The 124,124-nt window shown below is 54.4% G+C and overlaps 8 protein-coding genes and 2 long non-coding RNA genes across 26 annotated transcripts; 5 read left to right on the top strand and 5 right to left on the bottom strand.

Annotated features, from left to right (window-relative positions):
* Positions 1-32,086: 32,086 nt before the first annotated feature.
* SUOX (sulfite oxidase) lies at positions 32,087-39,602 on the bottom strand. 7 transcript variants are annotated; one of them, XR_011678022.1, is made up of 7 exons: positions 38,676-38,951; positions 38,343-38,453; positions 37,940-38,264; positions 35,401-36,576; positions 33,573-34,386; positions 32,811-33,409; positions 32,087-32,755 (listed from the first exon to the last, which is right to left on the bottom strand). XR_011678022.1 is itself a non-coding variant. In XM_071420475.1 (5 exons), exons 1-5 carry the CDS (start codon positions 38,711-38,713, stop codon positions 34,132-34,134), a joined length of 1,905 nt encoding a protein of 634 aa, XP_071276576.1. In that variant the 5' UTR covers positions 38,714-38,951; the 3' UTR covers positions 32,087-34,131. The 7 variants fall into 7 exon arrangements, 1 of the variants encoding a protein (XP_071276576.1); XR_011678023.1 differs by having other exon boundaries at positions 33,935-34,386; XR_011678025.1 differs by lacking the exon at positions 38,676-38,951 and adding an exon at positions 39,249-39,602 and having other exon boundaries at positions 32,811-34,386; positions 38,343-38,485.
* A 229-nt stretch (positions 39,603-39,831) lies between these two features.
* Positions 39,832-60,401, bottom strand: RAB5B (RAB5B, member RAS oncogene family). The gene is made up of 6 exons (XM_071420476.1): positions 60,321-60,401; positions 48,568-48,760; positions 47,444-47,595; positions 46,058-46,180; positions 44,945-45,038; positions 39,832-43,902 (listed from the first exon to the last, which is right to left on the bottom strand). The coding sequence occupies exons 2-6, from the start codon at positions 48,728-48,730 to the stop codon at positions 43,787-43,789; spliced, it is 648 nt and encodes a 215-aa protein (XP_071276577.1). The 5' UTR covers positions 48,731-48,760; positions 60,321-60,401; the 3' UTR covers positions 39,832-43,786.
* Positions 60,402-61,147: 746 nt separating this feature from the next.
* On the bottom strand, positions 61,148-70,355 carry CDK2 (cyclin dependent kinase 2). Of its 2 annotated transcripts, none has more exons than XM_071420473.1 (7): positions 68,565-70,355; positions 68,411-68,488; positions 67,208-67,328; positions 66,089-66,235; positions 64,766-64,867; positions 62,697-62,900; positions 61,148-61,911 (listed from the first exon to the last, which is right to left on the bottom strand). In XM_071420473.1, exons 1-7 carry the CDS (start codon positions 68,678-68,680, stop codon positions 61,807-61,809), a joined length of 873 nt encoding a protein of 290 aa, XP_071276574.1. In that variant the 5' UTR covers positions 68,681-70,355; the 3' UTR covers positions 61,148-61,806. The 2 variants fall into 2 exon arrangements, with proteins under 2 accessions (XP_071276574.1, XP_071276573.1); XM_071420472.1 differs by having other exon boundaries at positions 66,089-66,259; positions 68,565-70,350.
* On the top strand, positions 70,299-72,099 carry LOC139586826 (formin-2-like). Its single transcript, XM_071420479.1, has 3 exons — positions 70,299-70,488; positions 70,569-71,431; positions 72,079-72,099. Exons 1-3 carry the CDS (start codon positions 70,299-70,301, stop codon positions 72,097-72,099), a joined length of 1,074 nt encoding a protein of 357 aa, XP_071276580.1.
* Positions 72,100-72,114: 15 nt separating this feature from the next.
* PMEL (premelanosome protein) lies at positions 72,115-86,643 on the top strand. Of its 3 annotated transcripts, XM_071420467.1 has the most exons (12): positions 72,115-72,248; positions 75,599-75,727; positions 76,625-76,771; positions 78,670-78,795; positions 79,879-80,040; positions 81,091-81,483; positions 82,265-82,603; positions 82,706-83,056; positions 83,168-83,255; positions 83,903-84,108; positions 84,978-85,065; positions 86,385-86,643. In XM_071420467.1, the coding sequence occupies exons 1-12, from the start codon at positions 72,185-72,187 to the stop codon at positions 86,542-86,544; spliced, it is 2,253 nt and encodes a 750-aa protein (XP_071276568.1). In that variant the 5' UTR covers positions 72,115-72,184; the 3' UTR covers positions 86,545-86,643. The 3 variants fall into 3 exon arrangements, with proteins under 3 accessions (XP_071276568.1, XP_071276569.1, XP_071276570.1); XM_071420468.1 differs by lacking the exons at positions 72,115-72,248; positions 75,599-75,727; positions 76,625-76,771; positions 78,670-78,795 and adding exons at positions 79,290-79,410; positions 79,546-79,693 and having other exon boundaries at positions 79,795-80,040; XM_071420469.1 differs by lacking the exons at positions 72,115-72,248; positions 75,599-75,727; positions 76,625-76,771; positions 78,670-78,795 and adding an exon at positions 79,567-79,693 and having other exon boundaries at positions 79,795-80,040.
* Positions 72,617-77,909, bottom strand: LOC139586816 (uncharacterized). 4 transcript variants are annotated; one of them, XR_011678018.1, is made up of 4 exons: positions 77,817-77,909; positions 77,632-77,750; positions 75,821-77,463; positions 72,617-75,756 (listed from the first exon to the last, which is right to left on the bottom strand). It is a non-coding gene; the product is annotated as an uncharacterized lncRNA (long non-coding RNA). The 4 variants fall into 4 exon arrangements; XR_011678017.1 differs by having other exon boundaries at positions 72,617-76,823; positions 76,877-77,463; XR_011678019.1 differs by having other exon boundaries at positions 72,617-77,122; positions 77,154-77,463.
* LOC139586817 (uncharacterized) lies at positions 78,042-79,511 on the bottom strand. The gene is made up of 4 exons (XR_011678020.1): positions 79,433-79,511; positions 78,633-79,220; positions 78,259-78,506; positions 78,042-78,125 (listed from the first exon to the last, which is right to left on the bottom strand). It is a non-coding gene; the product is annotated as an uncharacterized lncRNA (long non-coding RNA).
* A 1,807-nt stretch (positions 86,644-88,450) lies between the features above and the next one.
* PYM1 (PYM homolog 1, exon junction complex associated factor) lies at positions 88,451-93,818 on the top strand. Of its 2 annotated transcripts, XM_071420484.1 has the most exons (3): positions 88,451-88,535; positions 90,013-90,106; positions 91,149-93,818. In XM_071420484.1, exons 1-3 carry the CDS (start codon positions 88,505-88,507, stop codon positions 92,140-92,142), a joined length of 1,119 nt encoding a protein of 372 aa, XP_071276585.1. In that variant the 5' UTR covers positions 88,451-88,504; the 3' UTR covers positions 92,143-93,818. The 2 variants fall into 2 exon arrangements, with proteins under 2 accessions (XP_071276585.1, XP_071276584.1); XM_071420483.1 differs by lacking the exon at positions 88,451-88,535 and having other exon boundaries at positions 89,100-90,106.
* A 496-nt stretch (positions 93,819-94,314) lies between these two features.
* Positions 94,315-101,653, top strand: DNAJC14 (DnaJ heat shock protein family (Hsp40) member C14). 3 transcript variants are annotated; one of them, XM_071420482.1, is made up of 7 exons: positions 94,315-94,471; positions 94,914-96,374; positions 96,456-96,562; positions 97,861-97,980; positions 99,316-99,476; positions 100,833-100,935; positions 101,366-101,653. In XM_071420482.1, the coding sequence occupies exons 2-7, from the start codon at positions 94,941-94,943 to the stop codon at positions 101,571-101,573; spliced, it is 2,133 nt and encodes a 710-aa protein (XP_071276583.1). In that variant the 5' UTR covers positions 94,315-94,471; positions 94,914-94,940; the 3' UTR covers positions 101,574-101,653. The 3 variants fall into 3 exon arrangements, with proteins under 3 accessions (XP_071276583.1, XP_071276582.1, XP_071276581.1); XM_071420481.1 differs by having other exon boundaries at positions 94,315-94,599; XM_071420480.1 differs by having other exon boundaries at positions 94,316-94,558.
* Positions 101,654-102,600: 947 nt separating this feature from the next.
* Positions 102,601-121,135, top strand: SARNP (SAP domain containing ribonucleoprotein). 2 transcript variants are annotated; one of them, XM_071420486.1, is made up of 12 exons: positions 102,601-102,720; positions 104,532-104,631; positions 104,775-104,821; positions 107,440-107,507; positions 107,637-107,688; positions 107,859-107,932; positions 108,785-108,813; positions 109,075-109,100; positions 111,297-111,365; positions 112,122-112,202; positions 115,972-116,034; positions 120,771-121,135. In XM_071420486.1, the coding sequence occupies exons 1-11, from the start codon at positions 102,685-102,687 to the stop codon at positions 116,011-116,013; spliced, it is 624 nt and encodes a 207-aa protein (XP_071276587.1). In that variant the 5' UTR covers positions 102,601-102,684; the 3' UTR covers positions 116,014-116,034; positions 120,771-121,135. The 2 variants fall into 2 exon arrangements, with proteins under 2 accessions (XP_071276587.1, XP_071276588.1); XM_071420487.1 differs by lacking the exon at positions 111,297-111,365.
* Positions 121,136-124,124: the final 2,989 nt, after the last annotated feature.

The raw sequence follows: 124,124 nt of genomic DNA, 5'->3' as shown, positions 1-124,124 counted from the left end.
GCCATTTTGGGGCCATTCTGGGGATATTTTGGGGCCATCCTGGGGCTGTTTTGGGGCATTCTGGGGCTGTTTTGGGGCCATTCTGGGGCTGTTTTGGGGCTGTTTTGGGGCCATTCTGGGGCTGTTTTGGGCCATTCTGGGGCCATTCTGGGGCTGTTTTGGGGCCATTTCGGGGCCATTCTGGGACCATTTTGGGGCTGTTTTGGGGCCATTCTGGGGGATATTTTGGGGCCATTCTGGGGCCATCCTGGGACCATTCTGGGACCATTTTGGGGCCATTTTGGGACCATCCTGGGACCATTTTGGGACCATTCTGGGGCCGTTTCGGGGCCGTTCTGGGACCATTTTGGGGCCGTTTCGGGCCATTCTGGGGCAGTTTCGGGGCCTTTCTGGGACCATTCTGGGGCCATTCTGGGGCCATTTTGGGGATATTTTGTGACCATTTTGGGGCCGTTCTGGGGATATTTTGGGGCCATTCTGGGCCTGTTTTGGGGCTGTTTTGGGCCCTTTTGGGGCCATCCTGGGTCCATTTTGGGGCATTCTGGGACCATTTTGGGGCCATTTTGGGGCCATTTTGTGACCATATTGGGGCCATTCTGGGGCCGTTTAGGGGGATATTTTGGGGCCATTTTGTGTCCGTTTTGGGGCATTCTGGGGCTGTTTTGGGGCCATTCTGGCGGATATTTTGGGGCCGTTTTGGGGCCATTCTGGGCCTGTTTTGGGGGCCATTTTGGGGCCGTCCTGGGCCATTTTGGGGCCATTCTGGGGATATTTTGGGTCCGTTTTGGGCCCATTCTGGGGGATATTTTGGGGCCATTCTGGGGGATATTTTGGGGCTGTTTGGGCCCTTTTGGGTCCGTTTTGGGGCCGTTCTCGGGTACTCACCGGGCGAGCGCGGGACGAGCGGGGGCTGGGGGGGCTCCGTGCCGCCCCTCCCCCCACGGCTGAGTGGAATTCCTGCTCCAGGGGGGAATCCCCACGGCCTTGGGAACAACGGGAAAATCTGGGATGGAGCCCGGGAATTCCCACCCTGAACCCTGCAGGGGCCGGGAATCCGCCCAGTCCTGATCCCAAAATCCCCTGGAACTGGGAATTCCTGATCCCAAAATCCCCTGGAACTGGGAATTCCTGATCCCAAAATCCCCCTGGAACTGGGAATTCCCCATCCCAAAATCCCCCCTGGAATTGGGAATTCCCCATCCCAAAATCCCCCTGGAACTGGGAATTCCCCATCCCAAAATCCCCCTGGAACTGGGAATTCCCCATCCCAAAATCCCCCTGGAATTGGGAATTCCTCCCATTCCCACCCCTGGAACTGGCAATTCCTCCCAATCCCCATCCCAAAATCCCCCTGGAACTGGGAATTCCGGATCCCAAAATCCCCCTGGAACTGGGAATTCCTGATCCAAAATCCCCTGGAATTGGGAATTCCCATCCCAAAATCCCCCTGGAACTGGGAATTCCCATCCCAAAATCCCCCTGGAATTGGGAATTCCTGATCCCAAAATCCCCCTGGAACTGGAATTCCCCATCCCAAAATCCCCCTGGAACTGGGAATTCCTCCCCAATCCCAATCCCAATCTCACTCCTGGATTTGGGAATTTTGCCCCATTCCTGATCCCAAAATGCCTCTGGAATTTGGGAATATCCTCCCCCCATTCCCAATCCCAAATTCCCCTGATCCCAAATTCTCCCCCCCCACCTTGATCCCAAATTCCCTCCCCTCAATCCAAAATTCCCCAATCCCAAATTTCCCCCGATCCTAAATTCCCCTGATCCCAAATTCCCGATCCCAAATTCCTCCCCCTCCATCCCGAATTCCCCCATCCCAAATTTCTGAGCCCAAATCCCCATCCCAAATTTCCCCTCCCCAATCCCAAATTCTGATCCCAAAATTCCCCCCCCCCTTGATCCCAAATTTCTTCCCCCCAATCCCAAATCCCCTCCCCAATCCCAAATTTCCCCGATCCCAAATTTCCCCTCCAAATTTCCTCCCCCCAATCCCAAATTCCCCCATCCTAAATTTCCCCCCCCTTGATCCCAAATTTCCTCCCCTCATCCCAAATCCCCTCCCCAATCCCAAATTTCCCCCGATCCCCAATTCCCCTGATCCCAAATTTCCCCGCCTCCCTCCCAAATTCCCCAATCCCAAATTCCCTCCTCCCAAATCCCCTCCCCAATCCCAAACTCTGATCCCAAATTTCCCCCCCCATCCCAAATTCCCCCAATCCCAAATTTCTGAGCACAAATCTCCAGCCCAAATCCCAAATTTCCTCCCCTCATCCCAAATTCCCCCTGTCTCAAATTCCCCTGATCCCAAAATTTCCTCCCCCCCATCCCAAATTCCCTCCTTCCAAATCTCCTCCCCAATCCCAAACTCCCCTGATCCCAAATTCCCTCCCCCTCCATCCCAAATTCCCCCAATCCCAAATTCCCCCATCCCAAATTTCTGATCCCAAATTCCCCCCAATCCCAAATTCCAGCATCCCAAATTTCCCTCCCCAATCCTAAACTCTGATCCCAAATCCCCTGAATCCCAAATCCCCTCCCCAATCCCAAACTCTGATTCCAAATTCCCCCATCCCAAATCCCCTCCCCAATCCCAAACTCCGATCCCAAATCCCCTCCCCAATCCCAAATTCCCCCCATCCCAAATTTCTGATCCCAAATCCCCCCTGAATCCCAATTTCCCTCCCCGATCCCAAATCCCCTCCTCCCCTTCCCCGGATCCCAAATCCCCTCCTCCCTCCTCCCTCCTCCCTTCCTGCCGTGGGAACACTCGGAATTTTGGGATGGAAAATTCCCCCTGGAGCAGCTGGGAATGAGATTTCCAAACTTTTCCGGCCCAGCTGGAATTTTTGGCCGGGAGGGGGAAAATCTCCCTGGGAGTTTCCCAAACATTCCAAACCCTCCTGAGGGGGAGCTTTGGAAAATTCCCAAATTCCTGGGAAAAGCCTGGGAAAGGTCGGGAGGAGCTGTTCCCACTCCTGGGGAATGTTGGGAATGTTGGGCCGGGCTGGGGGGGGAGGCCAGGCCTGGAAATTCCGGATATTCCAGGGAGAATCCCGGGGAAAAATTTGGGATTTTTTTAAAGGGTTGGGGTTTTTTTTTTTCCTGGCTTGGGAATTCCAGAATTGCCAAATTTGCCCTCCAGGAGCTTCAAATCCTCCTTCAGAATGATCCCTGAATATCCCTGAATTCCCCTTCAGAATGATCCTAAATATCCAAAAACCCCCTCCAAAATGATCCCTGAATATCCCTAAAACCCCCTCCAAAATGATCCCTGAATATCCCCAAATTCCCTCCAAAATTATCCCTAAACTCCCTTCAGAATTATCCTAAATATCCCAAATTCCCCTCCAAAATGATCCCTGAATATCCCTGAATTCCCCTTCAAAATGATCCCTAAATATCCCTAAAACCCCCTTCAGAATGATCCCTAAATATCCCAAATTCCCTCCAAAATGATCCCTGATATCCCCGAATTCCCCTCCAAAATGATCCTAAATATCCCTGAATTCCCCTCCAAAATGATCCCTAAATATCCCAAACTCCCCTTCAGAATGATCCCTAAATATCCCTGAATTCCCCTCCAAAATGATCCCTAAATATCCCTAAAACCCCCTTCAGAATGATCCCTGAATATCCCTGAATTCCCTCCAAAATTATCCCTGAATTCCCCTTCAAAATGATCCCTAAATATCCCAAATTCCCCTTCAGAATGATCCCTGAATATCCCTAAAACCCCCTTCAGAATGATCCCTGAATATCCCTGAATTCCCCTTCAGAATGATCCCTGAATATCCCTAAAATCCCCTTCAGAATGATCCTGAATATCCCTGAATTCCCCTTCAGAATGATCCTAAATATCCCAAAAACCCCCTCCAAAATGATCCCTGAATATCCCCAAATTCCCTCCAAAATTATCCCTAAACTCCCCTTCAGAATTATCCTAAATATCCCAAATTCCCCTCCAAAATGATCCCTGAATATACCCCAAATTTCCTTAAATTATCCCTAAATATCCCCAAATCCTCCTTCAAAATGATCCCTAAATATCCCTAAAACCCCCCTTCAGAATGATCCCTGAATATCCCTGAATTCCCCTCCAAAATGATCCCTGAATATCCTAAATTTCCTCCAAAATTATCCCTAAATTCCCCTTCAGCATTATCCCTAAATATCCCTAAAACCCCTTTCAAAATGATCCCTAAATATCCCCAAATTCCCCTTCAGAATTAATCCAAAATATCCCCAAATTCCCCTCTAAAAATTATCCCTAAATTCCCCTTCAGAATGATCCCTGAATATCCCCGAATTCCCTCCAAAATTATCCCTAAATATCCTAAAACCCCCTCCAAAATTATCCCTAAACATCCCAAATTCCCCTCAAAATTATCCCTAAATATACCTGAATTCTCCTCAAAATGATTCCTAAATATCCCTAAAACCCCTTCAGAATTAATCTAATATCCCCAAATTCCCTCTAAAATTATCCCTAAATTCCCCTTCAGAATTATTCGAAATATCCCTGAATTCTCCTCAAAATGATCCCTAAATATCCCTAAAACCCCCTTTAGAATTAATCCTAAATATCCCAAATTCCCCTCTAAAATTATCCCTAAATTCCCCTTCAGAATTATCCTAAATATCCCAAATTTCCCCTCCAAAATGATCCCTAAATATCCCCAAATTCCCCTTCGGGATTATCCCTAAATATCCCCAAATCCCCCTTTAGGATTATCCTAAATATCCCAAATTTCCTCCAAAATTATCCCTAAATTCCCCTTCAGGATTATCCTAAATATCCCTGAATTCCCCTCCAGAATTATCCCTAAATTCCCACCCAAAATTATCCCTAAATATCCTGAATTCCCCTCCAGAATTCCCAAATTTCTCCTCTCCAGGATCCCTAAATTCCCCTTTAGGATTCCAAATCCTCCTCCAAAATTCCCCAAATTTCCCCTCTGGAGCCACATCTGACTCCTCCATCCCAGGACAGGGAATTCCAGAATCCCAAAATTCCCAAATTTCCCCCTCAGGGGCAAATCCCAAATCCCAAAAATCCCAAAAAATCCCAAAAATCCCAAAAATCCCTGGGCCCAATGTTTGGGGTGATCCCAGAGCCTCATCCCGACCCCACCTGGATGGGATCTGATCCCAAGGGGTTTTTCCCATAAAAAAAAGGGAATTCCAGGATCCTAAATCCCATTCCAGGATCCCCAAATTCCATCTCTGCCTGTTCCAGAGGCAAATCCCAAATCCTAAAATCCCAAAAATCCCAAAAACCCCAAAACCCGCCTGGCACTGACCTTTAGGAATCTCCTGCAGCCTCATCCCGATCCCACCTGGCTCTGACCCAACTCCCACGGAAAAAGGGAATTCCAGGATCCCCTAAATCCCATTCCAGGAGCCCCTAAATTCCATCTCTGCCTGTTCCAGAGGCAAATCCCAAATATCCCAAAAAACCCCAAAAATCCCAAAAATCCCTGGGACCAATGTTTGGGATGGTCCCGGGTCTGTGTTTCGATCCCACCTGGCTCTGACCCAACCCCAAGGGCTTTTTCCATGGAAAAGGGAAATTCCAGGATCACTAAATCCATCTCTGCCTGTTCCAGAGGCGAATCCCAAATCCCAAAAACCCCAAAAATCCCTGGGAGCGACCCTTGGGATGATCCCAGAGCCTCATCCCGACCCCACCTGGCTCTGACCCAACTCCCACGGAAAAAGGGAATTCCAGGATCCCTAAATTCCATCTCTGCCTGTTCCAGAGGCAAATCCCAAATCCCAAAAATCCCAAAAAACCCCAAAACCACCTGGGACCAACCCATAGGAATCTCCTGCAGCCTCATCCGATCCCACCCAGATCTTATCTGACCCCAAGGGCTTTTTCCATGGAAAAGGGAAATTCCAGGGTCCCTAAATTCCATCTCTGGTTATCCAGAGGCAAATCCAAATCCCAAAAATCCCAAAAATCCCAAAAATCCCTGGGTCCAATGTTTGGGATGGTCCCGGGTCTGTGTCCTGACCCCACCTGGCTCTGACCCAACTCCCATGGAAAAAGGGAATTCCAGGAGCCCTAAATCCAATTCCAGGAGCCCTAAATTCCATCTCTGCCTGTTCCAGAGGCAAATCCCAAATCCCAAAAATCCCAAAAAAACCCCAAACCCCGCCTGGCACCGACCTTTAGGAATCTCCTGCAGCCTCATCCCGATCCCACCCAGATCTTATCTGACCCCAAGGGCTTTTTCCCATGGAAAAAGGGAAATTCCAGGAGCCCTAAATCCCATTCCAGGAGCCCTAAATTCCATCTCTGCCTATTCCTGAGGCAAATCCCAAATCCCAAAAACCCCAAAAACCCCAAAAATCCCTGGGACCAATGTTTGGGATGATCCCGGGTCTGTGTCCTGACCCCACCTGGCTCTGACCCAACTCCATGGAAAAAGGGAATTCCAGGAGCCCTAAATCCAATTCCAGGGTCCCTAAATTCCATCTCTGCCTGTTCCAGAGGCAAATCCCAAATCCCAAAAACCCCAAAAATCCCAAAAATCCCTGGGACCAATGTTTGGGATGGTCCCGGGTCTGTGTTTCGATCCCACCTGGCTCTGACCCAACTCCCACGGAAAAAGGGAATTCCAGGATCCCCTAAATTCCATCTCTGCCTGTTCCAGAGGCAAATCCGAATCCCAAAAACCCCAAAAATCCCTGGGAGCGACCTTGGGATGATCCCAGAGCCTCATCCCGACCCCACCTGGCTCTGACCCAACTCCCACGGAAAAAGGGAATTCCAAGATCCCCTAAATTCCACCTCTGCCTGTTCCAGAGGCAAATCCCAAATCCCAAAAATCCCAAAAACCCCAAAAAAACCCCAAACCCCGCCTGGCACGGACCTTTAGGAATCTCCTGCAGCCTCATCCCGCTCTCCGCTCGCTCCGCTCCCGAGCCCGACAATTCCAGCAGCCCCAAATCCCCAAATCCCGGAGGCGCTCCGGGAATCTCCGGCTCCTCCCAAATCCCTAAATCCCTAAATCCCACCCCGAGGGAGGAGTGGCCAAAAACCTCTCCCCGCTTTTCCCTCCTCCCTCATTCCAGCCGGGAATTCCTGAAATCTTTTTTTTTTTTGTGTTTTTTTTTTTGTTTCTCCGAGTTGCTTTTCGTGGGGGATTTTTTAGGGTCGGTTTTAGGGGGATTTTTGGGGGTGGTTTTAGGGGATTTTTGGGGCCGTACCTTGCGGCAGGAATCCCGCGGATCCCTGGATCGGGATTCCCGGGAAGCAGCGCGGGATCCCCGCGGGGCGCAGGGCGGCGCTGGGCCGGGCGCACGCAGCGCTGAGCTTCCAGGAAGAGCAGATTCTGGAATCCAGGGAAATCCAGCTCAGGAACGGCACCGGGAGGAGCGGGAGGAGGAGAGGGAATGTGGGAAGGGAGGAGGGAATGAGGAGGGAGAGAGGATTTGTGTGGGATCCCAGGTTTTAGTGGGATTGGAATGGGGAATGGGGAATTCCCGAAAGGCAGGAACTGGGAATGGGAACAGGGAATGGGCTGGGAATGGGAACAGGGAATGGGAACAGGGGAGGAGAGGAGAGGAATTGGAATGTGGGAATGTGGGAACGGCTCGGGGCAGGCGTGGGATCCGGATTTCAGTGAAATCCCAGAGTTTGAGCGGGGTGGGAATGGAAATGGGGAATTCCCGAAAGGCAGGAACTGGGAACGGAGCCGGGAAATGCTCCGGGAATGGGGCTGGGAATGGGAGAGGAAGGGAGGAGGAGGAAGGACGGAAGGGAGAGGAGAGGAATTGGAATGTGGGAATGTGGGAATGGGAATGTGGGGGAGGGAGGAGGGAACGAGGAGGGAGAGAGGATTTGTGTGGGATCCCAGGTTTTAGTGGGATTGGAATGGGGAATGAGGAATTCCCGAAAGGCAGGAACTGGAATGGGAACAGGGAATGGGAGAGGAGGGAGGAGGAGGAGGGAAGGATTGAATGTGGGAATGTGGAATGTGGGAATGTGGGAACGGCTCGGGGCAGGCGTGGGATCCCGGATTTCAGTGAAATCCCAGAGTTTGAGCGGGGTGGGAATGGAACTGGGGAATTCCCGAAAGGCAGGAACTGGGAATGGAGCCGGGAATGGGGCTGGGAATGGGAGAGGAAGGGAGGAGGAGGAGGGAGAGGAATTGGAATGTGGGAATGGGAATGGAATGTGGGGAGGGAGGAGGGAACGAGGGAGGGAGCCCAGATTTGTGTGGGATCCCAGATTTCAGTGAAATCCCAGAGTTTGAGCAGGGTGGAATGGGAAATGGGAACTGGGGAATTCCCAAAAGCCGGGAACTGGGAATGGAGCCGGGAATGGGGCTGGGAATGGGGCTGGGAATGGCACAGGAGGAGGAGGAGGAGGAGAGGGAATGTGGGAAGGGAGGAGGGAACGAGGGAGGGGAGAGAGGATTTGTGTGGGATCCCAGGTTTTAGTGGGATTGGAATGGGAATGAGGATTCCCGAAAGGCAGGAATGGGAACGGAGCCGGAATGGGCTGGGAATGGGAACAGGGAGGAGGGAGGAGGAGAGGAATGTGGGAATGTGGGAACGGCTCGGGCAGGCGTGGGATCCCGGATTTCAGTGAAATCCCAGAGTTTGAGCGGGGTGGGAATGGGAAATGAGGAATTCCCGAAAGGCAGGAACTGGGAATGGAGCCGGGAATGGGAGAGGAAGGGAGGAGGAGGAAGGACGGGAAGGGAGAGGAGAGGAATTGGAATGTGGGAATGTGGAATGGGAATGTGGGGAGGGAGGAGGGAGGAGGAAGGGAGCCCAGATTTGTGTGGGATCCCAGATTTCAGTGAAATCCCAGAGTTTGAGCGGGGTGGGAAATGGGAACTGGGAACTGGGGCATTCCCAAAAGCCGGGAACTGGGAATGGGGCTGGGAATGGGGCTGGGAATGGGGCTGGGAATGGGGCTGGGAATGGGGCTGGGAATGGCACCGGGAGGAGCGGGAGGAGGAGAGGGAATGTGGGAAGGGAGGAGGGAACGAGGGAGGGAGAGAGGATTTGTGTGGGATCCCGGGTTTTAGTGGGATTGGAATGGGGAATGAGGAATTCCCGAAAGGCAGGGAACGGGAACGGAGCCGGGAATGGGAACAGGGAGGAGGAGGAGGGAAGGAGAGGAATTGGAATGTGGAATGTGGGAATGTGGGAACGGCTCGGGGCAGGCGTGGGATCCCGGATTTCAGTGAAATCCCAGAGTTTGAGCGGGGTGGGAATGGGGAATGGGGAATTCCGAAAGGCAGGAACTGGAATGGAGCCGGGAATGCTCCAGGAATGGGGCTGGGAATGGGAGAGGAAGGGAGGAGGAGGGAGAGGGAGAGGAATTGGAATGTGGGAATGGGAATGTGGGGAGGAGGGACAGAGGAAGGGAGCCCAGATTTGTGTGGATCCCAGATTTCAGTGAAATCCCAGAGTTTGAGCGGGGGTGGGAATGGGAAATGGGAACTGGGGAATTCCCAAAGCCGGGAACTGGGAATGGAGCCGGGAATGGGCTGGGAATGGCACCGGAGGAGCGGGGAGGAGGAGAGGGAATGTGGGCAGGGAGGAGGGAATGAGGGAGGAGAGAGGATTTGTGTGGATCCCAGGTTTTAGTGGGATTGGAATGGGGAATGAGAATTCCGAAAGCAGGAACTGGGAATGGGAACAGGGAATGGGAACAGGGAGGAGGAGGAGGAGAGGAATGTGGAATGTGGGAACGGCTCAGGGCAGGCGTGGGATCCCAGATTTGTGTGGGATCCCAGATTTCAGTGAAATCCCAGAGTTTGAGCGGGGTGGGAATGGAAATGGGAACTGGGGAATTCCCAAAAGCCGGAACTGGGAATGGAGCCGGGAATGGGGCTGGGAATGGAGCCGGGAATGGGGCTGGGAATGGGGCTGGGAATGGGGCTGGAATGGCACCGGGAGGAGCGGGAGGAGGAGAGGGAATGTGGGAAGGGAGGAGGGAATGAGGGAGGGAGAGAGGATTTGTGTGGGATCCCAGGTTTTAGTGGGATTGGAATGGGGAATGAGGAATTCCCGAAAGGCAGGAACGGGAACGGAGCCGGGAATGGGCTGGGAATGGGAGAGGAAGGGAGAGGAATTGGAATGTGGGAATGTGGGAATGTGGGGAACGGCTCGGGGCAGGCGTGGGATCCCAGATTTCAGTGAGATCCCAGAGTTTGAGCGGGGTGGGAATGGGAAATGGGGAATTCCCGAAAGGCAGGAACTGGGAATGGAGCCGGAAATGCTCCGGGAATGGGCTGGGAATGGGAACAGGGAATGGGAACAGGGAGGAGGAGGGAGAGGAATTGGAATGTGGGAATGTGGAACGGCTCAGGGCAGGCGTGGGATCCCAGATTTCTGTGAAATCCCAGAGTTTGAGCAGGGTGGGAATGGGAAATGGGGAATTCCCGAAAGGCAGGAACTGGGAATGGAGCCGGAATGGGGCTGGGAATGGGGCTGGAATGGGAGAGGAAAGAAGGAGGAGGAGGGACGGGAAGGGAGAGGAATTGGAATGTGGGAATGGGAATGGAATGTGGGAAGGGAGGAGGGAACGAGGGAGGAGAGAGGATTTGTGTGGATCCCAGTTTTAGTGGGATTGGAATGGGGAATGAGGAATTCCCGAAAGCAGGAACGGGAACGGAGCCGGAATGGAACAGGGAGGAGGAGGAGGGAAGGAGAGTTGGATGTGGAATGTGGGAATGTGGAACGGCTCGGGGCAGGCGTGGATCCCGGATTTCAGTGAAATCCCAGAGTTTGAGCGGGGTGGGAATGGGAAATGGGGAATTCCCGAAAGGCAGGAACTGGGAACGGAGCTGGGAATGGGAGAGGAAGGGAGGAGAGGAAGGACGGGAAGGGAGAGGAGAGGAATTGGAATGTGGGAATGTGGGAATGGGAATGTGGGGAGGGAGGAGGGGGAACGAGGGAGGGAGAGAGGATTTGTGTGGGATCCCAGGTTTTAGTGGGATTGGAATGGGGAATGAGGAATTCCCGAAAGGCAGGAACTGGGAATGGGAACAGGGAATGGGAGAGGAAGGGAGGAGGAGGAGGGAAGGGATTGGAATGTGGGAATGTGAATGTGGGAACGGCTCGGGCGGGCGTGGGATCCCGGATTTCAGTGAAATCCCAGAGTTTGAGCGGGGTGGGAATGGGAACTGGGAACTGGGGAATTCCGAAAGCCGGGAACTGGGAATGGGAACAGGAATGGGAGAGGAAGGGAGGAGGGAGAGGAGGGAAGGGAGAGGGATTGGAATGTGGGAATGTGGGAATGTGGGAATGTGGGAACGGCTCGGGGCAGGCTGGGATCCCAGATTTCAGTGAAATCCCAGAGTTTGAGCGGGGTGGGAATGGGAATGAGGAATTCCCGAAAGGCAGGAACTGGGAACGGAGCCGGGAATGGGGCTGGGAATGGGAGAGGAAGGGAGGAGGAGGGAGAGGGAGAGGAGTTGGAATGTGGGAATGGGAATGTGGGGAGGGAGGAGGGACAGAGGAAGGGAGCCCAGATTTGTGTGGGATCCCAGATTTCAGTGAAATCCCAGAGTTTGAGCAGGGTGGGAAGGGAAATGGGAACTGGGGAATTCCCAAAAGCCGGGAACTGAGAATGGGGCTGGAATGGGGCTGGAATGGAGCCGGAGGGGAGGAGGAGGAGGAGGAGAGGGAATGTGGGAAGGGAGGAGGAACAGAGGGAGGGAGAGAGGATTTGTGTGGGATCCCAGGTTTTAGTGGGATTGGAATGGGGAATGGGAATTCCCGAAAAGGCAGGAACTGGGAATGGGAACAGGAATGGGGCTGGGAATGGAACAGGAATGGAACAGGAGGAGGAGGAGAGGAATGTGGAATGTGGGAATGTGGGAATGTGAGGAATGTGGGAACGGCTCGGGGTAGGCGTGGGATCCCAGATTTGTGTGAGATCCCAGAGTTTGAGCAGGGTGGGAATGGGAAATGGGGAATTCCCGAAAGGCAGGAACTGGGAATGGAGCTGGGAATGGGGCTGGGAATGGGGCTGGGAATGGGAGAGGAAAGAAGGAGGAGGAGGGACGGGAAGGGAGAGGAATTGGAATGTGGGAATGTGGAATGGGAATGTGGGGAGGAGGAGGGACAGAGGGAGGGAGAGAGGATTTGTGTGGGATCCCAGGTTTTAGTGGGATTGGAATGGGGAATGGGGAATTCCCGAAAGGCAGGAATGGAACGGAGCCGGGAATGGGGCTGGGAATGGGAACAGGGAGGAGGAGGAGGAGAGGAATGTGGGGAATGTGGGAATGGCTCGGGGCAGGCGTGGGATCCCGGATTTGTGTGGGATCCCGGATTTCAGTGAAATCCCAGAGTTTGAGCGGGGTGGGAATGGGAAATGGGAACTGGGGAATTCCAAAAGCCGGGAACTGGGAACGGAGCCAGGAATGGGGCTGGGAATGGGGCTGGGAATGGAAAGGAAGAGGAGGGAAGGGAGAGGAATTGGAATGTGGGAATGGGAATGTGGGGAGGGAGGAGGGACAGAGGGAGCCCAATTTTGTGTGGGATCCCAGGTTTTAGTGGGATTTTAGTGGCGTTCCCGAAAGGCAGGAACTGGGAACGGAGCCGGGAAATGCTCCGGGAATGGGCTGGGAATGGGAGAGGAAGGAGGAGGAGGAGAGGAATTGGAATGTGGGAATGTGGGAACAGCTCAGGGCAGGCGTGGGATCCCAGATTTCAGTGAAATCCCAGAGTTTGAGGAGGGTGGGAATGGGAAATGGGAACTGGGGAATTCCAAAAGCCGGGAACTGGAATGGAGCCGGGAATGGGCTGGGAATGGGGCTGGGAATGGAGAGGAAGGAGGAGGAGGAGGGAAGGGATTGGAATGTGGGAATGTGGGAATGCGGGAATGCGGGAATGCGGGAATGTGGGAATGCGGGAATGCGGGAATGTTGGGAATGTGGGAATGTGGGAATGTGGGAATGGGAATGTGGGAATGTGGGAATGTGGAATGCGGAATGTGGGAATGTGGGAATGTGGGAATGCGGGGAATGCGGGAATGTGGGAATGCGGGAATGGGAATGTGGGAATGTGGGAATGCGGAATGTGGAATGTGGGAATTGGGAATGAGGGAATGCGGGAATGTGGGAATGTGGAATGTGCGGAATGAATGCGGAATGTGGAATGTGGGAATGGGGAATGTGGGAATGGGAATGCGGAATGTGGGAATGTGGAATGCAGGCAGGGAGGAGGGAGCCAGGGCAGGATCCCAGATTTCTGTGGATTGGTCCTGGCCAGAAGCTGGAACTGGGAATGGGGCTGGGAATGGGGAGAGGGGTGGGAATGGACAGCAGGGATGGAGCCAGGGAATCACAGGGGTCGGGATGGAGCCAGGATCTGGGATGGATCCAGGGATTTGGGATGGATCCAGGGATCTGGGATGGATCCAGAATTTAGGATGGACCCACAATTTAGGATGGACCCAGGATTTAGGATGGACCCAGGGATTTGGGATGAATCCAGGATTTGGGATGGACCCAGGGATTTGGGGATGGTCCCAGGATTTGGGATGGTCCCAGGAATTTGGGATGGACCCAGGATTTAGGATGGACCCAAGATTTGGGATGGACCCAGGAATGAATCCAGGATTTGGGATGGACCCAGGGGTTTGGGATGGACCCAGGAATCTGGGATGAATCCAAGGATCTGGGATGGACCCAGGAATTTGGGATGGATTTGGGATGGACCCAGGGATTTAGGATGGACCCAGGGGTTTGGGATGGACCCAGAGGCTCAGGGAGGATTTGGGATGGACCCAGGAATGAATCCAGGATTTGGGATGGATCCAGGATTTGGGATGGATCCAGGATTTGGGATGAATCCAGGATTTGGGATGGACCCAGGACAGACCCAGGAGTTTCCCCATTTAGGCCCCGGCTCCATCCCCATTTTCCCCCCATTTTCCCCCCATTTCCCCCCCCATTCCCCCATTCCCCCCATTTCCCCCATTTCCCCCCCATTTTCCCCATTTCCCCCCTTCCCCCCCATTTTCCCCCCATTTTCCCTCCCATTTCCCCCATATTTTCCCCCATTTTTCCCCATTTTTCCCCATTTTCCCCCCATTTCCCCCATTTTCCCACATTTTCCCCATTTCCCCTCATTTCCCCCATATTTTCCCCCCATTTTCCCCATTTCCCCCCCATTTTTCCCACCCCCATTTTTCCCCCCATTCTCCCCCATTTTCCCCCCATTTTTCCCCCATTTTCCCATTTCCCCCCCATTTCCCCCCATTTTTCCCCCATTTCCCCCATTTTCCCCCCCATTTTCCTCAATTTCCCCCCCATTTCCCCCCATTTTACCCACCCCATTTCCCCCCCATTTTCCCCCATTTTCCCCCCATTTTCCCCCCATTTCCCATTTCCCCCCCTATTTTCCCCCATTTCCCCCATTTTCCCCATTTCCCCCCATTTCCCCCCATTTCCCCTCATTTCCCCCCATTTTCCCCCCATTTCCCCCCCATTTTCCCCATTTTCCCCCATTTTTCCCCCATTTTTTCGGGATGAGCAGCCCAGGGATGATTCCAAAGGTGGAAAATTCCCTTCCCCTCCTCCTCCTCCTCCTCCTCCTGCTCCTCCCCGATCCCTTCGGGGCAATTCCAGCCCTGGGCACATTCCAAACTTCCCTGGGCACATTCCAAGCTTCTCCCTCATGGAATTTTCCTGGATCTCCCTCCCTCCCCTCCTGCCAGGCTGGAATTTGAACCATTCCCGCCCCTCCTGGAAATTCCAGCCCCGATCCAAGCGGGAATTTCCCACCCTCCGCCCCCAGTTCCTGCTTTTCCCCCTCCAAAATTCCATTTTTTCCCCTCCAAATTCCAATTTTTCCCCCCCAAAATTCCCATTTTTTCCCTCCCAAATTCCTCTTTTTTCACCCCCCCAATTCCCATTTTTTCCCCTCCAAAATTCCATTTTTTCCCCTCCAAATTCCAATTTTCCCCCCAAAATTCCAATTTTTCCCCCCCAAAATTCCCCATTTTTTTCCCCCCAAAATTCCCATTTTTTCCCCCCCAAAATTCCATTTTTTCCCCCCAAATTCCTCTTTTTTCACCCCCCCAATTCCAATTTTTCCCCCCTCCAAATTCAATTTTTCCCCCCCAAAATTCCCTTTTTTTTCCCCCCAAATTCCTCTTTTTTCACCCCCCCAATTCCCGGAATTTTTCCCCCCAAATTCTCAATTTTTCCCCCCAAATTTTCAGTTTTTCACCCCAAATTCCAGGATTGTTTCTCCCCAAATTCTCAATTTTTCCCCCCAAAAATCCCATTTTTCCCCCCCAAATTCTCAATTTTTCTCCCCAAATTCCCGGGATTTTTTCCCCCCAAATTCTCTTTTTTTCTCCCCAAATTCTCTTTTTTTCTCCCCAAATTCTCTTTTTTTTCCCCCAAATTCCCGGGATTTTTTCCCCCCAAATTCTCAATTTTTCCCCCCAAATTCCCAGGATTTTTCCCCCCCCAAATTTTCAGTTTTTCCCCCAAATTCCGGGAATTTTTCCCCCAAAATTCCCGGGAATTTTTCCCCCAAAATTCCTGGGAATTTTCCCCCCCCTTCCCTGGAAAATTCCCCGGGGTTTTTCCAGCCCTGAATCGCTGGAAGTTGCAGGAAAAGCCGTGAAAATTCAGGAATTTCTGCAGGAAATTTTGGGGATAAATCCCAGAAAAGTCGGAGCCTTCCAGGGGTTTTTGGGGATGGAACAGGGAAATTCCCTTGGGTTGGGTGGGAGCCCAAAAATCCGGGAAAAATGGGAAAATTTGGGGAAAAACTGGGGGAAATAAAGATTAAAAACCCAGGGAAAATCTGGGGAAAATCCAGGAAAAATTGGGGGGAAAATTGGGAAAAATCTGGGAAGGGGCTGAGAATCCCAAATTTGAGCCTGAAAAATCTGGAACAAATTGCCTGAAAATCCAGGAAAAATCTGGGAAAATCAGGAAATCAGGAAAATGGGAAAAATTCAGGGAAAGGGGCAAAATCCAGGAAAAAATGGGGCAAAATGCAGGGGAAAACTGGGGCAAAATCCCAGAAAATCCAGGGGAAATGGGGGAAATGCAGGGGAAAAAGGGAGGAAATCCAGGAAAATCCAGGAAAAATGGGGAAAAGCCCAGAAAATGCAGGGAAAATATCCTAGAAAATCCAGGAAAAATGGGGGAAAATCCAGGAAAAATGGGGGGAAAATGCAGGAAAAATGGGGGAAAATGCAGGAAAAATGAGGGAAAACCCAGAAAGACCCTGGAAAAATGGGGGGAAACCCAGGAAAAATGGGGAAAACCCCAAGAAAATCCAGGAAAAATGGGGATAAAACCCCAAGAAAATCCAGGAAAAATGGGGATAAAACCCCAAGAAAATCCAGGAAAAAAGGGGGAAATCCCAGAAAATCCAGGAAAAATGGGGAAAAAAATCCAGGAAAATGGGGGGAAACCCAGGAAAAAATGGGGAAAACCCAAGGAAAATCCAGGAAAAATGGGGGGAAAACCCAAGGAAAATCCAGGAAAAATGGGGGAAAACCCCAGAAAATGCAGGAAAAGTAGAGGAAAAATCTGAGAAAATCCAAGAAAAATGGGAAAAAATCCAGGAAAAAAGGGGGGAAATCCCAGAAAACCCAAGGAAATGGGGGAACAGGCAGGGAAATCCAGGAAAATCCAGGGAAATGGGGAAATTCCAGGAAAAATGGGGCAAAATCCAGGAAAAATAGGAGGGAAATTCTGGGAAAATGGGGCAAAATCCCAGAAATCCAGGGGGAAAAGGGAGGAAATCCCAGAAAATCCTGGAAAAATGGGGGAAAATCCCGAAAAATGGGGGGAAAATCCAAGGAAAAATGGGGAAAAGGCCCCAGAAATGCAGGGAAAAAAGGGAGGAAATCCTAGAAAATCCAGGAAAAATCTGAGAAAATCCAGGAAAAATCTGAGAAAATCCCAGAAAAATGGGGGGAAATTCAGGAAAAATCTGAGAAAATCCCAGAAAAATAGGGAAAAAATCCAGGAAAAATGGGGGGGAAATCCAAGGAAAAATGGAAAAAAATCCAGGAAAAATGGGGGAAAAATCCAGGACAAATGGGGAAAAGCCCCAGAAAATCCAGGAAAAAAGGGGGGAAATCCAGAAAACCCAAGGGAAATGGGGGAACAGCCAAGGAAATCCAGGAAAAATGGGAAAAATGCAGGGGAAAATGGGGTAAAATCCAGAAAATCTGGGGGGAAATGGGGAAAAAATGGGGAAAATGCTGGGAAAAAAGGGAGGAAATCCTGGAAAAATGAGCAAAAACCCAGAAAGACGCTGGAAAAATGGGGGGAAAATCCAGGAAAAATGGGGAAAACCCAAGGAAAATCCAGGAAAAATGGGGAAAACCCAAGGAAAATCAGGAAAAATGGGGGGAAAATCCAAGGAAAAATGGAAAAAAATCCAGGAAAAATGGGGAGAAGCCCCAGAAAATCCAAGGGAAATGGGGGGACAGCCAGGAAAATCCAGGAAAAATGGGAAAAATGGGAAAAATGCAGGGGAAAATAGGAGGGAAACCCCAGGAAAATGGGGCAAAATCCCAGAAAATGCTGGAAAAAAGGGAGGAAATCCCAGAAAATCCAGGAAAAATGGGGGAAAATCCAGAAAATCCCAGGGAATTGGGGGAACAGCCAGGGAAATCCAGGAAATCCAGGGAAAATGGGAAATTCCAGGAAAAAATGGGGCAAAATCCCAGAAAATGCAGGGAAAAAGGGAGGAAATCCTAGAAAATCCAGGAAAAATCTGAGAAAATCCCAGAAAAATGGGGTGGAAACCAGGAAAAATGGGGAAAACCAAGGAAAATCCAGGAAAAATGGGGGAAAATCCAGGAAAATGGGGGGAAACCCAGGAAAAATGGGGAAAACCCAAGAAAATCCAAGGAAAAATGGAAAAAAATCCTGGAAAAAAGGGGGGAAAATCCCAGAAAATCCAGGGGAAAAAGGGAGGAAATCCCAGAAAATCCAAGGGAAATGGGGAACAGGCAGGAAAATCCCCCCAGGAAATTCCAGGAAATTCAGGAAATTCCAGGAAAAATGGGGGGCAAAATCCAGGAAAAATGGGGGAAAAATCCAGGAAAAATGGGGGGAAAAAAGGGAGAAAATCCAGGAAAAATGGGGAAAAACCCAAGGAAAATCCAGGAAAAATGGGAAAAAATCAGGAAAAAAGGGGGGAAATCCAGAAACTTCAAGGGAAATGGGGGAACAGGCAGGAAATCCAGGAAATGCAGGGAATTCCAGGAAATTCCAGGAAATGGGAATTCCCAGCCTTACCGGTGATGTAGCTGCGGGCGTTGCAGTCCTCGATGTCCATGGCTGCAGAGCCCCTGGGAGGAGCAGAATCCCCTCAGGATTTGGGATTTTCCAAGGAAAAATCGGAATTTGGGAGGCGGGAATGGGGGGGGAGGGCAGGGACTGAGGGGAGCCTGGGGAGTCCAGGGGGGGGTTGGGGATTTTTGGGGATTTTTGGGGATTTTTGGGAATTTTTTTGGATTTTTTCGGATTTTTGGGGGATTTTTTTTTTATTTTTTGGGGATTTTTGGGGGGGTTTTAGGGAATTTTTTGGGAATTTTTGGGGATTTTTAAGGGATATTTTTTAGGGAATTTTTGGGAGATTTTTTTGGATTTTTTTGAATTTTTTAGGGAAATTTTTGGGATTTTTAGGGAATTTTTTCGGTTTTTTAGGGAATTTTTTGGGATTTTTAGGGGATTTTTTAGGGAATTTTTGGGAATTTGGGGGACTTTTTGGGATTTTTGGGGGTTTATTGGGGATTTTTGGGGGATTTTTTTTGGGGGGGGGATTTTTTTGGGTTTTTTAGGGGTTTTTTGGGGGATTTTGGGGGATTTTTTTTGATTTTTAGGGAATTTTTGGGGTTTTTTGGGGATTTTTTTAAATTTATTTTTTGGGATTTTTTGGGGATTTTTTGGGTTTTTTAGGGAATTTTTGGGCTTTTTTTAGGGAATTTTTGGGGTTTTTTAGGGAATTTTTTGGGTTTTTTTGGGGATTTTTTTTGATTTTTTGGGAATTTTTGGGGATTTTTAGGGAATTTTTTGGGGTTTTTTTAGGGATTGGGTTTTTTGGATTTTTAGGGAATTTTGGGGTTTTTTTAGGAATATTTTGGGTTTTGGGGGAATTTTTTTTTATTTTTGGGGGATTTTTTGGGTTTTTTGGGGATTTTTTTTTTGGGGGGGGGATTTTTGGGATTTTTTGGGGATTTTTTTGGGTTTTTTAGGGAATTTTTTTTGATTTTTAGGGATTTTTTTTTTTATTTTTAGGGAATTTTTGGGGTGATTTTTTGGGGGATTTTTTAGGGAATTTTTTCGATTTTTTGGGGAATTTTTAAATTTATTTTTGGGGGATTTTTGGGGGATTTTTTTTGGGGGGGGGGGTTTTGATTTTTGGGGATTTTTTTGGGATTTTTAGGGAATTTTTTGGGGTTTTTTGGGGATTTTTTAGGGAATTTTTTGGGTTTTTTAGGGAATTTTTTGGGATTTTTTTGGGAATTTTTGGGATTTTATGGATTCAGTTCCAGGGAATTTTGGGATCTGCAGGGAAAGGCAGCGGCTGCTGGGAGGCTCCAATTAGGAATTAATTGTTAATGAGCTATGAATTTGTATTAATTGGATATTAATTAGTTATTAATTTCATACAAAATCGTTATTAATTGGTATTAATTGGCTATTAATTGCTATTAATTTGCTATTAATTGGTACTAATTTGCTATTAATTGCTATTAATTTACTACTAATTGGTATTAATTGTCTATCAATTTATATTAATTTGTTATTAATTGGCATTAATTTACTATTAATTGGTATTAATTGGCTATTAATTGGTATTAATTGGTACTAATTTCCTATTAATTGCTATTAATTTGCTATTAATTACTCGTTGCTATTAATGCCATATTAACTAATTATTAAGGAGCTCATAATTGGCAACTCATTTGTTATTCATTGTTATTGCTTGATGTTGATTGGTCATTAATTGGTTGTTAATTGGAGATTAATCAGACACCAATGAGCAATTATTGGGTTATTAATTGGGTATTAATTGGCAATCATTGAGTGTTAATTAGCAATTGGAATTTTGGGAATCCTGGCTGGAAAATCCATCCCAGCATTCAAAAAGGAAAAAACAAAAAATTGGGAATTTTCCCTGGGAAAAGCTGGGATTCCCTGGGCAAGGAAAAATTGGGAATTTTCAGTCCCAGAGGGAAAACAGGCAGGAAAAATTGGGAATTTTCAGTTCCAGAGGGAAAAAAATCAAGGAAAAATTGGAATTTCTCAGTCCTAGAGGGATAAAGACCAGGAAAAATCAGAATTCCTTGAACCCAGTGGGAAACAGGCAGGGAAAAATTGGAATTTCTCAATCCCAGTGAGATAAAAACCAAGGAAAATTGGGAATTTTCAGTTCCAGAGGGAAAACAGGCAGGAAAAATTGGGAATTTTCAGTCCTAGAGGGATAAAGACCAGGAAAAATCGGAATTCCTTAAACCCAGTGGGGAAATGGGCAGGAAAGTTTGGGAATTCTCATTCCCAGAGGGAAAACAGGCAGGAAAATTTGGGAATTCTCAATCCCAGTGGGATAAAAATCAGGGAAAACTGGAATTCCTTGAACCCAGTGGGAAAATGGGCAGGAAAAATTGGAATTTCTCAATCCCAGAGGGGTAAAAACCAGGGAAAATTGGGAATTTTCAGTTCCAGAGGAACAAACCCCAGGGAATTTGGGAATTTCTCATTCCCAGAGGAACAAACCCAGGATAAATTGGGAATTCTCATTCCCAGAGGAACAAACCCAGGATAAATTGGGAATTCTCATTCCCAGAGGAACAAACCCAGGATAAATTGGGAATTTCTCAATCCCAGAGGGATAAAACCCAGGATAAATTGGGAATTCTGGAATCTCTGGGCAGGGAATTTGGGAATTCTCATTCCCAGAAGGACAAACCCAGGATAAATTGGGAATTCTGGAATCCCTGGGCAAGGAAAAATTGGAATTTCTCATTCCCAGAGGGATAAAACCCAGGATAAATTTGGAATTTCTCATTCCCAGAGGAACAACCCCAGGATAATTTGGGAATTTCTCATTCCCAGAGGAACAAACCCAGGATAAATTGGGAATTTCTCATTCCCAGAGGAACAAACCCCAGGATAAATTGGGAATTTCTCATTCCCAGAGGGATAAAAATCAAGGATAAATTGGAATTTCTCATTCCCAGAGGAACAACCCCAGGATAAATTGGGAATTCTCATTCCCAGAGGGATAAAACCCAGGATAAATTGGGAATTTCTCATTCCCAGAGGAACAAACCCCAGGGAATTTGGGAATTTCTCATTCCCAGAGGAACAAACCCCAGGATAAATTGGGAATTTCTCATTCCCAGAGGGATAAAAATCAAGGATAAATTGGGAATTCTCATTCCCAGAGGAACAACCCCAGGATAATTCAGGAATTGTGGAATCCCTGGGCAGGGATAAATTGGGAATTTCTCATTCCCAGAGGAACAAACCCCAGGATAAATCGGGAATTTCTCATTCCCAGAGGGATAAAACCCAGGATAAATTGGGAATTCTCATTCCCAGAGGGATAAAACCCAGGATAAATTGGAATTTCTCATTCCCAGAGGGACAAACCCAGGGAATTTGGGAATTCTCATTCCCAGAGGGATAAAACCCAGGATAAATCAGGAATTGTGGAATCCCTGGGCAGGGAATTTGGGAATTTCTCATTCCCAGAGGAACAAACCCAGGATAAATTGGGAATTCTCATTCCCAGAGGAACAAACCCAGGGAATTTGGGAATTTCTCATTCCCAGAGGAACAACCCCAGGATAAATTGGGAATTTCTCAATCCCAGAGGGATAAAACCCAGGATAAATTGGGAATTCTGGAATCTCTGGGCAGGGAATTTGGGAATTCTCATTCCCAGAAGGACAAACCCAGGATAAATTGGGAATTCCTGAATCCCTGGGCAAGGATAAATTGGAATTTCTCATTCCCAGAGGAACAAACCCCAGGATAAATCAGGAATTGTGGAATCCCTGGGCAGGGATAATTTGGGAATTCTCATTCCCAGAGGGATAAAAACCAGGATAAATTGGGAATTCTCATTCCCAGAGGGCCAAACCCCAGGGAATTTGGAATTTCTCATTCCCAGAGGAACAACCCCAGGATAAATTGGGAATTCTGGAATCCCTGGGCAGGGATAAATTGGGAATTTCTCATTCCCAGAGGAACAACCCCAGGATAAATTGGGAATTTCTCATTCCCAGAGGAACAAACCCAGGATAAATCAGGAATGTGGAATCCCTGGGCAGGGATAAATTGGGAATTTCTCATTCCCAGAGGAACAAACCCCAGGATAAATTTGGGAATTTCTCATTCCCAGAGGAACAACCCCAGGATAATTCAGGAATGTGGAATCCCTGGGCAGGGATAAATTGGGAATTTCTCATTCCCAGAGGAACAAACCCCAGGATAAATTGGGAATTTCTCATTCCCAGAGGGATAAAACCCAGGATAAATTGGGAATTCTCATTCCCAGAGGAACAACCCCAGGATAAATCAGGAATTGTGGAATCCCTGGGCAAGGATAAATCGGGAATTTCTCATTCCCAGAGGGATAAAACCCAGGATAAATTGGGAATTTCTCATTCCCAGAGGGATAAAACCCAGGATAAATTGGAATTTCTCATTCCCAGAGGAACAACCCCAGGATAAATTGGAATTTCTCATTCCCAGAGGAACAACCCCAGGATAAATTGGAATTTCTCATTCCCAGAGGAACAAACCCCAGGGAATTTGGGAATTCTCATTCCCAGAGGGATAAAAATCAAGGATAAATTGGGAATTCTCATTCCCAGAGGGTCAAACCCCAGGATAAATTGGGAATTCTCATTCCCAGAGGGATAAAACCCAGGATAAATTGGAATTTCTCATTCCCAGAGGAACAAACCCAGGATAAATTGGGAATTTCTCATTCCCAGAGGGATAAAAATCAAGGATAAATTGGGAATTCTCATTCCCAGAGGAACAAACCCCAGGGAATTTGGGAATTCTCATTCCCAGAGGAACAAACCCCAGGATAATTTGGGAATTTCTCATTCCCAGAGGAACAAACCCAGGATAAATTGGGAATTTCTCATTCCCAGAGGAACAACCCCAGGATAAATTGGGAATTTCTCATTCCCAGAGGGATAAAACCCAGGATAAATTGGGAATTCTGGAATCTCTGGGCAGGGAATTTGGGAATTCTCATTCCCAGAAGGACAAACCCAGGATAAATTGGGAATTCTAGAATCCCTGGGCAGGGATAAATTGGGAATTCTCATTCCCAGAGGGACAAACCCCAGGATAAATTGGGAATGTGGAATCCCTGGGCAAGGATAAATTGGAATTTCTCATTCCCAGAGGAACAAACCCCAGGATAAATTGGGAATTTCTCATTCCCAGAGGGACAAACCCAGGATAAATTGGGAATTCTCATTCCCAGAGGAACAAACCCAGGATAAATTGGAATTTCTCATTCCCAGAGGAACAAACCCAGGATAAATTGGGAATTCTCGTTCCCAGAGGAACAAACCCCAGGGAATTTGGGAATTCTCGTTCCCAGAGGGATAAAAATCAAGGATAAATTGGGAATTCTCATTCCCAGAGGAACAACCCCAGGATAAATTGGGAATTTCTCATTCCCAGAGGGATAAAAATCAAGGATAAATTGGGAATTCTCATTCCCAGAAGGACAAACCCCAGGATAAATCAGGAATTGTGGAATCCCTGGGCAGGGATAATTTGGGAATTTCTCATTCCCAGAGGAACAACCCCAGGATAAATTGGGAATTCTCATTCCCAGTGGGATAAAACCCAGGATAAATTGGAATTTCTCATTCCCAGAGGGACAAACCCAGGATAAATTGGGAATTTCTCATTCCCAGAGGGATAAAACCCAGGATCAATTGGGAATTTCTCATTCCCAGAGGAACAAACCCCAGGGAATTTGGGAATTCTCATTCCCAGAGGAACAACCCCAGGATAAATTGGGAATTCTCATTCCCAGAGGAACAAACCCAGGATAAATTGGGAATTTCTCATTCCCAGAGGAACAAACCCCAGGGAATTTGGGAATTCTCATTCCCAGAGGAACAAACCCAGGATAAATCAGGAATTGTGGAATCCCTGGGCAGGGATAATTTGGGAATTCTCATTCCCAGAGGGATAAAAATCAAGGATAAATTGGAATTTCTCATTCCCAGAGGAACAAACCCCAGGGAATTTGGGAATTCTCAGTCCCAGAGGAACAACCCCAGGATAAATTGGAATTTCTCATTCCCAGAGGAACAAACCCAGGATAAATTGGGAATTTCTCATTCCCAGAGGAACAAACCCAGGATAAATTGGGAATTTCTCATTCCCAGAGGAACAACCCCAGGATAATTCAGGAATTCTGGAACCCCAGCCCCCGTCCCTGCAGCCTCTCCCAGCCCTTCCCAGGTCTGTCCTTGATGGAAAATTCCAGAAAAAGCCAAAACTCCCCGGGGGGGGGCGGGGCAGGGACCCCGGGGAGCCCCGGAACTGGGGCAGGGCCTGAGCAGGAACAGGGTGGGAGCGGATGGGATTGGATTGGTTTATTTATTTTATTGATTTTATTTTATTTTATTTTATTTTAATTCTATTTTTATTTCATTTATTTTATTTGATTTATTTTATTTCATTTATTTTATTTTATTTTATTTCATTTATTTTATTTAATTTATTTTATTTCATTTATTTTATTTTATTTTATTTCATTTCATTTTATTCTATTTATTTTATTTTTATTTTACTTTATTTATTCTATTTTATTTATTTTATTTTATTTCATTTATTTTATTTTATTTTAATTCTATTTTTATTTTATTTCATTTATTTTATTTTATTTTAATTCTATTTTTATTTTATTCCACTTTTTTAATTTTATTTATTTTATTTTATTCTATTTATTTTATTTATTTTATTTTATTTTATTTTATTTATTTTATTTTATTCTATTTATTTTATTTTATTTTATTTTATTTTATTTCATTTATTCTATTTATTTTATTTTATTATTTTATTTTATTTTATTCTATTTTTATTTTATTTCATTTGATTTCATTTATCTTATTTATTTTATTTTTTTATATTCTATTTTTATTTTATTTTATTTTATTACATTTTATTTCATTTCATTTCATTTTATTTTTTACTTTATTTCATTTCATTTTATTTTATTTTTTACTTGATTTTATTTCATTCCATTTATTTTATTTTATTTTTCACTTTATTTTATTTTAATTTTATCTCATTTCACTACATTTCATTTCATTTTATTTCATTTTTTTATATTATTTTATTTTATTATTTTATTTAATTTCATTTTTTTATTATTTCATTTCATTTATTTCCTTTCATCTCATTTTATTTTATTTTGTTCTACTTTTATTTTATTTCATTTCATTTATTTTATTTTATCTTATTTTATTTTATTTTATTTTTTACTTTATTTTATTTCATTTCGTTTCAAAAAACCCCAGGAAAATACCAGGAAAAAAACCAGGAAAATACCAGGGAAATGCCAGGAAAATCCCAGTAAAATCCCAGTTCAACCTCAGTAAAATCCCAGTAAAATCCCAATTAAATCTCAATTCAATCCCAATTCAATCCCAATTCAACTCCAATTCAACTCCAATAAAATCCCAGTAAAATCCCAATTCAATCTCAATTCAATCCCAGTCCAACTCCAATAAAATCCCAATAAAATCCCAATAAAATCCCAGAAAAATCCCACTAAAATCCCATTAAAATCCCAATAAAATCCCAGAAAAATCCCAATAAAATCCCATTAAAATCCCAATAAAATCCCAGAAAAATCCCAATAAAATCCCATTAAAATCCCAATAAAATCCCAGAAAAATCCCAATAAAATCCCATTAAAATCCCAATAAAATCCCAGAAAAATCCCACTAAAATCCCATTAAAATCCCAATAAAATCCCAGAAAAATCCCACTAAAATCCCATTAAAATCCCAATAAAATCCCAGAAAAATCCCAATAAAATCCCATTAAAATCCCAATTCAATCCCAGTCCAACTCCAATAAAATCCCACTAAAATCCCATTAAAATCCCAATAAAATCCCAATGAAATCCCACTAAAATCCCACTAAAACCCCACTAAAACCCCACTTCACCCCTGCCCCAATGCCCACAAAAATCAGGAAAATTTTCTTTAATTCCCAACAATCCCAGCTGGGAGCAGCTCCTGCCTTTGCTCCCTTCCCTGCCAGGAAAATCCAAATAAAAATAAAAATAAAATCCAAATAAAATCCAAATAAAATCCAAATAAAAATCCAAATAAAAATCCAAATAAAATCCAAATAAAAATCCAAATAAAAATAAAATAAAATCAAAATAAAATCCAAATAAAATCCAAATAAAAATCCAAATAAAATCCAAATAAAAATCCAAATAAAAATAAAATAAAATTAAAATAAAATCAAAATAAATCCTGGGAAAAGCAGAAAATTCCTGGCCGGGATCCGCCTCAAATTCCAACCTCAAATTCCAACCTCAAATTCCAGCCCAGCCCTTTGGAAAGTTCTGGCTTTGAATTCCTTCGCTTTTGTCCTCGGGATTTCAAAAAAACCTGGAAAAACAATTCCAGGATATTCTGGGATGAGGCTCCAGGGGTTTTATTCCCATTTTATTTTAAATATTTTGGGATAAATCCAAGGAAAAGCTGGAAAAACAATTCCAGGATATTCTGGGATGAAGCTCCGGGGGTTTTATTCTCATTTTTTAATTTATTTTTTGGGGATAAATCCCAGGAAAAGCTGGAAAAACAATTCCAGGATATTCTGGGATGAGTTTCCAGCTGCTTTATCCTCATTTTATTTGAATTTTTTCTGGGATAAATCCCAGGAAAAGCTGGAAAAACAACCCCAGGATATTCTGGGATGAGGCTCCAGACGTTTTATCCTCATTTTATTTGAATTATTTTGGGATAAATCCCAGGAAAAAACAATTCCAGGATATTCTGGAATGAAGCTCCAGGGGTTTTATTCCCATTTTATTTCAATTATTTTGGGATAAATCCCAGGGAAAAACAATTCCAGGATATTCTGGGATGAGTTTCCAGCTGCTTTATCCTCATTTTATTTGAATTTTTTCTGGGATAAATCCCAGGAAAAGCTGGAAAAACAACTCCAGGATATTCTGGGACGAGGCTCCAGGGGTTTTATCCTCATTTAATTTGAATTATTTTGGGATAAATCCCAGGAAAAAACAATTCCAGGATATTCTGGGATGAGTTTCCAGCTGCATTTTCCAGGTTTTATTTTAATTTTTTTGGGGATAAATCCATGGAAAAAACAATTCCAGGATATTCTGGGATGAGGCTCCAGGGGTTTTGTTCTCATTTAATTTGAATTATTTTGGGATAAATCCTGAAAAAACCTGGAAAAACAATTCCAGGATATTTTGGAATGAAGCTCCAGCTGCTTTGTCCTCATTTTATTTTATTTATTTCTGGGATAAATCCCTGGAAAAAACAATTCCAGGATATTCTGGAACGAGGCTCCAGGGGTTTTATTCTCATTTTATTTAAATTTTTTCTGGGATAAATCCCAGGAAAAAACAATTCCAGGATATTCTGGGACAAGGCTCCAGGGGTTTTATCCTCATTTTATTTCAATTATTTTGGGATAAATCCCAGGAAAAAACAATTCCAGGATATTCTGGGATGAGTTTCCAGCTGCATTTTCCAGGTTTTATTTGAATTTTTTTGGGGATAAATCCATGGAAAAAACAATTCCAGGATATTCTGGGAAGAGGCTCCAGGGGTTTTGTTCTCATTTAATTTGAATTATTTTGGGATAAATCCTGAAAAACCTGGAAAAACAATTCCAGGATATTCTGGAATGAGTTTCCAGCTGCTTTGTCCTCATTTTATTTGAATTTTTTCTGGGATAAATCCCTGGAAAAAACAATTCCAGGATATTCTGGGATGAGTTTCCAGCTGCATTTTCCAGGTTTTATTTGAATTTTTTGGGGATAAATCCCAGGAAAAACAACCCCAGGATATTCTGGGATGAGTTTCCAGCTGCTTTATTCTCATTTTATTTGAATTTTTTGGGGATAAATCCCAGGAAAAACAACCCCAGGATATTCTGGGATGAGTTTCCAGCTGCTTTCTCCAGGTTTTTTTTGGAATTTTTTCATTTCCATTCCAAACTGGAGCAGCTCCCTCGGGAAGAGATCCCAAAAACTCCTCCCTGCTGTGCCCTTGGATAACCCCGAGATTCCCTCGGGATCAGGAGGTGGAAAAATCCCCAAAAATTCCCTCGGATCCTACAGAAATCCCAAGGGAAAAATCCCAATTTTTTTGCTGCCACCCCCAGGAGGAAAATTCGGGAATTTTGAGCCCAAAATTTTAGGGAATGGGAGGAGATTCCAGCTGGAAAATTCCCCCCCCAAAAAAAATTCCATGATCCTAAAAAAAAAACCCCAGGAATTGGGGAGGGGGGAGGTCAAAAATCAGAGACCCCCAGAAAAATTGGGGACCCCAAAAATCAGAGACCCCAAAAATCAGAGACCCTAAAAAATCAGAGACCCCAAAAATCAGAGACCCTAAAAATCAGAGACCCCAAAAATCAGAGACCCTAAAAAATCAGACCCTAAAAATCAGGGACCCCCAGAAAAATCGGGGACCCCAAAAATCAGGGACCCCAAAAATCAGAGACCCCAAAAATCAGAGATCCCGAAAATCAGAGACTCCGAAAATCGGGGACCCCAAAAATCAGAGACCCCAAAGATCAGGAACTCCAAAAATCGGGGACCCCCAGAAAAATCAGAGACCCCAAAAATCAGAGACCCCAAAAATCGGGGAGCCCAAAAATCGGGGACCCCAAAAATCGGGGACTCCAAAAATCGGGGACCCCAAAAATCAGAGACCCCAAAAATCAGAGACCCCTCCCTCTAAAAGGGGCAGAAAAATCAGAGACCCCAAAAATCAGAGACCCCGAAAATCGGGGAGCCCAAAAATCAGGGACCCCAACAAATCAGAGATCCCAAAAATCGGGGACCCCAAAAATCGGGGACCCCAAAAATCAGAGACACCAAAAATCAGGGACCCCAAAAATCAGGGAAACCCCCCCCCCCAAAAATCACAGATCCCCCTAAAGGGACCCCCTCAAAAATCAGGGACCCCCCCTCAAAAATTAGAGACCCCAAAATCAGAAACCCCCCTAAAAGGGGACCCCACCCCCCCAAAAATCAGAGACCCCAAAAATCAGGGACCCCTCCCACCAAAAAAATCAGGATCCCCTAAAAAGGGACAGGGACCCCCCCCAAATACAGAGATCCCCCCCTCAATTACAGCCCAAAAATCAGAGACCCCCACCCTAAAAATCAGAGATCCCCTAAAAGGCACAAGGACCCCCCCCCCAAAAAATCAGGGTCCCCTAAAAGGGACAGGGACGCCCCCCAAAAATATCAGACCCCAAAAATCCGAGAGCCCTAAAAGGGACAGGGACCCCCCCCCCCCAAAAAACTCACAGTCCCCTAAAAGGGTCAGGGACCCCCACCCTAAAAATCAGAGTCCCCTAAAAGGGTCAGGGACCCCCCCCCTCAATTACAGCCCCAAAATCAGAGACCCCAAAAATCAGAGTCCCCTAAAAGGGACAGGGACCCCCCCAAATACAGCCGAGACCCCCCCCTCTATTACAGCCCAAACCCCCCCCCAATATCAGACCCCCCCCAATATCGAGCCCCCCAAACCCAGCCTTGACAGCACCGGGGGCACACGACCCCCCCTCAAATAGAGGAAACCCCCCCTCAAATCCAGCCCTGACACCCTCAGGGACCCCCCCAAAAATTCCGAGCTCCCCAAAACCCCCTGAGGGTGTCAGGGGAACGCGACCCTTCCTTAGAACAGAACCCCCCCAAAAATGGCGCTGACACCCCCGGGGGGACGCGACCCCCCCTCAAATCCGGCCCTGACACCCTCAGGGACCCCCCCCCCAAAATTCCGAGCCCGCCAAAACCCCCTGAGGGTCTCCGGGGTTCGCGCCCCCCCTCAGAACGTGAGGGGAACACGACCCCCCCCCAAAATTCCGAGCCCGCCAAAACCCCCTGAGGGTGCCAGGGGGACGCGACCCCTCCTTAGAACAGAACCCCCCCAAAAACGGCGCTGACAGCCCCAGGGGGACACGACCCCCCCTCAAATAGAGGAGACCCCCCCTCAAATCCAGCTCTGAGACCCTCAGGGACCCCCCCAAAATTCCGAGCCCGCCAAAAACCCCCTGAGGGTGTCAGGGGAACGCGACCCTTCCTTAGAACAGAACCCCCCCAAAAACGGCGCTGACAGCCCCAGGGGGACACGACCCCCCCTCAAATAGAGGAGACCCCCCCTCAAATCCAGCTCTGAGACCCTCAGGGACCCCCCCCCCCAAAATTCCGATCCCGCCAAAACCCCCTGAGGGTATCGGGGGGAAGCGACCCCCCTCAGAACGTGAGGGGAACACGACCCCCCCCCAAATTCCGAGCCCGCCAAAACCCCCTGAGGGTGCCAGGGGAACGCGACACCCCCTCAGAACAGCCCCCCAATAAAACACTGGGGGGGGGGACACGACCCCCCCTCAAATCCAGCCCTGACACCCTCAGGGACCCCTCCCCAAATTCCGAGCCCGCCAAATCCCCCTGAGGGTGTCAGGGGAGCGCGCCCCCCCCTCAGCACAGCCCCCCAAAAAAACACACCTGGAAGGACACGACCCCCCCTCAGAAAGAGGAGACCCCCCCTCAAATCCAGCCCTGACACCCTCAGGGACCCCTCCCCAAATTCCGAGCCCGCCAAAACCCCCTGAGAGTGTCAGGGGCCGCGCCCCCCCCTCAGAAGAGCTCCCCCCGTTCCTCCTTCACCCGGACCCCCCCCAGCCGGTCCCGGGGGTATCACCGAATCCCCCCCCACCCCTCCCGGTGCTCGGACACCCCCGTGAGGCCGCGCCCCCCCCCCCCGCCCCGCTCCCTCCGGCCCGGCCCGCGCGGCGCTCGCTCTCACCGGCAGGGCCGCGGCGGGCTCGGGAGGCCCCCCCGGGGCTGGGGGGGGGCGGCGCGGCGGTGCCGGTGCCGGTGCGGGGGGGTCCGGGGGGGTCCGGGCGCGGCAGCGGCGGCGGCTCCTGAGGAGGCCCCGGGCCCCCCCCCCCCGCCCCCGCCACTTCCGGCCCCGCGCCGCGCGCCGAGAGCATCGAGCGGCCGGCAGGGCAAGGCCAGAGCGCCGAGAGAGTCGATGGGGCATTGGGGGGGGCCGGGGGGGGGGAAGGAGCGCGGAGAGAATCGAGCGGGGAGCGCCGAGCGAGTCGATGGGATAACGGGGATTGATAACGGAATTGAGAACGGAATTGATATCGGGGATTGATAATGGGGAGTGAGAACAGGGATTTATAATGGAGATTGATAACGGGGATGGATAATGGGGATTGATAACGGGATTGATATCAGGGATTTATAATGGGGATTGATAACGGGGATTGATATCGCGGAGTGGGAACGGGGTTGACATCTGGGATTTATAATGGGCAAGGATATCTGGGATTGATAACGGGGATCGATAATGGGATCAATAACGGGGATCAAGGGGTCCCATAGAGTCAAGAGGTCATTTAGGGTCAGGGGGTTATTTAGGATCAGGGCCTATACAGGGTCACAGGGCCCTGTAGGATCAGGGGGTTATTTAGGGCCAGGAGGTTATTTGGGGTCAGGGGATTATTTAGGGTCAGGGGGTCTTATGGGGTCATTGGATCCCAATAGGATCTGGGGGTTCCATCATGCCATGGGGTCCCATGGGGTCAGGGGGTTATTTAGGGTCAGGGGCTTATACAGGGTCACAGGGGCCTATGGGGTCAGGGTGTCCTATAGGGTCAGGGGGGTCCCAGGGGTTCCTATAGGATCAGGGGGTCCCATGGGGTCACAGGGTCCTATAGGTTCAGGGGTCCCATGTGTCCCTATAGGATCAGGGGGTCCCAGGACCGCTCCCACCCCACCCTCGCTGCCCCAGGAAGGCACTGAACCCATAAAAGTTCCCAAATCTTTATGGCAGGAGGCACTTTCACACATCGGGGTGTAAAACCAGGGCCATAAAACCCCGGGGCCATAAAACCCTGAGGCCATAAAAGCGTGGGGGCCATAAAACCCCAGGGCCATAAAACCCCAGGGCCATAAAACCCCGCTGACCTTCGAGCTGTGGGGCTGCAGGAACCTGCAGAATCCTTCGGGGCCGGAGAAATCTTTGGGGTCACCAGAACCTTTTGGGGTCCATAAAGTCCTTTGGAGTCCATAAAATCTTTGGGGGTGTCCATAAAATCTTTTGGGGTGTCCATAAAATCTTTTGGGGTCCATAAAATCCTTTGAGGGGCCATAAAATCCTTTGAGGGGTCATAAAATCCTTTTGGGGTCTGTGGAACCTTCTGGGGTCAATAGAAGCTGGGGGCCTGCAGAACCCATTGGGGTCTGTAGGATGATTTGGGGTCTGCAGGACATTTTGGGGTCTGTAGGATGCTTTGGGTTCTGTAGGACCCTTTGGGGTCCATAGGATTCTCTGGGGTCTGTAGGACATTTTGGGGTCTGTAGGACTCTGGGTTCTGTAGGACCCATTGGGGTCCCTAAGACACTTTGGGGTCTGTAGGATGATTTGGGGTCTGTAGGACATTTTGGGGTTCCTAAGACACTTTGGGGTCTGTAGGACCTGTTGGGGTCTGTGGGACTCAGGGGTCCCTAAGACACTTTGGGGTCTGCAGGACTCTCTGGGGCCATGGAACCCTTCAGGATCCACAGACCCCATTGATCTCCAGGGACCCTCGATGTCCCCAAGGATGTCCCTGAGTGGGTGACAGTGACACTGACCCAGTGCCAGGCCTTGCTCAGGGCCCTGTGCAGGTTCCAGATGTCCCTGATGTCCTCGATGTCCCTCAGTGGGTGACAGTGACACTGACCCAGTGCCAGGCCTTGCTCAGGACCCTGCTGTGTCCACGATGTCCTGATGTCCTCGATGTCCCCACTGTCCCTCAGTGGGTGACGGTGACAGGGACCCGGTGCCAGGCGTTGCTGAGGACCCCATGCAGGATCCAGCCCCACAGTGTCGGGTTGGACGTCGTACCTCTGATGTCCCTGGTGTCCCCAATGTCCCAAATGTCCCCAAAGCCCCAATACCCCAATGTCCCCAGGCCCTGCTGGTGTCCCTCACTTGGTGACGGTGACAGTGACAGGTGCCAAGCATTGCTGAGGACCCCGCGCAGGTTCCAGATGGGCCCCATGGTGTCCAGTTGGACATTGTCCCTCTGATGTCCCTGCTGTGTCCCTGATGTCCCCAATGTCCCCAGCACCCCAATGTCCCAAGGCCCTGCTGGTGTCCCTCACTTGGTGACGGTGACAGTGACAGGTGCCAAGCATTGCTGAGGACCCCGCGCAGGTTCCAGATGTCCCCACGGTGTCAGGCTGGACGTCGTACCTCTGATGTCCCCAATGTCCCTGCTGTGTCCCTGATGTCCCCAAAGCCCCAATACCCCAATGTCCCAAGGCCCTGTCCCTCACTTGGTGACGGTGACGGGGACGCGGTGCCAGGCGTTGCTGAGGACCCCGCGCAGGTTCCAGATGGGCCCCATGGTGTCGGGCTGGACATTGTCCCTCTGATGTCCCTGCTGTGTCCCTGATGTCCCCAATGTCCCCAGCACCCCAATGTCCCCGATGTCCCCAATGTCCCAAGGCCCTGTCCCTCACTTGGTGACGGTGATGGGGACGCGGTGCCAGGCGTTGCTGAGGACCCCGCGCAGGTTCCAGATGGGCCCCACGGTGTCGGGCTGGACGTTGTCCCTCTGATATTCCTGATGTCCCTGCTGTGTCCCCGATGTCCCCAAAGCCCCAATACCCCAATGTCCCCAGGCCCTGCTGGTGTCCCTCACTTGGTGACAGTGACAGGGACGCGGTGCCAGGCGTTGCTGAGGACCCCGCGCAGGTTCCAGATGGGCCCCACGGTGTCGGGCTGGACATTGTCCCTCTGATGTCCCTGCTGTGTCCCTGATGTCCCCAAAGCCCCAATACCCCAATGTCCCCAGGCCCTGTCCCTCACTTGGTGACGGTGACAGGGACGCGGTGCCAGGCGTTGCTGAGGACCCCGCGCAGGTTCCAGATGGGCCCCACGGTGTCGGGCTGGACGTTGTAGCTCCGGTCCACGGCCTTGCAGACGAGCTCCAGCCTGGCCCCCGCGGGCACCGGCGCCCGCAGCTCCCACAGCGCCCAGGCCCAGCCCCGGCCCCGCTCCGGCCGCGGGCCCAGCTCGGCCTCGCGCCACGTCCGGCCCCCGTCCAGGGACACGTCCACCTGTCAGGATGGAGATCGTTACTGTGGAGACGGCTAATTAGCGTTAATGAGCGTTCATTAATTAGCATAGAGCTGCGTCTGGGCGCTGTCCAGGGACACGGCTCCCTTTCCCCATTTTTCCCATCCCTGTCCCGTTCCTACCCCATTCCCCATCCCCATTTCCCCCATCCCCTTTCCCCTCACTCCCATTCCCCACACCTCATTCCCCAATTCCATTTTCCCCCCATCTCCTTTCCCCCCATCCCATTCTCCCATCCCCTTTTCCCCATCCCCATTTTTCCCACCCCATCCCCATTTTTCCCACCTCACCCCATTCCCCGTTCCCCACACCTATTCCCCCACCCCATCCACTTTCCCCCATTCCCATTCCCCCACCCCATTCCCCCCTTTCCCCACCCCATTTTCCCCATCCCATCCCCTTACCCCTCACCCCATTTCCCCCTCATACCCATTTCCCTCCCACCCCATCCCCATTCCCCCACCCCATTTTTCCCCATCCCATCCCATCCCATCCCATCCCATCCCATCCCATCCCATCCCATCCCATCCCCTTTGCCCCCCACCCCATTTCCTCCCATCCCTGTTCCCCTTTTCCCCCATCCCATTCCCTTTCCCCCCACCCCATTTCCCCCACCCTATCCCCATTCCCCCATCCCCATTCCCCCTACCCCATTTCCCCCCATCCCGTCCCCTTTCCGCCCACCCCTTTTCCCCTCATACCCATTTCCCCCTACCCCATTTCCCCCATCCCATCCCCATTCCCCCACCCCATTTCCCCCACCCCGTTCCCCTTTACCCCCACCCCATTACCCCCACCCCATTTCCCCCACCCCATTTCCCCCACCCCATTTCCCCCACCCCATATCCTTTCCCCCCACCCCATTTCCCCCATCCCATCCCCATTTCCCCCACCCCATTTCTCCCCCATCCCCTTTTTCCCCCACCCCATTTCCCCCACCCCGTTCCCCTTTCCCCCCACCCCATTTCCCGTCCCCGCCTCCGTGCCCCGCTCACCCTGACCACCTCCCTTCCTCCTCCGCTCCACGCGTATCCCTTCACCGTCAGCTCCCCGGCGGGCACGGCGGCGCCGGGCCGGGGCTCGGTGATCGCCGACTGCACCGGCAGCTCCTGGATGGCGGGGGCGGCCCCGAAATCCACGGAATCCCAATCCACGGACGGACAGAACCCTTTGTAGTCGTTCTGCTGCCAGTGGCTCGGGCTCTCGGAGGGCGACACCGCCACGCTCCGCAGCCACTTCACGCTGCGCGCCCCGACCACGCCGGGCACCACCACGCGCACCGGGAAGCCGTGATCCCGCGGCAGCTCCCGCCCGTTCATCTCGTACGCCAGCAGCACCTCGGCCTCGGCGCTCAGCGCCCGTTTTAACGGGATGGACGCTCCGTACGGCGTCCCCGAAGCGTCCGCGTCCAGCCCTTCGAAGCACACGTGCCACTCGCCGTCGCCGGTGCTGTCGCGGACACCGGCGGCCAGCAGCACGTCCCGGAGCCGGGCTCCTCCCCAGCGCGCCGTGCTGATGGCACCGATGTCCCACGCCAGCCCCTTGACCGGCCGGACGCGGCTCATCTCGGATCTCCGGTTCCCGGCGCACTGCAGCGTGGCCGTCACCTCGTGCTTCGGGAAGCGCTGCCGCAGCTCCGACAGCGACAGCGACAACGCGCGGCCACCGGGCCCCTCCACGCGCAGCCGGTAGGAGCCCGGCTCCACGGCGGGCACCGGGAGGTGGTTGCGGGTGAAGAAAAGCTCGTTGGGCGTCAGGAAGCTCTGCGTGAGCAGCTCCGGCGGCGGCTCGGCGTTAAAAGGCTTCAGGCTGTTCACCCGCAGCGCCGGGTGGCGCGGGGGGTCCCCGGCGAACGGGTCCGCGGTGTCCCCCGGTGGCGGCGCCGCGTCCTCGGGGCTCAGCTCGCCCACTTTGTAATCGCGGAGCAGCTCCAGGACGTGGGGCTGGCTGTGAACGGCGTAGAGAGCCCAGAAGGGCTCCAGGGCTCCCCCGGCCGCCAGCAGGATCTTGTCCGGTCCCCCCGGGTGCATCTCCACGAATTCGGTAACGTCGAACACGTCGGTGCCGTAGGTGACCCACACGCGCTCCTTCGGGGTGCGGTGCTGCGCCACCTCCGCCCGCGTGTACCGGGGGAACTGCGGCGCGGGGGTGGCCCGGGCGGCCTGGGCGGTCTGCGGGCACCGGGAGGGTCAGCGGGATCCGCCGTGACCGCCGGGATCCCGGTGTCCGCCCCGCTTCAGGATCCCCCCGTCCCGGTGTCCGCCCTGCTCCAGGATCCCCCCGTCCCGGTGTCAGCCCCGTTGTGGGTTCCCGCTGTCCCGGTGTCACCCAGCCCCGGATCTCCCTGTCCCGGTGTCACCCCCGTTCCCGGGATCCCGGTGTCACCCTCGCTTCAGGATCCCCCTGTCCCGGTGTCAGCCCCACTCCGGATCTCCCTGTCCCGGTGTCACCCCCGCTTCAGGATCCCTCTGTCCCGGTGTCACCCCCGCTTCAGGATCCCCCTGTCCCGGTGTCACCCTGCTCCGGATCCCCCTGTCCCGGTGTCACCCCCGTTCCCGGGATCCCGGTGTCACCCTCGCTTCAGGATCTCCCTGTCCCGGTGTCACCCCCGTTCCCGGGTTCCCGCTGTCCCGCTGTCACCCAGCCCCGGGATCCCCCCTGTCTCGGTGTCACCCCTGCTTCAGGATCCCCCGGTCCCGGTGTCACCTCCTGCCCCGGGATCCCCCTGTCCCGGTGTCACCCCCGTTCTGGATTCCCGCTGTCCCGGTGTCCCCAGCCCCGGGATCCCCCCTGTCTCGGTGTCACCCCTGCTTCAGGATCCCCCGGTCCCGGTGTCACCTCCTGCCCCGGGATCCCCGTCCCGGTGTCCCCCCTGTCCCGATGTCACCTCCTGCTCCATGATCCCCCTGTCCCGGTGTCACCTTGCCCCAGGATCCCGGTGTCACCCAGCCCCGGGATCTCCCTGTCCCGATGTCCCCCCTGTCCCGATGTCACCTCCTGCCCCGGGATCCCCCTGTCCCGGTGTCACCTTGCCCCAGGATCCCGGTGTCACCTCCTGCCCCGGATCTCCCTGTCCCGATGTCCCCCCTGTCCCGATGTCACCTCCTGCCCCGGGATCTCCCTGTCCCGGTGTCACCTTGCCCCGGGATCCCGGTGTCACCCAGCCCCGGGATCTCCCCGTCCCGGTGTCCCCCCTGTCCCGATGTCACCTCCTGCCCCCGGATCCCCCTGTCCCGGTGTCACCCCCGCTCCAGGATGCCCCTGTCCCGGTGTCACTCCTGCCCGGGGATCCTTCCCCCGGTGCCACCACCCCCGTTCTGGGTTCCCGGTGCCACCACCCCCTTTCCCCGGGATCCACCCCCCGGTGCCGCCCCTTCCCCGTTTCCCGCTGTCCCGGTGTCACCTCTCGCCGGGATCCGCCCCTCCGGTGCCGCCTCCCGCCGGGATCCAACCCCACCCCGGTGTCCCCAGCACGGGGACGGAGCCCGAGGTGTCACCGCCCCTCCCGGTGCCACCACCCCCGGTGCCGCTCACCCTCCGCCGCCGCTCTCCGTAGGCCAGGACGACCCCGAGCCCGAGCAGCGCCGCCAGCACCGGGGCCGCTCCTCGGTGTCCTCCCGGGGCCGCTCCTCGGTGTCCCCCCCCGGATGTCGCTTCCCGGTGTCCCCCCGGGGCCGCTCCTCGGTGTCCCCCCCCGGATGTCGCTTCCCGGTGTCCCCCCCCGGATGTCGCTTCCCGGTGTCCTCCCGGGGCCGTTCCTCGATGTCCCCCCGGTGTCGCTTCCCGGTGTCCCCCCGGGGCCGCGCTACCGGCGGCCAACCGGGAGCAGCCGCGGGGCAGCTGCATCAGCGGCGGGAGCCTGCGGGGACAGCGGGGTCACAGCGGCCCCGGGACACCGGGGGGACACCGGGGGACACCGGGAGCCCCCCGTTCCTACCTGCGGCCGGCCATGGCCCGGAGCAGCAGCATCGCGGCGGCGGCGGCGGCAGCGGGAGGGGAGAGCGCGGCTGGGGCGGGCACCGGGTACCGGGAAACGGCTCCGGTGACGCTGCCGGGGAAAGCGGCAATCAGGGAGCTCTGCTGCGACACAACCGCGCTCGGTTTCCGCTCCGGTCCTGCCCTTCCGTGACCCCAGCGCGCTCCCGGTTCTGCCCCCGCGCCGTTCCCAGCCCGGTGCCGGTTGTGTCCCCACCCAGTCCCAGCTCGGTCGGTCCCGGTTGTTCCCGGCTTTTCCCAGCTCCATCCCGGTCCCGGTTGTCCCCTCCCCAACCCCATCCCCGTCCCGGTTCTTCCTGCTCCCAGCGCCATCCCGGTCCCCGTTGTCTCCAGCCCGGTTGTTCCCGGTTTTTCCCAGCCCCATCCCGGTCCCGGTTGTCCCCAGCCCGGTCGGTCCCGGTTGTCCCCTCCCCAATCCCATCCCGGTCCCGGTTCTTCCTTTCACCGACGCCATCCCGGTCCCGGTTATCCCCTCCTCAGCTCCATCCCGGTCCCGGTTGTTCCTTTCCCCAGCCCCATCCCGGTCCCGGTTGTTCCTTTCCCCAGCCCCATCCTGGTCCCCGTTGTCCCTTCCCCAGCCTCATCCCGGTTCCCGGTTGTCTCCAGCCCGGTCGGTCCCGGTTGTCCCCTCCCCCAGCTCCATCCCGGTCCCGGTTGTCCCCGCCGTAGGCCCAGGCCAGTCCCGGTTGTCCCCAAACCCCCCGGTCCCGTTGTTTTCCCCCAACCCCAGCCGGGTCCCGCTTTTCCCTCCCTCAGCCCCACCCCGCTCCCGGTTTTCCCGCCCCGTTCCCATCCCGGTTGTTCCCTCTCCCGGTTGTTCCCGCTCCCGGTAGTCCCCGCCGCGCACCTGCGTAACGGTTCCGGTCCCGCGATGTCCCTGGGCGCGGCCGCTTTAAGAGGGGGGCGATGGGCGTGGCCTCGAGGAGAGCGCGACCCACCTGGCCACGCCCCTCTGTTTACTTTAACGGGGGCCTAGTGGGCGTGGCCTCCCTCAGGGTGGGCCCCACCAGCGCCGGTTTAAAGCGGCAACACCACACGAAGCCCCCGGGGGTCTTAAAGCGGCCCCGCGGATTTAAAGGGGCAGCGCCGCCCGAAATTCCCGCTGGGAATTTGGGGGAAAAAACGGGAAAAAACGGAAAAAACCGGAGCTGCCAGGCAGCTGCGAACTCTGATAAGCGTTATCAGGGCAGGGCCGCGATCTAGCAGCAGCTGCTGGCACCGGGTGGCCCCGGTGTTGTCGCTTGTCCCCTCCCTGAGCACACAAAAAGTTGGGAATTTTCGCTTTTTTGGGATTTTTTTTCCTTGGTTTTTTGTTTTTTTTTTTTTTTGTCCTCGTTGGTTTTGTTTTTTACTTTACATTAAATACATGGGTAAATCAGCGACCCGAGGGTGTGGTTACCACGATTGTTATTTCACGGCGAGGGAGGAGCTTCCCAAAGCAAGGAAAAAAAAAAAAAAACAACGGAAATGAACCGAAAAGAAAAAGAAAAATCCGAGGGGGAAAGGAGGAAAAAGAAAGAAAAAAAAAGGGAAAAAAAAAAAGGAAATAAAAGGGTGGCAGGAGCTGCGGTGTCCCCGTTTGGGCCACCACTTTGGGGACAGCGATGTCACCAAGTCCAGAGGCTCTGGAGCACCGGGAATGTCCCCAAGGTGGCCCCGAAAATGTCCCCAAAATGGCGCCGAGAATGTCCCCAAGGTGGCCCCGGGAGTGTCCCCAAGGTGGCCCCAGGAATGTCCCCAAAATGGCGCCGAGAATGTCCCTAAAGTGGCCCCGAGGTGGCCCCGGGAGTGTGCCCAAGGTGGCCCTGAGGTGGCCCTGGGAATGTTCCCAAAATGTCCCCAAGGTGGCCCCGAGGCAGCCCTGGGAATGTCCCTGAAGTGTCCCCAGGAACGGCCCTGAGGTGGCCTTGGGACTGTCCCCAAGATGAACCTGGGAGTGTCCCCAAGGTGTCTCTGAGAGTGGCACCAAGACGTCTCTGGGAGTGTCCCCAAGGTGTCCCTGGGAGTGTCCCTGGGAATGGCCCTGGGAGTGTCCCCAAGGTGTCCCCAGGGGTGGGGACAGGGCAAGGACCCAGCGGGCTCTGTCACCACCCTGGGGACACCAATGTCACCGATTCCAGAGGCTCTGGAGCACCGGGAATGTCCCCAGGAGTGTCCCCAAGGTGGCCCCAGGAGTGTCTCCAAGGTGGCCCCAAGAATGTCCCCAAGGTGTCCCCAGGGGCTTCATACGGGACCAGGTCCCTCCACCCCAAAGCCGCCACCCGCCGTGCCTGAGGGGACAATTCTGGGTGTCCCCAGCTCGGGGTGTCCCCAAATTTTGAGGTGCCACCATTTCAGGGTGTCCCAAATTTTGGGGTGTCCCCAGTCAGGTGGCGGCACCCCAGGTGTCCCCTGGACAGGGTGGGGACACCGAGGGCCCAGAAGGGACAAGGACAAAGGGACAAAGGGCAGGGGTGGCCCTGCTGTCCCCTCAGTGCCACCCTGGGGACACGGGGACAGAGCCAGGGGACGTTGGACCATAAAGTGCAAAGAGGGACAGGGACAAAGTGGGGACACAGGGAGGGGACTGGGGGACACCTGAGGGGTGGCTGTGGCTGGGATCACCTGGGGACAGCGGGGCCACCACCGAGGACATTGAGGGGACACTGAGGCCACCACTGGGATCATTGAGGGGACACTGAGGCCACCATTGGGACCATTGAAGGGACACTGAGGCCACCAGTGGGATCATTGAGGGGACATCAAGGCCACCACTGGGACCATTGAGGGGACATCGAGGCCACCATTGGGATCATTGAGGGGACACTGAGGCCACCACTGGGATCATTGAGGGGACACTGAGGCCACCACCAGGGTCATTGAGGGGACACTGAGGCCACCATTGGGACCATTGAGGGGACATCGAGGCCACCACCAGGGTCATTGAGGGGACATCGAGGCCACCATTGGGACCATTGAGGGGACATCGAGGCCACCATTGGGACCATTGAGGGGACACTGAGGCCACCACTGGGACCATTGAGGGGACACTGAGGCCACCATTGGGATCATTGAGGGGACACTGAGGCCACCACTGGGGACATCGAAGGGACATCGGGGCCACCACTGGGATCATTGAGGGGACACTGAGGCCACCACTGGGGACATCGAGGCCACCACCGGGACCATTGAGGGGACACTGAGGCCACCACTGGGACACCTGGGGGACACTGAGGCCACCACTGAGGGGACACCACAGTCACTGCTGGGATCGCTGAGGGGACACCGAGGCCACCACTGGAACCACCTGGGGATGTCACCTGGGGGGTGACCACAGCCAGGATGGCCATGGGGACATCCCCGTGAGGTGACCACAGCCGAGGTCGCTCAGGTGGCACCTCCACAAAGCCACGGCAGCGTCCCCTCAGTGTCCCCTCAGTGTCCCCTCAATGTCCCCTCAATGTCCCCTCAATGTCCCCTCAGTGTCCCCTCAGCATCCCCTCAATGTCCCCTCAGTGCCGCCTCAATGTCCCCTCAGTGTCTCCTCAGTGTCCCCTCGGTGTCCCCTCAGTGTCTCCTGTGTGAGGCCACCAGGGGTGGACCCGGTGCCACCGCAGCTCCTGTCCCACGGGGAGCCACAAAAACCCCACAGAGATCCCTGGGGTGGGGCGGGACCCCCAAATCCGGGGATCCAGGGGGATCCGGGGGGATCTGGGGGGATCCAGGAGGATCTGGGGGGATCCACAAGGAACAAAACCAAAACCCCACAGAAATCCCTGCTGGGCCCCAGAACCTCCAGATCCCAGGGTCAAGGAGGGACCCAGAGGGATCCAGGAGGATCCAGGGGGATCTGGGGGCATCCAGGAGGGATCCACAGGGGGGCTCTGGGACCCCCAGATCCCAGGATCCAGGGGGGATCCACAAAGAACAAAACCAAAACCCCCCAGAGATCCCTGCTGGGCCCCCGAGGACCCCCAGATCCTGGGATCCAGGGGGATCCAGGGGGATCCAGGGGGATCTGGGGGGGATCCAGGGGGTGTCCAAGCGTCCGAGGCCCCGCGGGGTCCCCGGGGCTCCAGTCCCGGCCCTGGTGCTGCCAGGGAGGGATCGGGGATCTGGCCCCGGGATCTGGCCCCGGGATCTGAGGGATCCAGGAGGGGCTGGGAGGAGCCAGGTGGGGGCTGGAGGGTCCAGGTGGGATCTGGTGAATCCAAAAGGGATCTGGTGGAGCCAGGAGGAGTCTGGAGGATCCTGGTGGAGTCTGGGGGATCCTGGTGGAGTCTGGAGGATCTGTGTGAGATCTGAAGGATCCAGGAGGGATCTGGAGGATCCTGGTGGAGTCTGGGGGATGCAGGTGGGATCTGAAGAATCTGTGTGAAATATGGAAGGTCCAGATGGGATCTGGTAGATCCAAGTGGGGCCTGGTGGGGCCAGGAAGGATCTGGAGGATCCAGGAAGGTTCTGGTGGAGCTGGGCAGGATCTGGTGGAGCCACGAAGGTTCTGGTGGATCCAGGATGGATCTGGTGGAGCCAGGAGGGACCTGGAGGATCCAGGATGGATCTGGAGGATCCAGGAGGGATCCGGTGCCGAGGCGGAGCCTTGGAAGCTTCAAAAGTGCTGGGAGAGCTCAGGGAGAGCCCCAGGGTGGAGATGGAGCTGGGATCCAGGCTGGGATCTGGGCTGGGATCCGGACTGGGATCCGGGCTGGGATCTGGGCTGGGATCCGGGCTGGGATCTGGGCTGGGATCCAGGCTGGGATCTGGGCTGGGATCCTGTGGATCCCTCAGCTGCTCCAGCACCGGCTCTGGCCCTGCAGGCTGGATCTGGGTTCAGTCCTGGTGGATCCTGGCTGGACCTGGGCTGGATCCTGGGCTGGACCTGGGCTGGATCCTGGGCTGGATCCTGGCTGTGATCCCGGCTGGATCTGGGTTCAATCCCAGCTCTGATCCCAGCTGGATTTGGGCTGGATCCCATCAGGTCCCATGGATCCCTCAGTTGCTGCAGCTGCGAGCTGGATCTGGGTTCAGTCCTGGTGGGTCCTGGCTGTGATCCCAGCTGGATTTGAGCTGGATCTGGGTTCAATCCCATCTCTGGACCCCAGTAGATCCCAGTAGATCCCAGTGGATCCCAGTGGATCCCGTGGATCCCTCAGTTGCTGCAGCACTGCCCACGGCCCTGTGAGCTGGATCTGGGTTCAGTCCTGGCTGGATTTGGGCTGGATCCCATCTCTGGACCCCAGCAGATCCCAGTAGATCCCAGTGGATCCCAGTGGATCCCTCAGTTGCTGCAGCACTGCCCGCGGCCCTGCGGGCTGGATCTGGGTTCAGTCCTGGCTGGATTTGGGCCGGATCCCATCTCTGGACCCCAGTAGATCCCAGCAGACCCCAGTGGATCCCGTGGATCCCTCAGTTGCTGCAGCACTGCCCGCGGCCCTGCGGGCTCTGCTCGCTCAGGTCCACGCCCCGGCCCCGGCCCCCGGCCCCGCTCGTGCTCTGCGGCTCCGTCTTTGGCAGCTTCTTGGCTGGAACGGGCAACTCGGGGTCACTTGGGGGGTTTGGGATGCTCTGGGGTTAGTTGGGGTGATTTGGGGTGATTTGGGGTGGTTTGGGATCATTCGGGATGGTTTAGGTTGGTTTGGGATCATTCAGGATGGTTTGGGATCATTTGGGATGGTTTAGGTTGGTTTGGGATCATTCGGGATGGTTTAGGTTGGTTTGGGGTGATTTGGGGTGGTTTTGAGTTATTTAGGATGGTTTAGGGTTGTTTGGGATGGTCTAGGATGGTTTGGGGATCATTTGGGGTTATTTAAGGTGATTTGGGGTGGTTTGGGATGATTTGGGATGGTTTGGAGTAATTTGGAATGGTTTGGGCTAATTTGGGATTGTTTAGGATAATTTGGGATGCTTTGGGGTTATTTGGGATGGTTTAAGATGGTTTGAGATGATTCTGGATCATTTGGGTTAGAAATGGGGCACCCTCAGAACCCCAAAACCCCTCAGAGATCCCTCCCAAAACCCCTCAGAACCCCTAAAAGCCCCCCTAAACCCCTCTGAGATGCCCCCAAAACCCCTCAGAACCCCCCAAAAACCCCCTCAAAACTCCTCTGAAACAGCCCCAAAACCCCTTAGGACCCCCCAAAACCCCTCAGGACCCCTGAGACTCCTCTTAGACCCCCCCAAAACCCCTCAGAACCCCCCAAAACCCCCTCAAAACTCCTTTGAAACAGCCCCAAAATCCCTCAGGACCCCCTTGAGGCATCCCCAAAACCCCTCTGAGATACCCCTAAAACCCTTCAGGACCCCCAAAACCACCTCAAAACTCCTCTGAAACAGCCCCCAAACCCCTCAGGACCCCTCTGGGACCCCCCAAACTTCTCTGAGACCCCCCCAAAACCCCTCAGAACCCCCCCAAACCCCTCAGGACCCCCCCCAATCCCCTCAGGACCCCCCTGAGGCATCCCCAAAACTCCTCTGAGATACCCCTAAAATCCCCTCAAAACTCCTCTGAAACAGCCCCAAAACCCCCTCAGGACCCCCCAAACCCCTGAGGACCCCCAGGCTCACCAATGGCCAGGAAGAGGTCGTTGACATTCATGGCTGTCTTGGCCGAGGTCTCCATGAAGAGCAGGCTGTTGTCATCAGCGTAGGCCTGGGCTTCCTGCAGGGAAAAACTCATCAAAAAACCCCAAAATTTCCCCCAAAAAATCCCCAAAACACTCCCAGAAATTCCTGAAGAACAATCCCAGGAATTCCCCCAAAAAAAACTCCAGAAACTCCCAAGAAAAAACACAAAAATTCCCCCCAAAAAACTCCACGCGTTCCCAAAAAATTCCACCAGAAACTCCCAAAATCCACCCCCAAAACATCCCCCTAAATTCCCCCAAAATTCCCAAATAAGTCACCCCCAAAACATCCCCCTAAATCCCCCCAAAATTCCCAAATAAGTCACCCCCAAAAAATTTTTTAAAATTCCCAAAATTCCCTCAAAAAAATTCCAAAATCCCCCCAAAAATTCCAAAAATTCCCTAAAATTCCCCAAAACCCCCATACCTTGTAGTCCACCATCCAAAAATTCCCAAAAAATCCCCAAATCCCCCCAAGATTAAAAAAAAATTCCCAAAAAATTCCCAACATCTCCCAAAAAAATCCCCCAAAATTCCCCAAAAAATTCCCCCCCAAAATCCCCAAATCCCCCCAAAAACCTCCCAAAACCCCCCAAAATTAAAAAAAAATTCCCAAAATCTCCCCCCAAAAAATCCCCCAAAATCCCCCAAAGAAATTCCGAAATCCCCCCAAAATTAAAAAAAAAATTCCCCAAAAATTTTCCCCAAATCCCCCAAAAATCCCCCAAAATTCCCCAAAGAAATTCCGAAATCCCCCCAAAATTAAAAGAAATCTGAAAATTCCCCCAAAATTCCGCAAATTCCCCAAAAATTCCCAAAATCCCCCTAAAAAATTAAAAATAAAATCCCCAAATCCCCCAAAAATTTCCAAAACCTCCCTAAAAAATCCTCAAAAAAAACCCGCAAAAAATCCCAAAATCCCTCAAAAAATCCCCAAAAAATCCCCAAAAAATCCCAAAAAATCCCCAAAAAATCCCCAAAAAATCCCCCAAAAATCCCAAAAAATCCCCAAAAAATCCCAAAAAATCCCCAAAATCCCCCAAGCCCCCCATACCTCGTACTCCACCATCCTCTTGCTGGCCAGGTCAGCCTTGTTGCCGGCCAGGGCGATGACGATGCTGGGGCTGGCCTGGCGCTGCAGCTCCTTCACCCAGCCCCGGGCACGGGCAAAGGTCTCCTGAGAGGGGGGGAGAATGGAGCTGAGACCCCTCCCCAAATACCCTGAGACCCCTCCTCAAAAATCCCCTGAGACCCCTCCTCAAATGCCCTGAGATCCCCAGACCCCCCTGCAGCTCCTTCACCCAGCCCCGGGCACGGGCAAAGGTCTCCTGAGGGGGGGCAGAATGGAGCTGAGACCCCTCCCCAAATACACTGAGACCCCTCCCCAAATACACTGAGACCCCTGAGACCCCTCCTCAAATAACCTGGAACTCCTAAGACCCCTCCTCAAAAATCCCCTGAGACCCCTCCTCAAAAATCCTCAGAGCCCTGAGATCCCCAGACCCTCCTGCAGCTCCTTCACCCAGCCCCGGGCATGGGCAAAGGTCTCCTGAGGGGGGATTGGAGCTGAGACCCCTCCCCAAATACACTGAGACCCCTCCCCAAATACACTGAGACCCCTCCCCAAATACACTGAGACCCCTGAGACCCCTCCTCAAATAGTCTGAGACTCCTCCTCAAAAATCCTCAGAGCCCTGAGACCCCTCCTCAAATGCCCTGAGATCCCCAGACCCCCCTGCAGCTCCTTCACCCAGCCCCGGGCATGGGCAAAGGTCTCCTGAGGGGGGGGATTGGAGCTGAGACCCCTCCCCAAATACACTGAGACCCCTCCTCAAATAGTCTGAGATCCCTGAGACCCCTCCTCAAATCCCCTGAGATCCCCAGACCCCCCTGCAGCTCCTTCACCCAGCCCCAGACAAACATCTCCTGAGGGGGCATTGGGGCCTGAGACCCCTCCTCAAATATCCTGGAACTCCTGAGACCCCTCCTCAAATACCCTGAGACCCCTCCTCAAATCCCCTAAGCTTCCTCAGAACCCTGAGACCCCCAAAAACCCCCCCAAAATCCCGCCCAGACCTGGTCGGTGATGTCGTAGACCACGATGGCAGCCTGGGCCCCCTGGTAGTGCCCCCTGAGACCACCCCCCAAAACCTCCTCAAATCCCCCCCAAAATGCCCCCAAATCCCCTCAGGAACCCTGAAATCCCCTCAGGACCCCCTGAAATCCCCTCAGGACCCCCCCAAATCCCCCGAAATCCCCCCCAGACCTGGCTGGTGATGTCGTAGACCACGATGGCAGCCTGGGCCCCCTGGTAGGGCCCCCTGAGACCACCCCCCAAAACCCAGATCCCCCCCAAATCCCCTCAGGACCTCCTGAAATCCCCTCAGGACCCCCCGAAATCCCCTCAGGACCCCCCCAAATCCCCTCAGGACCCCCAGACCTGGTTGGTGATGTCGTAGACCACGATGGCAGCCTGGGCTCCCCGGTAGTACATGGGGGCCAGGCTGTGGTAGCGCTCCTGCCCCGCCGTGTCCCAGATCTCAAACTTCACCGTGGTGTCGTCCAGACAGACGGACTGTGTCAGGAACGCCGCTGGGGACAGGGACAGGGACACCAGAGTGTCACCAGAGTGTCACCACAGGGTCACCACAGGGTCACCAACCCAGCCAGGGACAGCTCAGAGTGTCACCAACCCAGCCAGGGACCCCTCACTGCACCCCAAACCCAGCCAGACAGACGGACTGTGTCAGGAACGCAGCTGGGGACAGGGACACCAGAGTGTCACCAGAGTGCCACCACAGGGTCACCACAGTGCCACCACAGTGTCACCAGAGTGCCACCAACCTGGCCACAGACAGCTCAGAGTGCCCCCAGCCTGCCAAACGACACCTCAGGGTGTCCCCAAAGCCACCGAGGGACACCTCAGGGTGGCACAAAACCTTCCAAAAAGCCCTCCCTGCACCCCAAATCCCACCTGGAATCACCCCAAATCCCACCCAGGCCAGCCCCAGACCCCTGTGGGATCACCCCAAATCCCTGTGGGATCCCACAGACCCTTTTGGGATGCCCCAGATTCTTTTTGGGATCCCTGATCCCAGCTCACCACTGATGGTGCTCTCCTGGTACTCATGGAACTGGCCCTTGGCAAAGCCCCCCCTGCACCCCAAATCCCACCTGGAATCACCCCAAATCCCTTTAGGGCAGCCCCAGATCCCTGCAGGATCCCCCAGACCCTTTTAGAATCCTCCAGACCCTTTTGGGATCCCGGCTCACCGCCGATGGTGCTCTCCTGGTACTCGTGGAACTGGGCCTCAACAAAGCCCTTCCTGCACCCCAAATCCCACCTGGAATCACCCCAAATCCCACCCCAGATCCCATTTAGGATCCCCCAGACCCTTTAGGGGGCTCACCGCCGATGGTGCTCTCCTGGTACTCGTGGAACTGGGCCTCAACAAATCCCTTCCTGCACCCCAAATCCCACCCCAGATCCCATTTAGGATCCCCCAGACCCTTTTAGGATCCCCCAGACCCTTTTAGGATCCCCCAGACCCTTTAGGGGCTCACCGCCGATGGTGCTCTCCTGGTACTCGTGGAACTGGCCCTTGACGAAGCGCAGCACCAGGCTGGATTTGCCCACGGCCGACTCTCCCAGTAGCACCAGTTTGAACTGGCAGATCTTACTGGGCTGCGAGTGCCCGTTGGGCCGCTGGGCCCCGCGGGCGGCCATGGCCGGGCTGGGCGGGACGGCACCGCGGTCCTGGGGATGGACAGACGGCGTGGCACGGGTCAGAACGTGGGGTAACACAACTGGGATAACCCAACTGGGATGGGATAACCCAACTGGGATGGGATAACCCAGCTGGGATGGGGTCAGAACGTGGGATAACACAACTGGGATAACTCAACTGGGATGGGATAACCCAACTGGGATGGGATAACCCAGCTGGGATGGGGTCAGAACGTGGGATAACACAACTGGGATAACCCAACTGGGATGGGATAACCCAACTGGGATGGGATAACCCAACTGGGATGGGATAACCCCAACTGGGATGGGATAACCCAACTGGGATGGGATAACCCTACTGGGATGGGATAACCCAACTGGGATGGGATAACCCAACTGGGATGGGATAACCCAACTGGGATGGGGTCAGAACGTGGGATAACACAACTGGGATAACCCAACTGGGATGGGATAACCCAACTGGGATGGGATAACCCAACTGGGATGGGATAACCCCACTGGGATGGGATAACCCAACTGGGATGGGGTCAGAACGTGGGATAACACAACTGGGATAACCCAACTGGGACGGGATAACCCAACTGGGATGGGATAACCCAACTGGGATAACCCAACTGGGATGGGATAACCCAACTGGGATGGGGTCAGAACGTGGGATAACACAACTGGGATAACCCAACTGGGATGGGATAACCCAACTGGGATGGGATAACCCCAACTGGGATGGGATAACCCAACTGGGATGGGGTCAGAACGGCGGGGTGGGGCCAGAACGAGGGGGAACACAACTGGGATGGGGTCAGAACGTGGGGGAACACAACTGGGATAACCCTACTGGGATGGGGTCAGAATGTGGGATAACCCAACTGGGATGGGATAACCCTACTGGGATGGGGTTAGAACGTGGGATAACCCAACTGAGATAACCCAACTGAGATAACCCAACTGAGATGGGGTCAGAACGTGGGATAACCCAAGTGGGATAACCCAAGTGGGATGGGGTCAGCACATGAGATAACCCTACTGGGATAACCCTACTGGGATAACCCTACTGGGATGGGGTAACCCAACTGGGATGGGATAACCCAACTGGGATAGGGTCAGAACGTGGGATAACCCAACTGGGATAACCCTACTGGGATAACCCAACTGGGATGGGGTAACCCAACTGGGATGGGATAACCCAACTGGGATGGGGTCAGAACATGGGATAACCCTACTGGGATAACCCAACTGGGATGGGGCTAGAACGTGGGATAACCCAACTGAGATAACCCAACTGGGATGGGGTCAGAACGTGGGATAACCCTATTGGGATGGGGTCACCCAAGTGGGATGGGGTCACCCAAGTGGGATAACCCAACTGGGACGGGGTCAGAATGTGGGATAACCCAACTGGGATGGGATAACCCAACTGGGATAACACAACTGGGATGGGGTCAGAACACTGGGACAGGCTGGGCACGATGGAACTGCGGTCTTGGGGACAGAGGGGGTGGGATGGGGTCAGAATGTGGGATCACCCTACTGGGATGGGATTAACCCAGCTGGGATAACCCAAATGGGATGGGGTCAACCTGACTGGGATGGGGTCAGAACACTGGGATAACCCAACTGGGATGAAGTCAGAATGTGGGACAACCCAACTGGGATGGGATAACCCTACTGGGATGGGGTCAGAACACTGGGATAACCCAAGTGGGATGGGATCAACCCAACTGGGATTGGATGGGGTCAGAACATGGGATAACCCAGCTGGGATGGGGTCACTGGGATGGGGTCAGCACACTGGGGTAACCCAACTGGGATGGGGTCAGAACACCGGAATCGACCCTCTGGTGTAGTAAACCCCATAGATTTAGGAAAAGCACCATGGAGGATATGAACAATAGGAATGCTGAAACAGCAAAAGAAAATTCCTGTTTTTCTGTCCTCCACCCCCTAACCTACCTCTGTAACCCTATAAGGCAATGTCATGTTAACCCCTTACCCATTGGTCAAGCTTGGATCCTTTCCAACCCTATAAAAGAAGCGTACTGTACCCCATTAAGAGAGAAAGAAGAAGAGCAGAGACCCTTCACGGACCTCCCCAAATAAAGCCATCTCCGTGGAACAGCCTGCGCCTTCTCCTTCTCCTCTCTCTCCGTCTGCTGCAGCCTCCAGCCCAGGGCACCACTACCTAGCAGGCAGAGCTGAAATCCTGAGAGCTTGCAATCACTATAGAGCTGATAATCACCATGCTTGCTAGATGGTAGCCCTGCGGCCTTGGCATGAGCGAGCTAGCTTCGGGCACCCGGTCCCTACCCAGGGACTGAGCTCCTGAGCCCTAGTGCTCTGCTTTATGATAAGGCCAAATAAGAGGCTTTATTAAAGTGGCGCCCAACGACTTCGGACAACGGACTCCCTCAGAGGCGATATCCGTCGGTTGAGCAACGAAGCCCCCCTGGGGTTTTCTGTGATTGCCTGTTTGGGAAGCCGCTCCTTCTGTGAAGGGACTCTTCGTTTTAGAAAATCCTTTCCCCAGGAGGGTCAGTTCGACACTCAAAACTTACATCTGAACGACAGAAAGTTCCGAGAAGAACTGACGACAGCAGACCCCTTCCACAGATCTCGGACCCCAGGAATTGTAAGTATTAACTAATATTGCGCGCATAACTTCGGGGCTCTAAAACTTTTTGGTTTCGGGTTTTTTTTCTTTTTTTTCACGTTTTTTTTTCTGCTGGAAGGGCTAACCATTAACATGGGTACAATTTTTAGTACATTAAAACTAAGTAAAACCGAGAGAGAGATATATTCAACTATTTTAGAAATCTTATCTGCTAACAACTTCTCCTTTTCTAAAGGCAAGCTCTCGAAAACTAACCTTAAAAAATTTGTAACTTGGATTATTTCGCAATACCCTGATACTGATAAGAAAGCAGTCATTGAAAATTCGTTTTGGGATATGATCGGGAACACAATATATATCTCCCAAACAAACCAGGATTTCTCTGTAACTAATTATTTGCCTTTATTCCATATAATAACTAAAACCGTTGAAAGATGTAACAGAGAAAAAATCTTGCAGGGCTTAACAGACACTTCCTCTTCAAATACTAAAGAGATCGATAAGGACTCAGAGGAATGTCACTTGCATATCTCACACCACCCCTTAGGTCCTAAAGTCCCCCTCGCCTCCGTTACTCCTAAAGCAGAGGTTACGCTGCCCACCCTAGTTCCCCCCCCCACATACTCCACCCCTGCGGGACCTGCGCTGCCCAACTCCGCGAATCCTATCTTATCTGTAACTCCACACATCCCCCCTACCCCTGGCTCGGCTTCCTCCTTGCTTCCGGTCCCGGGGGTCCCTTTTCCTGCCTCTGCCGCCCCCTCCACCCCTGCGTCGGCTCTGCCCCCCTCCGCTGCGTACCCCCCCATCCCCGCGCTGGTGTCCCCCACCGTCCCTCCCGCTGCCGCGCCCGCCGCCCCCGCTCCCCTCGCCCCGGCTCTGACCGGCCCGGCCCCTCCCGACGGCTGCCCGAGCCACACCCCTGCCGCTCCTGAGCCCGTGTCCATCCCCGCTGCCTCCCCCTGCTCCCTGCCTGCCACAGCAGGGACACCTCACACAAGCACAGTCCCACCACACCACCCCGTAACTGCGGCACCTCAGACCGGTACCACTGCCGGCTCACCCTCACTCCCCCCATGCCCGCACCCCCACCCCGCCCAGCCCCCCTGCCCCCACCACGCATCCCCCCAACCCCCCACCCACCCTCAATGCCACCCGAACGGAATCCCAGACACCCCCCACGGTGCTACCCCCCCCACCCGGTCCTGTGCGTGCTGTGCTGCCATCCCAGCTCCATTGGCGCCTCCCCCTACCCAGGTCATGCCATGTCTCCCCCCCCAGCCATTGAAACCTTTGAAAAACGCTTCTAAACGAAAAAAGCATAAGTCACGGATAGCAACCCCCCCTCAGTCCTCCTCAGAGGACCAGAGCTCTTGCAGTGAATCTGATTCTGATACGATCCACACGGATCCATGGGCTCTTATTAAAGTAGAAGCGACAAAGGCTGGGGACTGGGAGCTGGCACAGAAAATTAATGCTTTCCCAGTAGAATATAAGCAAGGACGGAATGGTGGCGAGTCCGCTATAAAGACGTGGAAAGCTAACTCGAACAAGGAACTAGTGCAATTAAGAAATATAGCCAAAGAACATGGGCGAAGCTCACATATTTTTAGAAATTTCTTAGAAGCCATGTTCTCAGCACATGTCTTACTTCCCCACGATGTAAAAAATATTTCACACTGCCTCCTGTCCCCAGCAGAATATTTGTTATGGGACAGGCATTGGAAAAGACATTTAAAAACATTATCAGATTCATATTCTGCGGATGCTACTAAGACGAATTTTACAGTAGCCCAACTAGCTGGTGAAGGTGACTTACAGAAACCAGCAGACCAATTGGAAACCTTGAATAAAGAGGCACTGCAGGACATTGCTCTCGCAGCAAAAACCTCTTTACTTCTCGTGCATGATGAGTCAATGCCAACAATGCATTTTTCTACTATTAAACAAGGGACAGATGAAAGTTTTATCAAATTTGTGGACAGACTTAGAGATGCTCTGGAGAAACAGATAGAGAGCACAGAGGCAAAGAAGGAACTCTTATGTAAACTTGCCTTGTGTAACTCTAATGAAAAATGCAAAGCCATTTTGAGGTCTCTACCCATGGATACAGACCCCACCATAGAGCAAATGCTAGAATGCTGTACACGCCACATGTCCACTGAAAATACAGTGGCCCAAGCAGTTGCTAAAGGTATTGCTGAAGGAGTTTCTGGTGCATATGCAGTAATAGCTTCTAAAGACCAAGCTAAATGCTATCACTGTGGAGATCTTGGACATTATATAAAGGACTGCCCAGAGAGATCACACCCCCGATACCACCGCAACAATTACCAAAGACCCCAGACTCAGCAGCGCTACCAGCAGCATTCGGGAAACTTCTTGCGCCGCCCGGTCGAGCCCCGGGCGCTGACAACAAATCAAAGGCCACCCAGACCCAACCACGCACCAACCCAGGAGGTTCCGGACCACAAGAAGAGGATCCAACCCACGGGGCAACCCAGATGGGAACCCGCCATCAACTGGTAACTGCTTTGTCCATTGACTTTAATAATGAGAATGTTCACCATGTTCCCACAGGCAAATATGGGCCAAAAGGTGGTCCTTCGCACATTTTAATTATAGGTGACTCTCTTAATAGCCCAAAGGAGATCTTCGTTGTTCCAGAAGTGCTGACAGTGCAGCCAGGACAAGAGATTCTCGTCCAGGTATACTGCATAGACTCACCATTTTTTCTTTCAAAGGGAACTCCAATAGCACAAGCCTTTTTACTCCCAAAGGATCACAGGGAACAGATTCCTCTCAACCCTACAGCTATGTGGGCACAAGTTGTGGGACCATCCAAGCCTACCATCGAGTGCGGCCTCACCTGCAAAGGTGAGAAGACCCACCTGCCAGGGATGCTGGACACCGGTGCTGATGTGACCATCATCGCCCGCTCAGAATGGCCAGCACACTGGGATCTACAACCTGTTGCAGGCATGATTTCAGGGATTGGTGGAGCCACAGTGTCCATGAGAAGCAAGAACAACATCCTTGTGGAAGGGCCTGAAGGCAAGCTGGCAACCATTCGTCCATTCGTGGTAAGGGCCCCCATCACCCTTTGGGGCAGAGATGTTCTATCCCAGTGGGGAGCTTCCCTCCGTATTCCCACTCAGGATTTCTAATCGGGGCCACTGAGGTAAGCGCGCTGCCAGAAACACCTCGTCTCACCTGGAAAAGTCACAAGCCACTCTGGATTGAACAGTGGCCCCTCAATAAAGCCAAACTGCGCGCCCTAAACACCCTCGTGGAAGAACAGCTCGCAAAAGGCCACATAGTAGAGTCCAATAGCCCTTGGAACTCTCCAGTCTTCGTTCTACCAAAGCCTGGGACAAACAGGTGGAGGCTCCTCCACGACCTTCGCAGAATCAACGAGGTCATCGAGGACATGGGCCCCCTCCAGCCTGGCCTACCCTCCCCATCGATGCTGCCTAGAGACTGGACACTTGCTATCATAGACATTAAGGACTGTTTCTTCAGCATTCCTCTGCACCCTGAGGATGCTCCACGGTTTGCTTTTTCCGTTCCCTCTCTTAACAAGGAGGCCCCGCTCAAAAGATATCATTGGCGTTATCTTCCTCAAGGACTAAAAAACAGCCCAACCATTTGCCAGTGGTATGTGGCTCACATTCTGTCTCCCATTCGGAAATCATTCCCCGATGCTATCATCCATCACTACATGGATGACATCCTGGTGTGTGCTTCAGACAAAGCTTACTTGGACAATACAGTTAAAAAGACTATTGAAACCATAGAAAAGGCAGGAATGGAGATTCGTGAGGACAAAATCCAGTACACCAAGCCATGGACTTACCTTGGAGTCCAGATCCGGGAAAGAACCATCGTACCTCAGCAGCTCACCATAAATGACGACCCAAAAACCCTCAGGGACTTACACAGCCTTTGCGGATCCATCAACTGGGTACGTCCACTGCTAGGAATTACAACAGAGGACCTTGCTCCATTGTTCAACCTTCTTTGTGGACCTAAGGACCTGGACTCTCCCTGCACTCTCACAGAAGAAGCCAGAAGTGCCATCACCAAAGTCCAGGAAGCCTTGTCTTCACGCAAAGCCCATCGCTTCGAGCCCAGTCTGCCTTTCAAGTTCATCATCCTGGGAAAAGCACCTCGATTCCATGGACTGATTTTCCAATGGGACTCACAGCTTCGAGACCCTTTGTTGATACTGGAATGGGTCTTTACAAATAGCCAGCCCACAAAGACACTTACCACCTACCAGGAGGTCATAGCACATTTAATAAAAAAGGCAAGGACTCGCCTTCGCTCTCTTTCAGGTTGTGAGTTCGAATGCATATACTTACCAATAACTCTTACAGACTTTGAGGATTTGATCCAGACCAATGAAAGCCTCCAGTTTGCCCTGGATAGCTACACGGGCCAAATTTCAGTTAGGATCCCAAAACACAAACTTTTTAACCCTGATGTAACCTTCCATTTGATTCCAAAACAAATCCAAAGTAGAAAACCTCTCAAGGCTCTAACCCTCTTTACAGATGGCTCAGGGTCTTCCCACAAGTCGGTGGTTACATGGAGAGACCCCCAAACACAAGATTGGCACTCTGACATACAAATAGTGGAGGGATCTCCACAGATCGCAGAATTAGCAGCTGTTGTCAGAGCCTTTGAAAAGTTTAAAAACGAGCCTTTCAATCTGGTTACAGATTCAGCGTATGTCGCTGGGATAGCGATGAGAGCAGAACATGCTCTTCTCAAAGAGGTCTCTAATCCAAAGTTGTACCAACTGCTCTCTAAATTAATATACCTAATCTCCCACAGAAAGCAACCTTACCATATAATGCATGTGAGGTCACACACAGACCTCCCAGGTTTTGTTGCAGAAGGCAACAGGAAAGCGGATGCATTAGCAATGGCAGCAGAAACTGCTAATGTTCCTAACATCTTTGCCCAGGCAAAGTTGTCACACGCGTTTTTTCATCAAAATATACCTGCCCTTATGAGAATGTTTAAGCTCTCAAAGGATCAGGCAAAGGCTATCGTGGCTACATGTCCGAACTGTCAGAACTATCAGATACCATCCATGGGGTTGGGAGTCAATCCCCGAGGTCTGAATAGCTGCCAGCTGTGGCAGACAGATGTAACTCACTTCGCACCTTTTGGAAGGTCAAAATACGTGCATGTATCGGTCGACACATTTTCAGGAGCAGTATTTGCATCATCACATGCAGGAGAAAATACCATGCACACAATAAAACACTTTCTCCTCGCTTTTGCCACCCTGGGTGTACCAAAAGAGATTAAAACAGATAATGGACCAGCCTACACTTCCCGCAAGTTAAAGGAGTTCTTCAATGAATGGGGAATAGCACACAAGACCGGCATACCTGTAAACCCCACAGGACAATCCATCGTGGAAAGGACACATCAAACCCTCAAAAGAGTCCTCGATCAACAGAACAGAGACACGAGAATCACATCTCCAGTGGAAAGACTTTGCAAGGCTCTCTACGTCATCAACTTCCTGAACTGTACAGCATCAGAGCCTGACCCACCAATACTTCGCCACTTTGCAAATACCACCCAAGCAAAGCTCACTGAGAAACCACCTGTGCTCGTGAAGGACCCTGAAACACACCAAATTTCTGGGCCTCACCAGTTGATTACCTGGGGTAGAGGATATGCGTGCGTGCTACTACCATCTGGTCCAAGGTGGTACCCAGGAAAAAACATAAAGCCATACCTAGGCACTGAGAACACTACTTCTGTAAACGGGGACAAGAACGCTCCTGAGGCAAACACAAGACCACCTCAAAACCAAACCAGCTCTGCCTGGAGACGAAGACGTCGCCGAATACCCACAAACACAAGAACAGACCGCCCCATTACAAGACAGCAGACAAAACTGAAAAGCTAAGCAACAGTCTGCTGCATCAGACCATAGATAGCCTTAACACAAAAGTGTTCTCTGAACTATATGTTGTTACACTGGTTTTTTTTTGTATTTAAAGAAAGAAAAAAGAAAAAAAAAAAAACAAAAAAAAAACACTGTTATTCCCTCTCCCTAACTTTTAAAACCCCCTAACCCTCTACCCACTCCTCCTCCCATAGTGTAGCTTAGAAATTAAAAGAAAAAGGGGGGGAGGAGGGGAACAAGAAAAGAACAAGGCAGAAAACCCTCTCATCATAAAGATAACAAATTCTGCTTATATTCCCTATCAGAAGCCCTATTCCTGCCCAAAGATGAAAAATATCTCCGTTGCTGCTGTCCTCACTGCTGCCTGGATGTTCTTCACCGTACCGCGTGCCTTCGGCTGGATTAGCCCACAGCCCAGCCATAATGTTTGGGTAACCTTAGCAAAAACATTAAAACAGGACAACATGTGCTTGTCCATGGGAAGTATTGATAACCCACTTTCCACATGTCTAGTAGGAATTCCCTTTGTAGCAGATGACTGGCCTGTCTATAACTCAGAGATCCTCCGCACCACAGGTAAGAGACCCAATGTGGTTGATACTTGGGACGAGTGGACAAAAATTCTGCCAGATGCTCGAGAGGAACCCCAAGAATTAGATCTGTTGGGGTCCTCTAAGGCCACATACTGCGTAAAATTTTACTTTAGACGTCCAAAAAACAATTGGCCAGAAATTGACCAGAACAAAAACACATATCGAAAAGAGATATCACCAATTAACAAAGCCTATAACTCTCACGATTGGTGCAATTACACGGCTCGTGTGATTTCTGTGTCCTCTCTCCATCCCAAAGTATTACCCAAGGGAATGTTTCTCATCTGTGGTGACAGAGTATGGGCTGGGATCCCCTCCCGACTCCAGGGAGGTCCCTGTACCCTTGGAAAACTTTCTACCCTTACCCCAAACATCACCCTGTTACATAATTGGAAAAAAGAAAGCGAATCAAAACGACAAAAAAGGTCCTACACTGAATTTGATGAAAATTGCGATCCTAAATTATACGATTGGAACAAACCAAAAAAGATTGCTGTCTCCCTGTTTTTACCCTGGGTAGCTGCAGCTAAAGCCCTCGGTGAAATCAATCACCTTGGGTGCTGGCTCAGTAAACAAGCTAACGCTACATCTGCAGCCTTGAGTGATCTCTTAAAGGAAGAAGAAACCACAAGACAGGCTTCTCTCCAAAATCGAGCAGCAATCGACTTCCTGCTGCTTGCCCATGGACACGGTTGTGAAGACTTCGAAGGGATGTGCTGCTTCAACCTCTCTTCACGCTCGGAATCCATCCATGCGAACATCCAGAAACTGAAAGATCTCGTGAAGGACTTGAAAGTAGAAAGAATCCCAGACTGGGTCAATGAACTTTTCGGGCAATGGGGATTAACAGGATGGGCTGCATCCTTGGTTAAGGGAATGTTGTTGATTCTCCTTGTAGTTGTTATTGTGTTAGCTATGTTCTCGTGCCTTGTTCACTGTTTCAAAAGAACTATAACGAACGCCTTTTTTGTAAAAACAGAAAGTGGAGTTGTAGTAAACCCCATAGATTTAGGAAAAGCACCATGGAGGATATGAACAATAGGAATGCTGAAACAGCAAAAGAAAATTCCTGTTTTTCTGTCCTCCACCCCCTAACCTACCTCTGTAACCCTATAAGGCAATGTCATGTTAACCCCTTACCCATTGGTCAAGCTTGGATCCTTTCCAACCCTATAAAAGAAGCGTACTGTACCCCATTAAGAGAGAAAGAAGAAGAGCAGAGACCCTTCACGGACCTCCCCAAATAAAGCCATCTCCGTGGAACAGCCTGCGCCTTCTCCTTCTCCTCTCTCTCCGTCTGCTGCAGCCTCCAGCCCAGGGCACCACTACCTAGCAGGCAGAGCTGAAATCCTGAGAGCTTGCAATCACTATAGAGCTGATAATCACCATGCTTGCTAGATGGTAGCCCTGCGGCCTTGGCATGAGCGAGCTAGCTTCGGGCACCCGGTCCCTACCCAGGGACTGAGCTCCTGAGCCCTAGTGCTCTGCTTTATGATAAGGCCAAATAAGAGGCTTTATTACTCTGGGATGGGATCAACTCAACTGGGATGGGGTCAGAACATGGGATAACCCAACTGGGATGGGATCAGCCCCTGGGATGGGACAGGCTGGCCACTCAGGGGATCCCAAACTCTGGGGGAGCCTCAGTTCTGAAGGATCCCAAATTCTGAGTAACTCCAAATTCTGGGGGATCCCAAAGATCCGAGCAATTCCAAATTCCAGGGAATCCCAAATGCTGAGCGATCCCAAATTCCAGGGAATCCCAAACTCTGGATGAGCCTCAGTTCTGGGGGATCCCAAATCCTGGGGGATCCCCAGCTCTGGGCAGGGATCAGAATCCTCCATAATGAGAGAGAGAAACACCCCCAGAATGGGAAAGAGAAGGGGAAAAACCCCAAAACTGTGAGGAACACGTTCCCAAAATAGGGATAAACCCCAATAATGGAGAGTGGGGCAGGAAAAAAACACAAAACGGGGGAAAACCCCAATAATGGGGAGGGAACAGAAAAAAACCACCCAAAACAGGACAAAAATCTCACTAATGGGGAGGGGACAAAAAATAAAAAACCCAAAACAGGAGAAAAACCCCAATAATGGGGAGTGGGCCAAAAACCCTCCCCAAAATGGGGGCTCCCCCTCACAACGAAGCAACGCCGCTCCTCTCCACCCCAACGCGGCCAAGCCCCGATCCCTCCGAAGGATCCCAGCCCGGAACCCGCCGGTTCGAGGCAGTCGCGGCCCCCCAGGCCCGGAGCCCCCTCCCCAAATCGCCACCGGGGGGGTCCCGCCCTCCCCTCGGCGCCCTCAGCGGGCCGGACCCGGCCCGGCGCGATTCCTCCCGGTTCCCTTCCGTGCTCGGGTACTGTCGGTGCCCGGTGCAGCCCCCCAAGCACCGCCGGTCCCACCGGGACCCCCCGCCCGCCCCTCCCGTACCTCCGGGCCCTCCCGGCGCGGCCCCGAGCGCACAAACAGCGGCTCCGCCAAGCCCTCACGGAGGGGGGCGGGACTAATCAAGGCGTGGACCAATCAGCGAAGAGCCCGCCTTTGCGCTCCGCCAATGGGAAGCGAGGAGGGCACCGCCCCACAGAGCTCCACCAATAGGTAGACGAGAAGGGGTGATGGTCAGCAGAGCGGCCAATAAAGAGAAGACAAAGCGTGGCCAATAGGGAGGAGGGTAGGCGGTGAGGAGGCGGGGCTTGTGCTGAGTGACATAGAAAGCGACCAATGGAGAGCGGAGACGCGCGGGAGGGCGGAGCGAACAACAAATAAGGTGACCGGAGGGGGCGGAGCCCCGCGGCTGCATCACCCAATGAGAAGTTGGGCGGAGCTGAAACCTTGCCCAATCAGAGAAGACGCCGGGTGTGATTGACAGCGGGGACAGCCGGAAACGCTCACGCTGAGGGCGTGGCTTGAATGGACCAATCAGAACGCTCCGATGGTGCGATGGGCATGACCATAAATGGGGCGTGGCCTAAAGGTAAGGGGGCGTGGCCTGAGATTCCCCTCAGGGGAGTTGGGGACAATTTGGGGGGGTTTGGGGACATTTTTTGGGGTTTGGGGACACTTGGGGAGGTTTCGAGACATTTTCAGGGCCTTTGGGAGGGATTTTTTGACATTTCGGGGGAATTTAGGGACATTTTGGGGGGATTTTAGGGACATTTTTGGGGGGGGGTTGAGGTGACAGGCCACCCCCAGAGGTGACAAGGCCACCCTGACCCCGCTCCCCCCAAATTAAAAAAAAACAACAACAACCAAAAGAATTTTTATTACAAATTTTTTGCCAAAAAATTACCAAAAAAAATTTCGGCTCCAAAAGCCGCGAGCGGGGACAAGAGGGGGGGGCAGGGGACAAAGGGACATCGAGGGGGTGGCATTGGGGGGGGGGAAGGGGGAGGTGGCCTTGGGACCCCTCCTGGGGACGTTTTGGGGACAATTTTGGGGATTTTGGGGTCTTTTGGGGGGACATTTGGGGTCTTTTGAGGAGATTTGGGGACATTTTGAGGGGTCCTGGGGACATGTGGGGACATTAGGAGGAGTCTCAGGGGCATCTTGGGGCCTTTTTTGGATCCTTTTGGGGCCATTTCGGAGCTTTTTGGGTTACTTTAGGGACGTTTGAGGGATTTGGGGGACACTTGGAGGAATTTAGGGCCATTTGGAGGGGATTTGGGGCCATTTAGGGCCATTTTTGGGGATTTGGGGCATATAGGAGGTTTTAGGCGCATTTTTGGGGTCATTTGTGAGGGGATTTGGGGCAATTTTGGGGTCATTTTGGGGATCTGGGGCCATTTCCAGGCCATTTCTGGTGGTTTCGGCTCCGTTTTGGGGGATTTGGGGCCATTTTTGGGCCATTTGGGGCCATTTAGGGGGATTTTGGGATAATTTAGGGGATATTTTGGGGGCTTTGGGGCCGTTTTTGGGGTCAGAGGCGCAGGTGGGGCACGGCTCTGGTGACGTCCCTGAAGAAGGGGTGGCCCAGGGCGGCCTTGGCTGAGATTCGCTTGTTGGGGTCGTAGTGCAGCATTTGCTGGGGAGAAAAAGGGGGAAATTGGGAAAAAATGGGGGAAAGTGGGGGAAAATGAGAAAAAATGAGAAAAAATGGGGAAAAATGGGGAAAAATGAGGAAAAAATGAGGGGAAAATGAGGAAAAAATGGGAGAAAAGGGGGGAAAAGGGGAGGGGAAATGGGGAAGAATGGGAGAAAAGTGGAAAAATGGGGGAAATGGGGAAAAAGGCAGGGAAAAAAGGGAATATTGGGAGAAATCAGGAAAAATTGGGGAAAATCAGGAAAAATCGGGGAAAATTGGGGAAAATCAAGGAAAACTTGGAAAAATCAGGGAAAATTGGGGGAAATCAAGGAAAAATTGAGGATAATCAGGGAAAAGTGGGGAAAATCAAGGAAAAGTGGGGAAAATCAGGGAAAATTGGGGAATATCAAGGAAAAATTGGGGAAAATCAGGGAAAAGTGGGGAAAATCAAGGAAAAAGTGGAAAAATCAGGGAAAATTGGGGAAATTCCAGGAGAATTTGGGAAAAATCAAAGAAAAATTGGAAAAATCAAAGAAAAAGTGGAAAAATCAGGGAAAAGTGGGGAAAATCAAGGAAAAATTGGGGAAAATCAGGGAAAATCAAGGAAAAATTGGGGAAAATCAGGGAAAAATGGGGAAAATCAAGGAAAAATTGGGGAAAATCAGGGAAAACTTGGGGAAAATCAGGGAAAATTGGAGAAAATCAGGGAAAAGTGGGGAAAATCCAGGAAAACTTGGGGAAAAGGTGTGACAATTCAGGAGGAAGTGTCCCCTGTGTCCCCTCACCGCCAGGAGCTTGCGTCCCTCGTCGTCCAGCGGTGGCAGAACCTTGGCCAGGTCCTGGCGGGCCCAGCGGGGGAAGGTGGCCTTGTAGTCGGGCAGGGCCGACACCCCCGGCCAGGCGGCCTCGTCCGGGGTGCCCAGCGTGCGGAAAATGCGGAACAGCTGATCGATCTCGGAGTCACCCGGGAACAGGGCACGGCGAGTGATCTACGGGGACATTGGGGACATTGGGGACATTGGGGACATTGGGGACATTGGGGACAATGGGAACAGCTGATCGATCTCGGAATCGCCGGGGAACAGGGCACGGCGAGTGATCTGTGGGGACATTGGGGACATTACAGGGACAGGGCAATGGGGACAATGGGAACAGCTGATCGATCTCGGAGTCACCCGGGAACAGGGCACGGCGGGTAATCTGTGGGGACATCACAGGGACATTGGGGACATTGGGGACATCACAGGGACAATGGGAACAGCTGATCGATCTCGGAGTCACCGGGGAACAGGGCACGGCGAGTGATCTGTGGGGACATTGGGGACATTGGGGACACTGGGGACATTGGGGACATCACAGGGACAGGGCAATGGGGACATTGGGGACAATGGGAACAGCTGATCGATCTCGGAGTCACCGGGGAACAGGGCACGGCGGGTGATCTACGGGGACATTGGGGACATTGGGGACAATGGGAACAGCTGATCGATCTCGGAGTCACCGGGAAAGAGGTCACGGCGAGTGATCTGTGGGGACATTGGGGACATTGGGGACAATGGGAACAGCTGATCGATCTCGGAATCGCCAGGGAACAGGGCACGGCGAGTGATCTGTGGGGTGACAGAGACATTGGGGACATCGGGGACATTGGGGACAATGGGAACAGCTGATCGATCTCGGAATCGCCGGGAAACAGGGCACGGTGAGTGATCTGTGGGGACATTGGGGACATTGGGGACATCGGGGACATTGGGGACATCACAGGGACAGGGCAATGGGAACAATGGGAACAGCTGATCGATCTCGGAGTCACCAGGAAACAGCACACGGCGGGTGATCTGTGGGGACATTGGGGACACTGCTGGGACATGAGGGACACAGGGACATTGGGGACATCACAGGGACAGGGCAATGGGAACAGCTGATCGATCTCGGAGTCACCCGGGAACAGGGCACGGCGAGTGATCTGTGGGGTGACAGGGACATTGGGGACATTGGGGACAATGGGAACAGCTGATCGATCTCGGAGTCACCGGGAAACAGCGCACGGCGAGTGATCTGTGGGGTGACAGGGACATTGGGGACATTGGGGACATCACAGGGACAGGGCAATGGGGACAATGGGAACAGCTGATCGATCTCAGAGTCACCGGGTGACCTACAGAGTGCCAGGGACATCAGGGACAATGGGGACACCACAGGGACATCCCAGGGGACACCCACAGGGGATGCAGGGCTTGATCTCAGAGGGGACACAGAGGGACACCCCAAGGGACACCTGAGCCCCCCCCCCCCCAAAGCCACCCCCGGGGTGTTGGGGACATCCCGGCCGCCCCCAGGGGTCCCCGGTGCCACCCTGGGGGGCTCCGGTGCCACCCTGGGGTCCCCAGGCCCGTCCTGTCCCCTCCCCCCCCGGGCTTTGTCCCCTCCCCCGCCCCGTGAGCCCCTCGTGACCCCCCCCGGGCGTTGTGGCCACCCCGGGTGATGTGGGGGGGTCACATGGTGTCCCCTCCCCCCCCCAGCCCCCACAATGTCCCTTTGTTCCCACGGTGACGTCACCGCGGGGTCACCCCCGGGGGGTGGGGACAGCCCCAGTGTCACCTTAGGGGGGTCTGGGCATCCTGGGGGTCCCCAGTGTCACCTTAGGGGGGTCTGGGGACATCAGTGTCACCCCCAGTGTCACCTGAGGGGGGTTTGGGGACACCCAGGACACCCCTCAGTGTCCCCCATGTCCCCTCGGTGTCCCCAAATGCCACCCACCATCGCGGCAAAGATGCAGCCCAGGCTCTGTCACACCCAGTGCAGTGTCCCCAGTGTCCCCAAATGTCCCCAAATGTCCCCAAATGTCCCTCACCATCTCGGCGAAGATGCAGCCCAGGCTCCAGATGTCCACGGCTGTGCTGTAATATTTGCAGCCCAGCAGGATCTCGGGGGCGCGGTACCACAGGGTCACCACCTGGGGACAATGGGGACATCATCAGGGACATCATCAGGGACATCACCATCAACATCCCTAAGGTACCACAGGGTCACCACCTGGGGACAATGGGGACATCATCAGGGACATCATCAGGGACATCACCATCAACATCCCTAAGGTACCAGAGTGTCACCACCTGGGGACATTGGGGACATTAGGGACATCACCAACATCACCATCAACATCCCTAAGGTACCACAGGGTCACCACCTGGGAACAATGGGGACAATGGGAACATCATAGAGACACTGGGGACATGATCAGGGACAGGACATCCCTAAGGTACCAGAGCATCACCACCTGGGGACATTGGGGACATTGGGGACATTGGGGACATCACCAACATCACCATCACCATCCCTAAGGTACCACAGGGTCACCACCTGGGGACACTGGGGACATCATCAGGGACATCCCTAAGGTACCAGAGCATCACCACCTGGGGACATTGGGGACAATGGGGACATCATCAGGGACATCATCATCAACATCCCTAAGGTACCAGAGTGTCACCACCTGGGGACAATGGGGACATTGGGGACATCACCAACATCACCATCAACATCCCTAAGGTACCACAGGGTCACCACCTGGGGACATTGGGGACATCATAGAGACACTGGGGACATGATCAAGGACAGGACATCCCTAAGGTACCACAGGGTCACCACCTGGGGACAATGGGGACAAGATCAGGGACAGGACACCAGAGGTACCAGAGTGTCACCACCTGGGGACATTGGGGACATCACCAACATCACCATCAACATCCCTAAGGTACCAGAGTGTCACCACCTGGGGACAATGGGGACATCATCAGGGACAGGACAACCCTAAAGGGCTTCTGAGCCCCCCAGTCCCCCCCAAACCCCACATGGGGACCCTCAATCTCCCCCAAACCCCACAACTCGTGTGTGTAGGTTCACACAGGGATCCTAAAGAGCTTCTGAGCCCCCCAAGTCCCCCCCAAATCCCTCAAATCCCCCCAAAATCCCCCCCAAATCCCACATAGGGACCCCAAATCCCCACCTCGTGTGTGTAGGTCCTGACAGGCACCCCAAAGGCCCGGGCCAACCCAAAGTCAGCCAGTTTGATGGAGCCCCCAAACCCCTGAAATCCCCCCCAAATCCCCCCCAAATCCCCTGAAACCCCCCCCAAACCCCATAAGGGAACCCCAAATCCCCCCCAAATCCTCACCTCGTGTGTGTAGGTCCTGACAGGCACCCCAAAGGCCCGGGCCAGCCCAAAGTCAGCCAGTTTGATGGAGCCCTCGGCGTTGATGAGGAGGTTCTGAGGCTTCAGGTCCCGGTGCAGGACACGGTGGGCGTGGCAGAAGGCCAGGCCCTGCAGCAGCTGGAACAGGTAACTCTGGGGACATTGGGGACAGCGTTGGGGACAGCAGGGTCACAGCCCTGAGTGACCCAAGGGACCCCCAGGATGGGTTTGGGGTTTTGGGGTTTTATGGCAGAAGGCCAGGCCTTGCAGAAGATGGGACAGGTGACTCTGGGGACACTGGGGACATCGTTGGGGACATTGGGGACACTGAGGTCACAGCCCTGAGTGGCCCAGGGGACCCCCAGAATGGGTTTGGGGTTTTGGGGTTATATGGCAGAAGCCAGGCCCTGCAGAAGATGGGACAGGTGACTCTGGGGACACTGGGGACATTGTTGGGGACATTGGGGACACTGAGGTCACAGCCCTGAGTGACCCAAGGGACCCCCAGAATGGGTTTGGGGTTTTGGGGTTATATGGCAGAAGGCCAGGCCCTGCAGCAGCTGGAACAGGTAACTCTGGGGACATTGGGGACAGCGTTGGGGACATCGAGGTCACGGTCCTGAGTGGCCCAGGGGACCCCCAGAATGGGTTTGGGGTTAAATGACAGAAGGCCAAGTGACTCTGGGGACATTGGGGACAGCATTGGGGACAGCAGGGTCACAGCCCTGAGTGACCCAAGGGACCCCCAGAATGGGTTTGGGGTTAAATGACAGAAGGCCAAGTGACTCTGGGGACATTGGGGACATTGGGGTCAGTCCCATAAGAAACCCCTGAGCGAGCCCTGAGTGACCCAGGGGACCCCCAGGATGGGTTTGGGCTTTTGGGGTCCCCCAATGTCCCCTCAGGTGTTTTAGGGTCCCTCCATGTGTTTTAGGGACCTCCAGGTGTTTTAGGGTCTCCCCAGGTGTTTTGGGGTCCCCAATCAATGTTCCCCTCCAGGTTTTAGGGTTCCCCCAGTGTCCCCCAGGTGTTTTAGGGTCCCAGTCCCAGGTTTTAGGGTCCCCCAGGTGTTTTAGGGTCCCCTCGAGGGGGGAGCCCCACCTTGATGAGCGGCAGCGCGATCCCGCTGAGGGACGAGGAGTCCATGAACTTCTTCAGGTCCTGGTGCAGGAACTCGAACACCAGGTACAGCTTGTTCTCCGTGTGGATGACATCCAGGAGCCTGGGGGGACACAGGGACAGCTTGGGGACAGCCATGGGACACCTTGGGGACATGGGGACAGCTTGGGGACACAGGGACAGCCCTGGGACAGAGGGACAGGGACACAGGGACAGGGAGATGGGGACAGGAACTCCAACACCAGGTACAGCTTGTTCTCCGTGTGGATGACATCCAGGAGCCTGGGGGGACATGGGGACAGCTTGGGGACACGGGGACAGCTTGGGGACACGGCCTGGGACACACAGACAGCCATGGGACAGAGGGACAGGGACATGGGGACACCCATGGGGACAGGGACACAGGAATTCCAACACCAGGTACAGTTTGTTCTCTGTGTGGATGACATCCAGGAGCCTGGGGGGACATGGGGACAGCTTGGGGACACGGGGACAGCTTGGGGACAGCCATGGGACAGCTTGGGGACATGGCTTGGGACACACGGACAGCCCTGGGACACACAGACAGGGACACAGGGACATGGGAAGGCCACAGGGCCTGGCACGGCCACAGCACATCCTGGGGACACCCCTGGTCATGGGGGCTCCCCACAGCCCCCCAAAACCCTCCTGGGGACCCCTCCTTGGGGACATCTACCCCCAAAGCCCCCCAGGACCCCCCAAGACACCCCCAGGACACTCTTGGGATCCCCCAAACCCCTCCAGGACCCCCTAAACCTCCCCTGAAAGGCCCCCAGGACACTCCTGGGGACCCCTCCTTGGTGACATCTCCCACCCAAAGCCCCCAAAACACCCTCAGGACACCCCTGGGGACCCCTCCTCGGTGACATCTCCCCCCCAGAGCCCCCCAGGACACTCCTGGGGACCCCTCCTCGGTGACATCTCCCCCCAAACCCCCCCAGGACACCCCTGGGGACCCCTCCTCGGTGACATCTCCCCCCCAGAGCCCCCCAGGACACTCCTGGGGACCCCTCCTCGGTGACATCTCCCCCCAAACCCCCCCAGGACACCCCTGGGGACCCCTCCTCGGTGACATCTCCCCCCCAGAGCCCCCCAGGACACTCCTGGGGACCCCTCCTCGGTGACATCTCCCCCCAAACCCCCCCTCGAAGCCCCCAGACCCACTTGACGATGTTGGGGTGGTTGAGCTCCTTGAGCAGCGAGATCTCCCTGATGGCCGTGCTGGGGACACCCTCGGTCTCCCTGCGGTGACAAAGGCACGGGGGGGGGTCAGTGAGCCTTGGGGACCCCCCCAGGACCCCCGGGGACCCCCACTCACGTGTCCAGGCGGATCTTCTTGAGGGCCACCACCTCTCCTGTCACCTTGTTGCGGGCCTTGTAGACCACGCCGTAGGTGCCCTCGCCGATCTTCTCCACCTTCTGGAAGTTCTCCATGGGCGGGGGGGGACACCGGGGGGGGACCCCCGGAATTGGGGGGGGGGGGACGACACCGGGGGGACCCCCGGGATGGTGGGGACACCGCGGGGACACCGCGGGGACACCGGGAATGGGGATAAGGGGGGTTCTGGGGGGGTTCTTGGGGTGGTTTCGGTGGCCCGGGGGTGTCCCCAAGGGTGGCCCTGGAATTAGGGGGGTGGTCCCAAGGTGGCGGGAGGGGCTTCGGGGGGTCCCGGTGGTGGCACGGGGGTGACACGGGGGCGTCCCTGGGGGGCTCTGGGGGTGTCCCGGGGCCGGGGGTGTCCCTGGGAGGGCCGGGGGTGTCCCCGGGGGGGTTCCGGGGGTCCCGGCGGGGATATCCGGGATGGGGGAGGGGCTCCGGGGGTGTCCCCGGGCCCGGGGGGGTCCCTGGGCGGGTTCTGGGGGTCCCTGGGTGTCCCCGGGGGTCCCTGGGGGGGGTCCCTGGGGGTCCCGAGCGCCGCCGCCTCCCCCCCGCTCCCGCCAAAGCCGCGGCGGCCCCGCCCGCGCCGCTTCCCGCCTTGCCGCCGGCCACGCCCCCCGCGCCGCCGGCCATTGGCTGAGCGCGGAGTGACGTCATCGGAGACGCGGGAGATCCCTTAAAGAGATAGTGACACTACCGGGAAGCGGCAACGGGGGTGGCATCGGGACACCGGGGACAAGGGACAGGGGACAGGGACAGGGGATTGGAATTGGGACATCAGGGACCGGGGACCGAAACTTGGAATAGGGACAGGGACCGGAACCGGGGATTGGGATCGGGACAATGGGGACAGGGACACGGGATTGGGACAGGGACAGGGACAGGGACCGGAACCGGGGATTGGGATCGGGACAATGGGGACAGGGACACGGGATTGGGACAGGGACAGGGACAGGGACCGGGGATTGGAATCGGGACAATGGGGACAGGGACACGGGATTGGAACAGGGACAGGGACCGGGACCGGGGATTGGAATCGGGACAGGGACCGGAACCGGGATCGGGACCAAGGACCGGGATTGGGATCGGGATTGAGACCGGGACCGGGGATTGGAATGAGGATGGGGACCGGAATCAGGACCGGGATTGGGATCGGGACAATGGGGACAGGGACACGGGATTGGAACAGGGACCGGGACCGGGACCGGGGAGTGAGATCAGGATTTGAGGACCGGGACCGGGGATTTGGACTGGAACCGGAACCGGGATCGGGACCAAGGACCGGGATTGGGATCGGGATTGGGATCGGGATTGAACCCGGGGATAGGAACGGGGACCGGGATCAGTCCCGGGACCGGGATAAGGATGGGATCGGGATCGGGACCGGGAATTATGATCAGAACCAGGACAGGGACCGGGCTGGGGTCGGGGTCGGGCCCGGGACGCCGCAGGCTCCGCCCGGGATGCTCGGGCAGTGCCGGGACCGCAACCGGACACACGGGGGTCACGGGGAGCGGCCCCGGGGGACACACGGGGGTCACGGGGGGACACACGGGGGTCACGGGGAGCGGCCCGGGGGTCACGGGGAGCAGTCCCGGGGGTCACGGGGCTCTCGGGGGTCACGGGGCCCGCACGAGCGGCCACACGCACCGAGACAGCCCCGGGGGCGCGGAAATGGCCGGAGAGGAAAGATCGGGGTCCCCCCGTGTCACACACCGGGATCGGGGTCCCCCCGTGTCACCCCCCCGGGATCGGGGTCCCCCCTGTGCCATTGGGGTCCCCCCGTGTCACCCCCCGGGATCGGGGTCCCCCCTGTGCCATTGGGGTCCCCCCGTGTCACCCCCCGGGATCGGGGTCCCCCTGCGTGTGCAGAATTGGGGACCCCCGCTTTTGTCATGATCGGGGTCCCCCCCCATGTCACCCCCCGGGATTGGGGTCCCCCAGTGCCATTGGGGTCCCCCCGTGTCACCCCCCGGGATCGGGGTCCCCCTGTGCCATTGGGGTCCCCCCGTGTCACACATCGGGATCGGGGTCCCCCTGTGCCATCGGGGTCCCCCCGTGTCACCCCCCTGTGCCATTGGGGTGCCCCTCGTGTGTCACCCCCAGGGATCGGGGTCCCCCCCAATTTCGGGGTCCCCCCCTCGTGTCACCCACCGGGATCGGGGTCTCCCTGCGTGTGCAGAATTGGGGACCCCCCCTTTTGTCATGATCGGGGTCCCCCCGTGTGTCACCCCCCGGGATCGGGGTCCTCCCTGTGCCATTGGGGTCCCCCCGTGTCACCCCCCGGGATTGGGGTCCCCCTGTGCCATTGGGGTCCCTTTGTGTCACCCCCCTGTGCCATTGGGGTCCCCCCGTGTCACCCCCCGGGATCGGGGTCCCCCTGTGCCATTGGGGTCCCCCTGTGTCACCTCCCAGGATTGGGGTCCCCCCTGTGCCATTGGGGTCCCTTTGTGTCACCCCCCAGGATTGGGGTCCCCACCCCCCCCCCGATTCCCCCCACTGGGGCCCCCCCACTCTCCCTAAACTCGGGGACCCCCTTGAGTGCCCCCCCCCCCCATGTGCAGAATTGGGGGGACCCCCCCTCCCTTTTTCCTCCCCCGCTTTTCCTCCCCCATGGCTCTGTCAACCCCCCCCCCGACCCCCCAAAATCCCAAATAACCCAAAAAAACCAAAATCAAAAAATCCCAAATCTCTGTCCCTGGGGTCTCCAGGATGGTGGGGCCGCCCCCCAAAACCCCAAAACCCAAAACCCAAAATCTCCTCGGCGAACTGGGGGGGGTCCTTGTGTCCCCCCAAACCCTCCCAATGTCCCCCCAAACCCCCCCAATGTCCCCCCAAACCCCAAAAACGCTCCCAATGTCCCCCAAACCCCGAAACCGGTCCCAATGTCCCCCCAAACACCCAAAAGGGTCCCAATGTCCCCCCAAAACCCCAAACCGGTCCCAATGTCCCCCCAAACCGTCCCAATGTCCCCCCAAAACCCCAAACCGGTCCCAATGTCCCCCCAAACCCCCAAAACGCTCCCAATGTCCCCCTCAACCCCAAACCGGTTCCAATGTCCCCCCAAACGGTCCCAATGTCCCCCTAAACCCCAAACCGGTCCCAATTCCCCCCAAACCGATCCCAATGTCCCCCCAAAGCCCCAAAACGCTCCCAATGTCCCCCCAAAATGCTCCCAATGTCCCCCCAAACCCCAAAAACGCTCCCAATGTCCCCCCTACACCCCAAACCGGTCCCAATTCCCCCCAAAATGCTCCCAATGTCCCCCTAAACCCCAAAAGGGTCCCAATGTCCCCCCAAAACGCTCCCAATGTCCCCCCCAAACCCCCCTGACTCTTTTGGGGGGGTCCCCGTGTCCCCCCCTCCCCCGCGCCGTGTGACCGCGGCTGGCCCCACGTGGGTCGGGGGTGGGTCGGGGTTATGCAAATGAGCGTCCCCCTTTTTTGGGGGGGAGGGGGCGGGGTTATGCAAATGAGCGCCCCCTTTTTGTGTCGCCGCCGCCGTCCCCGGCGCCTCTGCCCCGGCCGAGCCGAGCGAGGAGCGAGAGACGAGCGGGGACCATGAGGGGGCTCGGGGCCATCGCGGTTTTGGGGGCGCTCCTGCTCCTGGCTGAGGCTCAGCGGAGTGAGTGGGGGATTTGGGGGGGCGGGGGGGCTCCCCGAGCTTCATCCCGTGGGGTTTTGGGGTGCAGAGCCCCCGCTTAAAGGGAAATCCTTCATAGAGTTGGGGCGTACCCCGATAATTCCCCTCTGGGGTGGTTTTGGGGGTCCCCAGGTGTGGGTTTGGGTTGGGGTTGGAGGCATAAATGGGGTTTTGGGGGGTTTCTTTGGGGTTTTTTTTGGGGTGTGGGGGGCGTCAGGAGCTTCATCCCGTGGGGTTTTGGGGTGCAGAGCCCCCACTTAAAGGGAAATCCTTCATAGAGCTGGGGTGTACCCCGATAATTCCCCTTTGAGGTGGTTTTGGTGGTTTCTGGTTAGGGTTGGAGGCATAAATGGGGGTTTTTTGGGGTTTTTTGGGGGTTTCTTTGGGGTGCGGGGCGCGTCCAGAGTCTCATCCTGTGGTGGTTTTGGGGTGCAGAGCCCCCGCTTAAAGGGAAATCCTTCATAGAGTTGGGTTGTACCCCGATAATTCCAATTGGGGTGGTTTTGGGGGTCCCCAGGTGTGGGTTTGGGTTGGGGTTGGAGGCATAAATGGGGTTTTTTGGGGTTTTTTTGGGGGTTTTTTTGGGGTGTGGGGGGCGTCAGGAGCTTCATCTTGTGGCGGTTTTGGGGTGTAGAGACCCCCTTAAAGGGAAATCCTTCATAGAACTGGGGTGTACCCCGATAATTCCCCTCTGGGGTGGTTTTGGGGGATCCCCAGGTGTGGTTTTGGGTTGGGGTTGGAGGCATAAATGGGGGTTTTTTGGGGTTTTTTGGGGTTTTTTTGGGGGTGTGGGCGGCGTCAGGAGCTTCATCTTGTGGCGGTTTTGGGGTGCAGAGCCCCCCTCGAAAGGGAAATTCTTCGTAGAGCTGGGGTGTACCCCGATAATTCCCCTTTGAGGTGGTTTTGGGGGGTCCCCAGGTGTGGGTTTGGGTTGGGGTTGGAGGCATAAATGGGGGTTTTTGGGGTTTTTTGGGGTTTTTTTTGGGGTGTGGGGGCGTCAGGAGCTTCATCTTGTGGCGGTTTTGGGGTGCAGAGCCCCCGCTTAAAGGGAAATCCTTCATAGAGTTGGGGTGTACCCCGATAATTCCAATTGGGGTGGTTTTAGGTTTGGGATAGAGGCATAAATGGGTTTTTTTTGGGGGTTTTTTGGGGTGTGGGTGGCATCAGGAGCTTCATCCTGTGGGGTTTTGGGGTGCAGAGCCCCCGCTTAAAGGGAAATTCTTCATGGAGCTGGGGTGTACCCCGATAATTCCCCTTTGGGGTGGTGTTGGGTTTGGGATAGAGGCATAAATGGGGTTTTTTGGGGTTTTTTGGGGTGCGGGGCGCGTCCAGAGTCCCATCCTGTGGGGTTTTGGGGTGTAGAGCCCCCCCTTAAAGGGAAATCCTAATGGGGGGACAGGGAGGACTTGGGGGGTCAGAGGAGAGGGGTGAGTGCCCGGAGAGTGGGGAACAGGGGGGACTCTGCAGCCCCCCGAAACTGGGGGGAATTTGTGGCCCCCCAAAACTGGGAGGAATTTGCAGCCCCGAAACTGGGAGGAATTTGGGGCTCCCCGAAACTGGGGGGAATTTGTGGCTCCCCGAAACTGGGGTGAATCTGCAGCCCCCCAACATTGGGATGAATTCGCAGCCCCCCAAAACTGGGGGGAATTTGCAGCCCCCGTAACTGGGGTGAATTTGCTGCCCCCCGAAACTGGGGGGAATCTGCAGTCCCCCGACATTGGGGTGAATTTGCTGCCCTCATAACTGGGAGGAATTTGCAGCCCCTGAAACTGGGAGGAATTTGTGGCTTCCCGAAATTGGGATGAATTTGCAGCCCCTCACACTTGGGGGAATTTGCAGCCCCCCGAAACTGGGGTGAATTTGCAGGCCCCCAAAACTGGGATGAATCTGCAGCCCCCCGAAACTGGGAGGAATTTGCAGCCCACGACATTGGGATGAATTTGTGGCCCCCCAAAACTGGGGAGAATTTGCAGCCCCTCACACTTGGGGGAATTTGCAGCCCCCGAAACTGGGGGGAATCTGCAGCCCCCCGACATTGGGATGAATTTGCAGCCCCCCGAAACTGGGATGAATTCGCAGCCCCCGACATTGGGGTGAATTCGCAGCCCCCAAAACTGGGGTGAATTTACAGCCCCCCGACATTGGGATGAATTTGCAGCCCCCGAAACTGTGGGGAATTTGCAGCCCCCCGAAACTGGGATGAATTTACAGCCCCTTGACACTGGGATGAATTTGCTGCCCTCATAACTGGGAGGAATTTGCAGCCCCCGACATTGGGATGAATTTGCGGCCCCCGAAACTGGGGTGAATTTGCAGCCCCCCAAAACTGGGATGAATCTGCAGCCCCCCGAAACTGGGAGGAATTTGCAGCCCCCGAAACTGGGAGGAATTTGCGGCCCCTCACACTTGGGGGACCCTGCAGCCCCCCGACCCCATGGTGGTCCCGTCCCTCCCGTCCCTCCCGTCCCGTCCCTCCGGCTCAGCTGAGCGTCACATGCAGCAGCTTTGGGCCCATGTGACGGCTTTGCCCGCGCGTGGCTTGGCCCGAGCCCCGTCACGAGGGCCCCGGGTCCCCCCCGGGTCCCCCCCGGGTCCCCCCAGGGTCGGGAGGACGCCCCAGGGGTGGGGGTGGCAGAGGGGAGATGTGGGGGACACTTGGGGGACGCTGGGGACCTCACTGAGCCCCCAAAGTTGGGGACACGAGGGACTTGGGAGTGTCCTGGGAGTGGGGGACATTGGGGACATTGGGGACATGGGGGTGTCCTGGGAGTGGGGGACATTGGGGACGTGTGGGACCCGACAGCCCCCCAAAAATAGGGGACATGGGGGGACATGTGGGACCCTTCATGCCCTGAGAATAGGGACACGACGTTCCCCAAAAATGGGGGGACATGGGGGGACATGACAACCCTTGAGAATGGGGGACACAGGGGACATGTGGGACCTCTGATCTCCCTGAGAATGGGGACATGGGGGACACGACAAACCCCTGATAATGGGGACACAGGGGACGTGACAAACCCCTGAAATGGGGGACATGGGGGACGTGACAAACCCCTGATAATGGGGACATGGGGGACATGACAAACCCCTGATAATGGGGACACAGGGGACGTGACAAATCCCTGAAATGGGGGACATGGGGGACGTGACAAACCCCCGAAATGGGGACACGGGGGACAGATGGGACCCTTCATCCCCCTGCGAATAGGGACACGACGTTCCCCAACAGTGGGGGACACGGGGACTCCACCGCCCCCCGAGAACGGGGGACACGGGGCCCCGTGGTGCCGCTGTCCCTGATGCCGCTGTCGCTGTCGCTGTCCCCGCAGGAGCCCCCGGGCGGGGCCGGAGCCGCGGGCGGAGCCCGGCCTGGAGCGGGCGGCCGGGGCCGTTCGGTGCCTGGGACTCGGCGCTGTACCCGCCCTGGCAGCAGCGCGACAGCCGCGACTGCTGGAGAGGTGAGCGCCACCCCGAGGGGCCGGGTCACCTCCTGGGATGGCTCTGTCACCGCCCGGGATGGCTCTGTCACCGCCCTGGGATGGCTCTGTCACTGCCCGGGATGGCCGTGTCACCCCCGAGGGGCCGGGTCACCTCCTGGGATGGCTCTGTCACCCCCCTGGGATGGCTCTGTCACCCACCCAGGCCATGTCACCCACCCCCAGGTTGGCTCTGTCACCCCCCCGGGCTGGCTCTGTCACCCACCCAGACCGTGTCACCCACCTGGCCTGGCCGTGTCACCCACCCATGGTGACCGTGTCATCCCCCAGGCCTGGCCGTGTCACCAGGGAGGTCTGGCAGTGTCACCCATCTGGCCTGGCCGTGTCACCCACCCACAGTGACTGTGTCACCCCCCCGGGCTGGCTCTGTCACCCAGCCGGGGTGGCCATGTCACCAGGGGGGTTTGGCCGTGTCACCGACCCCTCCCCGTTGTTGTCCCCACACAGGTGGCGATGTCACCTACCCGGGCTGGCTCTGCCACCCACCTGGAGTGGCTGTGTCACCCACCCAGGCCGTGTCACCCCCCTGGGCTGGCTCTGTCACCCACCCGGGGTGGCCCTGTCACCGGGGGGGTCTGGCCCTGTCACCAGGGGGGTCTGGCCCTGTCACCGGGGGGTCTGGCCATGTCACCAGTGGGGTCTGGCCCTGTCACCGGGGGGGTCTGGCCCTGTCACCAGTGGGGTCTGGCCCTGTCACCGGGGGGTCTGGCCATGTCACCAGTGGGGTCTGGCCCTGTCACCGGGGGGGTCTGGCCCTGTCACCAGTGGGGTCTGGCCCTGTCACCGGGGGGGTCTGGCCCTGTCACCAGTGGGGTCTGGCCGTGTCACCGACCCCTCCGCGCTGCTGTCCCCGCACAGGTGGCGATGTCACCTTCGACATCAGCAACGACGCGCCGACGCTGGCGGGTGCCCAGGCCACGTTCTCCATCGCCCTGCGCCTGCCCGGCACCCAGCGGGCGCTGCCCGACGGCCGCGTGGTCTGGGGGCAGAACTGCACCGTCAACGGTCTGAGAGCCCCGAGACGCCCGGAACCACCCTGGAACTACCCTGAACTAACCTGAAACAACCCCAAACCAACCCAAAACCACCCTGGAACTACCCTGAACTAACCTGAAACCATCCCAAAACAATCCAAAACCAACCCGAAACCATCCTGGAACTACCCTGAAACAACCCAAAACTAACCCAAAACCAACCTGAAACAACCCAGAACTAACCCAAAACCACCCTGGAACTACCCTGAAACAACCCAAAACCAACCCAAAACCATCCCAAAACAACCCAAAACCAACCCAAAACCATCCCGAAACAACCCAGAACTAACCCAAAACCACCCTGGAACTACCCAGAACTAACCTGAAACCATCCCAAAACAACCCAAACCAACCCGAAACCATCCTGGAACTACCCTGAAACAACCCAAAACTAACCCAAAACCATCCTGAAACAACCCAGAACTAACCCGAAACCACCCTGGAACTACCCAAAACCACCCTGGAACTACCCAGAACTAACCCAAAACTAACCCAAAACCACCCTGAAACAACCCAAAACCACCCTGAAACAACCCAAAACCAACCCAAAACCACCCTGGAACAACCCAAAACCAACCCAAAACCACCCTGGAACAACCCAAAACCAACCCAAAACCATCCTGAAACAACCCAAAATTAACCCAAAACCACCCTGGAACTACCCTGAAACCACCCCAAACCCCTTCAATCTCCAAAACCACCCTGAAACCACCTCAAACCAACCCCCAAACCACCCTGAAACCACCCCAAAACCACCCTGAAACTACCCCAAAACAACCCCAAAACCCCTTAAATCTTCAAAACTACCCTGAAACCACCCCAAAACCGCACCAAAACTAACCCAAAACCACCCTGAAACAACCCAAAACTACCCCAAACCACCCTGAAACCCCTTAAACCTCCAAAACTACCCCAAACCAACCCCAAAACCATCCCAAACCACCCTGAAACTATCCCAAAACAACCCCAAAACCACCCAAACCACCCCGAAACCATCCCAAAACCAGCCCCAAAACACCCTGAAACCCCTTAAACCACCCCAAAACAATCCCAGACCACCCCAAACTCCTCAAAACCACCCTAAAACCACCCTTAAACTACCCCAAAACCCCAGTGTCCCCTCAGCGTCCCCTCAGTGTCCCTGCGGTGTCCCCTGAACCCTGGTGTCCCCATGGTGTCCCCTCACCCTATGGTGTCCCTGGTGTCCCCAATGTCCCCTGAGCCCCGGTGTCCCCACGTTATCCCCAATGTCCCCTCATCCCTGGTGTCCCCATGGTGTCCCTGGTGTCCCCAATGTCCCCTCATCCCTGGTGTCCCCGGTGTCCCTCTGATATCCCTGTGGTGTCCTCGGTGTCCCCCCCAGGTGGCACAGGGGGACCACGATGTCCCCAATGTCCCCTGATCCCAGTGTCCCCTGAGTCCCGTGGTGTCCCTGCAGTGTCCCCTATGTCCCCTGACCCCTGATGTCCCTGTGGTGTCCTCGGTGTCCCCACAGGCACGCAGGTGGCAGAGGGGGACCACGATGTCCCCAATGTCCCCTGACCCCAGTGTCCCCTGAGTCCTGCTGTCCCTGTGGTGTCCCTGCAGTGTCCCCAATGTCCCCTGACCCCTCATGTCCTCACAGTGTCCCCTATGTCCCCTGATGTCCCCGTGGTGTCCCCGCTGTCCCCGCAGGCACGCAGGTGGCACAGGGGGACCCGGTGTCCCTCTGATGTCCCCGTGGTGTCCTCACAGTGTCCCCAATGTCCCCTGACCCCTGATGTCCCCGTGGTGTCCTCACAGTGTCCCCTATGTCCCCTGATGTCCCCACGGTGTCCCCTATGTCCCCTGACCCCTGATGTCCCCGTGGTGTCCCCGCTGTCCCCACAGGCACGCAGGTGACCCAGGGGGACCCGGTGTTCCCGGAGCAGCCGGACGCCACCGGGACCTTCCCGGACGGGACCCCCCTGCCCCAGGGCCGGCGGGGAAAATTCGTCTACGTCTGGTGGACGTGGGGTGAGTGAGGGTGGCACTGCTGTCCCCGGGGTGGCACTGCTGTCCCCGGGGTGGCACTGCTGGCCCTGAGGTGGCACCGCTGTCCCTGAGGTGGCACCGACCCTGCTGAGGTGGCACCGACCCCGCTGAGGTGCAAATGGCCCTGCTGTGGTGACACTGAGCCCACCGTGGTGGCACTCACCATGCTGTGATGGCACTGTCCCCATAGTGGTGGCACTGAGCCTGCCATGGTGGCACTGAGCCTGCCTTGGTGCCACTGTCCCCATTTTGGTGGCACCGACCCCACTGTGGTGCCACTGTCCCCATTTTGGTGGCACTGAGCCCACTGCGGTGCCACCGATCCTGCTGTGGTGGCACTGAGCCCACTATGGTGGCACTGTCCCCGCTGTCCCCATGGTGGCACTGTCCTGATTGTGGCACTGTCCCTGCTATGGTGGCACTGTCCCCATGGTGGTGGCACTGTCCTCATGGTGGCACTGTCCCCGCTATGGTGGCACTGTCCCCATGGTGGTGGCACTGTCCCCATGGTGGCACTGTCCCCACTATGTTGGCACTGTCCCCATGGTGGTGGCACTGTCCCCATTGTCCCCACTGTCCCCAGGGTGGTACTGGCAGGTGCTGGACGGGCCGGTGTCACAGCTCATGGTGGCACTGTCCCCGCTATGTTGGCACTGTCCCCGCTATGGTGGCACTGTCCCCATGGTGGCACTGTCCCCATTGTCCCCACTGTCCCCAGGGCAGTACTGGCAGGTGCTGGATGGACTCAGGGTGGGATGTCCCCATGGTGGCACTGTCCCCATGGTGGTGGCACTGTCCCTGCTGTGGTGGCACTGTCCCCATGGTGTCACTGTCCCAATTGTCCCCATTGTCCCCACTGTCCCCAGGGCAGTACTGGCAGGTGCTGGATGGACTCAGGGTGGGATGTCCCCATGGTGGCACTGTCCCCATGGTGGCGCTGTCCCCATGGTGGCACTGTTGTCCCCAGGGCGGTACTGGCAGGTGCTGGACGGGCCGGTGTCACAGCTCACGGTGGCACTGTCCCCATGGTGGTGGCACTGTCCCCATTGTCCCCACTGTCCCCAGGGCGGTACTGGCAGGTGCTGGACGGGCCGGTGTCACAGCTCACGGTGGACACTCAGGGGGTGGCGCTGGGCTCCTACACCATGGAGGTCACCGTGTACCACGCCCGGGGCCGGCAGAAATTCGTCCCCATCGGCCACGGCAGCAGCCAGTTCAGTGTCACCGGTGGGTGACACCGGGGGGACACCGGGGGGCACGGGGTGGGAAATGGGGCTGGGGGTTTGGCGTGGGGGTGCTGATGACACTGGGTGTGGGTGACACTGGGTGCAGGTGACATTGGCTGTGGGTGACACTGGGTGTGGGTGACACTGGGTGTGGGTGACATTGGGTGTGGGTGACATTGGGTGCGGGTGACATTGGGTGTGGGTGACACTGGGTGTGGGTGACATTGGGTGCGGGTGACACTGGGAGTGGGTGACACTGGGTGCGGGTGACATTGGGTGCGGGTGACACTGGGTGTGGGTGACACTGGGTGCAGGTGACACTGGGTTTAGGTGACACTGGGTGTGGGTGACACTGGATGCCCGTGCTGCAAGTGACAGTGGATTTTGGGGGCTGTAGGTGACACCGAGTGCAGGTGACACCAGGCTTAGGTGACATTGTGTGCTGGCGCTGCGGGTGACACTGGGTTTTGGGGCTGTAGGTGACACTGGGTGTGGGTGACACGGGGTGCAAGTGACAGAGAGTACAGGTGACACTGGCTATGGGTGACACTGGGCACAGGTGACACTGACTGTAGGTGACAGTGCAGGTGACTCTGGCTATAGGTGACACTGTGCACAGGTGACTCTGGCTGTAGGTGACACTGGGTGCAGGTGATACCGTGCACAGGTGACACCACACGCCACCATTCCCATCTCCCAGTCACTCCACTGCCCGTCCCCACACTGTCCCCACGTTGTCCCCACGCTGTCCCCACGTTGTGTCCCCACCCTCACCGTGTCCCTGTGCTGTCCCCACGCTGTCCTCCCTCACACCCTCACCGTGTCCCCACGCTGTCCCCAACTGTCCCCCCATCCTCACCGTGTCCCCGCGCTGTCCCCACGCTGTCCCCACCCTCACTGTGTCCCTGTGCTGTCCCCAGCTGTCCCCCCATCCTCACCGTGTCCCCGCGCTGTCCCCACGCTGTCCCCGCGCTGTCCCCGCGCTGTCCCCACCCTCACCGTGTCCCCGCGCTGTCCCCACCCTCACCGTGTCCCCGCGCTGTCCCCGCAGACCAGGTCCCGCTGTCGGTGGCGGTGTCGCAGCTGCAGGACCCGGCGGCGGCGGCGGTGACCGGGGGCGGTCGCTTCGTGCGGAACCGCGCGGTGGCGTTCGCGGTGCGGCTGCACGACCCGAGCCGGTACCTGCGCCACGCCGACATCTCCTACTCGTGGGACTTCGGGGACCAGAGCGGGACCCTCATCTCGCGCAGCGCCACCGTCACCCACACCTATCGCGACAGCGGCACCTTCTCGGCCCGCCTGGTGCTCCAGGCCGCCATCCCGCTCAGCCCCTGCGGGCCCAGCACGGCCCCCGCCGCCGCCACCACCGGGGCGGGCACCGAGCCCGCGGCCACCACCGCCGCCACCGCCGGCGCGCAGAGCACGGTGCCGGCCGCCAGCACCGGTAAGGGAGCGGGACGGGGGGGGCGGTGTCACCGCGGGCTGCGGGACGGGGTGGTGCTGGCACAGCCCTGGTTTGTGGCACCCTGGTGTCACCCCAGCCCTTCAGAGCCACCACAGTCCATAATGTGTGTCCCAAATGTCCCCCCAGCCCCTCAGAGCCACCACAGTGCATAGTGAGTGTCCCCAGTGTCCCCTCATCCCCTCAGAGCCACCACAACCCTTAATGTGTGTCCCAAATGTCCCCTCACCCCCCCAGAGCCACCACAGTCCATAGTGAGTGTCCCCAATGTCCACTCACCCCCCAGAGCCACCACAATCCATAATGTGTGTCCCCAATGTCCCCTCACCCAATACTGAGTGTCCCCAGTGTCCCCCCAGCCCTACAGAGCCACCACAGTCCATAGTGAGTGTCCCCAATGTCCCCTCAACCCTCAGAGCCACCACAGTCCATAGTGAGTGTCCCCAATGTCCCCCCACACCAGACTCAGTGTCCTCAATGTCCCTCCACACCTCAGAGCCACCCCACCCCATAATTTGTGTCCCCAATGTCCCCCCCCCCACCCCACAGAGCCCCCAGACCCCCCCAGCCCACCTTGTGTCCCCCCAGTGTCACCTGAGGGGACACGGAGCATCCTGGACAATGGAGCTGGGGGGTCCCGGGGGTGACCCCAGCCCAGAACTGGGGGGTCCCGGGTGACCCCAGCTCTGGGGGGGTCCCGGGGGTGACCCCAGCCCGGAATCGGGGGGTCCCGGGGGTGACCCCAGCCCCGCTCTCCCCACAGCCCCCGCAGCCTCTGGGGAGCCGGCGGAGCCCACGGGGGGCTCGGCAGTGGAGCCCTCGGACCCGGCTGTCACCGACCCTTCTGTCCCCGTTGTCACCGATCCCGCTGTCCCCGTTGTCACCGACCCTTCTGTCCCCGTTGTCACCGATCCCGCTGTCCCCGCTGTCACCGGTCCCGCCGCCACCGCGCCCTCTGCGGTCGCTGTCACCGAGCTCTCGGTCCCCTCCGCCGCCGCCGGCACCGCGCCCGTCGCCTCCTCCGTGTCCCCCTCTGTCGCCAGCGCGGCCGGGGCCACCTCTGTCCCCTCTGTCGCCTCGGTGGAAGCGACAGCGGCTGCAGGTGGGTGCTGGCCCGGCCCGGGGCTGGGGACACATCGGGGATGTCCCCGAGGGCTCTGCTGTCCCCTTGTCCCCGCCCAGCGTTTCCCGTGTGTCCCTGCAGGTGCGGCGACAGACGGAGGCGCGGGTGACGTCACAGCTGCTGCGGCCACAGCTGGAGCGGCCACAGCTGGAGCGGCCACAGCTGGAGCGGCCACAGCTGGATCCGCCCTCGATGCCACCGCTGCGGCCACACTCGCTGCCACCGCAGATGCCACCATAGAAGCCACCGTGGGAGCCACCGCTGTGTCCCTGGCCGCCGCCACAGCTGGCGCCACAGCTGGCGCCACATCTGGAGCCACATCTGGCACCACAGCCCAGCCCCTGGCCCTGGTGAAGCGCCAGGCGCCGCTCGGGGACGTGCCCTGTGTCCTGTACCGCTACGGCACCTTCGCCACCCAGCTGGACATCGTCCGTGAGTCGGGGGTCCCGGGGGGATCTGGGGGTCTGGGGGGGTCCCAGGGGGGTCCCCGAGGGTCCAACCGGGGCTTCCCCGCCCCGCTGAGCCCCCCTGGCCCCTCCCCAGAGGGCATCGAGAGCGTGGCCATCGTGCAGGTGGTGCCCGAGGGCGGCGGCGGCAGCAGCGTGGAGCTGACGGTGACGTGCGAGGGAGGGTGAGCGGGGACGGCGGGGACAAGGGAGGGGACGGCGCCCACAAATCCTCAGAATGATCCCAAATCGCCCCCAAAAAATGCCACCCAAAGCGCCAAAAAGCCGGGCCTGAAAATGACCCCAAATCCCCCCAGAAACTGCCCCCAAACCCCCGAAAAAGTTCCCATAAATGACCCCAAATCCCCCCAAAAACTGCCCCCAAACCCCCGAAAAAGTTCCCATAAATGACCCCAAATCCCCCCAGAAACGACCCTAGAACCCCTCAAAACAGCTCCAGATCCCAAAAATTATCCCTAATGCCCCCAAAACGGCCCCCAAACCACCTGAAATCCTCAAAACCGACCCCCAAAACGGCCCCAAAAATGACCCCAAATCCCCCCCAAAAACAGTCCCAAAACGACCCCAAATCCCCCTCCATGCCCCCAAAATGGCCTCAAATCCCCAAAACCGACCCCAAGTCCCCCCAAAACTGTCCCAAAACCCCCCAAAACGGCCCCAAAACCCCCCTAAATCCTCAAAACCGATCCCAAATCCTCCCCAAAACTGCCCCCAAACCCCCCAAAACCGGGCCCAAAAATGGCCCCAAATCCCCCTAAACCCCCCAAAACCGGCCCCAAACGCCCCCAAACCGACGGCGGCGCGGCCGCAGGGTGCCCTCGGAGGTGTGCACGGTGGTGGCGGACGCCGAGTGTCGCACGGCGGAGGCGGAGTCGTGCTCGGCGGTGTCGCCGTCGCCGCCCGGCTGCGAGCTCGTGCTGCGCCAGGACTTCAACCGCAGCGGCCTCTTCTGCCTCAACGTGTCCCTGGCCAACGGCAACGGGCTGGCCGTGGCCACCACCCGCGTGGCCGTGGGAGGTGCGACACGGGGACAGGGCCGGGGGGTGTCCCCTGGGTCCCCTGGGCGGTTCCTGTTCTGAGGAAGTGGCAGGGACAGGGCCAGGGGTTGTCCCCAAGGTCCTCTGGGTGGGGCTGGGTGTCCCTGGCCCGGAGGGGTGGCAGGGATAGGAGGAAAAGGGTCCCCAAGGTCCCCTGGGTGGTTCCGGCTCTGGGGAGTGGCAGGGACACGGGGACAGGGCTGGGGATGTCCCCAGGGTCCCCTGGGTGGGGCCGGGTGGTTCCTGTTCTGAGGGAGTGGCAGGGACAGGGCCAGGGGATGTCCCCAAGGTCCTTTGGGTGGTTCCTGTTCCAAGGAAGTGACAGGGACAGGGGGACGGGGGCTGGGATGTCCACGGGTGTCCCTTGGGTGGGGCTGGGTGGTTCCTGGTCCCGGAGGTGACAGGGACACGGGGACAGGGGCTGGGATGTCCCCAAGGTCTCCTGGGTGGGGCTGGGCTCTTCCTGCTCCGGGGAGGTGACAGGGACAGGGGGACAGGGTCCCCGAGGGTCCCCTGGGTGGCACTGGGCAGTTCTTGCACTGGGGAGTGACAGGGACGGGGTTCAGGGATGTCCCCAAGGTCCTGGGGATGTCCCCAAGCACCCCTGGGTGGTTCCTGTTCCGAGGAAGTGGCAGGGACAAGGGGACGGGGTCCTGGGGGATGTTCCCAGTGTCCCCTGGGTGGGGCTGGGCTGTTCCTGGTCCCAGAGGTGACAGGGACAGGGTCTGGGGATGTCCCCAAGGTCCCCTGGGTGGGGCTGGGCTGTTCCTGGTCCCAGAGGTGACAGGGACAGGGGCAGGGGGCTGTCCCCAAGGTCCCCTGGTGGCACTGGGCTGTCCCTGTCCCCAGGAGCTGCCCCGGCCGGCGGTCACACCACGCTGTTCGTGGGACTCGTGCTGGTGGCGGCCGCCCTGGGCACGGCCGCGTACACCTACAGGTGAGGGGACAATGGGGACACTGGGGGGACACTGGGGACATTGGGGGGACATCAGGGACAATGGGGACACTGGGGGGATTGGGGAGATTGGGGGGACATCAGGGACACTGGGGACAATGGAGACACTGGGGGGATTGGGGGGACATCAGGGACACTGGGGGGATTGGGGACACTGGGGATATTGGGGGGACACTGGGGACATTGGGGGGATTGGGGACACTGGGGACACTGGGGGGACACTGGGGACACTGGGGGGACACTGGGGACAATGGGGGGACACTGGGGACATTGGGGACACTGGGGACATTGGGGGATTGGGGACACTGGGGGGACATCAGGGACACTGGGGACATTGGGGACACTGGGGACATTGTGGGGATTGGGGACACTGGGGACACTGGGGGGACATTGGGGACACTGGGGACAGTGGGGGGATTGGGGACACTGGGGACATTGGGGGGACATCAGGAACAGTGGGGACATTGGGGGGATTGAGGACATTAGGGACACTGGGGGGACATTGGGGACACTGGGGGGACACTGGGGACACTGGGGACATTGGGGGGACACTGGGGACATTGGGGGATTGGGGACACTGGGGACACCAGGGACACTGGGGACACTGGGGACACTGGGGACATTGGGGGGACATCAGGGACACTGGGGACATTGGGGGGACACTGGGGGGGTTGGGGACATTGGGGACACTGGGGACAATGGGGGGACACTGGGGACATTGGGGGGACATCAGGGACACTGGAGACAATGGGGACACTGGGGGGACATTGGGGACACTGGGGGGACATTGGGGACACTGGGAGGACACTGGGGACACTGGGGACATTGGGGGGATTGGGGACATTGGGGACACTGGGGACACTGGGGGGACATTGGGGACACTGGGGGGACACTGGGGACACTGGGGACATTGGGGGGACACTGGGGACATTGGGGGATTGGGGACACTGGGGACACTGGGGACATTGGGGACACTGGGGACACTGGGGGGACATTGGGGACACTGGGGACACTGGGGGGACATTGGGGACACTCCCTATGGGGTTGGGGACACTTTTTTTATGGCATTATGGGGTTGTTACGGGGTTGGTGACATCTGGGACACCCCACAGGGGGGAGGTGACACTCTGGGGTTGGGGACACTTTTTATGGGGTTATTATGGGGTCGGGGACATCGGGGACACTCCCAATAGGGAGGAGGTGACACTGTGGGGTTGGGGACATCGGGGACACCCCCAGTGGGGTTGGGGACATCAGGGACGCCCCTCGGCCAGGCGGTGACACCGCGTGTCCCCTCCCAGACGAGTCAAGTCCCCGTTGCTGTCCCCGGCGTCCCCTCCCGGCCGGTCCCGGGCGTGGCTGTCCCCAAATGTCCCCGCGGTTCGGCGGCTGCTGCAGCGCGCCCTGGGGGCGGCCCCGAGCGGCGAGAGCAGCCCCCTCCTCCAGGGCCGCTCGGTCTAGGGACCCCCGCCCCAAAAACGGCCCCACAAAACCCCCCCGCAGCTGGGGACAGGCGCGGTGGCCTTGGTGACACCGGGATTAAAGCTGCCAAGTGCCCCAGGCTCTGGCTCTGTGTGATTTTGGGGGGTTCTGGAGGGGTTTTGGGGGGATTTTCGGGGGGTTTTGGGTGGTTTTGGGGAGGTCTGAGGGGATCCGGGGCGGTTTTGGGGGATTTTGGGGGGATTTTGGGGGGATTTTGGGGTATCTGGGGGAAATCCTGAAGGGGTCTGGGGGGATTTTGGGGTGGTTTTAGGGGGCTCTGAGGAGATCCAGGGAGGTTTTGGAGGGGTCTTGGGTGGATTTTGGGGGGCCTGGGTGGATTTTGGGGGGGTTTTGGGTGGTTTTGGGGGGATCTGAGGGGATCTGGGGGTGGTTGGGTGGATTTTGGGGGGGTTCTGGGTGGTTTTTGGGGGGTCTGAGAGGATCCGGGGGTGGTTGGGGGGATTTTTGGGGGGTTTTGGGTGGGTTTTGAGGCGTCCTGTGGGTGATTTGGGGGTTTCTGGGTGGTTTTGGGGGGGTCAGAGGGGATCCGGGGGGCAATTGGGTGGATTTTGGGGGGTTTTGGGTGGGTTTTGAGGCGTCCTGTGGGTGTTTTTTTGGGGTTTTTGGGGGGCCCTGGGGGCGGCCCCGAGCGGCGAGAGCAGCCCCCTCCTCCAGGGCCGCTCGGTCTCGGGACCCCCGCCCCAAAAACGGCCCCACAAAACCCCCCCGCAGCTGGGGACGGGGTTGGGGACAGGCGCGGTGGCCTTGGTGACACCGGGATTAAAGCTGCCAAGTGCCCCAGGCTCTGGCTCTGTGTGATTTTGGGGGGGTCCTGGGGGGATTTTGGGTGATTTCGGGGGGATTTTGGGTGGTTTTGGGGTATCTGGGGGTGTCCAGGAGGGGTTTTGGGGTGGTTTGAGGGGGTCTGGGTGGATTTTTGGGGCGTTTTCAGGTGGTTTAGGGACCTCTGAGGGAATCCAGGGGGGTTTGAGGGGATCTTGGGTGGATTTGGGGGTGCCTGGGGGGTTTTGGGGGATTTTGAGGGGGTCCAGAGATGACTTGGGGGGGACTCGAGGGTGTTTTAGGGGGCTCTGAAGGGATCCAGGAGGGTCTGGGGGGATTTTGGGTGAGTTTTGGGGGGTCTGGGGTCATCCGGAGTGGATTTCGGGGGGTCTTGGAAGGTTCCAAGAGGGAATTTTGGGGGATCCTGGGGGGTTTTGGGGTGTCCTGGGGGGGCCCTGAGCTCCCTCCCCCAGGGTCCCTCTGTCCAGAGACCCCCGCTCCCAAAAGAGTGACCACACCCCCTAATTTACATATTAATTAAAGATCTCTTTGACCAACTCCTCCATTTTCTTGGTTTCTTAATGGCCACACCCTTGCGTGACCACGCCCACACGTTTTACATATAAACAATAGCCACGCCCCCTAATTTTAATATAATTAAATATTTATTTTGACCACACCTTCCAATTTCCATATATGTTAATGACCGCACACATTCTGTGACCACACCCCATGACTTCCATATCAACAAATGACCACGCCCTCTAGTTTGCATACTAATTAAAAGCAATGTCATTAATTTTCGATGCGGCCTCTAATTTGCATATCCACCAACGGTCACGCCTCCTCAACTACTACTGGCCACATTTCCTATTTAAATAATCGTCCACGCCCCTTAATTTCCATATGGTTAATATGTTATGCATGGACACGCCCGCTGATTTACATACCGCTCTATAACCACGCCCTCTAATTACCATATGAATCAAGCTCATTTCCGCTCTTAGCCCCGCCCTCTAATTTCCATATCCCATATATGGCCACGCCTCCGTTTTGCCCAACCCTCCATTCTTTGGCCACGCCTCCACTTTTGGGCCACGCCCCCGCCGCCGCCTTTGCGTCACTTCCGGGGCGGCCCCGCGGCGCGCGCGCAAAGATGGCGACGCCCTATGTGACGGACGAGACCGGTGAGCGCAGGGGGGCCCTGCGGCCCGGGGGGGCTCCGGGACCCTCCCGGGGCTGCCCCGAGACCCCCGGGACCCCTCCCAAACCCGCGCGGGGCTCGCGGGGGCAGGAGGGGCCTAAAGGGGGGGATTGGGGGGGGGGCGAGACCCCCGTGAGGGGCCTGAGGGGGGGCGGGGACTGGGAGGGAGCGGGGGGCCGAGGGTTTTGGGGAGGGGTCCGTGAGGGGTTTGGGGTCCCCGAGGAGGATTCGTGGTCTCCGTGAGGGGTTTGGGGTTCCCGGGAGGGATTTGGGGTTCTGGGGTTTGGGGTTTGGGGTCTCTCAGGGGGGAGTTGGATTTGGGGAGGGGGCGGGACCCCCGTGAGGGGCCTGGGGGGGGGGGGGGAGACCGGGGATTGTGAGGGGAGGGGGACCGAGGGTTTTGGGGAGGGGCCCGTGAAGTTTTTGGGGTCCCCATGAGGGGTTTGGAGTCTGTGAGGGGCGGTCTTGGGACCCCCGTGATGGATTCGGGGTCGGGAAGGACCCAAAGGGGCTTTGGGGGGGGGTCCTGGGACCCCCGTGAGGGGCCTGGGGGTGTCCCGGGGTATTTGGGGAGGGGTCTTGGCGATCCCCGTGAGGGGTTTGGGGTCCCCGTGAGGGGTTTGGGGTCTCTGAGGGAGGGTTGGATTTTGGGGGGGTGTCCCAGGCTCCCCCTGGTGTCCGTGGGTGACCCCAGGGGTGTCCCCAGGGTGGCCCAGGGAGTCCTCGTGTCTCCCCGTGGTGTCCCTGGATGTCCCCAGGATGTCCCCACATGCCCACGATGTCTTTGGGGATGTTCCCATGTCCCATGGTGTCCCCATGGTGTCCCCAGGGTGTCCCCAGGGTGTCCCCTTGGTGTCCGTGGGGGTGTCCCCACACTGTCCCCAGCTGTCCCTGTGTTCCTTGAGTGTCCCTGTAATGTCCCCAAGTCCCTGTGGTGTCTGTGGGGCTGTCCCTGCACTGTCCCCAGGTGTCCCCACAGTGTCCCCATGCTGTCCCCGTGTCCCTGCAGTGTCCCCAAGTCCCTGTGGTGTCTGTGGGGCTGTCCCCAGCTGTCCCCACAGTGTCCCCATGTCCCTGCACTGTCCCCACGGTGTCCCAAAGTCCCTGTGGTCTGTGGGGCTGTCCCTATGGTGTCCCTGCACTGTCCCTATGGTGTCCCCAGCTGTCCCCAGTGTCCCCATGATGTCCCCATGGTGTCCCCAGCTGTCCCCACAGTGTCCCTGCACTGTCCCCAGCTGTCCCCAGTGTCCCTGCACTGTCCCCATGGTGTCCCCATGGTGTCCCCAGCTGTCCCCACGGTTTCCCTGCGCTGTCCCCATGATGTCCCCAGCTGTCCCCACAGTGTCCCCATGATGTCCCCATGATGTCCCCAGCTGTCCCCACAGTGTCCCCACGATGTCCCCATGCTGTCCCCACGGTGTCCCCACGGTGTCCCCATGGTGTCCCCACGCTGTCCCCAGGCAGGTACATCCCCTCCACGCAGCGCCCGGACGGGACCTGGCGGAAGCAGCGCCGGGTCAAGGAGGGCTACGTGCCCCAGGAGGAGGTGCCCGTGTGAGTGGGGGTCCTGGGGGTCCCCAGGGTGTGGGGAGGGGTCCCAGGGGGTCCCCAGGGTGTGGGGAGGGGTCCTGGAGGGTCCCCAGGGTGTGGGGAGGGGTCCCAGGGGGTCCTGGGGGGTCTCAGGGTGTGGGGAGGGGTCCCAGGAGGTCCCAGGAGGTCCCCAGGGTGTGGGGAGGGGTCCCAGGAGGTCCCAGGGGGTCCCCAGGGTGTGGGGAGGGGTCCCAGGGGGTCCCCAGGGTGTGGGGAGGGGTTGGGTCTCACCCAGGCCTGGCTCTGGGTCCTCCCAGGGTGTCCCCAAACCCCTCCTGTCCCCCCCAGACCCCTCAAATCCCTTCCTGGACCCTCCCAAACCCCTCTAGGACCCCCCCAAACTCCCTCCTGTCCCCCCCATACCCCTCTGGACCCCCCATCACCCCTGCAGGACACCCCCAAACCCCTCCAGGACCCCCCTAAACCCCTCCTGTCCCCCCTAAACCCCTCAAATCCCTTCCTTGATGCCCCCAGACCCATCCACGATCCCCTCAAACCCTTCCAGGAGCTCTCCAGACCCCTCCAGGACCCCTCCCCAAACCCATTAAATCCCCTCCAGGACCCCCCCAAACTCCTCCTGGATGCCCCCAGACCCCTCCAGGACCCCCCCAAACCCCTCCTGTTACTCTCAGAACCCTTCAGGACCCCCCAGATCCCTCCAGGACCCCCCCAAACCCCTCCTGGATGCCCCCAGACCCCTCCAGGACCCCCCCAAACCCCTCCTGTCACCCTCAAACCCCCTCAGGACCCCCTCAGACCCCTTCAGGACCCCCCAAACCCCTTCAGGACCCCCTCAGATCCCTCCAGGACCCTTCCAAACCCCTCCTGTCACCCTTAAACCCCCTCAGGACCCCCCCAGATCCCTCCAGACCCCTCCTGTTACCCCCAAACCTCCTCAGGACCCCTCCAAACCCCTCCACGCCCCTCCCCAAAACCCCCTGACCATTTTTTAACATTTTTACTTTGATTTTTTTCCCCTTTTTCTCCCCCTCCCTCCCGCCTCCAGCTACGAGAACAAATACGTGAAATTCTTCCGGAGCAAACCCGAGCTCCCGCCGGGTTTAAACCCCGAGCCCGCCCCTTCCCCGCCGGGCCGAGGGACCCCCGGGAGGCCCGAGGGGGGCTGCGACCCCTCCCCAGCTTTATCCAAAAGCGCCCGAAGGAACCTGAAACGCAAAGAGAAAAGGAAACAGCAGCAGGAAAAAGATCGGGAAAACCACGGGGACGGACTGAGCCAGGAGCTGGAAAAAATCGGGCTGGGAGGAGGAGGAGGAGGAGGAGGAGGAGACAGCGACAATGGAGGAGGAGGGACAGCGGGAGGGGAGAAAAACGTGGAAAACCCCGGGAATTCCGGCAAGAATTCAGGGAAAAATTCCAGCAAGAATTCGGGGAAAAATCCTGGAGATTCGGGGAAGAATCCGAGCAGCAATTCCGGGAAGAGTTCGGCAGATTCTGGGAAGAATTCCACCAAGAATTCGGCAGATTCTGGGAAGAATTCCAGCAAGAATTCAGCAGATTCTGGGAAGAATTCCAGCAAGAATTCAGCAGATTCTGGGAAGAATTCGAGCAAGAATTCAGCAGATTGCGGGAAGAATTCAGCGAATTCCGGCGAAAACCCCGCGATTAAATCGGGCAATAATTCCGGCAATCATCTGGGCGGCAACGTCGGGAATTCCGGGGGGAATTTCAGGAGCAATCCTGGGAATAATTTCGGGAGTAACCACGGCAATTCCGGCGGGAATTCCGGGAATACCCCGGGCGATAACCCCAATAATTCGGGGAACAATTGCGGGGACGGGGCGGGCACGGAGGGCGGCGGGGGCAGCGCGGAGCGGGGCCGGCGCATGAAGAGCCTGCGGAAGAAGCTGCGCCAGGTGCAGGAGCTGCAGCTGCGGCTGGAGCGGGGGGCGCTGGCCGAGCCCAGCCGGGAGCAGCTGGAGAAGCTGGGCCGGAGGAGGGCGCTGGAGGAGGAACTCAGGGCGCTGGAGCTGGACTCGTAATGGGGCTGGGGTTTGGGGAGGGAGGGGTTTGGGGGTTGTTTTTGGATTTTTTTAAAGGTTTTTTTTATTTATTTTTGGGTTTTTTTCCGTTTTTTTTTTGGTTTATTTTGGGGTTTATTTTGTTTTGATTTTTTATTTTGTTTTAGTTTTATTTTATTTTGTTTTTATTTTATTTTTATTTTACTTTGTTTTTATTTTATTTTATTTTTATTTTATTTTGTTTTTATTTTATTTTATTTTTATTTTGTTTTTATTTTATTTTATTTTTTTTTATTTTAATTTTATTTTTATTTTATTTCCTTTTATTTTATTTCCTTTTATTTTATTTTCTTTTTATTTTATTTCCTTTTATTTTATTTTATTTTAATTTTCTTTTTATTTTATTTCCTTTTATTTTATTTTCTTTTTATTTTCTTTTTATTTTATTTCTTTAATTTTATTTCCTTTTATTTTATTTTCTTTTTATTTTATTTCCTTTTATTTTATTTCCTTTTATTTTATTTTCTTTTTATTTTATTTCCTTTTATTTTATTTTCTTTTTATTTTCTTTTTATTTTATTTCCTTTTATTTTATTTCCTTTTATTTTATTTTATTTTTATTTTATTTCCTTTAATTTTATTTTCTTTTAATTTTATTTTCTTTTAATTTTCTTTGAATTTTCTTTCCTTTTTATTTTATTTTATTATTTTATTTTATTTTTATTTTATTTTTCTTTTCTTTTTCTCTTTGTTCTATTTTGTTTTCTTTTAATTTAATTAAATTTTATTTTACTTTATTTCATTTTATTTTACTTTATTTCATTTTATTTTACTTTATTTTATTTTACTTGATTTCATTTTCTTCCATTTTCTTCCATTTTATTTTATTTTGGTTTCTTTTCATTTTATTCTTGTCTTATTTTGTTTTACTTTGCTTGGTTTTATTTTATTTTTGTTTAGTTTATTTTAGTTTAGTTTATTTCATTTTGTTCCATTTTATTTCATTTTATTTTATTTTGGTTTCATTTTATTTTATATTGGTTTCATTTTATTTCACTTTATTTCACTTTATTTCATTTTATTTTACTTTATTTTGTTTTACTTTCTTTTGTTTTACTTCATTTTATTTTCATTTTATTTTGCTTTATTTTATTTTGTTTAATTTTATTTCATTTATTATTTTATTTTGTTTGATGTTATTTTTCTGTTATTTTCTTTTAAATTTTTTTTTCACTTTTCTTTTGGTTTATTTTATTTTAATTTAATTTTTATTTTGTTTTATTTTTATTTTGATTTTTTATTTTATTATTTTATTTTACTGATTTATTTTTGTTTATTTTATTTCTTGTTTTGTTTCTTTTTTTTTTTTTTGTTTGGTTTGGTTTTCTTCTTTTCAATTTTTTATTTTAATTTTTTTCTTTTTTTTTTCCTCATTTCATTTAATTTTTCCCCCTTTTTCCCTTAATTTTATTCCATTTGATTTTCTTTTCATCTCCTTCATCCCGACTTCTCTCCCTCTTTTTAATGGGATTTAAAAATGGGGTGAAAAACCACAAAAACGGGGCCGTGCCCCCCCTCCCCCCCGTGCCCCTCCCCCCTCTCTGTGTCGCCGCCCCCTCCCCAAATTTTCTCTTTTTTGTCTTTTTTTTGCTTTCATTTTTTCAGAGCGGTGGAGGAATAAAAGAGCAGAGACCCAACGGGGGTCGGGGTCCTTGGGGGGATTTTGGGGGGGATTTTGGGGGGGCTGGATTGAGGGGGAGGGCCAGGAGAGGGCCCAGACTGGGAGAACTGGGAGGAGGAACTGGGGGAACTGGGAAGGGGCACTGGGAGAACTGGGAGCACTGGGAGGGGGCACTGGTGGGTACTGGGAGAACTGGAAGGGGGTACTGGGAGCACTGGGAGGGGTCACTGGGAGGGGTCACTGGGAGCACTGGGAGGGGTCACTGGGAGCACTGGGAGGGGTCACTGGGAGGAACTGGGAGCACTGGGAGGAGGAACTGGGAGCGCTGGGCCCCACCGCGGTGACGGGACGTCGGCATTGCCCCTTTAAGAAGCGTTGCCCCTTTAAGAAGTGTGCATCTAGCCATTTAAAGGGCGTGTCTATGCAAATTTAAAGGGCGTTGACAATACTTTAAGGGGCGTGGCCATGTCCACTTAAGGGCAGACTTATGCCAATGAAGGGGCGTGGCCATTGCCTTTTAAGGAGTGCGCCGCTCGCGCGTGCTGTCCCACCCCGGAAGTGGGCGTGGCCAGCGCGGCGGCGGGCGGAAAGCGGAAGTGCGGCCGTGAGGGGACCCGGGGGGGGGCGGCGGCGCGACCCCCCCCCCCACCCCACGCCGGTACCGGCGTGGTGAGTCCCGAATCCCCCCGGAACCAGCCCCGAAACCACCCGGAACCAGCCCCGAAACCACCCCCGAACCCTCCCGGTACCGGCGTGGTGAGTCCCGAACCTCCCGAAATCCTCCCGGTACCGGCGTGGTGAGTCCCGAACCCCCCGGAACCACCCTCGAACCCCCCGGTACCGGGACTCCGAGCGTCCGGGGGGTCCTGGGACCGGTTCAGGGGTCCCGGTTCCGTTCAGGGGGGTCAGGAGGTCCCCGGGACCGGATTTCGGGGTTACCGGGGCCATCGCGGGGGTTGATCGGGGGATCCTCGGGTCCCGGGGCCGTTCTGAGGGTTCCGGATCCATTTTGGGGGGTCCCGGTGCCGTTCCGGGGGTCCCTCCGGGGCTCTCCGCGGTGTCCGGTGCCGGTCCCTGGGGTCCTGACCCCGTTCTCCCCTCGCTGTCCCAGGGATGGCCGTGACCTAAGCCCGGAGCGATGGAGCGGCCCCGGTACCGGGAGGCGGCGCCCGGGGGGAGCGGGCCCGGGCCCGGGGGGGGCCCCAGCGCCGCCTGGAACGGGACCTGCGGCCGCCCCCCCAATGCCACCGGTGCCACCAGCGCCACCGGTACCGGCACGGCGGGGGGCGAGGACGACGAGAGCGGCGAGCGCGACATTCCTGTCCCCGGGGCTGGCGGCGACCGCGGTCCCGGGAGTGTCCCCAACACCGGGGGTGTCCCCAACCCTGAGGGTGTCCCTGAGAGTGCCCCCAGCCCCAGCAGTGTCCCCAACCCGGAGGGTGTCCCCATTTCCAGGACTGTCCCCAACACCGGGAGTGTCCCCAACTCCACGAATGTCCCCGGTCCTGAGGGTGTCCCCAGCCCTGAGGGTGTCCCCAAATCCGGGAGTGTCCCCAACCCTGAGGGTGCCCCCGAGGGTGCCCCCAACCCCAGGAATGTCCCCAAACCTGGGACCCCCAGGAGTGTCCCCAACCCCGGGGGTGTCCCCAACTCGGGGAGTGTCCTCACTCCTGAAGGTGTCCCTAACACTGGGAGTGTCCCCAACCCTGAGGGTGTCACCAGCTCTGCTGGCATCCCTGGTCCTTGGGGTGTCCCCAAACGCAGGAGTTTCTCCAACCCCGGGAGTGTCCTCGGCTCCAGGAATGTCCCCAGCTCTGAGGGTGTCCCTGGTCCCGAGAGTGTCCCCAACTCTGGGAGTGTCCCCAGCCCTGAGGGTGTCCCTGGTCCCGAGAGTGTCCCCAGCTCTGGGACTGTCCCCGGTCCTGAGAGTGTCCCCAAACCCGGGGGCCCCGGCAGTGTCCCCAACCCCAGGAGTGTCCCCAGCCCCGAGGGTGTCCCCAGCCCCGAGGGTGTCCCCAACCCCAGGAGTGTCCCCAGCCCCGAGGGTGTCCCCAGCCCCGGCCGTGTCCCCTCCCCCGGGGGTCGCTGCGGCTGCCGGTGCCCCCCGGCCGCTCCCCCGAGCCCCTCCCGGGACCTCCCGTGCGGCCTCGGCTGCCGCCACCGGCGACCCCCGGAGGACCCCGGCGCCCCCCGGCGACAACGCCGCGACGACCCCGGCGACACCGCCAGGGGACAGCGAGGGTCCCTGCGGGTGGCCCGGGCGGGGGTCGCGCTCTGCCTGCGCCTCCTCGGGGCTCTCCTGGCGCTGCTCTTCCTCCTCCTCCTCCTCCTCCGCTCCTTCCTCCGCGGCGCCTCCGCGGGGCTCCGCCGCTGCCGGGAGCTGCTGGGCGAGCGGTTCCGGCGGCGGGCGAGCCGCGGAGGTGGCGGTGGCGACAGCGAGGAGGAGGTGACGCGCTTGGTGACAATGGCCGAGGTGGCCGAGGAGGAGCTGGACCCGTTCCGGGTGCTCGGCGTGGAGCCCACGGCCACGGACACCGAGCTGCGGAGGGCGTACCGGAGGCTGGCGGTGCTGGTGGGTGTTGGGGACGTCCCCCGGCAGGGCTGGGGACGCTTTGGGGACGTTTTGGGGACATCGAGGGCCGTGTCTCGGCAGGTGCACCCCGATAAAAGCCGCGACCCCCGGGCGGAGGCGGCGTTCAAGGTGCTGAGGGCAGGCTGGGAGCGGGTGAGCAGCCCCGAGAGGCGGCGCGAGTACCAGGCGTGAGTTTGGGGCGGAAATGCCAAAGTTTGGGGTTGAAATCCCGGGTTTTGGGGTGGAAATCCCAGGTTTTGGGGTGGAAATCTCATATTTTGGGGGGTTAAATCCCAAATTTTGGGGTGTAAATCCTGGTTTTGGGGCAGGCTGGGAGTGGGTGAGCAGCCCTGAGAGGGCGGCGCGAGTACCAGGCGTGAGTTTGGGGCGGAAATGCCAAAGTTTGGGGTGTAAATCCTGGATTTTGGGGTGGAAATCCCAGGTTTTGGGGTAGAAATCTCATATTTTGGGGTGGAAATCTCATATTTTGGGGTGGAAATCCCAGGTTTTGGGGTGGAAATCTCATAGTTTGGGGTGGGAGCGGGTGAGCAGCCCCGAGAGGCGGCGCGAGTACCAGGCGTGAGTTTGGGGCGGAAATGCCAAAGTTTGGGGTGGAAATCCCAAATTTTGGGGTGTAAATCCCAGGTTTCGGGGTGGAAATCTGGGGTTTGGGGGGTTAAATCCCAAATTTTGGGGTGTAAATCCTGGTTTTGGGGCAGGCTGGGGGCAGGCTGGGAGTGGGTGAGCAGCCCTGAGAGGGCGGCGCGAGTACCAGGTGTGAGTTTGGGGCGGAAATGCCAAAGTTTGGGGTGTAAATCCTGAGGTTTGGGGTGGAAATCCCAAATTTTGGGGTGTAAATCCCAGGTTTTGGGGTGGAAATCTCATAGTTTGGGGTGGGAGCAGGTGAGCAGCCCCGAGAGGCGGCGTGAGTACCAGGCATGAGTTTGGGGTGGAAATCCCGGGTTTTGGGGTGGGAGTCCCAGGTTTTGGGGTGGGAATCCCAAATTTTGGGTTCCAATCCCATATTTTGGGTTCCTATTTCCGTATTTTGGGCTCTAATTCCCCGTTTTTGGGTCGCAGGAAGCAGCTGGTGCAGGGGGAGCTGGCGCGGGCGCTGGGTGCATTTTTGGGGCTGTCATTCCCATTTTTTTGGTATAAATCCCAATTTTTGGGTTATAATTCCCATTTTTGGGGTGCCAATCCCATTTTTTGGGTGCCAATCCCATATTTTGGGTTTCAATTTCCATATTTTGGGTTCCAATTTCCATATTTTGGGCGCAGGAAGCAGCTGGTGCAGGGGGAGCTGGCGCGGGCGCTGGGCGCGTTCCTGGGGCTGTCATTCCCATTTTTTGGGGTTTAAATCCCATTTTTTTTGGTATAAATCCCATTTTCCAGGGTGCCAATCCCATATTTTGGGTTGAAATTCCCATATTTTGGGTTCCAATTTCCATATTTTGGGCTGTAATTCCCCATTTTTGGGTCGCAGGAAGCAGCTGGCGCAGGGGGAGCTGGCGCGGGTGCTGGGCGCGTTCCTGGGCCGGCTGCAGGAGGAGCTCAGGGACGCCATGGACGCCATGGGCTGCACCCGCTGCGGGGGACGCCACAGGTGGGGACACCTGGGACACTGCAGGGACAATGGGGACACTGTGGGGACACCTGGGACACTGCAGGGACAATGGGGACACTGTGGGACAGTGGGGACACTGTGGGACAGCCATGGGCTGCACCCGCTGCGGGGGACGCCACAGGTGGGGACACCGTGGGGACACCCTGGGGACACCCTGGGGACACTGTGGGGACACCTGGGACACTGTGGGACAGTGCAGGGACAGTGCAGGGACAGTGGGGACACTGTGGGACAGCCATGGGCTGCACCCGCTGCAGGGGACGGCACAGGTGGGGACACCGTGGGGACACCATGGGGACACCCTGGGGACACCTGGGACACTGTGGGACAGTGCAGGGACAGTGGGGACACTGCAGGGACAGTGCAGGGACAGTGGGGACAGTGCAGGACACTGTGGGACAGTTGGGACACCATGGGCTGCACCCGCTGCGGGGGACGGCACAGGTGGGGACACTGTGGGGACACCATGGGGACACTGTGGGGACACCGTGGGGACACTGTGGGGACACCTGGGACACTGTGGGGACACTGTGGGACACTGTGGGACAGTTGGGACGCCATGGGCTGCACCCACTGCGGGGGACACCACAGGTGGGGACACCGTGGGGACACCGTGGGAACACCATGGGGACACCTGGGACACTGCAGGGACACTGGGGACAGTGAGGACAGCACTGGGGGGGACATCGTATCCTGGGGGGCTTGGGTGACACCATGTCCTGGAAGGTTGGGGTGACGTCGTGTCCTGGGGGTCTCACGTGTCCCTGGGGGTGTCACAGTGTCCCCAATGTCCCCAGTGTCCCCACTGTCCCTGAGAATGTCACAGTGTCCCCAATGTCCCCGTGTCCCCAATGTCCCCACAGGCGGTTCCAGCTGGACAGGGATCCTTTTGCTGTGCCCTGGGGGTTTCCCCAATGTCTCCATGTCCCCAATGTCCTCATGTCCCCAATGTCCCCGTGTCCCCAGTGTCCCCGTGTCCCCAATGTCCCCAATGTCCCCATGTCCCCAGTGTCCCAGTGTCCCAGTGTCCCCATGTCCCCAATGTCCCCATGTCCCCAATGTCCCCAATGTCCTCATGTCCCCATTGTCCCCAGTGTCCCCATGTCCCCAATGTCCCCAATGTCCCCAATGTCCCCAATGTCCCCATGTCCCCAATGTCCCCGTGTCCCCAATGTCCCCAATGTCCCCATGTCCCCAATGTCCCCAATGTCCCAGTGTCCCCAATGTCCCCAGTGTCCCCAATGTCCCCGTGTCCCCAATGTCCCCAGTGTCCCCAATGTCCCCAATGTCCCCAATGTCCCCATGTCCCCACAGGCGGTTCCAGCTGGACAGGGACCCGCGCGGTGGCCGCTGGTGTGGCCCGTGCGGGGGGTGGCACGCGGCCGAAGAGGGTGACCTGTGGGCAGAGTCCAGCCTGCTGGGCCTCAAGGTCACCTACCTGGCCCGCATGGACGGCCACATCTACGACGTCACCGGTGAGGGGACACCGGGATGGCACACACAGAACGGGGGGGACACATCCCAGCGGGTCCCTGCGGTCACCATGGCCAGGGGACACCATGAACACGAAGGTCTCTCTGGTGTCACCATGACCAAGGGGACACCATGATCATCTCTGGGGGTGTCTGGTGTCACCATCCTGGGGACCTCTCTGGTGTCACCATGACCATCCCCGGGGTGTCCCTGGTGCCACCATGACCAAGGGGACACCATGACCAAGGGGACACCATGACCATCCTGGGGACCTCTCTGGTGTCACCATGTCCAAGGGGACACCATGACCCGGGTTCCATGGTGTCACCATCCATGGGGTGTCCCTGGTGCCACCATGACCATCCTGGGGACCTCTCTGGTGTCACCATCCTGGGGACCCCTCTGGTGTCACCATGACCAAGGGGACACCATGCCCAGGTCACTCTGGTGTCACCATGCCCATCCCAGGAGTGTCTCTGGTGTCACCATGACCATCCCCAGGGTGTCCCTGGTGCCACCATGACCAGGGGACACCATGCCCAGGTCACTCTGGTGTCACCATGCCCATCCCAGGGGTCTCTGGTGTCATCATGACCAGGGGGACACCTTGACCAGGGGGACACCATGACCATCCTGGGGACCTCTCTGGTGTCACCATGACCAAGGGGACACCATGACCCAGGGTCCATGGTGTCACCATCCCCAGGGTGACCCTGGTGCCACCATAACCAAGGGGACACCATGACCCGGGGTCCATGGTGTCACCATCCCTGGGGTGTCCCTGGTGCCACCATGACCAGGGGACACCATGATCATCTTGGGGACCTCTCTGGTGTCACCATGACCAAGGGAACACCATGCCCAGGTCACTCTGGTGTCACCATGCCCATCCCAGGGGTCTCTGGTGTCATCATGACCAGGGGACACCATGACCCAGGGTCCATGGTGTCACCATCCCTGGGGTGTCCCTGGTGCCACCATGACCATCCTGGGGACCTCTCTGGTGTCACCATCCTGGGGACCCCTCTGGTGTCACCATGACCAAGGGGACACCATGCCCAGGTCACTCTGGTGTCACCATGCCCATCCCAGGAGTGTCTCTGGTGTCACCATGACCAGGGGTCCCTGGTGTCACCATCTCAGGGATCTCTCTGGTGTCACCATGCCCATCCTAGGGGTCTCTGGTGCCATCATGACCAGGGGACACCATGACCCGGGGTCCATGGTGTCACCATCCATGGGGTGTCCCTGGTGCCACCATGACCATCCTGGGGACCTCTCTGGTGTCACCATGCCCAAGGGGACACCACGACTATGACTGGTGCCACCATGACCGAGTGTCCCCTGTCTGTCCCCAGAGTGGGCGGGCTGCCAGCGCGTGGCCATCTCCCCGGACAGCCACCGTGTCCCCTACCACCTGTCCTTCGGTGCCAGGACAGCCACGCCGGCCGGACGCCAGCGGTCAGTACTGGGGGGGTGTCCTGGGGTGTCCCCAAGGGTGTCCCCAAGGGTGTCCTGGGGTGTCCCCAAGGGTGACCAGGGTCTAGATGCCAACGGTCAGTCCTGGGGGAGGAGGTTCCAAAGGTGCCCAGGTGTGCCCAGGTACATCCAGGTGTGCCCAGGTGTGCCCAGGGGGTGTCCAGGTACATCCAGGTGTGCCCAGGTACATCCAGGGAATGCCCAGGTGTATCCAGCTGTGCCCAGGTACATCCAGCTGTGCCCAGGCAGTGCCCAGGGGGTACCCAGGTACATCCAGGGAATGCCCAGGTGTATCCAGGTGTGCCCAGGTGCATCCAGGTGTGCCCAGGTACATCCAGGGAATGCCCAGGTGTATCCAGCTGTGCCCAGGTACATCCAGCCATGCCCCAACCCCTTTTTTCTCTCCCCCCAGGGCCCCCCCCAAGGGCAGCCCCCCGTCCCCCGCTGACCTCCAGGATTTCCTGGCCCGCGTTTTCCAAGGAAATCCAGGCCCGGAGGCCGGGGGGGCTTTCCCCGCCCCACCCGGGGCTGCGGGACCCCCCCAGCCCCAGGGGGGTCCCCCCAGGGGGGACACAAAGCACAAGAGGAGGAAGAAGGGGCGGCGGCCGCTGCCGCGCTGAGGAGACTCCCACCCCCCCCAAAAAAACAAAAAAACAAACAAAAAAAAGGGCTTGGAATAAAAAAAATCTATTTTTTTTTCCTTTTTTTGGTGTTTTCTAAAGAAAATCGAGTGGTGGTTTTTGTGTTAAAAATAAAAAAAAAGGGGGGTGGAAATAGGGGTTGATTTGGGGGTCCCCAAGGCCCCGCCGGTGTCCCCAAAGCCCCGGGAGCTCTGGGCCGCGCCACTTCCGGGCCGCGCCGGATAAAGAATGACGTCATCGACAGTGGAGCCGCCATGTTGGGGGTTCCGGTGTGGCCTCAGAGCGCGGCGCCATCTTGAGTGTGGGCAGGGCCGCGCTGGCGGCGCTTCAGGCGCCGTTACCGGGGTTGTGGCGGGTTCGGAGCAGCCGGGACAGACCCGTGGGGTGGAGGCGTGTCCGGTTAGTCCGGAGATACGGTCGGGCCTGACGGAGAAGCGGCCACTCCCATCATGGCGGCCGCCATATCCATCATGGCGGCCGCCGCATCCATCATGGCGGCCGCCGCATCCATCATGGCGGCCGCCACATCCATCATGGCGGCCTCAATCCATCAATGGCGGTCGCCACACCCATCATGGCGGCCGCCACCTTCATAAATGGGATTATTTCAGTTATTTTAATTAGTTTAATTATTTAAATTGTTTAGGTTATTTTAATTATTAATAAAGGGGAGTTGTGGCACGGTAGCTGCGGGAAACAGGGGCTGTTCTGGAGACTCAAAGAGTTAAATAATAAAATCTACCTCTTTGGGAATATTAATAGTTTAATGAAGTGCGATAATTAAAAATAATTAATTACGCCCGAGTCCCTCAATGACCCCGCTCCGGTCTCTGCCACACCTCCCGGAAGTCCGCGTTTCCCGCCCTCTCTTTCCATTGGCCGCCGTTCAGCATCTCCCTATTTCCATTGGTTCGTCTGCACGTCAGTCAACATCTCCCCGCCCCCAGCGCCCGACAGGCCAATCACCGGCGGGTGCTACCGTCAGCGCTGACCAATGGCGAGCGGCGGGTTTGGGCGGGGCGGCGGAGGACGCGCGGCACTGATTGGTCGGAGCGGCCTGAGGGGCGGGGCCGGCGCGGGGGGTGTCAAGATGGCGGCGGAGCCGGTGGAGCTGCACAAGCTGAAGGTGCCGCTGGGAGCGGGGACGGGGCCGGGAAAACCGCGGGCGAACGGTGGGGACAGCGGGGACAGAGCCCGGCGAGCGGGACAGCCCCGGGGACAGCGGCTGGGACGGAGGGAGCGCACGGGGAAACGGCGGGAAACGGGCCGGGGGCTTTGGGGGAGCCATGAGGGGGCTCTGAGGGTCTCTGAGGCCCTTAGGAGGGTCTGAGGGGGATCTGGGGGGGTTCTATAGGGGGCCCTGGGGGTCTCAGGAGGGTCTGAGGGGGCCCTGGGGGGCTCTGAGGGGTCCTGAGGGGGATTTGGAGGAATCTCAGGGAATTCCCGAGGGAGTCCTGGGTGGGGGCCCTGAGGGGATCCTGGGAGGGGGGTCCTGGGTGGGATCTGGAGGGGCCTTGAGGGGGCTCTGAGGGGACCCTGGGAATGGTCTGGGGGGGATCTGGAGGGGGGAGCTGGGGGGGCCCTGAGGGGGTGCTGGGTAGGGGTCCTGAGGGGGATCTGAGGGGGTCCAGAGTGGGGGTCCAGAGGGGGTTTGAAGGGGGATCTGAGGGGGCCCTGGGTGGGGGTCCCTGGGGGGGTTTGAAGAGGGATCTGAGGGGGTCATAGTGGGGGTCCTGAGGGGGTTTGAAGGGAAATCTGAGGGGGTCCTGGGTGGGGGTCCTGGGTGGGCCTTGAGGGGGCTCTGAGGGACTGAGGGGGCCCTGGGAATGGTCTGGGATCCACCCCATGGATCCCATCCCATCCCATCCCATCCCATCCCATCCCATCCCATCCCATCCATCCCATCAATCCCATCCATCCCATCCCATCCCATCCCATCCCATGGATCCCATCCCGTCCCGTCCCGTTCCATCCCACCCCACCCCATCCCATCCCATCCCGTCCTGTCCCATCCCATCCCATCCCATCCACCCCACCCATCCCATCCCGTGGATCCCATCCCATCCCGTGGATCCCATCCCACCCCATCCCATCCCACCCCATGGATCCCATCCCACCCCATGGATCCCATCCCATCCCATCCCATCCATCCTATAAATCCCATAAATCCCATCCATCCCATCCCCTCCCCTCCCATCCCACCCCATCCCATCCCATCCCATCCCATCCCGTCCCATCCCACCCCACCCCATCCATCCCATCCATCCCACAAATCCCATAAATCCATCAATCCCATAAATCCCATCCCATCCATCCCATCCATCCCATCCATCCCATCCCACCCCATGGATCCCATCCCACCCCATCCCATCCATCCCATGGATCCCATCCCATCCCATCCCATCCCACCCCATCCCATGGATCCCATCCCCTCCCATCCCATCCCATCCCCTAAATCCCATCAATCCCATCCCATCCCATCCCATCCCATCCCATCCCATCCCATCCCATCCCATCCCATCCCATCCCATCCACCCCATCCACCCCACCCCATGGATCCCATCCCATGGATCCCATCCCATCCACCCCATCCATCCCATGGATCCCATCCCACCCCATCCCATGGATCCCATCCCACCCCATCCCATGGATCCCATCCCATGGATCTCATCCCATCCACCCCATCCATCCCATGGATCCCATCCCATCCACCCCATCCATCCCATGGATCCCATCCCACCCCATCCCATGGATACCATCCCATGGATCCCATGGATCCCATCCCATCCACCCCATCCATCCCATGGATCCCATCCCACCCCATCCCATGGATCCCATCCCACGGATCCCATCCCACCCCATCCCATCCCACCCCATCCCATCCCACAAATCCCCTAAATCCCTAAATCCCCTAAATCCCCTCGCTCCCGTTCCCAGCTGGCCGAGCTGAAGCAGGAGTGCCTGGCGCGGGGCCTGGAAGCCAAAGGCAACAAGCAGGACCTGATCCACCGGCTCCAGGCCTACCTGGAGGAGCACGGTGAGCGCTCCCAAAATTCCCTGATCCCACAAAATTCCCAGCTGGAATTTCCACCTCCCTCAAAAAAAGGAAAAAATCCTCATTTTCCTGCCATTCCCAAGGAATTTTTGCCGCCCTGACCTTTCCCTGTTTTTCTTTCCCAGCTGAGGAGGAGCCCAACGAGGAGGACGTGCTGGGAGAAGAGATTGAGGTGGGAATTTTTGGGATCATCCCGGTTTTCCGGAGGGTTTGGGGTGGGATTGAGGCAGCATTCCGGAATTTCAATCATTTTCCCGTTTTCCCAGCTTTGTTTGGGGTTAAATCTGTTGGGTTTGGGGCCTGGGATGCTCCAGATCCCGGGAACGTGGGATGGGAGATCCCGGATTTTGGGATCTTGGATTTTGGGATTTTGGATTTTGGGATTTTGGTTTTTGGGATCTTGGATTTTGGGATTTTGGATTTTGGGATTTTGGTTTTTGGGATCTTGGATTTTGGGATCCCGGGTTTTGGGTTTGATCCCACCCTGGGATGGGGGAATGCTGGCAAAAGGGGGGATCAGGAGGATTTTGGGAGATTTTGTGGAAATCTGGGGATTTTTCCTTGGGAATGACCATGGGATTTTATGGATTTCCCGTGGATTTTCCACGAATTTTATGGATTTACCTTGAATTTCCCATGGATTTTATGGGTTTCCCAAGGATTTCCCATATTTTCCATAGATTTTATGGATTTTCCCATGGATTTTCCCATGGATTTTCCCATGGATTTTCCCATGGATTTTATGGGTTTCCCATGGATTTCCCATGGATTTCCCATGGATTTTATGGATTTCCCATGGATTTCCCACAGATTTTATGGATTTTATGGGTTTCCCATGGATTTCCCATGGATTTCCCATGGATTTCCCATGGATTTCCCATGGATTTTCTATATTTTCCATGGATTTTTTGGGTTTCTCATGGATTTCCCATTGAGTTTCCATATTTCCCATGGATTTCCCATGGATTTCCCATGGATTTACCTTGAACTTCCCATGGATTTTATGGGTTTCCCATGGATTTCCCATATTTCCCGTGGGTTTCCCATATTTCCCATGGATTTTATGAATTTCCCATGGATTTCCCATGGAATTTATGGGTTTCCCATGGAATTTATGGGTTTCCCATGGATTTTCCATATTTCCCATGGATTTCCCATGGATTTCCCATGGATTTCCCATGGATTTCCCAAGGATTTCCCAAGGATTTTCCATATTTCCCATGGATTTCCCATAGATTTCCCATGGATTTCCCATGGATTTCCCATGGATTTCCCATGGATTTCCCATGGATTTCATGGATTTCCCATGGATTTCCCATGGATTTTCCATATTTCCCAAGGATTTTCCATATTTCCCAAGGATTTTATGGATTTCCCATGGATTTTCCATATTTCCCATGGATTTTATGGATTTCCCATGAATTTCCCAAGGATTTTCCATATTTTCCATGGATTTTCCATGGGTTTCCCAAGGATTTCCCAAGGATTTTCCATATTTCCCATGGATTTCCCATGGATTTCCCATAGATTTCCCATGGATTTCCCATGGATTTCCCATGGATTTCCCATGGATTTCCCATGGATTTCATGGATTTCCCATGGATTTCCCATGGATTTCCCATGGGTTTTCCATATTTTCCATGGATTTCCCATGGATTTCCCAAGGATTTCCCATATTTTCCATGTATTTTATGGGTTTCCCATGGATTTTATGGATTTCCCAGGGATTTTCCATATTTCCCATGGATTTCCCATGGATTTCCCATGGGTTTCCCATGGGTTTCATGGATTTCCCATGGATTTTCCATATTTCCCAAGGATTTTCCATATTTCCCAAGGATTTTATGGATTTCCCATGGGTTTTATGGGTTTCCCATGGATTTTCCATATTTCCCATGGATTTTATGGATTTCCCATGAATTTCCCAAGGATTTTCCATATTTTCCATGGATTTCCCATGGATTTCCCATGGGTTTTCCATATTTTCCATGGGTTTCCTATGGATTTCCCATGGATTTCCCATGGATTTCCCATGGATTTCCCATGGATTTCATGGATTTTTTGGGTTTCTCATGGATTTTATGGATTTCCCATGGATTTCCCATGGATTTCCCATGGATTTCCCGGGTTTCCCATGGATTTCCCATTGAGTTTCCATATTTTCCATGGGTTTCCCATGGATTTTCCATAATTTCCATGGATTTTGTGGGTTTCTCATGGATTTCCCATGGATTTCCCATTGAGTTTCCATGGATTTCCCATGGATTTCCCATGGATTTTCTGTGGATTTCCCATGGATTTTCTATGGATTTCCCATGGGTTTTATGGGTTTCCCATGGATTTTCTTAATTTCCCATGGATTTCCCATGGATTTTCCATATTTCCCATGGATTTTATGGGTTTTCCATGGATTTCCCATATATCCCATGGATTTTCCATGGATTTCCCATGGATTTTCCCATGGATTTCTCATGGATTTCCCATGGATTTTCCATGGATTTTCCATGGATTTTCCATGGATTTCCCATGGATTTCCCATGGATTTCCCATGGATTTCCCATGGATTTTCCCATGGATTTCCCATGGATTTCCCATTGAGTTTCCATATTTTCCATGGGTTTTCCATGGATTTCCCATGGATTTCCCATGGATTTTCCCATGGATTTCCCATGGATTTCCCATGGATTTCCCATGGATTTTCCCATGGATTTCCCATGGATTTCCCATTGAGTTTCCATATTTTCCATGGGTTTTCCATGGATTTCCCACGGATTTCCCACGGATTTGCAGGAGGAGGAGCCCAAGGCGCCGGAGCCGCCGCTGAAGGTGGAGGAGGCGCCGCTGAAGTCGCCAGAATTGTGAGGAAAATTCCTGGCAAAAATCTGGGAATGAGGGGCTGGAAAAGGGAATCTGGGAATTCCTGGGAATGGGAACAGATCCCAAATCCCTCCTGGAGCATCCCTGACCTTTTCCCAAACTTTTTCCAGGATCCAGGAGAAGAAAGTGGTGAAAATCTCCTCCGAGATCTCCCAGATGGAGGTGAAATCCCTTGGAAAATCCCAATTTTCCCTTGGAAAATCCCAATTTTTTTGCTGGAAAATCCCAATTTTTTTTGGTTTTGCTGGAAAATCCCAATTTCCCTGCTGGAAATTCCCGGTTTTTCCCTGGAAATTCCCAGAATTTCCCTTTTTTTCTTTGCCATTTCCCAGAGGATGCAGAAAAGGGCGGAGAGGTTCAACGTCCCCGTCAGCCTGGAGAGCAAAAAGGCGGCGAGGGCGGCGCGGTGAGCCCGGAAAATTGGGAATTTTGGGGGGAATTTGGGAATTTTGGGGGAAAATCAGGAATTCTGGGGGAGGAATTGGGAATTTTTGGGGGGAAATTGGGAATTTGGGGGAAAATTGGGAATTCTGGGGGAGAAATTCAGGAATTCTGAAGAAGAAATTTGGGCATTTTTGGGGGAAATTTGGGAATTTTTTGGGAAAATTTTGGGGGGAAAATTGGGAATTCTGAGGAGGAATTTTGGGTGAAAATTTGGGAATTTTTGGGGAAAATTTGGGTATATTTGGGGGGAAATTTGGGAATTCTGGGGTAGAAATTTGGGAATTCGGGAGAAGAAATATGGGAATTTTGGGGGGAAATTTGGGAATTTTTTGGGAATATTGGGGGGGGAATTTGGGAATTCTGGGGGAGAAATTCAGGAATTTTGGGGGGAAATTTGGGAATTTTTTGGGAATATTTGGGGGGGAATTTAGGAATTGTGGGGCAGAAATTTGGGAATTTTGGGGGGAAAATTGGGAATTTTTTGGGAAAATTTGGGGGGAAATTTGAGAATTCTGAGGGAGAAATTCAGGGATTGTGGGGCAGAAATTTGGGAATTCTGGGGGCAGAAATTTGGGAATTCTGGGTGGAATTTGGGAATTTTTGGGGGGGAATTTGGGAATTCTGGGTGGAAATTTGGGAATTCATGGTGAGATCCCTGTCAGGGCCGGGCTGGAATTCCCAGAGGATTTGTGGGATTTGCCCTAATTCCCAAAATTCCAACCCTAATTCCCAAAATTCCAACCCTAATTCCCAAAATTCCAACCTCAATTCCCAAAATTCCGGCCCTAATTCCCATTTTTTTGCATTCCCACAGGTTCGGCTTGGCCACAATTCCCACAAAAGGTGAGGAAAGGGAATTCCTGGAATTCTGGGAATTCTTGGAATTCTGGGAATTCCCTGGTTTTTCCAATTCCCCCTTTTCCCACATTTCTGGGATTTGGGAATTTTGGGAACCCCAAATTGGTCCCGTAAATTCCTGGAATTTCCCATCCCAAAAAACCCCCAGGGTTTGGGATTTTCCTGGAATTCCTGGGAATTCCCAGTTCTGGGCTGAAATTTGGGAATTTTGGCCAATTCCAACGGGAATTTTCTGCTTTTTCCCAGGACTCTTGGCAGACTCCAAACCCACGGTGAGGAAATCCGGGATTCCCGGGAATTTTGGGAATTCCTGGGGAATTTGGGAGAAATTTGGGGGGAATTTTGGGGAATTTGGGTGGAATTTTGGGAATTCCCACAGAATTTTGGGAATTTGGGTGGAATTTTGGGGAATTCAGTTGGGAATTTGGGTGGAATTTTGGGAATTCAGGTGGAATTTTGGGTGGAATTTTGGGAATTCAGGTGGAATTTTGGGTGGAATTTTGGGAATTCAGTTGGGAATTTTGGTGGAATTTTGGGGAATTCCAATGGGAATTTTGGGAATTCAGTTGGGAATTCAGTTGGGAATTTTGGGTGGAATTTTGGCAAATTAAGGTGGAAATTTTGGGAATTCTGTTGGGAATTTTGGGAATTCAGTTGGGAATTTGGGTGGAATTTTGGGGAATTCCCACAGAATTTTGGGAATTCAGGTGGAATTTGGGGGAATTCCAATGGGAATTCAGTTGGGAATTTTGGTGGAATTTTGGGAATTTGGGTGGATTTTTGAGGGATTCCCATGGAATTTTGGGGAATTCAGTTGGGAATTTTGGGGAATTCCAATGGGAATTCAGTTGGGAATTTTGGTGGAATTTTGGGAATTCAGTTGGGAATTCGGGTGGAATTTTGGGAATTTGGGTGGATTTTTGAGGGTTTCCCACGGAATTTTGGGAATTTGGGTGGAATTTTGGGAATTCAGGTGGAATTTTGGGGATTTTGGGTGGAATTTGGGTGGATTTTTGAGGGATTCCCATGGAATTTTGGGTGGAATTTGGGGGAATTCCAATGGGAATTTTGGTGGAATTTGGGGGAATTCAGTTGGGAATTTTGGGAATTCACTTGGGAATTCGGTCGAATTTTGGGGAATTCCAATGGGAATTCAGTTGGGAATTCAGGTGGAATTTTTGGGAATTCAGTTGGGAATTTTGGGGAATTCTGTTGGGAATTCTGTTGGGAATTTTGGTGGAATTTTGGGGAATTTTAGGGAATTTGAGTGGATTTTTGAGGGATTCCCACGGAATTTAGGTGGAATTTGGGGGAATTCCAATGGGAATTTTGGGAATTCAGTTGGGAATTCGGGTCGAATTTTGGGGAATTCCAATGGGAATTCAGTTGGGAATTTGGGTGGAATTTTGGGGAATTTGAGTGGAATTTGGGTGGATTTTTGAGGGATTCCCACGGAATTTTGGGGGGAATTTTGGGGAATTTGGGTGGAATTTTGGGTGGAATTTTGGGAATTCTGTTGGGAATTTTGGGAATTCAGAGGGAATTTGGGTGGAATTTGGGGAATTTTGGGTGGAATTTTGAGGGATTCCCTGGGAATTTGGGTGGAATTTGGGGAATTTAGGTGGATTTTTGAGGGATTCCCATGGAATTTTGGGAATTCAGTTGGGAATTTTGGTGGAATTTTGGGAATTCCCATGGGAATTTTGGGAATTCAGGTGGAATTTTGGGAAATTCACTTGGGAATTCACTTGGGAATTTTGGTGGAATTTTGGGGAATTTGGGTGGAATTTGGGTGGATTTTTGAGGGATTCCCATGGAATTTTGGGTGGAATTTTGGCAATTCAGGTGGAATTTTGGGGAATTCCAATGGGAATTTTGGTGGAATTTTCAGGAATTCCAATGGGAATTTTGGGTCGCAATTCCCAAAAAATCCCTGCAGTTTTTCCAGGATCAGCCCCTCTGGAAAAGCCCCCAGAGCTGGGGAAATTTTTGGGAATTTTTGGGGAATTTTTTGGGAATTTGATTCTGAAATTTTCCCCTTTGGAAGCGCCGGGGCTCCCAAATTTCCTTTTTCCCAAATCCCAAATTTCCTTTTTTTCCCAAATCCCAAATTTCCCAAATCCCAAATTTCCCAAATCCCAAATCCCAAATTTCCTTTTTCCCAAATTTCCTTTTTCCCCAAATCCCAAATTTCCTTTCCCCAAATCCCAAATTTCCTTTTTCCCAAATTTCCTTTTCCCCAAATCCCAAATTTCCTTTTCCCCAAATCCCAAATTTCCCAAATCCCAAATCCCAAATTTCCCAAATCCCAAATTTCCTTCTCCAAATTTCCTTTTCCCAAATCCCAAATTTCCTTTTCCCCAATCCCAAATTTCCCAAATCCCAAATTTCCTTTTTCCCAAATCCCAAATTTCCTTTTCCCAAATCCCAAATTTCCTTTTCCCAAATCCCAAATTTCCTTTTCCCAGATAAACCTGGAAAAGCTCAAGGAAAGGGCCCAGAGGTTCGGCCTCAACGTCTCCTCCCTCTCCAGGAAGGTGAGAGTTGGGAATTTTGGGAATTTTGGGAATTCTGGGAATTTTGGGATTCGGGGATTGGGGTTTTTTGGGATTGGGGTTTTTGGGAATTTCGGGACTTGGGAATTTGGGTTTTTGGGGATTGGGGTTTTTTTGGGAATTTTGGGTTTTTTGGGATTGGGGTTTTTGGGATTCGGGTTTTTGGGGATTTTGGGATTCGGGGATTGGGGTTTTTCAGGGATTTGGGAATTTGGGACTTGGGAATTTGGGGTTTTTGGGAGTTGAGGTTTTTGGGGATTGGGGTTTTTGGGGATTTTGGTTTTTTGGGAATTTTGGGATTTGGGAATTGGGGTTTTTGGGGATTGGGGTTTTTGGGGATTTTGGAATTTGGGACTTGGGAATTTGGGGTTTTTGGGATTTGGGGTTTTTGGGAATTGGGTTTTTGGGGATTGGTTTTTTTTTGGGAATTTTGATTTTTTGGGGGTTTGGATTTTTCAGGAATTGACATTTTTGGGATTTGGGGTTTTTAGGATTTGAGGTTTTTGGGAATTGGGGTTTTGGGGATTGGGGGTTTGGGGTTTTCAGGAATTTCCCTGCCCTGGAAGGGGCTCGGGAAGGACCCCAGGGATCCATTCCCGACATTCCCAACATTCCCGACATTCCCGACATTCCCAACATTCCCGACATTCCCGACATTCCCAACATTCCCGACATTCCCAACATTCCCAACATTCCCGACATTCCCAACATTCCCGACATTCCCAATCCCGTTCCCAGAGTGAGGAGGATGAGAAGCTGAAGAAGAGGAAGGAAAGGTTTGGGATCGTCACCGGGGCCGGCGCCGCCGAGGATTCCGAGGTGGGGCTGGAATTCCTGGGATTTGGGGCTGGAATTCCTGGAATTTGGGGCTCGAAATTCCTGGAATTTGGGGCTGGAATTCCCGGGATTTGGGGCTCAGAATTCCTGGGATTTGGGGCTGGGAATTCCTGGGATTTGGGGCTCAAAATTCCTGGGATTTGGGGTTGGGAATTCCCAGGATTTGGGGCTGAGAATTCCTGGGATTTGGGGTTGGGAATTCCTGGGATTTGGGGTTGGGAATTCCTGGGATTTGGGGTTGGAATTCCCGGGATTTGGGGCTGGGAATTCCTGGAATTTGGGGCTCAAAATTCCTGGGATTTGGGGTTGGGAATTCCTGGGATTTGGGGTTTGGAATTCCTGGGATTTGGGGCTGGGAATTCCCGGGATTTGGGGTTTGGAATTCCCGGGATTTGGGGTTGGGAATTCCCGGGATTTGGGGCTGGGAATTCCCAGGATTTGGGGCTCAAAATTCCCGGGATTTGGGGCTGGGAATTTCCGGGATTTGGGGCTGGGAATTCCCAGAATTTGGGGTTGAGAATTCCCGGGATTTGGGGCTCGAAATTCCTGGAATTTGGGGCTGGGAATTCCTGGGATTTGGGGCTGGAATTCCTGGGATTTGGGGTTGAGAATTCCCGGGATTTGGGGCTGGGAATTCCTGGGATTTGGGGCTGGGGATTCCCAAGATTTGGGGTTGTGAATTCCCGGGATTTGGGGTTTGGAATTCCTGGGATTTGGGGCTCAAAATTCCCGGGATTTGGGGCTCGAAATTCCTGGGGTTTGGGGTTGGGAATTCCTGGGATTTAGGGCTCAAAATTCCCGGGATTTGGGGCTCAGAATTCCTGGGATTTGGGGTTGGGAATTCCTGGGATTTGGGGTTTGGAATTCCCAGGATTTGGGGCTGGGAATTCCTGGGATTTGGGGTTGGAATTCCTGGGATTTGGGGCTGGGAATTCCCGGGATTTGGGGTTTGGAATTCCCAGGATTTGGGGCTGGGAATTCCTGGGATTTGGGGTTGGAATTCCCGGGATTTGGGGTTGGGAATTCCCGGGATTTGGGGCTGGGAATTCCCGGGATTTGGGGCTGGGAATTCCCAAGATTTGGGGTTGGGAATTGCTGAGATTTGGGGCTCAAAATTCCCGGGATTTGGGGCTCGAAATTCCTGGGGTTTGGGGTTTGGAATTCCCAGGATTTGGGGCTCAAAATTCCCGGGATTTAGGGTTGGGAATTCCTGGGATTTAGGGTTGGGAATTCCTGGGATTTGGGGTTGGGAATTCCTGGGATTTGGGGCTCGAAATTCCTGGGATTTGGGGCTGAGAATTCCCGGGATTTGGGGCTGGGAATTCCCGGGATTTGGGGTTTGGAATTCCCAGGATTTGGGGTTTGGAATTCCTCGGATTTGGGGCTGGGAATTCCCAGAATTTGGGGTTGAGAATTCCCGGGATTTGGGGTTGGGAATTCCTGGGATTTGGGGCTCGAAATTCCTGGAATTTGGGGCTGGGAATTCCTGGGATTTGGGGCTGGGAATTCCCAGGATTTGGGGTTGGGGATTCCCAAGATTTGGGGAGGGAATTCCCGGGATTTGGGGTTGGAATTCCCGGGATTTGGGGCTCAAAATTCCTGGGATTTGGGGTTGGGAATTCCTGGGATTTGGGGCTGAGAATTCCCGGGATTTGGGGTTTGGAATTCCTGGGATTTGGGGTTTGGAATTCCTGGGATTTGGGGCTCAAAATTCCTGGGATTTGGGGCTCAAAATTCCTGGGATTTGGGGCCCGAAATTCCTGGGATTTGGGGCTGGGAATTCCCGGGATTTGGGGTTGGGAATTCCCGGGATTTGGGGCTGGGAATTCCTGGGAATCCCTGGGCTCATCCCAAAACCTCCTCCCAATTCCCAACCCTTGAGAGATCCAAGGATCTGGGGATTTTTTCCATGGATTTTGGGGGGTTTTCCATGGATTTAGGGCCATTTTCCAGGGATTTGAGGGAATTTTCCGTGGGATTTTGGGATTCTTTTCCCAGGGATTTTGGGATTTTTCTCCCAGGAATTTGGGGCTGTTTTTCCCAGGAATTTGGGACCAACTTCCCAGGAATTCCAGGCCATTTTTCCATGAATTTCAGGACAGTTTTCCCAGGAATTCAAGGCCATTTTTCCAGGAATTTCAGGACAGTTTTCCCAGGGATTTTGGGGCTGTTTTTCCAGGAATTTGGGGCTGTTTTTCCATGAATTTCAGGACAGTTTTCCCAGGAATTTGGGGCCATTTTTCCATGAATTTCAGGACAGTTTTTCCAGGGATTTTGGGATTTTTCTCCCAGGGATTTGGGGCCATTTTCCCTGGAATTCCAGGCCATTTTCCCTGGAATTTCAGGACAGTTTTCCCAGGAATTTGGGGCCATTTTTCCATGAATTTCAGGACAATTTTCCCAGGGATTTTGGGATTTTCCTCCCAGGGATTTTGGGCCATTTTTCCAGGAATTTCAGGACAATTTTCCCAGGGATTTTGGGGCTGTTTTTCCCAGGGATTTGGGGCCATTTTTCCATGAATTTCAGGACAGTTTTTCCAGGGATTTTGGAATTTTTCTCCCAGGGATTTGGGGCTGTTTTTTCCAGGAATTTGGGACCAATTTCCCAGGAATTTGGGGCCATTTTTCCATGAATTTCAGGACAGTTTTCCCAGGAATTTGGGGCCATTTTCCCTGGAATTTCAGGACAGTTTTCCCCAGGGATTTGGGGCCATTTTTCCAGGAATTTCAGGACAATTTTCCCAGGAATTTGGGACCAATTTCCCAGGAATTCCAGGCCATTTTTCCATGAATTTCAGGACAGTTTTCCCAGGGATTTTGGGACTTTTCTCCCAGGAATTTGGGGCCATTTTCCCAGGAATTTCAGGACAATTTTCCCAGGAATTCCAGGCCATTTTTCCATGAATTCCAGGCCATTTTTCCATGAATTTCAGGACAGTTTTCCCAGGGATTTTGGGGCTGTTTTTCCCCAGGGATTTGGGGTCATTTTTCCAGGAATTTCAGGACAATTTTCCCAGGAATTTGGGGATAATTCTCCCAGGGATTTGGGGCCATTTTTCCAGGAATTTGGGACCAACTTCCCAGGAATTCCAGGCCATTTTTCCATGAATTTCAGGACAGTTTTCCCAGGGATTTTGGGGCTGTTTTTCCAGGAATTTGGGGCCATTTTCCCTGGAATTTCAGGACAGTTTTCCCAGGAATTTGGGGCCATTTTTCCATGAATTTCAGGACCGTTTTCCCAGGGATTTTGGGACTTTTCTCCCAGGGATTTGGGGCCATTTTTCCAGGAATTTGGGACCAATTTCCCAGGAATTTGGGGCCATTTTTCCATGAATTTCAGGACAGTTTTCCCAGGGATTTTGGGACTTTTCTCCCAGGGATTTGGGGCCATTTTCCCTGGAATTTCAGGACAATTTTCCTAGGAATTTGGGGCTGTTTTTCCATGAATTTCAGGACAGTTTTCCCAGGGATTTTGGGGCTGTTTCTCCCAGGAATTTTGGGCCGTTTTCCCAGGAATTTCAGGACAGTTTTCCCAGGAATTTTGAGATCTTTTCCCCAGGAACTCAGGGTTTGGAATTCTCTGTTTTGAACCATTTTTCCTCTGCAAAACCCCCCCCAAATCCCAGAATTTTCCCCCCTTTTGGAATCAGGAATTTCCCCATTCCCACCCCCTTCCCTCTCCTTCTTTTTCCCGGGATTCTCCTCATGGATTTCTGGAATTTTCCCTCTTTTTGGCCCTTCCCAAATCCAGGCAAAGAAGCGGAAAAGGGCGGAAAGGTTCGGGATCGTCTGAGCTGCTCCGGCCTCTCCTCAGGTCAGGATTCCCTTTGCCCTCATTCCCGATTTTCCATGGAATTTCCAGCCCCCCACCCCAAGGAAATTCCCTCTTTTTTTTTTTCCTTTGGAGAATTTTGCTCCTCAGGTTTTTTAATTTTTACCCCCAAAAAAATCGGAGAGGAAAAGGAGGAGCTGGGCTTGGGAGGGAGGGAATTCCCAAATCTGGGGCACAATTCCCAAAATGTTGGAGTTTTCCAGGGATTTGGGGCTCATTTTCCAGGGATTTGGGGCTCATTTTCCAGGGATTTGGGGCTCATTTTCCAGGGATTTTGGGGTTGTTTTTCCAGGTATTTGGGGCTCATTTTCCAGGGATTTTGGAGCCATTTTTCCAAGGGATTTGGGGATCTTTTTCCAAGGATTTTGGAGCCATTTTTCCAAGGGTTTGGGGTCGTTTTTCCATGGATTTGGGGATCTTTTTCCAAGGATTTTGGAGCCATTTTTCCAAGGATTTGGGGCTCATTTTCCAGGGATTTTGGAGCCATTTTTCCAAGGGATTTGGGGTTGTTTTTCCCAGGATTTTGGGGCCATTTTTCCAGGGATTTTGGGTTGTTTTTCCATGGATTTGGGGCTCATTTTCCAGGGATTTTGGGGCTGTTTTTCCCGGGATTTTGGGGCTGTTTTTCCATGGATTTGGGGCTCATTTTCCAGGGATTTTGGGGCCGTTTTTCCATGGATTTTGGGGTTGTTTTTCCCAGGATTTGGGGATGTTTTTCCCAGGATTTGGGGTTGTTTTTCCAGGGATTTTGGGGCTGTTTTTCCATGGATTTGGGGCTCATTTTCCATGGATTTGGGGCTCATTTTCCAGGGATTTTGGGGCTGTTTTTCCATGGATTTGGGGCTCATTTTCCAGGGATTTTGGGGCCGTTTTTCCAGGGATTTTGGGGTTGTTTTTCCATGGATTTGGGGTTGGTTTTCCCAGGATTTTGGGGCCGTTTTTCCAGGGATTTGGGGCCGTTTTCCCATGGATTTGGGGCTCATTTTCCAGGGATTTTGGGGCTGTTTTTCCAGGGATTTTGGGGTTGTTTTTCCCATGGTTTTGGAGCCATTTTTCCCAGGATTTGGGGCCATTTTTCCAAGGGTTTGGGGTTGTTTTTCCAGGTATTTGGGGTTGTTTATCTCAGGATTTAGGGGTTGTTTTTCCAGGGATTTTGGAGCCATTTTTCCAGGGATTTGGGGCTCATTTTCCAGGGATTTTGGGGATGTTTTTCCATGGATTTGGGGCTCATTTTCCAGGATTTTGGGGCCGTTTCTCCATGGATTTGGGGCTCATTTTCCAGGGATTTTGGGGATGTTTTTCCATGGATTTTGGAGCCATTTTTCCAGGGATTTTGGGGCTGTTTTTCCATGGATTTGGGGCTGTTTTTCCATGGATTTGGGGCTCATTTTCCAGGGATTTGGGGGTCGTTTTTCCAAGGTTTTTGGAGCCATTTTTCCCAGGATTTGGGGTTGTTTTTCCATGGATTTGGGGTTGTTTTTCCCAGGATTTTGGGGCTCATTTTCCATGGATTTGGGGCTCATTTTCCAGGGATTTTGGGGCTGTTTTTCCAGGGATTTGGGGCTCATTTTCCAGGGATTTGGGGCTCATTTTCCAGGGATTTGGGGCTCGTTTTTCCAGGGATTTTGGAGCCATTTTTCCACGGGTTTAGGGTTGTTTTTCCAGGTATTTGGGGTTGTTTTTCCCAGGATTTTGGGGTCGTTTTTTCAGGGATTTGGGGCTCATTTTCCAGGGATTTTGGGGTTGTTTTTCCAGGGATTTGGGGATCTTTTTCCAAGGATTTTGGAGCCATTTTTCCAAGGGTTTGGGGTTGTTTTTCCATGATTTTGGGGCTGTTTTTCCACGGATTTGGGGCTCATTTTCCAGGGATTTGGGGCTCATTTTCCCAGGATTTTGGGGCTGTTTTTCCTTGGATTTGGGGTTGTTTTTCCCAGGATTTTGGGGCTCTTTTTCCATGGATTTGGGGCTGTTTTTCCAGGGATTTTGGGGCTGTTTTTCCAGGGATTTTGGGGCTCATTTTCCAGGGATTTTGGGGTTGTTTTTCCAGGGATTTGGGGCTCATTTTCCAGGTATTTGGGGCTCATTTTCCAGGGATTTTGGAGCCATTTTTCCAAGGGATTTGGGGATCTTTTTCCAAGGATTTTGGAGCCATTTTTCCAAGGGTTTGGGGTTGTTTTTCCATGGATTTGGGGCTCATTTTCCAGGGATTTTAGGGCTGTTTTTCCAAGGATTTTGGGGCTCTTTTTCCAGGGATTTTGGGGCTGTTTTTCCATGGATTTGGGGCTCATTTTACAGGGATTTTAGGACTGTTTTTCCAGGGATTTGGGGCTCATTTTCCAGGGATTTTGGAGCCATTTTTCCAAGGGATTTAGGGATGCTTTTCCAGGGATTTTGGGGCCGTTTTTCCATGGATTTGGGGCTCATTTTCCAGGGATTTTGAGGCCGTTTTTCCATGGATTTGGGGCTCATTTTCCAAGGATTTTGGGGATGTTTTTCCCATAGTTTTGGGGCCATTTTTCCAGGGATTTTGGGGCCGTTTTTCCATGAATTTGGGGCTCATTTTCCAGGGATTTGGGGATCTTTTTCCAAGGATTTCGGAGCCATTTTTCCAAGGGTTTGGGGTTGTTTTTCCAGGTATTTGGGGTTGTTTATCTCAGGATTTTGGGGTTGTTTTTCCAGGGATTTTGGAGCCATTTTTCCAGGGATTTGGGGCCGTTTTTCCATGGATTTGGGGCTCATTTTCCAGGGATTTTGGGGTTGTTTTTCCAGGGATTTTGGAGCCATTTTTCTCCAGGATTTGGGGCTGATTTTCCCAGGATTTTGGGGCCGTTTCTCCATGGATTTGGGGCTCATTTTCCATGGATTTTGGTGTTGTTTTTCCAGGGATTTTGGGGCTCTTTGTCCATGGATTTGGGGCCGTTTCTCCAAGGATTTGGGGCTGTTTTTCCATGGATTTGGGGCTCATTTTCCAGGGATTTGGGGGTCGTTTTTCCAAGGATTTTGGAGCCATTTTTCCACGGGTTTGGGGTTATTTTTCCAGGTATTTGGGGTTGTTTTTCCCAGGATTTTGGGGCTGTTTTTCCTTGGATTTGGGGCTCATTTTCCAGGGATTTTGAGGCCGTTTTTCCATGGATTTGGGGATGTTTTTCCCATGGATTTGGGGCTCATTTTCCAGGGATTTTGGGGCCGTTTTTCCAGGGATTTTGGAGCCATTTTTCCCAGGATTTGGGGTTGTTTTTCCAGGGATTTTGGGGTTGTTTTTCCATGGATTTGGGGTTGGTTTTCCCAGGATTTTGAAGCCATTATTCCCAGGATTTTGGGGCCGTTTCTCCATGGATTTGGGGCTCATTTTCCAGGGATTTTGGGGCTGTTTTTCCATGGATTTGGGGCTCACTTTCCATGGATTTTGGGGCTCATTTTCCAGGGATTTTGGGTTGTTTTTCCCAGGATTTTGGGGCTCATTTCCATGGATTTGGGGCTCATTTTCCAAGGATTTTGGGGATGTTTTTCCCATGGTTTTGGGGCCATTTTTCCAGGGATTTGGGGCTCATTTTCCAGGGATTTGGGGCTCATTTTCCAGGGATTTGGGGCTCATTTTCCAGGGATTTTGGGGTCGTTTCTCCATGGTTTTGGGGCTCATTTTCCAGGGATTTTGGGGCTGTTTTCCCATGGATTTGGGGCTGTTTTTCCAGGGATTTTGGGGCTCATTTTCCATGGATTTGGGGCTCATTTTCCAAGGCTTTTGGGGCAGTTTTTCCATGGATTTGGGGCTCATTTTCCCGGGATTTTGGGGCCGTTTTTCCATGGATTTGGGGCTCATTTTCCAGGGATTTTGGGGCTGTTTTTCCATGGATTTGGGGCTCATTTTCCAGGGATTTTGGGGTTGTTTTTCCAGGGATTTTGGGGCTCATTTTCCAGGGATTTTGGGGTCGTTTTTCCAAGGATTTTGGAGCCATTTTTCCAAGGGTTTGGGGTTGTTTTTCCCAGGATTTTGGGGCCGTTTCTCCATGGATTTGGGGCTCATTTTCCATGGATTTTGGTGTTGTTTTTCCAGGGATTTTGGGGCTCTTTTTCCATGGATTTGGGGTTGTTTTTCCCAGGATTTTGAGGCCGTTTTTCCATGGATTTGGGGCTCATTTTCCAGGGATTTTGGGGCTGTTTTTCCATGGATTTGGGGCTCTTTTTCCCAGGATTTTGAAGCCATTATTCCCAGGATTTTGAGGCCGTTTTTCCATGGATTTGGGGCTCATTTTCCAGGGATTTGGGGCTGTTTTTCCAGGGATTTTGGAGCCATTTTTCCAGGGATTTTGGGGCTGTTTTTCCCAGGATTTTGGGGCTCATTTTCCAGGGATTTTGGGGCTCTTTTTCCAGGGATTTGGGGCTGTTTTTCCAGGGATTTTGGGGTTGTTTTTCCATGGATTTGGGGTTGGTTTTCCCAGGATTTTGAAGCCATTATTCCCAGGATTTTGGGGCCGTTTTTCCAGGGATTTGGGGCCGTTTTTCCATGGATTTGGGGCTCATTTTCCATGGATTTGGGGCTCATTTTCCAGGATTTTGGGGCTCATTTTCCATGAATTTGGGGCTCATTTTCCTGGGATTTTGGGGATATTCATGGAGCAGCTCCCATGGGAATCACGTCTATCCCCATCTCTGTGGGATTTTTGGGGAATTTCCCATGGAATCCAAGCAGGAATTCCAAGGATTTCTTGCATTTCCAGGTGGGCCTTGCCTGAACCCTTCCCCTGTTGAAGACTTGGAGCTCCCAGCATTGGGAATTTCGGGAATCTCATCCCGGAGCCGTGGGAGCGGCGGGGCCGGGGCCATTCCCGGAATTCCGGGGCCATTCCCAGCCCAAGAGATTCTATTTTTTTGGGAATTCTCCTTTTCCATCCTCGGGGAACCTCAGAAATTCCCGGGATGCTCCTTTTTCCCATCCCGAAAATCCTCCGGGTTTTTTCCCAGTTTTTTCCCAGGTTTTGTATTCCCGGTTTTTTCTATTTTCCCGGATTTTCCCCTCGGAAGGGTCGGGCGCTGCCCCTGGTCCCACATTTCCCAATAAAAATCTTCCCCTTTTCCAAGGAAATTCCATTTTTGTTTTGCCAGGGGTTTGCACGTGGGGCTGGAACTGCGGGAATTCCCTCCTTTCCTGGAGTATTCCTGAGGTTTTCCGGGAATTCCTGGTCTTAAATCCAGGTTTTCCCGAGGTTTTCCCGGAATTCCTGGTCTTAAATCCGGGTTTTCCCGAGGTTTTCCTGGGATTTTCCAGGAATTCCTGGTCTTAAATCCAGGTTTTCCTGAGGTTTTCTGGGAATTCCTGGTGTTAAATCCGGGTTTGCTCAAGCTTTTCCTGGGATTTTCCAGGTTTTCCCGAGGTTTTCCAGGAATTCCTGCAGTTTTCCTGGTGTTTTCCAGATTTTCCTGAGGTTTTCCAGGAATCCCTGGTGTTAAATCCAGGTTTTCCCGAGGTTTTCCTGGGATTTTCCAGGAATTCCTGGTCTTAAATCCAGGTTTTCCTGAGGTTTTCCGGGAATTCCTGGTCTTAAATCCAGGTTTTCTCAAGCTTTTCCTGGGATTTTCCAGGAATTCCTGAGGTTTCCCAGGAATTCCTGCAGTTTTCCTGGTGTTAAATCCAGATTTTCCTGAGATTTTTTCAGGAATTCCCAGTGTTAAATCCAGGTTTTCCTGAGGTTTTCCGGGAATTCCTGGTGTTAAATCCGGGTTTGCTCAAGGTTTTCCTGGGATTTTCCAGGAATTCCCGAGGTTTCCCAGGAATTCCTGCAGTTTTCCTGGTGTTATCAAATTTTCCCGAGGTTTTCCCGGAATTCCTGGTGTTAAATCCAGGTTTTCCTGAGGTTTTCCTGAGGTTTTCCAGGAATTCCTGGTCTTAAATCCAGGTTTTCCTGGGATTTTCCAGGAATTCCCGAGGTTTTCCAGGCTGGGGAGGCCTTGGGGGTGTCCTGGAGGCTCTGGCCAGGCTGGACAGAGGGGACACGGCCAGGATGGACATTGGGGACAGGGCCAGGATGGACATTGGGGACAGGGCCAGGATGGACATTGGGGACCTGGACATTGGGGACATGGCCAGGATGGACATTGGGGACAGGGCCAGGATGGACATTGGGGACATGGACACTGGGGACATGGCCAGGATGGACATTGGGGACATGGACATTGGGGACATGGCCAGGATGGACATTGGGGACCTGGACATTGGGGACAGGGCCAGAATGGCCATTGGGGACAGGGCCAGGATGGCCATTGGGGACAGGGCCAGGATGGACATTGGGGACAGGGCCAGGATGGACATTGGGGACATGGCCAGGATGGACACTGGGGACACGGCCAGGATGGACATTGGGGACCTGGACATTGGGGACATGGACATTGGGGACACGGCCAGGATGGACATTGGGGACAGGGCCAGGATGGACATTGGGGACAGGGCCAGGATGGACATTGGGGACATGGACACTGGGGACAGGGCCAGGCTGGACAGAGGGGACACGGCCAGGATGGACACTGGGGACATGGACATTGGGGACAGGGCCAGGATGGACACTGGGGACATGGCCAGGATGGACATTGGGGACATGGACATTGGGGACAGGGCCAGAATGGACATTGGGGACAGGGCCAGGATGGACATTGGGGACATGGCCAGGATGGACATTGGGGACAGGGCCAGGATGGACATTGGGGACACGGCCAGGAGGGACATTGGGGACATGGCCATTGGGGACAGGGCCAGGCTGGACAGAGGGGACACGGCCAGGATGGACATTGGGGACATGGACATTGGGGACAGGGCCAGGCTGGACATTGGGGACATGGCCAGGATGGACATTGGGGACATGGACACTGGGGACAGGGCCAGGATGGCCATTGGGGACAGGGCCAGTGGCCGCAGGGCCCCCAGCCGGCCAGGCCCGATTGGAGCCACGTCCCTGTGTCCAGTCCCTGTTGGGCCCTGTGGGGTCCCTGCCCACCCTGTCCCCTCCCCTGCCTCAGTGTCCCCCCCCCTTGGTGCCACCTCGCTGTCCCCTCAGCCCTAATTAGCCGGGGACATTCCTGGCATAGCTGCAGCCCCTAATGAGGCTCCATAAAGCAGCCCCGGGCCGGCTCCTGGGGCTGCTTGTAAAATCCCCCTTTAAAATCCTCCCCCCATTAAAATCCTCCCCCATTAAAATCCCCCCTTAAAATCCCCCCGTAAAATCCCCCCTTAAACTCCACCCTTAAGATCCTCCCCCATTAAAATCCCCCTTAAACTCCCCTTAAAATCTCCCATTAAAATCCCCTCCCCTTAAAATCCTCCATTAAAATCCCCCCTTAAAATCCTCCCCCCTTAAAATCCTCCCCCCTTAAACTCCCCCCTTAAACTCCCCCCTTAAAATCCTCCCTTAAAATCCCCCCTTAAAATCCTCCCCCATTAAAATTCCCCCTTAAAATCCCCCATTAAAATCCCTCCTTAAAATCCTCGCCCATTAAAATCCCCCCTTAAAATCCCCATTAAAATCCCCCTTAAAATCCCCCCTTAAAATCCCCCTTAAAATCCTCCCCCATTAAAATTCCCCTTTAAAAATCCCCCTTAAAATCCCCCCTTAAAATCCCCCATTAAAATCCCTCCTTAAACTCCCCCATTAAAATCCCCCCTTAAAATCCTCCCCCATTAAAATTCCCCTTTAAAAATCCCCCTTAAAATCCTCCATTAAAATCCCCCTTAAAATCCTCCCCCTTAAAATCTCCCCCTTAAAATCTCCCCCTTAAACTCCCCCTTAAAATCCCCCATTAAAATCCCCCCTTAAAATCCTCCCCCATTAAAATTCCCCCTTAAAATCCCCCATTAAAATCCCTCCTTAAAATCCTCGCCCATTAAAATCCCCCCTTAAAATCCCCATTAAAATCCCCATTAAAATCCCCCTTAAAATCCCCCATTAAAATCCCCCCTTAAAATCCTCCCCCATTAAAATTCCCCATTAAAATCCCTCCTTAAAACCCTCCCCCATTAAAATTCCCCTTTAAAAATCCCCCTTAAAATTCCCCCTTAAACTCCCCCTTAAAATCCCCCCTTAAAA

Source organism: Agelaius tricolor, unplaced genomic scaffold, assembly GCF_023055355.1.
Source record: "Agelaius tricolor isolate 1412-34295 unplaced genomic scaffold, bAgeTri1.0.p SCAF_144, whole genome shotgun sequence".
In the NCBI taxonomy this organism is placed as follows: Eukaryota; Metazoa; Chordata; class Aves; order Passeriformes; family Icteridae; genus Agelaius; species Agelaius tricolor.
This window is presented reverse-complemented; position numbering and strand designations above follow the sequence as displayed.

Excerpts from the sequence above, each read along its gene's own strand:
- LOC139586826 (XM_071420479.1), top strand. The coding sequence starts at position 70,299 with ATGGCCGGAGAGGAAAGATCGGGGTCCCCCCGTGTCACACACCGGGAT. Across the intron at positions 70,489-70,568 it reads CGGGATCGGGGTCCCCCTGC|TGCCATTGGGGTCCCCCCGT; the intron begins GTGTGCAGAATT and ends GGGGTCCCCCAG. Across the intron at positions 71,432-72,078 it reads TCCCCCCAAACCCTCCCAAT|GGGGCGGGGTTATGCAAATG; the intron begins GTCCCCCCAAAC and ends TTTGGGGGGGAG.
- RAB5B (XM_071420476.1), bottom strand. The coding sequence starts at position 48,730 with ATGGCCGCCCGCGGGGCCCAGCGGCCCAACGGGCACTCGCAGCCCAGT. Across the intron at positions 46,181-47,443 it reads TCTACGACATCACCAACCAG|GAGACCTTTGCCCGTGCCCG; the intron begins GTCTGGGGGTCC and ends CCCCCCTCTCAG. Across the intron at positions 43,903-44,944 it reads CGACCTCTTCCTGGCCATTG|CCAAGAAGCTGCCAAAGACG; the intron begins GTGAGCCTGGGG and ends TGCCCGTTCCAG.
- PYM1 (XM_071420483.1), top strand. The coding sequence starts at position 89,913 with ATGATGTCCCCAGCTGTCCCCACAGTGTCCCCACGATGTCCCCATGCT. Across the intron at positions 90,107-91,148 it reads CCCCAGGAGGAGGTGCCCGT|CTACGAGAACAAATACGTGA; the intron begins GTGAGTGGGGGT and ends TCCCGCCTCCAG.
- PMEL (XM_071420467.1), top strand. The coding sequence starts at position 72,185 with ATGAGGGGGCTCGGGGCCATCGCGGTTTTGGGGGCGCTCCTGCTCCTG. Across the intron at positions 81,484-82,264 it reads GGTGCCGGCCGCCAGCACCG|CCCCCGCAGCCTCTGGGGAG; the intron begins GTAAGGGAGCGG and ends CTCTCCCCACAG. Across the intron at positions 83,057-83,167 it reads CACCCAGCTGGACATCGTCC|AGGGCATCGAGAGCGTGGCC; the intron begins GTGAGTCGGGGG and ends GCCCCTCCCCAG.
- SUOX (XM_071420475.1), bottom strand. The coding sequence starts at position 38,713 with ATGGCGCTGGGAGCAGGAAGAACCGGGACGGGGATGGG. Across the intron at positions 38,265-38,342 it reads CGGGCCATGGCCGGCCGCAG|GCTCCCGCCGCTGATGCAGC; the intron begins GTAGGAACGGGG and ends CTGTCCCCGCAG. Across the intron at positions 36,577-37,939 it reads ACGGAGAGCGGCGGCGGAGG|ACCGCCCAGGCCGCCCGGGC; the intron begins GTGAGCGGCACC and ends CGGTGCCCGCAG.
- CDK2 (XM_071420472.1), bottom strand. The coding sequence starts at position 68,680 with ATGGAGAACTTCCAGAAGGTGGAGAAGATCGGCGAGGGCACCTACGGC. Across the intron at positions 67,329-68,410 it reads AACCACCCCAACATCGTCAA|GCTCCTGGATGTCATCCACA; the intron begins GTGGGTCTGGGG and ends GTGTCCCCCCAG. Across the intron at positions 66,260-67,207 it reads TCGCGCTGCCGCTCATCAAG|AGTTACCTGTTCCAGCTGCT; the intron begins GTGGGGCTCCCC and ends CAATGTCCCCAG.
- DNAJC14 (XM_071420482.1), top strand. The coding sequence starts at position 94,941 with ATGGAGCGGCCCCGGTACCGGGAGGCGGCGCCCGGGGGGAGCGGGCCC. Across the intron at positions 99,477-100,832 it reads CCACATCTACGACGTCACCG|AGTGGGCGGGCTGCCAGCGC; the intron begins GTGAGGGGACAC and ends GTCTGTCCCCAG. Across the intron at positions 100,936-101,365 it reads ACGCCGGCCGGACGCCAGCG|GGCCCCCCCCAAGGGCAGCC; the intron begins GTCAGTACTGGG and ends CTCTCCCCCCAG.
- SARNP (XM_071420486.1), top strand. The coding sequence starts at position 102,685 with ATGGCGGCGGAGCCGGTGGAGCTGCACAAGCTGAAG. Across the intron at positions 104,632-104,774 it reads GGCCTACCTGGAGGAGCACG|CTGAGGAGGAGCCCAACGAG; the intron begins GTGAGCGCTCCC and ends TTTCTTTCCCAG. Across the intron at positions 107,689-107,858 it reads CCGAGATCTCCCAGATGGAG|AGGATGCAGAAAAGGGCGGA; the intron begins GTGAAATCCCTT and ends GCCATTTCCCAG.